Source organism: Loxodonta africana, chromosome 11 (genome assembly GCF_030014295.1).
Source record: "Loxodonta africana isolate mLoxAfr1 chromosome 11, mLoxAfr1.hap2, whole genome shotgun sequence".
Taxonomy (NCBI): domain Eukaryota; kingdom Metazoa; phylum Chordata; class Mammalia; order Proboscidea; family Elephantidae; genus Loxodonta; species Loxodonta africana.
The window spans coordinates 36,595,605-36,739,783 of NC_087352.1; positions in this window are offsets into that span (position 1 = coordinate 36,595,605).

The window sequence follows — 144,179 nt, forward strand, 5'->3', positions numbered from 1 at the left end:
TAATCATTGGTGGTTCAAACCCACCCAACAGGGCTGCAAAAGAAAGGCCTGGTGATATGCTTCCATAAAGATTACAGCCAAGAAAACCCCATGGAGCGCAGTTCTACTCTGAAACATATGCAACACATGGGGTGGCCATGAGTCAGAATCAACTCAATGGCATAGGGTTTGAGCTTTTTTGTTAGTTTTATATTTCTAAATTTGATTTTGCTATTAGAGTTTTGGAGCCCTGGTGGCTCAGTGGTTAAGAGTTTGGCTTCTGACCAGAAGGTCAGCAGTTCAAATCCACCAACAGCTCCTTGAAAGTTCTACTCTGTCCTGTAGGGTGGCTAAGAGTTGGAATCTAGTCCAAGGCAATGGGTTTGGTTTTTCTTTGGGTTATTAGAGTTCTACATCCTCAGTAGTGGAAATTTTTTCAGAAATCATCTTTTATCTCCATTTTATAAAGGAGTGCAGGTCAAATTTTCTATTCCCCACCATTACAATTGTTCTACGGTTATGAACAAAAGAACTGCATCTGTGGGGTAAAGAATTTAACTTTACTCAAATAATTTAGAAAGAGATAAATGTCTTGCAAAAATTGTGGGTGCAAGAAATGGATCATGGAACCAACTGAGATCAAATAGAATAGAAAGATTGTGGGGGGTGGAGCCTTCCAAGGAGCCCTGGTGGCACGACAATTAACCACTTGGCTACTAATCTAAAGGTTGGCCATTCTAACCCACCCAGCTGTTCTGAGGGAGGAAGACCTGGCAGTCTGCCTCTGTAAATATCAGAGCCAAGAAAACCCTCTGGGGCAGTTCTACTCTGTCACATGGGGTTGCTATGAGTTAGAATCCACTAGAGGGCACCTGGCAACAACAACAAAGGGCTGAATATTATTTGCCTTTAGCTCCTTAGGCTTTTCCAGGAGGGCATCATCCTCCACACCGCCCCCCACTCCAGCTCTGCTTTTTCCCCAAGTCATGGAAAGAATTTAATGGATGTTAGTTTAATAAGTTCAGAGATTTGAACAAGATCTTATCACAAAACTAAGTGTTAATTATTTTTTCTCAAGCACTTTTCGGTGTTATCTTTTCCCTATTTATTTGAGAAACAAATGAATCTTTTAACTCCATTTACAAACCTGGCAATCATTTCTTAGGTCTTATAATTTCTTGTCACAAAAAGACACATATAACAAAGACACACAAACAGCGTTCTGTTCTCAAATCTCTTTATCTAACATCAAAGGCTTAGTGAGAACTTTATCTGACTGCCTGATTATCTTAGGTGCCGGTTTTACTAAATGGGTTGATATCATTCCAGATCTCAATAGCATCTTCTTGCCTGCCTACTCCCTGGCCCCAAACCAAAAAACCAAACCAGTTGCCGTCAAGTCGATTTTGAATGAACTTGCCTATTCTAGATATTTCATGTAAGTGGAATCACGTGATCTACTCTGTCGTATATGGTTGCTACGAGTCGGAATCAATCTGGCTGCAACGGGTATCTTTTGTTGACCTGCTCAGGAATGCAGAGGTAAGAAATACAATAGCTTTTCTCAGATAAAAATAACTGAATCCCAAAAGAGGCATCTAGAAGAAATTAATGTGCTCTTAAAAAAAAAAAAAAAAATCAATTATTTGTGCCAAAAAGTGTAAAAAAAAAAAAAAGTGTACAAGGCCAAAAAAGTAAGTATCAGGATAAGGGTTCCAAAGAAAAATGGAAGAAGAGGTTTCAGGAGCCCTGGGTGGAGCTCGTGTTACGGACCCCTGGTGGTGCAGTGATTAAGAGGTTGGCTGTTAACTAAAAGGTTGGCAGTTTGAATCTACCAGCAGCTCCTTGGAAACACTATGGGGCAGTTCTACTCTGTTCTACAGCGTTGCTATGAGTTGGAACTGACTCGACAGCAGCAGGAAGCCAGTGTTACAGAACTACAACACTTACTTTACTAAGTTATTAAGAAAAAAAAGTCACCATGTTTCAAAGCACAAATGTGATTATTTCAAGCAGATTTCTTTAATAAGAATTAATATATTTCTTGGAGAGTGAGTAGGTGGGTCCACTCTATGCATCGGAGAACTTTATGGTCTTGCAAAAAGAAAGTGCAAGGAGTTTGTTTTATTTTTTCTATGTGTTGTATTATAATTATTTTAATTTATAATCAAATAAATACATTTTTTATTTCCCAGCCTGAGACTCAGGATTACTATGAAATATTTAGTTTCTACAGAATCCTTAACAGAAATTTTATTTTCAATAATGATAACTGCTTTTCTGTGATAGACACCATAAAGAAAATGCAGTTGGGGAGCAGGGCTAATACAAAGCTAACTTAAAGCCAATGAAAGGCAATAAATAGCAATCATTCATATACCTATTCACGGGTTTTTCCTTCAGTTGTAGTCCTTGTACCCTTATTTCCTTTCAGCCAGGGAATTCTTCATCCTAGTCTATGCAGCAGTCTCTACGTAAGCGCTGTGGAAGATTGAATGGAATTAGAAAGGAAAAACAATACATCTTTATTAAAGTGGTTTTGGAGTTTGAGGATCATGTAAGCAAGCATAAAGGAAGCTAAAAAATTTTCACTACAGACCTGGGAAAATAAATAACTGAAAACATAATACTAAAAAAGAAACCTTTTTTAAAGAAAAATGGCTTGCTCTATTTTAAAGAAAAGGTTCTATAAAGTCCAACTGAGACTTCATTAAATTTGAAAAATATTTTGAAGGATTTATATCACTTGGATAAAGATTATAAAAAAGAAGTTTTTTTTTTTCTTTTATCATACAGACCAAAATAACAGTATCTTTGAGAGAAAAATTATGGACAAACTAGTAAATTAGACATATTGGTCTGTGTAAAATGTCTCAAAGTTCTACTCTATAACACAATGATTATTTCTTTAAATACTTTATAAGGAGCTATATAAATCAAAATATAATAATTTTCTTCTGTCTCATCACCGGCTATTATTCATTAAATCCTGACACAATACTAAACTTGTAGTTCTATCAAATGTGAGTTAATTTTTGGAAAGGATTGATATTATAATAGAGTATTTAGGATTTAGAATGATGAGAGAGAGATTGGGGGGGTGGGGAAGAGAGAGAGAAGGAATGAAATTCTCCAAATATGCAATATGTCAGACTCAAAACCCAAACCCATTGTGGTCAAGTTGATTCTGACTCATAGTGACCCTACTGGACAGAGTAGAACTGCCCCATAGAGTTTCCAAGGAGCACCTGGTGGATTTGAACTGCCAACTGTTTGGTTAGCGACTGTAGCACTTAATCACTATGCCACCAGGGTTTCAATATGTCAGACTAGGTACCTTAAATAACCATGGTTTTAGAAACAACAAAATAAGTGAAAAACATGATTTTATTTAAATTCATTGGTGAGGTAACACAAAAAGGACTCTACAGAGGTCAAATACAGTTGCAGGCAGAACCTAGGTAGAAGGTAAATGAACATTAAAACTTACTGTTGATCTAAAGGTATCTGCTAAATCCTACAGAATTTGTGCTTCGCGCTTGAACATTGCCCAGGTTGACAGGTAAAAGACAAACTGTAGGGCCAAGGTGAGGTGGAGAGTCTAAGAACCCCTGCATAAAGCTGGATTACAAATGGCTATACTATTAAAATGTGTAAATATGTAATAAAACTGCCATCCTGAGGAGAATAAGAACACTTTCCTAACTTGACCTTATCACAAGATGGAGCAGGAAAATAAATCTTTCCTGAAATAATAACAAACCAGCCACATGGTTTCTGACTCAAATTTATATTAGATTTATGTACAAAGTAGAAATTTACTGTAACATAGTTTTGGGCCTTTAAAGCCTTTGTATGACTGGCAAAAAGAAATAAATAAATAAAAACAACTCTGGAAGAACTCAACTTCAACCTTAACTCAATTAATTCCAACAAATGAATTAACAAAGAAAAATAAGTAGCTCACAGTTAATAATCACAAAACACACAAGTATACATAGAAAAACAATGAGCACCAACAGAAACAATAAGAACAGAAGCAGAGGAGCAAAGATTTCATTTATTGCAATTATCAGATAATATCAATATTTAGTGTATTAAGCATAGAAAAGTGAAGCTTGAAAATATGCAGAAGGAATAAAAGAATCTCTAAAGAACAAAGGAACAATTTTGGTTTATGTAATAATGAATACTTCAGTAACAAATATTTATGATAATTGAATTTTTTTTCAAAAAGGGTGGATTAATGCATGACTAGATGGAGATGAAGAGAAAATACATGATTTGGAAGAGTGAGCCAAAGGATTTATGAGAAACTCAACCCAGAAATTCACACAGCTGAAAATTTTGAAAAGAGTTTAAGACACATGGAAAAGAGAATGCTATCTAATTATGTTATGTTCCTAAGCAGAAGAAGAAAATCATGTTTACAAAAAAAAAAAAAGAAGAAGAAAGGGAAAAACGCAAATGCATCTCAAATTACTTGATAGGCAGCGGCACATGTTTTTACAAAGGTATGTGTTGGTGTGTTATTCAAGGGTTATACATATCTTTACAACTTGTAATGGCAACACAGTGATATTTTCCAAAACCGAAGATACTTAGACGAAAAGGTATAACCTTAAATAATCATAATGAATTGACAAATTATGGCTAAAATAACTGTTCATAGAGTAAAATGTAAATTGTGTGTAATGAATGATATAAAAATAACAATAAGTATTATGATTTTTTTATTTTATGATTTTACAAAAATAGAATGGTGATAATTTGCTAATTTGTGGAGGAATTCATAACTATAGTGTATATATGAAATAAGCAGTTCGATCTATTCATATATAGTTCAGTCTACTAATATTTACCTATCTACCTACCTATCAACCTATTTTCTAAATAGATAGATACATGAAGAATTTTATCAAATGTAAATGATGGTAAATTTTGGATAGTAGATTTCTATGAACTTCTCAAAATTTTTTCTGCTCTCCAATGCTTAAATTTTATAAATAAAGGAAGCTTACATTATGTTTTAATGATTATATTATGATTTAAGGATCATATATTAACAGTCTATTTTAATTATATATGATAATCTATTATATATTTAAAAATCTATTAAAGCATGATAAAATGCATAATATTCAGGAATCCTTGCATTTAACACCAAAATAATGTTTAATTCTTTAACTTTTCTCAGTAAATTGATACATTTTATATAATGAATGGAAAATTAGAAAGTTATTGTTACTTGCTATTTTATAGAAGGAGTCCTGGTGGCATAGTGGTTAAGAGTTTAGCTGCTAACCAAAAGGTTGGCAAGTCAAATCCACTAGCTACTCCTTGGAAACCTTATGGGGCAGTTCTACTCTGTCCTGTACAGTCACTATGAGTCAGAACCGACTCAATGGTGCCTAAGAATAATTTTATGCAATGTGCTAATTTTCAGTAAAATTTGGGCAAACATTGTTCCCATGTCATTCCACCTCACTCTTCTGTTGCATTTTTATCAGTGTTTCTTAGGCACTGAGCTATCTTTGTTGAAAATTAATTGCCACTTAGATGTAAGGTGGTGATCATCTCAGGGCATATCAGAATATCAAAAATCTTTCAAGGGTTTAAAGAATTTAGGCTTTCTGTGGTAAATAGGGCAATGTTATTTATGCAGTGTCGGAAGCTATGGAGGAAACAGTGTGAGTGCTAGAGCTTGACATCCTAATTTAATATTTATTTCTTAATTGAGCCTTAAGTTCCAAATACACTTTAGTATTGTTCTTTTTGCCTAGTTAGTATAACATACTAATAGAAATACATTTACTATAGCTCAAAAAGGAAAAAACAAAAGGATTCATTTCACTAAATCTAGCTAGCTATTGGAAATATTCATAATGTGTTCTAGAGGACTTAAATACCCTTATCTCCATGAAAAAGGAAAAAAAAAAAGATAATTCAAACAAAATGTTTGGCATTGTAGCTGAAGCATTTTATTTTCCCTAAAATATCTGCGCAATTACTTAAATTTCCTACTTTATCATTTTGTCAGTGGACAGCTGGTCCCAGGCTAAAAAAGTGGCATTAATTGGGTGCACATAATAGTTCTTTTAACCATCCAATGAGATTTAATTTACATTTTTGTTGTCTGAAAGTAGTAAGTTATTTCTAATAAACCATTAAACAACCAATTAAATTTATGTTGTAGAAAATGAAACAGGTGACTAGAAAATATGAAGATCATAACTTTCAAATTAAGCCAAATTGTTAGAACACTCCTTTGTGTTTAAAAGTTCTGAAAATTTTCAAGTTTATGGATTAATGTGTATCTGTAATTATCATCAGGTAGAACCAATGTGTTGATGAAATGAGTGCTAAAAAGGGTAATTATATGATTTCAGATACCACAAGAATGAGCAAAACTGTAAGGCATGGGTCATATTTATGTTATAGACCTTTTTTCAAGAAAACAAGCATAGTGACAACAGTTGAGGTTCTCAGTGAAATAAATGATCTCAAATCAGAAAAGAAATTGTAAGTAATTTTTTTTTAATAATGCCAATTTTGAATACGCCCTGAATAAGAAGATCTATAAACCACTTAAAGGTTGAGAGGACATTAAAAGGCAATAAAATAGAAGACAAAATAATAAATATGGCAAAATCTCAAAATAGAAGTTGATTTGGATGCATTAAATTTTTCTAATAGCATACAAAATCTGTTAAAACAGAAAAAGAAAGAAATTAAATAATAACTTTATAATTTATAGTACTAATGCAAATAGAGACGGTAAAGTATCAACTATATCTAAATAGTAAAGTTCATAAAAAAAAAATTAATTCATGAGCCACAACTTGCAAACACATGGCTGTATGAAAGAATATAACACATCAGAAAAGAACCCAAAATGCCCTATAACTAAGCATATGTGGGACATGACTGGGGATACATTTAAAGAGGAGAAGTTGAGGCCTATGTTGAAAGCCCTTGAATACTGTGTTAAGGCAATCGTATAATGTAGGTAAATTGGAATAAGAATGTGATCCTAGGTGAAACCAAGGACTTAATGACATTTATGATTTTGTTTGGGATGTAACTATTGTGGAGAATACCTTAAAAGCTGGTAACGTTAATGATCAAAAAGTGTGAACAAAATTCAGGAAAAAATTGTTATAAAAAATAGAATGTAATTTTCTTAATGGTGGTGACTTAATTTTTTTGTTTACTACTCCGTATAACACCTAAAAGAGTGCCCAGCATGAAAATAGTAATTGGTAATACTTGTTAAGGAAGAGAATATTTTGATAAGTTATTAAAATATGGAAGGAGGCCAAAGGATGACTTCTTCACCTATGCACTCATTCATTTAAAAAAGTCTATGTTGTTGTTAGGTGCTGTTGAGTCAGTTTGGACTCAGAGTGACCCTGTATGTATGACAACGAAACACTGCCCATCCCGCTCAATCCTCACAGTCTTCACTATGCTTGAATCCATTGTTGCAGACGTTGTGTCAATCTATCTCTTTGTGGGTTTTCTTTTCTTTTGCCGACCTTCTACTTTACTAAGCAAAACCTGTATTAAGTGGGTATCTTATAGCAGGTATATTAATAGGTGCCTGGACAAGACATGCAGATGAGAAACGATTTCTCACCTGTAGGCCCACACAGCAATAAAGTCCAGAAGAGATAAATCTGGTATAGCACAGAGTCACTAGATCTTACCACATTGATAAATGGGAGTACAGGGGCAAGACCCTTAAAATGTGATAGTAGTGGCAATTAGTGATGGGCATCAGTGTTTTGATCGGTATCTTCAAGGAAAGCCGAAACGTGAAAGAAGGGGTTTGAGTACAAAGAAACTTGAAGCGCTATGGCTGTTTCAGGCAATTACAAATCCATTGGCATGACTAAAGCTGAAGTTGTGAGGAAAAAAAAAAAGGCTGGATATTGGAAAAATGGCTGATTCTATGGCCTGGGCATTAACAGGCCTTTTTTTCTTAACCTATCTTAGGTTGGAAGCTCCCTGAAATCTGTTTAATATCATACCTGTTGCCTGCGAGTCAATGATGACTCATAGCGACTCTGTAGGACAGAGTAGAACTGCCTCATAGGGTTTCCAAGAGCTGCTGGTGGATTTGAACTGTCGACCTTTTGGTTAGCAGCCTGAGCTTTTAACCACTGCACCACCAGGGTTCCGTTTAGCATCATAGCAACAGGCCAACTTCCACTAACAGACGGACAGTGGCTGTGCCTGAGGTGCGTTGGCTGGGAACTGAACACAGGTCCCTTACGTGGAAGGTGAGAGTTCTACTACTGAACCATCAATGCCTCATCTTTGACTTCATAGCCACATATTTTTATTATTAATCTCTTAGTTCATACTTTACCAATAAACACTAACAAACCAAGGCACTTACTTTGTGACCGAGATTCTAAATGTGCCATTGTCATCATGTTTTATTTAAAGTAACGTAACTTCATCTTGATTGCATGTGAGTACATATGAGAAACACTTCTGGGAAGTTTTGATTATTTTGTTGTGCTTTTTTTTCTTTTAAATCATCTTACTGCATTTTCTTAAAGAAATGAATAAATGAATAAACCTCTGTGAGTTTCCCCGGAGCTATGTTCAGGAAGAGCATACAGGGGCATCAGAGTGTGTCTGATAGCCTCAGATGCAAGGTGCCCTGCCTGTGAGCCCCAGGCTGGGGTCCCAGCAAAGGCCATGCCTAAAGCTCACAGAGGGTTTCTTTTTATTTTTTTCCTACAGAGAAAGGCAAAAATAAGCTTGCTAACAGATAAAAGGAGGATCCTAGCATGAGCAGGCCAGCTCTGCTTGCTTACGTGCAAATGAGAAATTGCCCAGCTTGGAACTATGACCTGCCCTGGGTTATACTTACAGTAGAGCAACAAATGGATGCAGCTCTTTAAACCTACGGTTTAATTATTGGACATTGGGTGCTGCTGCTAACAACACCACCTGTCCTCCAAGTGTTGCTTCTGTTTCTTAAAGGGACCTCTTGCCCCTTAGAGACCTCTTGCTCCTTAAAGGGACAGAGGACGCAGTTGAACATAAATTTATCTTTAGGTCATTTGGGCTTGTTTATTTGTTTTAAGAAAATGCATTTCAATATGCAGTTAATTACATACCATTTTAATTTAAATATATATTAAGATACACATCAAAGTAGTTCTTAATATTTAACTTGGCTAAGAATCAGTTCGTTAAAGCTATAGAACACTGACATTGCTCCAGTCTTTTGAAGCAACCCTCAGGTGTGGGAACTCATGAATATTCACTTTTTACCTTGTTTCAGAAAGGCTCCTGGTGGGCAAAGATCTTTTCAATTCACTTGTTTTAGGCCCTTCTAAGTGAAAAACCTATATGATCTATTAAGATATAAATTAAATGGCAAAATGATAATTGAGCAAGGCATGAACGTGCAGTGATGAAGTGTAGGACAGGCAGATACATTTTATTTTGCTCAAGATATCTTTGGTGTGTCTTAGTTCTGCCACACGTTCACTGTGAAAATTTGAACAAATCGACACTAAACTTGTTTCTTCAGTAAAATTTTAAATAAAATGGTTTCTGACTTTTTATTAATCTTGTGCCAAGAAGTATATAATTAAGGCAAGTTTTCCTAGCCAATCATAGCCAAAAGAGACATGCATGATTCTTTCTTTCATCAATAATGAATTTATAATTTCACTGTAATTTTGGGAAGTGTTCTATTTCTTTACAACTTTACTAAGGAGGAAGGAAATGAGGTGCTTAAAATTGTGCACCAGGAACCTACATCAATATGTGTCTGCTTGACCTCACTCCAGTGGTGAACACACCCCTTGATTTCCTACAAAACAAATCTATTTTCACATCCAAAGTTGGGATAATAAAAGCACAGCATATTGTAGAGAATACACAAGCTAATTCTTTGCTGCTCAGAATACATGTGCAAATAACGAAGATTCAGTAAATATTTGCCTCCAACTTAATAATTAGTATTTACAAATTGATTGGAAAATAGCATGCTATATGGCGTGGAGAGGCCCATGAGTTCCAATTGGATATGACGGAAATGTAGAGAAGAAGTTGTCCTGTAAATCAAAAGGAATTTCAGGGTGAGGGTTTTTATTAAGCAAAAAACAAAATGAAATTCAGGAATATTTACCTGTTCTCTGTTTGGTGAGATTGTTCATGTATCTTATTGCTATGTATGTTATAAGCCCTATTTTACAATTTTATCATTTTTGCATTGCATAGTCATTTGTCTTTTTTCACAAATTTCAAATGGAAATTTTAACCATTTTATTTAAACTATTTACTGAAGAAACAAGTTCAGTGTTGATTCGTCCAGATTTTCACAGTGAACCTGCAGCAGAACTAAGACACCCCCAAAATATCTCTAGCAAAATGAAACATATGCGCCTTCCCTGCACTTAAACACTGCACGTTTGTGCCTTGCTCAGTTATCATTTTGCCAGTCTTTTACATCTACTGTCTTACTTACCAAGGTGGTACAGTGGTTAAGAGCTACAACTGCTAACCTAAAGGTCAGCAGTTTGAATCCACCAGCTGCTCCTTGGAAACCCTATGCAGCGGTCAGTTCTACTCTATTCTATAGGGTCGCTCTGAGTCGGAATGGACTTGATGCAATGGGTCTGTTTTTTGTTCTTGTAGATTAGGCATTGCACTGAGTATCTATCATGGATTGAATTGTGTCCCCCCAAAAATGTGTGTATTAATTTCTTTAGGCCATGATTCCCAGTAGTGTATGGTTGTCCTCCATTTTGTGATTGTAATTTTATGTTGAGAGGATTAGGGTGGGATTGTAACACTACCCTCACTCAGGTCACCTCCCTGATCCAAGGTAAAGGGATGTGGCCTGCACCACCTTTTATCTCTCAAGAGGTAAAAGGAAAGGGAAGCAAGCAGACAGGGGGACCTCATACCACCAAGAAAACACCACCAGCAGTGGAGTGCAGTGAATCCTTTGGACCTGAGTTTCCTGCACCTGAGAAGCTCCTCGGCCAGGGTAAGGCTGAGGACAAGGGCCTTCCTCTAGAGCCAACAGAGAGAGAAAGCCTTTTCTGGAGCCAGTGCCCTGAATTTGGACTTGTAGCCTACTAGACTGTGAGAAAATAATTTCTCTTTGTTAACGCCATCCACTTGCAATATTTCTGTTATGGCAGCACTAAATGACTAAGATAGTATCCTTAAGTTCTCAGCTGCTAACCCCAAGTTTGGTGGTTCAAACCTACCAGTTGCTCTGAGGGAGAAAGATAGGGCAGTCTGCTCCCGAAACTCTGGGAGGCAGCTCTACTCTGTCCTATAGGGTTGCTATGAGTCAGAATCGACTTGACAACAATGGGTTCATTTGTTTGTTTTTTCTTTATTCCTTTCTCTTATGCCTGAGGAACATCATTTAACATCTCTTGTAGGGCAGTTAAGCTGGTAATAAATTATCCCAACTTCATTTGTCTAAAAGTTCCTTAATTCTCCCCTCAAATTCAGATATTTTCATTGGATATAGGTTTCTAAGTGGAGAGGTTTTGCTTTTAGCACTTCAAAGATGGAGTTCCTTTTTCTTGTAGCCTCTGTTCGTTCTGAAGATAAAGAGTCACTGTTATCTTTTTACACCAGTACGTGAGGTCTATTTCTTCTGGCCCTGTTTAAATTTTTCTCTTTATCTTCTGGTTTTCAGAGTTTGACTACGTGTGCTTAGATGTTGTTCATTTTATATTTAGTCTGCTTTAGGTCCTATGACCTTGTCTGATCTGTAAATCAGTGTTTTTCTTCTAGTGTGAGAAGTTATAGGGCATTTTTCTTCATTCCTTCCCCGATACCACCCTATTCTTATTCTGCGATTCCAATTACAAATGTGTTAGAGAGTTGGATAATGTCCCATAGACCTCCAAGGATCTGCTTGTTTTTATTACATGATCCCTCTGTTCTTCAGATTGAATAATTTGCATTCATCTATCTTCAAGTTCACAATTTTTTTTCTGCCACCTCCGCATAGGTATTTTTTAAATTTATTTTTATATTAGTTATTTTGCTTTCTAGTTGTAGAATGTCTATTTGGTTCTTCTTTATATTTTAGATTTATCTGGCTTATCTATCTGTTTATTCATTAAAATCATTTTATCTTATTGGACTTTTCTATGAATCTGTTTTAAATTCTTAGTCTTCTAAATTTAACATCTGAGCCGTCATAGGATAATTTCTAGTGATTGCTGCTTTTTGTTTTTTTTTCACTATAAATTAGATCTTTCGTTTCCTTATGCATCTAATGACATTATACTAAACCCTGGGCATTTTAGACTATGTTTTATAGATACTCCACATTTTATTTTACCCTCTAAGAGAGGTGATTTTTGGTTTTGCGAGTAGTTCAATTGCTGTTTGCACAATTTGAAATTTGTAACAGTTTGGGGTAGATCTGGGGAAATCCTAAGATGTTTCCCAAGCCCCTTAAACTGTGCAAGGCAGAGCCTCACACTGTGTCACTGCTCTGTCCTGACAGGGCTTCTATTAAGGCTTTGCTAGAATGGGTCTAGGGTAAGTCCAAGTTCAGTGCAACAGTTTTCAAAGTGTGGTGTGCTTACCTTTAGGGACCTCTGATATGCTTTCAAGGAGTCTGTGAATCTAAGGCCATTTCCATAAATATAATTTTATTTTTTTACCTTTTTTCACTGTGTTGACATTTACAGTGAGGGTATAAAATCGTCTTTTGGTACCTTAGCATAAATCAAAGCAGTGCCGTCAAACTCTACAGTAGTTATGCGTACCTCACTTTGCTGTTGTTGCTGGTTGCTGACTCACAGAGACCTTCTGTATAACAGAACGAAGCATTGCCTGGTCCTGCATCACCTTCATGATTGTTGGTATGCCTGAGTCCATTACAGTGGTTATTGTGTCAATCCATCTTTTCGATGGTTTCCCGCATTTTCTCTGGCCCTCTGCTTTACCAAGCATGATGTCCTGCTCCAATTATTAGTCTTTCCTGATGACGTGTCCAAAATAATTACGTCTTCCCTCTATATACCTGTATTGAAAAAGCCAATTTCACTTAAAAATACCCTTGACCAAGCCGTAAAGATTACTGATTTTATTATTGAGTATACATATTTTGAAAATTCTGTATGACAAAGCAAGAAGTAAGCATAAGAAATGTAAGAAGTAAGTTTAAGTAACTATAAAAAGTAGATTTATTCAGCACCATAGCAAAATGCAAGCCTCCACTGACGGATAGGCGGTAACTGCATATAAGGTACATTGACTGGGAATCAAATCCAGGTCTCTGGTATTGACAGGGGAGCATTCTACCATTGAGCCACTACTTCCTTCCTCCAACAAAGCAGTATTTTCCACTTATTTACATATTCGTGAATCCCAAGATAGCTTTAAAAGATTAAACAAAACAGAACATCAGCGTTCAACCCAAACCCATTGCCTCTTAGTCGATTCTGACTTATAGCGACCCAATAGGACAGGGTAGAACTGCCCCCGGAGGGTTTCCAAGAAGTGTCTGCTGGATTTGAACAGCTGACATTTGGTTAGCCACCAGAGCTCTTAACCACTATGCCACCAGGGTTTCCTCAACGTGCAAAGCCATCCTTAAACACACAGCTTCAATGCACTCTTAAATAGATGATAAAAAGAGAAAACTTCCTGTTCTAAGTCGCTGAATCACTTTTATCCAGCAATCTTTCTGAAGAAATTTGATTACTGGTATTTATATATCTACATAATTATTTTAGATTTTTACTGGCAAGATCTCATCAGAGAATATATTTTACTGTACATGTTGTTCCCCAGTGAGTACTTAAGAAATCAGAACTTCAAGCACTAACACATTTCTCCTGCAGTTTAATCAGTTACATTTCTGACTTAAATGATTTCTACCTAAACCTTCAGAAAGTACAGATGAATGCATAGTTTTGCTATAAGCCATTGTAAAACAGTGGATTTGGTGCAAAGCATAAATAATAGTCATGCAAATATATTCCTGAGCTATAAGAGGGACAAAATTGTTGACGGGAAAAATTGGTACTCACGGATTATAAAAATTTGTTCTGATTGGATGGGCAAAGGTAATGTCATTTGGTTCAGTTGAAATAGATATAATGCCATATTCGCTGGAAAAATATGAAGGATACGGTGAAAGGACTTAGAATCAACCACTTCAGCAAAACCAATTTGAGTTACTTACATCCAGAGTTAGTATAAATAATATGCCAAGAGTGAACTTAAATAAAGTGTGCTCATATGTGGTTGTGAGAGGAAGAAGTTGCTTTGAGTACAAATGGCACTCTTTGGAATTAACCCTGGTACTCTATGGCTATTAAGTAATGAGGGGTATTCATTTGAAACGTTGCCTACATCTTTTTATTTTAATTAAATAACTATGATATGCACACCTTTTTAAAGTCTCTTCTATTTTGAAATACAAATCAGCTTTCTCTCTCACTGGCATATACATGATAGAAAACCATTAAAATGCACTTTAAAGTCTGAAGCAATTTATATGGTAATTTGTTACTTCCTAATGTCCCAAAGAAAATAATTACGTATGTCCAATCATAGTTTTGCTGTCACTCCCTTGCATCTAATTTAGGAAGTACCTCACTAGTGTTTCCATTCTCTTTGGAAACTGATTAAACGAGGGGTATGGCAAGGTTTTAGGAATGCAGTAAAGAAAAATTGTCACTCCAATACTTAAAGAATCTACAATGTACTCTTGCCAAAACCCTGGCTGGTTTGAGTCTTGACTTAACATTTATTTGCTAGGTTTTTTATTCCTTTCTGGAAGCACTTCATCTGGTAGTTTATTTTTCCCTAGCCTTCTGACTTTTTTCTTGTATTTCTTCTGCATGTCTGTCTTAATCTTGCTTTCTCACCTTGTTATGTCAAATCTAATTTTTCTCATCTCTCCTCCCTTCATTTTGGAATCGGTACAGTGTTGCCCATATGGAGATGATAAAATGAAAAAGAGAACAATTGAGTTGCCTCTCTCTCTGTCTCTGTCTGTCTGTCTCTCTCACACACATAGAGAGACAGAGAGAGAGGCAGTGTCACAGAGAGAGAGAAAGAGACAGTATTTAAAAACTACAAAGGATGCAAATATTATTCTTGGAGAACCACGTCCTTTTCAATCGTCTTTACTCCCCCAAAACAAGATTACATGATGATACTAAAAGGATGACTGCTAACAAAGATGGAGAAAGAGGGAAATAGAGCACCTGGCGTTGTGGCTTTTTCACTTTTCTTAAGTGAAAGTGTGCGTTAGCAACCACTTCCTGTGATCAACAGTAGGCCTGTTTGTTCGCTCCGTGGCGTAACAAGCACTTCAAGGACTGGTGCCTGGGAAACAGATAAAGGATAATAATGATAACGAAAGACGGAAGTAGGTCTCCGGCTCAGATAATCTTGGAAACTTTATTTGAGTACTCCATTATTTTAGGAAATAATGAATCTGAACGGTTCAATCTATTCATTAGTTTGTATCGACTGGATACCTCACCTTAATAGGTGTTTTGGATGGAGATATTTGGATTACACAAATGTGTACATATAAACACTTGACAGGAAAGTATTTCATAAGTCTCTAACATATATTTTTCTGTTCATATATGATTCACAATAACTAAAAAGTGTTTCTCAACTTCTCAGAAAGTATGTTTATTGGAATATGTTTATTATCCATAATATGTACAGCAGCTTTTTAGAACATATGAATATTTCCAGCACTCAATCATAATTCTATGAACATTTATGTTGTTTTCTGGGGGAAAAAAACACTGTGTTTATACAACTAGTTCTTGCTTGTTTCTGTAGTTCATTCACTTTCAATCATGTATTGTATTCCATTTTATGAATATACAAGACTGTATTCACCCTTAGTGGCTTGTAATTCACATACAATACAATCCATCTATTTGAAGTATAAAGTTCCATAGCTTTTTTGGTCTATTCTCAGTCGTTTAACCAGCATCACAATAAATTTAGAATATTTTTACTAACCCAGAAGTAAACCTCACACTCATTAGCAGTCATTTCTCATTTCCTCCTCCTCTTAGCATCTGCCAACTCTCTACTTTTTGCCTCTATGAATTTGCCTATTCTAGATATTTCATGTAAGTGGAATCATGTGGTGTTTGTCCTTCTTTGACTGACAGCATAGTGTTTTCAAGATTCATACATTTTGTAGAATGTATGAGTTCTTCATTCCTTTTTTGTCTGAATAATACACATACACACAAATTTGTTCAAATTCAAATCACCAACCAATGTCTATTGTCATCTTTTTTTTGCATGTGGCTTGCCCAGCAGTGTTGGATTAAAAAAGAGTCTTCAAATTTGATAACATCCAAAGCCCGCTAAGGTTGTTGTAAATGTCAGTTGATTGAAGCATAGGGTATGAGCCAATCATAACAATGAAAACTCTTAACATTATAATCACACACTTGTTTATTTTTGTTTAAGCATGAATGACATCTTAGTCATGAACTCTTTTTAAAATAGAGAAATAAATGTGCACCCTCCCAAACTTTTTTCTATCATACAATCAACATAAATAAATATATTTAGAGTTATATGTAAATATATACACAGTTATTATATGTTACTATACCATCACTCATCTGTCAATTTGTCATACTCTGGTGGCTTTCGTGTTGCTGTGATGCTGGAAGCTATGCCACTGGTATTTCAAATTCCAGAAGGGTCACCCATGGTAGACAAGTGTCAGCGAGCTTCCAGGCTAACACAGACTAGGAAGAGAGGCCTGGTGGTGTATTGACAGTAGAATATTGTCTAATTTAGTGCCAGAAGATGAGCCCCTTAGCTTGGAAGGCACTCGAAATATGACTGGGGAAGAGTGACCTCCTCAAAGGAGAGTCAGCCTTAACTATGTGAATAGATTAAAGCTTTCAGAACCTTCATTTGCTAATATGGTATGACTCAAAATGGGAAGAAACAGCTGCAAACATCCGTTAATAATCTAATTGTGGAATGTAAGAAGTTTTAATCGGGGAAATGGGAAGTCATCAAAAATGAAATGGAATGCATAAAGATTTATATCTTAGGCATTAGTGAGCTGAAATGCACCAATATTGGCCATTTTGAATTGGATAACCATATGGTCTACTATGCTGTGAATGGCAAATTAAAGAAGGATGAAGTCACATTCATCATCAAAAAGAACATTTCAAGATCTGTGCTGAAGTACAATGCTATCTGGGATAGGATAATATCCATATGCCTACAAAGAAGACCAGTTAATATGACTGTTATTCAAATTTACACACCAACCACTAATGCCAAAGATGAAGAAATTGAAGACTTTTACCAACTTCTACAATCTGAAATTGATCAAAGATACAATCAGGATGGATTGATAATTATTGGTGATAGGAATGTGAAAGTTGGAAACAAAGAGGAAGAATCTGTAGTTGGAAAATATGGCCTTGGTGATAGAAACGACACTGGAAATCATATGATGGAATTTTGCAAGACCAATGACTCATTCATTGCAAATAACTTTTTTCAACAGTATAATCAGCAACTATACACATGGACCTCACCAGATGGAATACACAGGAATCAAATTGACTACATCTGTGGCAAAAGACAATGCAGAAGCTCAATATCATAATTCCGAACAATGACAGTGGCTGGCTGCAAAACAGACAATGAAATGCTCATGTACAAGTTCAAGTTGAAGTTGCAGAAAATTCAAACAAGTCTACCAGAGGCAAAGTACAAACTTGACTACATCACATCTGAATTTAGAGACCGTCTCAAGAATACATTTGACACATGAAACACTAATGACCAAAGACCAGATGAGCTGTGCAATGACATCAAGGACATCATACATGAAGAAACCAAAAGGTCATTAAAAAGACAGGAAAGAAAGAAAAGACCGAAACAGATGAAAGAAGAGACTCTGAAACACACTCTTGAATGTACAGTAGCTAAAGCATAAAGAAGAAATGAAGAAGTAAAAGAGCTGAAAAGAAGATTTCAAATTGCGACTTGAGAACACAAAATGAAGTATTATAATGAAATGTGCAAGACCTAGAGTTAGAAAACCAAGAGGGAAGAACACACTCAGCATTTCTTAAACTGAAAGAACTGAAGGAAAATGTCAAGCCTCAAGATGCAATATTGAAAGATTCCATGGGAAAAATAGTGAAAGGCGCAGGAAGCATCAAAGGAAGATGGAAGAAATATACAAAGTCACCATACTAAAAAGAATTGGTAAGCGTTCTGTTATTTCAGGATGTATAGCACTGTTTCTGTTTTTGTTTAGCACTGATCAAGAACTGAAGGTATTGAAGGAAGAAGTCTAAACTGCACTGAAGGCATTATTGAAAACAAGGCTCCAGAAATCGACAGAATCTTCAACAAATGAATGCAATGTTAGAAGCACTCACTTGTCTAAGTCAAGAAATTTGGAAGACGGCTGCCTGGCCAACTGACTGGAACAGATCCATATTAGTCCCCATTCCAAAGAAAGGTGATGCAGCAAAATGGGGAAATTATGGAACAATATCATTAATATCACACACAAGTAAATTTTTGGTGAAAACCAAACACCAAACCCTTTGAGGCAGAGTTGATTCCGACTCTCTAGTGACCCTGTAGGTCAGAGTGGAACTGCCCCATAGGGTAATTTTTGGTGAAGATAATTCAAAAAGTGAATAGCTGCAACAGTATATCAACAGGAAACTGCCAGAAATTTAAGCCAGATTCAGAAGAAGCTGTAGAATAAGGGATAAGACTGCTGATGTCAAATGGATCTTGGGTGAAAGAAGAAAATATTGGAAAGATGCTTATCTGTGTTTTATTGACTATGAAAAGGCATTTGACTGTGTGAATTATAGCAAATTATGGATAACATTGTGAAGAATGGGAATTACATAACACTTAATTGTGCTCATGAGGCACATAGACCAAGAGGCAATTGTTAGAACAGAACAAGGAAATACTGCATAGTTTAAAGTCAAGAAAGATGTGTGCCAGGGTTGTATTCTTTTACCATAATTATTCGATCTATGTGCCAAGCAAATGATCTGAGAAGCTGGACTATATGAAGAAGAATGTGGCATCAGGATTGGAGGAAGACTTACTAACAACCTGTGCTGTACAGATGACAAACTTGCTAGCTGAAAGTGAAGAGAACTTGAAGCACTTACTGATGAAGGTCAAAGACTACAGCCTTCAGTATGGATTACACTTCAACACAAAGAAAACAAAAATCCTCACAACCAGACCAAAAAGCAATGTCAAAATAAAGGGAGAAAATATTGATGTTGTCAAGGATTTCATTTTACTTGGATCTACAATCTATGTCCGTGGAAGCAGAAGTTAAGAAATCAAATGACATATTGCATTGGATAAGTCCACTGCAAAAGACTTCTTTAAGGTGTTAAACATCAAAGATGTCACTTTAAGAACTAAGGTGCTCCTGATTCAAGCCATGGTATTTTCAATTGCCATATAGGCATACAAAAGCTGGACAATGAATGAGGAAGACCAAAGAAGAACTTCACCTATGATATTGGTGAAGAATATTGAATACACCATGGATGCCAGGAGAATGAACAAATCTATCTTGGAAGATGTTTAGCCAGAATGCTTATTAGAAGTGATGATGCAGAGACTTTGTGTCTTGTACTTTGGAAATGTTATCAGTAGGGACCAGACCATGGAGAAGGTCATAATGATTGGTTAAAGTAGAAGGCCTACAAAAACGAGGAAAACCCTCAACGGGATGGATTAACACAGTGGCCACTACGATAAGATGAAACATAGCAACAATTGTAAGGATGGTGCATGGCACAAGACCAGGCAGTGTTTCATTCTGTTGTACACAGGTTTTCTATGAGTTGGAACAGACTAGATGGCAGCTACCTACAACAACAGAAACATATTACAATAGGAAATTTCCAAACTGCATTATTGATATGTTTTATAGGCATTTATCAAATTACACCTTTTTTTCTTAAGATTGTTACAGCCAAGTTGTAAAGCCAAAATCCTACAGCACACCAATGTAAACAACTGAAAATAATCTTTGTCTCACTTTTTTTTTATCAAATATTTTCTCATCCAACACCAGTAACTGTATACACTGGGTGAACTATGGCTAAGTTTTTTTTTCTTAGAAAGGCAGAGGAAATTAAAATGTAAATTAATTTCAGTGATACACTAAAGATGCTTTCATAATTTTTAACAGATCAATAGGAAAAAATGGTAAATACGCCAATCTAAACTTTGCTTTTTTCCATGTTTTTTTTTCCTGTTATCTCTTTTTTTTTCAAATTTTTTAAAAATAATATTTTATTGTGTTTTAGGTGGATTTTTTTTTCTATCCTCCATTTCTTTTGACTTGTGGAAGTGTTTATAAAAAAGAATAATTTTTTTGAAAAGTTAGATTTCAAAATGCCAATTTTTTAATGCTTACGGTTTTACCTGCAATTTTAGCATTCTGCTTACTTCTAAATTATGCCTATTTTCAGGCAACATGTCTCAAGAAGCAAGAGTGAAATGTTTTATTACTTCATAATAAATGAGATATAAACATGTGCTAGCCTCCAGTATAATTTGTTTGAATGTTATATTTTGTTTTTTTTTTGTGATACTACATGTCTAGGCAAAATACATACATAGTATCAACCCAGATCTGCTTGCATATTTTTCTTTCCTGAAGAAGGTAAACAATCAAAGTTACAAGAAAACCTGATATGTTAAAGGCAATACGAAGTCCATTCAATATAAAACATACATATTTGAATGTTTAAATTGCCTTTGTTTATGTCACACTAAATGATTTAATCAAAAAATTTACCTACAGACCTCTTTATATTTGCCATTATTAAGCCTTCTACTCAATTTGTAAAATGAAATCATTATTGCTAAATTTTATTGCAAATTTAGTAATTTCTAAATGCTATTATATCATAACTAAAATTATCAAAAGACAATATGTTGCTAGATAAACCTAGATAATATGTAGCTAGGTGGGGGAGGGAGGTGAATTTGGAAATGAACACTTAATTATTTTTCCCAAACATCAGTCTAAAGCTTAATTACTTTGTTTTAACCACTACCCCTTTGTCTTAGGCTGGGTTGTCTAAAAGAGCAATACAAGTGAAATCAGGAAAATAATATAATGAATAATATACCAGTGAAGTGTATTTATAAATACAGAGAGAGAGATTTATTTCAAGAAAATGGTTCAGGCAATCATGGAGGCTGGCTGGTCCCAAATCCAAGGCTCAGGTGGCAGGTTGGAGGCTTTTCCTGACTCACAGAGTTGCAAGAGCTGGCAAAACCATAATCTGCTGGTCAGGCAGTAGACTGAAGTCTTCTCATGTTCCAAGAACAGAGGATGGCAAGACAAATACAGGATCATGAGAAAGTGAACTTTGCCAGAACATTCCTTTATACCATGGATTCAGGCCACACCCCCAAGGAAGCTCCTCTTCCAGCTGATTGGCTACTCACATCAGATCAAAAAGTGAGAGGTGATATAGTGTCTGCCAAACCACTGAGAATTATAGACTAGCCAAGCTGACACATAACAGTAACCATCACATCATATTATTATTGTTGACTGAAGGGGAGGTGGCAAATTTTGCTAAGCCCCATGTAAACCACATATAGAAGCAACCATTTTAACTGCAAGTAAATTAATATCAGTGCTTGTACTTGTGGAAACAAGATTTCAACTATTGTCAGGATCCCGTTAAGAATAGCTGTAGCCCTTTGTTTGTTATTCCACATCGCCTAAAGCTATTCTGGAAGGGAATACATAGGACATTTTATTTCCTTGAGCTGTCCAAGGGACACAAAAGAGGCCTTAATCTTCTTAAACACGAATACATTTTTACCAATATTTATACAAACCATAGAAATTCATATTTGTCACCCAATTCCAGTCTTCTTCTAACAATACAATAACTACCTGAATGATGTGGGAAGAGTATTATCAAGGAAAATGTTATACATTATCTTTTTATGCCCTGTTCTCTTTGAGAGAACTTGGCAGCTTAGAATATTCATAAACCTTGTGGCATCCTGACATAACTAAACCCCTTATTATTTCAGTTCCACTTTCAGGAAAATAATTCTTATACAAAAAGGCTTAATTTAAAAACTCATTAAACTTTAAAAATATTAAGGCCAAAGGTCAAGCCTGAAGAATAGAAAGCATACCAAGTACAGACCAGTAGGAAAAAAAAAAAAAAAAAAAAAACAGAAACTAATAGCAATAGCTAGAATATCTCAAAATATTTAGATTCAGCAACACATACTGAATAATAGGGGTCAAGGAAGAAGTCTGAAGAGAAATTAAAAGCTAGTCTGAATTTAGTGAAAATTAAATTCGAATTAACATAAAAAAAGTGGCCTAGACATGGCCACGTTAATTTTGTTATGGGTCAGTTGTTTAGCTCACATTCTTATTAGTCATCCAAACTGTGACCCCTTATTTAGACTAATTAGGTGTAAAATCATATACACTTAAATATTTTCTCATATTTATACCAAGGTTTTAGTTTTATAAAATTTATTTGATATTGTTTCTTACAGTGGAAATGGATGCAATTGTGTATTGTAATTTTTTAACACTAAGGCACACCATCTGATGCTTAAATTGCAAACATGTGATCTTAATTAACAGTGCGTTAGGGATGACTTGAAAATTAAGTTCAGTGAATTGTATATTAACTAAGAAATAAGCAAAACAAATAATAGAGAAAATTGCAATTGTAGTATGACACACCCTGTATTAAATTGCAATTTCTCACTTGCTGATACTCCATAGAACACTACCTAGTATTTTCAAAGATAATCTCCCTGCAATATTTTAAGCTGCATAATATGATTAATTTATAGTCTCTAAACTAATGAAATATTTTTCAGAGATAAGCATTGTGCTTTAAACATTAAATAACTGTTGAAGCTTTGTAGTATCATCATAGGAAAACAATTACAAAGAGAAAAATTTATTTTTAATATAATGAATACAATAATTTAAAACTGAGCTTGAAATTCTTATTTCGTTAGAATAAAATATACATATTTGTTTATTTTTTCCTATTTTTCAGAAAATTAGAGTAGGCAAATCAGTGGTTAAAAGCAATATAGATTTTTATGTTGTGCATGCTTATGAAAATCCATTAACATTGACTTTTTTCACTTCAATAAGATAGATATTTACCCTCTAAAAGCCTAAATTACTTCACAACAATAAGGAAAACCCGTTGCTGTTGAGTTGATTCCAACTCAAAAGGACCCTATTGGATAGAGTAGAACTGCCCCTTAAAGGTTTCCAAGGAGCACCGGGTAGATTAGAACTGCCAACTTTTTGGTTAGCAGCCATACCTTTAACCACTATGCTACAATGAGAAGGCTAAGCCCAAATGCCCAGGATAATGGCAGGATAAAACCATGAGTGTAAAGTTCTGAACACAGTTTGTATCATATAGTGGCCACTTTACATGAATGATTTTATCCTACAATTATCAGCTCCTTCACACCATGTGCTCTGCCATTGCCTAGTCTCCTTTTCTCCTTTCTCCTCCAAGTCAGGAGGATATGATGATCTTATGTGAAGATTCAGAGACATCAATTGGGTCTAGTCCTTCACTTTGTGAGGTTTCACTGCGTGTCAGAATATCAGCAACTTCGTGCAAATTCTATTAAAAAAAAAAAAAGGTGCCCTACATTTTTAAAGTTAAATATTTAATTAATCATAGTTACAACAAGAATAATTTTTTAATAAAAATACTTATCACTTACGGCTAATAATTGAGGGCACCTAGATTACTATGCAAATTTTTTCAAAAGAATCTGTGTCTCCTCACTCTTTTAATAAACCCAAATTAGCCCAGTCAGAATAAGATTTCATTCATGAGTAGAGAGCTGGTAATTGCATTAGTTTCCTAGGTCTGCTAAAACAATTGCTGCAAACTGGCTGGTGTAAAACAACAGAAGTATATTCTCTAATAGTTCATGAGGCTGGAAGTCTGAAATCAAGGTGTTGACAGAATTGGTTCCTACTGGAACCTGTGAGGGAGAATCTATTCCATGCTTCTACCCTGGTTTCTGATGGTTGCCAGCAGTTCTTTGTGCTCATTGGCATTCCTTGGCTTGTAGTTTTATCAGTCCAATCTCTGCCTCTGTTTTCACATGGTGTTCTCTCATTTGTGTACCCATGCCTAAATTTCCCTCTTATAAGGACACTATTCATTGGATTAGGGCCCACCCAAATCAAGTATGACATCTGTAAAAACCCTGTTTCCAAATAAGGTCACATTCAGTGGTATTTGGAGTTAGCACTTCAACAAATTTGGGGGGAAGGACATAGTTCAACCCATAGTAGTAATGTGTAGCAAATTCCTTAAGGCAGAGACCATAGGTGTAGTTACCAGATTTCACAAGGTTAAATAAGTGGACAATGTTAAATAATAGCCGTTGGAAGCATACGGATCAGCTGAAGAGGACTCCACATATCCTTCTGACAATTCTCCTCAGGAGTGCTGTTCTACAGACCCTACCAAAATTGAACTATGAAAAAAAAAAGTAAAATACATTTAAAAATAGGTAATGTGTTTCTTTCTCAATAAAGATCTATTCTTAGTTAAAGATGAAAAAAACAAACCGGAGTGCTCTGTGTTCTGTGAGGGCATGTTCACACCCATCTTAGAAGAAGAGAGAAGGTTGCGCAGTAAGCCTATGAACAGAGACGAAGCTTACACACTGAGTGAGGCTCTATACTCCCCCATCTAAGTCAGATCTTAATGTTACTTCCCCAGGAAAAGCAGCAGAGGAATGCAAAGTTAAGAAAAGGACTATTAATGATTTTTCAGGAGAAAACCTGGGACCTATGTTTGATGTCCCTTCTTTTCACAGAGCCATTTAATGGTTCTGTGCAGAGCAACTTGAGTATGGTGGTAAATAATGAAATCAGCTGAATTGCTTTGCAAGAGAAAACTGTACGAATAGCTTTGCTGTGACTTAAAGACAGCCAGTGAAAACAATCAAAGGTTGGACTGGCTCAAGGGCCTTCAAGGGCAGGGATACCTCACACTCAGTTGTAGTTAATGGTTTTATTTATTCCTGTTGTTATTCTGGTGTTGGAGATCAAGAGAAGGAATTGATGTTCCACATTCAAATAGGTGTAAAGCAGAGTGAAGGGAAGGGGCTGCCAAGAGAGATGAGATACGAGTGACATTGAAGATCAAGGTGAAGCTGGGATCCACAGCCAAAACCATCTTTGAGAACACAAGTCTTCTTACATTTGAGAAATGATGGGGAGGATGTGGTTTAGAAGGGTTGAGTTGGAATATGTTTTTAGAGTATTGTAGTGATTATTTAAGACATGTTTTCACTGGCTAATTCTTTTCAGAAGTAGACTGCTGTGTCCTTATTCCTAGTCTTAGTCTGGAAGCTCTTCTGAAACCTGTCCGCCATGGGTGGCCCTGCTGGTATTTGAATATCGGTTGAATAGCTTCCAGCATCATAGTAACACACAAGCCCCCACAGTATGACAAACTGACAGACATGTAGGGAAGATGGAAGGAATACACAGAGTCACTATACCAAAAAAGAATTAGTTGATGTTCAGCCATTTCTGGAAGTAACATATGATCTGGAGCTTACGGTACTGAGGGAAGAAGTCCAAGCTGCACTGAAGGCATAGGCAAAAAAAAAAAAAAAGGCTACAAGAATTGACAGAATACCAGTTGAGATGTTTCAACAAACCAAAGAAGTGCTGGAAGTGCTCACTTGTCTATGCCAAGAAATTTGGGAGAATGCTACCTAGCCAGCTGACTGGAAGAGATCTATATTTATGCTTATTCCCAAGAAAGGTGGCCCAACTAAATGTGAAAATTATGAAACAATATCACATGCAAGCAAAATTTTGCTGAAGATAATTCAAAAGTGGCTGCAGCAGTACATCGACAGGGAACTACCAGAAATGCAAGCTGGATTTAGAAGAGGACGTGGAACTAGGGATATCATTGCTGATGTCAAATGGATCCTGACTGGAAGCAGAGTATACCAGAAAGATGTTTACCTCTGTTTTATTGACTATGCTAAGCATTCGACTGTGTGGATCATAATGAATTATGAATAAAATTGTGAAGAATGAGAATTCCGGAACACTTAATTGTGCCCTTGAGGAATCCGTACATGGATCAAGAGGCAGTCGTTTGAACAGAGCAACTGGATACTGCATAGTTTAAGGTCAGGAAAGGTGTGCATCAGGGTTGTATCTTTTCACCATACCTATTCAATCTGTATGCTGAGCAAATAATCTGAGAAGCTGGAAAATATGAAGAAGAACCAGGCATTAGGATTGGAGAAAAACTCATTAGCAACGAGGTTGTGCAGATGACACAACCTTGCTTGCTGAAAGTGAAAAGGACTTGGAGCACTTACCGATGAAGATCAAAGACCACAGCCTTCAGTATGGATTACACCTCAATATAAAGAAAAAGAAAACAACCAGACCAATAAGCAACATCACAATAAAGGGAGAAAAAACTGAGGTTGTCAAGGATTTCATTTTACTTGGATCCACAATCAACAGCCATGGAAGCAGCAGTCAGGAAATCAAAAGTCGCATTGCATTGGGCAAATCGGCTGCAAGAGGTCTCTGTAAAGTGTTAAAAAGTAGATATGTTACCTTGAGGACTAAGGTGCCCCTGACCCAAGCCATGGTATTTTCAGTTGCCTCATGTGCATGTGAAAGCTGGGCAATGAATAAGGAAGGCCAAAGAAGAATTGACACCTTTGAATTGTGCTGTTGGCAAAGAATAATGAATATACCATGGATTTCCAAAAGAACAAAAATTCTGTCTTAGAAAAAGTGCAACCAGAGTGCTTCTTAGAAGCAAGGATGGCGAGACTTTGTCTTACATACTTTGGACCTGTTATCAGGAGGAATCGGTCCCTGGAGAAGGACATCATGCTTGGTAAAGAAAGGGGTCAGTGAAAAAGAGGAAGACCCTCAACCAGATGGATTGACACAGTACTGCTACGATGAGCTAAAGCATAGCAATGATTGTGAGGATGGCACAGGCCCAGGCAGTATTTCAATCTATTGTGCATAGGGTCACCATGAGTCAGAACTGACTTTAGGGCACCTAACAACAACATCAATATAAGACAGAGGTGCTGTTTTTCATTGAACTCTTGGTAACACTATTTAAGCATCATTTTCATGGTTGGAAAAAGCACTTACGGATGTTGCTTTCATGACGAAATCATCTACATTTACTATTTAATCAAATACTTTCTTGGCATAATTCCTGAAGGGTATTTTTAGTCAGATCAGTGAGCAAGACTCTTTTTGAAGTGCGTAGGATGGTAGAAAGAATGTTGAGAGACTTGCTTGTAAAAATTTCAAATGGAAAAAAGGGAGGATAAAATATAGTCAAAAGAAATAATTATTTCATTACACCCTATATTAGAAAAAAATCTTCTGTCTTGACTGAAGACTAAATATAATTTCTTCAAACAATTATTTTCTAATTGATCTTAAATTTATCCCTAGATTTATTTTGTTATCCCAATTATAATGTTGTTGTTAGGTGCCGTCTAGTCCGTTCCGACTCATAGTGACCCCATGCACAACAAAACGAAACACTGCCCAGTCAAGAGCCATCCTTACGATTGTTATGTTACAATGTATTATACTCTATTTCCACATCCAAAAGAAATTTCAATTCATAGAAAAGTAATGTGTACAATATCCACAGAAATTTGATATTTTGTGATGATTCAGGTCATTGGTTGAATTATATCTTCTAAGTTTTTTTCCTCTTCATTTTAAGGTATTTTGAAATATATTTTCTCAATTTTTGCTTTTTTAATAAAGCGAAGTGTTGTTACTCTTCTAGGTCAGATGCCAAAAGTTAAAAGATTGTGCTGAAATTACCAATGATGTAATAAATAAATACTTTGTTCTTCTGTTTTCTGATTTACAACTGAGTATACTTTTGCAGTCCTGGTAGCACAGTGGTTACGTGCTATGGCTATTAACCAAAAGGTTGGCAGTTTGAATCCACCAACCATTCCTTGGAAACCCTCGGGGGACAGTTCTACTCTGTCCTACAGGGTTGCTGTGAGTTGGAATCTACTCAATGGCAATAGGTTTGATTTTGGTTTGGTATACTTCTTGTTGAGTCATTCACGGTTTTGTCCCCATGGGACAGTTAGATTTTTTAGTACAGATTCATTCCCTTATGAATTTTAAAGTATAATATTCATGTGTTTCTGCTTGTCTGATGCTTTAACTGGGAGTCAAAAGTCACCAATTCGTTGATTTATTAAGAATCTAGAATATTTGAGTGTACTATCATTACTCATTATTTAAAACAATCATACCAATTACAATAGTAAATGTGGAATATAGAAAAGATCCATTTTTAAAACTATTAATGAATCCAGCAACGTTTAACAAGCAATTGCAGATGACATTTTGCACTTTTCATTCCAGGAAAGTTTACAGGATGTGACCAAGGAGACAGATAAATTTTAAATGAAAAGAAGGAAGACTCTTTTGTCAAGAACCATCAAAGAAACAGTATCCAGAAGCACTGTTAGGTGGTTTTAATCGTTTCTAGGAAAGGTCAAATACCAACTTGGTCTGCTATTTTGAAAAATACAAAATGTGCTTCACAGAGGATAATTAGTGCTAGAGAAATATATAATATTTATAGAAGATTTTACATTAGACATAAACATGACACGGTAGGCTAAATGTTACCTCTTAGAGTTCATAATCAACTATGTTAATTTAAACAAATAAAAAATAAATCGATATTTTAATATATGAACATATACATTGTTAAATAATATACTTTCCCCAATTAAAGGAGATAAAGACAGATGTTAATTGCTTACCTTTTATGGAACAATTGATTAGTTGGCATTTGAATGGGTTAGGGAAACACGTAGTAAAATATCTCATCAAGGCATGTTTATAAAAAATAATAATTATCACGGAATTTGTTGAAAAAAATTAATTTTACTATAAAATATGGATGAATCCTGTCAATGCTGAATATTCTTATGCCACAGCATGACAAACTGACACTTTCTTATTTATTAAGCAATCTGAGAGCATTATTCATTCCTATTTATACAGAGTAGAACTGCCCCATAGGGTTTCCAAGGAGCGGCTGGTGGATTCAAATTGCTCACCTTTTTGGTTAGCAGCCTCAGCTCTTAACCACTGTGCCATCAGGCCTCCACTTATATTTGTTATACACATTATGCATTGTAGTTTAAGAAAACCAAAATTTCAAATCACTTAAAAATGAATTAATTCCTACTGAAATTCAAAGTAAAGAGATGCATTTACGTGTGTGTGTTTTCCTAAATATTTATTGTGTAAAATTAAGTTGGAATAGGATTATGGCAGGAAATTTAGGGAGGTTTAGGTATCATAGAGAGCGAGCCAAAAGCAGCCATGGTCATACCATTTCGAAGTATGAGCCTAACAGACAACTTTGACTTCAAAAAAAGACAGAAAGAAAAACGAAATTGCATGCAATAGGTAATTCTGAATAAGCCATGAGGAAAAAATTAAAATAATCTGTTTTCATGGTTTTTAAAGAAGTATTAAAGCTCGTATAATTTTACAGTGAAGAGTTTGCTGAATTTGAATAACGTGCGTTTCATGTTGTGAAACTTTTCTATCAGAGAGCTTTAATGAACAGTGAATGAAAACACTATCCACAGGAAAAAAAAACAATGAATTCATTGCGTGTAAATAAATGAAAGTATAATATTTTTTGGTGATAGAAAAGCTAAAATTGTTTATGTTTTTCTTATTACGAAAGATATTAAAAAATGATAAATATAAGAAATGCAACATGTTGATAAAATGATTCACGTTATCTTTCTAAGGAGACTTGACCAAGCCCATATTTCCCAACCACCTAACAAAGGGAACCAACTTCATTTTCCTTTGTTTTTATCAACAGTATTCAGATTAGATTAAGGCTGCCATTGAAAGCTTCTTTCATATAGTGAGTATATTCTATTTAATAAATGTTGAGATTGAAGAAAATAAATTAGGCACTCATGATTTATCATACTTTTTTCACGTGAAACTTGGTTAAGACTCATCCACCATTTTCAATGTTGTTCTGACTGACTTATGTCAGCAATGCACTCTTTGATTTAGCTGATATTTTGCTGTTTTTTAACTTGCCAAAGAACATGCCTCAATAATTGCCGTTAGTTATGCCTTTGAGAATATTTACCTTTTTTCAATTAAAAAAAAAAAGAACAGATTGAAACATATCAGCCTTTATGTAAAACAAAGAAAAATGGGTTTGATATGTTTGCTTATCATCCACAATAAAAATGTCCCATCTTACATTCTTTGTCATGTTGTAAAGAAAGCTCAGGAATTTACATGCTTGTACCTAATAAAGAGGTGAGAATGTAATTCAAAGATGTTCTTAACCAGGAAGACAGGAGTTATGAGCATGTATAACTGCGCCCCCCCACAAAGTATAATGAATGCGAGTTGAGTTGCAATGGAGTTGTGAACTAAAGTCCACTAAGTGTTAGTGAAACACTTTAGAAAAACTCACAATAATGAATAAGCCCACACAGACTGAGTTGACAAAGATTCTTATGCTATAATGTCTCAGTAAAAGATACCTAGCTACTCAATATGCTAGTTCCAAAAAAAAAAGAACTTTCTAAATCACTTTAAAATTAGTTGACATTAAGCTTCAAAGGAAAAAAAAAAAACATATTCTACAGTTTTCTTCTGAAATAATTGAAATGGGAAGAAGATTTAGGTAAGGGAATCAGGCAAAAGAAATAATATCTATGAGAAAAGTTTTCTGTTAGGTCATTTTGGAAAGATTTTGATAGTATGTGTATGTTATTTTGGTTTATTTTTGTATCAAAATTCAAAGAAAATGTATCCCTTATGTTGGCTGGAAGGAATTTTATCATTGACTCACAAAAGTGAGTACATTTTTTTTTAAATAATTTTTATTGTGCTTTAAGTGAAAGTTTACAAGTCAAGTCAGTCTGTCACATATAAGCTTATATACACCTTACTCCATACTCCATTTACTCTCCCCCTAATGAGTCAGCCCGCTTCCTCCTTCCAGTCTCTCCTTTCATGACCGTTTTGCCAGTTTCTAACCCTCTCTACCCTCCCATCTCTCCTCCAAACAGGAGATGCCAACACAGTCTCAAGTGTCCACCTGATACAAGTAGCTCACTCTTCATCAGCATCTCTCTCCAGCCCATTGTCCAGTACCTTCCATGTCTGATGAGTAGTCTTCAAGAATGGTTCCTGTCCTGGGCCAACAGAAGGTTGGGGACCATGACTGTCGGGATTCTTCTAGTCTCAGTCAGGCCATTAAGACTGGTCTTTTTATGAGAATTTGGAGTCTGCATCCCATTGTTCTCCTGCTCCCTCAGGGGTTCTCTGTTGTGCTCCCTATCAGGGCAGTCATCGGTTCTGGCCGGGCACCATCTAGTTCTTCTGGTCTCAGGATGATGTAAGTCTCTAGTTCATGTGGCCTAAAAGTGAGCACATTTTAATTGAACAAGGGTTTTCATAGACTATATAACATTAGCAAAATCTCTGCATGCCATTTATTGGATCTCTAAACTTTACAACAAGAACAATCGCTATCCTTCTACTTGTATGGTTTGTTATCAGAATTAAATTATTTAATGCTTGAGAAAGTACTTTGTAAACTTGAAAGTGACAGATACATGTATATTGTTTATTTATTTTATATTTATTATTTATCATTGCATATGTACATAGTAGAATTAGAATAAAATTTAGAATGAAAATTGTAGCATCATATTGTTGGCAAGCAATGTGACATGCCATTCTGTTTTACTCGAAGGCTGTGCATTATGGAGGTTATAAAATAAAATTCATAATATATAATAAAATTTATATTATAAAATTTGATATACATTTCTCCAAGGAGCATCACATCCTGATTTGACACCTCTTTATACTATAATCCTCATTTTTCTTATTATCTGATATCTAAAATATTTTATTTTTAGCAATATCTGAAATACATTTAACCATATCTTTGTGAAACATAAAATTTAAAAAAATTGTGTTTATAATAACTTAATGTGCATAATGTACTAAAAAGCACTAACTTAAAATACACTGAATATGTGTTGTAATTACCACATATAACGAAATACACTAAGTAAAAATAAATACATATAGTGTATACTCATGTACAAACACAACAAACTGTCATATTATATTATTTTTATTTGACTCTAGTTAACTGGAAACCCTGGTAGCATAGTGGTTAAGAGTTATGTCTGCTAACAAAAAGGCTGGCAGTTCAAATCCACCAGGCACTCCTTGGAAACTCTATGGGGCAGTTGAACTCTGTCCTATAGGGTCGCTATGAGTTGGAATTGACTTGACAGCAATGGGTTTGGTTTTTGGTTTTTTATAGACAACTATTAATCTTTTGTGAAGTGATTGGCCAGTGATGAATATAATAGGACTATGGCCTTGCAGATATTATATCAGAGTTGATAAATGAATTGCATATAAGCTTTGGTGTCATCATTCACAATGTATGGCTCCCTGACTTTTTCTAAGTCTCTGTTCAAATGTTATCTTCTCATCAGATCTTTTCTGACCAGGTGTGAGATAGGCAAAAACATCTACTTTTTTTCATATAAAGCTAAAAGACCTCTACCAAGGACATAAGACCCCCCCAAATCCTGGTTTATCTGTACGCTTATGTTAAGGCCACACTGTGTAGAATAGTAAAGCCATAAAGTCAGGTTGTTAATTCCTTAAATTTGATTTTCCTTTCCAAAATTGTTTTTGCTATTCTAAGCCCTTTACATTTTCATTTAAATTTTTGAATCAACTTGCTCATTAAAAATGAATATTAAAAAAATAAATAAAGTCTGTTGAGATTTTTACTGTAATTGTGTTAAATCTGTTCATGAATTTTGGGAATATTACACTATTAAGTACCATGATCCATTAACATGATTTCATTTTTCTTTTATTTAGGTGTTTTTAAATTTTCTCAGGAATATTTAGGCTTCTCTTGGTTATGACTGTTTTTCAGAATGTCCCTATTTTTTATGACCTTCAGAGTTTTAAAGCATGCTGAACAGATATTTCATAGAATGTCTTTCTATTGGGTATTTTCTGATGTTCTTCTCATGATAGACAGAGGTTATGGATTTTTGGAGAAAGATCAGAGATAAAGTGTCAATTTCACAACATCGCATTAAGGGTAAATACTATAAACATGACTATCACTACCCATGTTGACTTTGCCAGCTGGCTGAGGTAGTGCTGGTCAAGATTCTCCAATGTAAAGTTAGTTACTGTCCCCTTTAGATGCTGCACTCTTTGGAAGAAAAGCAGTATGTACAGTCCACACGTAAGGAACGAGGAGCCGTGTTCCACTTTCATGAGGGTGGTGTATCTGCATAAAATTTTGAAACTCATCTACATAGAAAATTTATCTTTTCTTGCTCATTTACTTATTTTTCAGTCTTTTATTTATACCATTCTGGACTCATGGACACATTTTATACATTAGGCTGTAATCCAATACTACTTTGTTGATTTGGTTGCTCTAATTCTCCTAGATTTAGTCACTGGGAGCACTTTCAGTTAGCTCCTGTGGCCTTTTGGCACCCGTCACCCCCATCGTTATAGGATTTTATGAGTACTTCCTTACTTTCTGTGAATACAAATTACTTCAGACTTATCCTGTGCATTTCCTGCCCCAGTCCTGATATCAACTGATTCTAGATCCAAAACAAAATGATAACATTGACTAGTTTAGGAAGAAAGAAAAAATCCATTTGAAAACTCAATAACGAAGGTCTATCAAATTTGAAAATTCACCTACCTTTCAACCTAGAAAGTTTACTTGCAGAGGTTTATCTTGTAGATGTGCTCACACACGTGTGAGATAACAAATACGCAAGGAGATTCATTGCAGGTTTGTCTATGAAAGCAAGAGGCTTGAGAGGGGGCTAAATTTTTTTTTGTTTTTTTAGCAGATACATGGCTACAAATATTCTGGGAAATATAAAATGAAAGACTTAGAAAAAAAAAAGAAGGTATTTGAAATGACAGAGACACCGCTACATGACATTTTAGTGAGTTGTTAAGTACAAAATGAAAGTATAAAATAGTGCACTTTCTGTAACTTGTTTAAAACCTAACAGTGTGTATGCATAGGATTGTGTGCATGCGACAACTCTTTTTCCTTCGGCGATGGTGACAAGCAGTGTCTAGCAGCCCAGTGGTTTTTATTCTAGTTTATTTGTGAAGCAAGTTTAATGGATCTGCTAGTTCATCATGATCCAAGCCTTCCTCAGTTACTTCAGTAGCCACGCATGGAAGCACGAAGTAACCAGAGCTACATTTTGCATTTTAGATTTGTTCTTCTCCATCTGCCCAGCAGACTTATGTCTTCGTCTAACCCTGAAGAGGTGGAACCAGACATCTGTTTTAGCCAAAGTAAAATCTCCATAAATCAAGAAGAGATTGCTTAGCTTTGGACAGTGCAAATTCAGGCCCGACTCTCCAGGAAAAACTTTATGGAAAATATGCACCAAGTGTCCAGTGCAGGAATAATGTAAGATGTTACAGTTCCTAAGTCTGTTAAAAGTCTCCAGGGTCTCAAAATAATAATTTTAACTTTCAAAATGGCTGATCGTTATTCTTTCAGACAATTAATGGTTGGTCAGTATGTGTTGGAATCAACTGGACTATAATGGGTTTGTTTTTTTGTTTTGTTTTCTGGTTTTAGGGCAGTTTTCTTAACCCTCTGCCCAAGTTGAAAATGATTATCTGTTAACTTCTATAGAATAATGATAATACTGCTGTATATTTTCTTTGTGGTGGGGTTGGAAAGTAAAATGTGGTGCAGCTACACCACCCAAGGGTAATAAAATAGGACAGAAACAGGTAGAGAGGAAAGGAGCATAGGACAGGACATTGCCCTCTGGGCGTTCTGAAATAATTGTCGGAATAGGTTTCCTACAGCTCAGACTTTTACAGTAACCCTAAAGAACTTTTTGTTTTAGATGCATTTACTGCTCTCCCCTTTTAACAAAATGGTGAGTCTAGAATAAAGTACATCAATGTCTACTTAATTCAAAAAAGAGCAAGGGTCTTCCCAGAGAAGTACATTTATTTCCTTTACTTGAGAGCGTGTTCTGACAAGCACTGATTGTCCCAAGGGTCTGAACTAAAGTCTGTATGCTCTCCATGAGTTCTTTTCCAATTGCTAATATGGCCATATGACAAAATTCAACTGCTTTCTAAAGCACTCCATAGAATGTGATAATGAAAAGGAGTATTTATTTTGTACAGGTTGACTGAACAGATTCTAATGCAAAAAGACAGGAAACTACACCTGACAGGAGCTGACATTTGAAATAATTTTACAGGTTTAGATGGTGTTGGCCTCTTCATAATTCTTTCAACTTACCATATTTCTTGAAAAATTAAATTGTCAAAATTGTTACAGGTCTAAAATAAGATGGTGCATATGTAATCTTTGGCTGTGAAAATCTTGATTCTGATGATATAACAACCAGTTTTTCTCTTTGTGGCTAGCCAATCATAAAAATATAAATGAGATATTTGATTGCCCTCCACTTCATATGTAGTAGTGACCCTTTCATGAAATTATAAATAAGAGTGTATAACTATTTATAAACAATTTTCTGATTTTTATGAGTTTTTAAAAAATGCTTTGATCAGGGCTCCTTGGAGAAATGACTGAATCCTGAGCCAGGAAGAGTAGGTACCATGTAATCTGGAATTTTCTGTTATGCCAGAAAGTAAATTGATGCTCAAAATAAAAACAAAACAAAACAAAGACAACATGGTAGATCAAAAGGACACAGGAGTTAGACAAATCTTTGTTAATTTTAGCAGTAAAATGAGTAAAACTCATTGTCATCCAGTCCATTCTAACTCATAGAGTAGAACTGCCCCATAGAGTTTCCAAGGAGCGACTGGTGGATTCAAACTGCTGGCCTTTCGGTTAGCAGCCGTAGCTCTTAACAACTACTCCACCAGGGTTTCCAAAATAAGGAGATACAATAATAAGTTACAAACCACTGAAACTTTTGAAATTTATGACTTAGACCTATAATAGATAAGCAAAAACAATTAATTAGGGAATGAAGGAGTACTTTTATTTATAGTAGAATATGAGTGCAACCTGTTAAATTCTTAGGGTAATGCTTGAAGTGGAAAATCGTTTGCAACATCATTTTGAAAATTGAGTCATGCAAAGATCTTTAATGGATTCTAAACTCAAAGGAAAATTTTGCTGAGGATGTGTGCATGTTCTCGATATATCATCACAGATTGCTTATTGGTTTCACGGGGATAAAAACCGTAGCTCTACAGTGGATAAATCTGATACCATCTTGGCTAGACGATTAATGTTAAGGTCATCAGAGATGGACAGCCAGAGCTCATGTGCCTCCTAATGTGGTACCCTGAGAAGGACACAGTGTCACTGAAAGAAGGCAGTCCTTTGGATGGCCCAAATGGCTGTAATTACCCTCCATTCCTTCCCCCTTGCTAGCATCTTCGGTCTTCAGAATCAACCATTGCACTTCCACCTGTAAAGCCTAATGATTCATGTAAATAAGCAGCAGGGCTAAGGAGATACAATTCCAGGCTAACAATTCCACGCTGGCACCCCTTTATCAGACACCCCCGCTTTCTAAATGAATAGGCAAGAAAACTTGCATTGCACTCTGAGCAGTGAAATATACAACCCCTGCAACATAAAAGCAGGTGAAGGAAGATCTCAGGATCCTTTGTCCACAGTGCAAAGAGAAGGGCCACTTTTGGAAGATTCTCCATCCTGCCAGGACAGCTTTTGAGCCAGAGAGAACCACTCATTAGCGAATTTTTCCTGTTGTATACTATCTGTGAATTAAAATGGTATTCACTATTGCCAACACCATAAAGTGTCTTGTGTGTATGACTTGGTCAGGATAATGGACATTACACCCATTGAGTGGTTGGTACCACTGGGTGGAATTCTCATCACAGTACTCCGGTGGGTACTTGGGATCTGAAGACAGCCTTTAAGGCAACCTGCAACTACAGCCCAATCACATGCAGTAAACAAGTCTGGAATGCATAACCTAAATTTAAACATGAGGAAACATCAGACAAAGCTTAAATATGAACATCTTATTAAAAAAATAAAGGGAGGATGACTGTATTTTTAAAATAAGGACAATAAAACAAAAGACGGAAAACAATGGAAATATCCCAGACTAAAGAACTCTAAAGAATATGGCAGCTTAACAAAATACCTGATCCTAAATTGGCTCCTGTCCCCGGGGAAGAAATTCTACAAGCACTTAATGGAAAAAAAAAAATTGAAACGTGGACTATGGATGGTAGATCAAATAAAATATTTTGTCAATAGTATATTTATTGAAGTTCACATACTCAACAAAATATCCCTATCATTAGGAAACACATACTGAGTATTTAGAAGTAAAAGACTAGAATGTATATAACTTATCCTCAAATGGAAACAATGCACATGTTTATATTTATATACACATAAACATAAGTATATACTATACATATACTACACACATGCATATGTGTATATATACTGTACGTGTATATATACTTTACACACACTAACCCATTGCTGTCGAGTTGATTCTTACTCATAGTGACCCTATAGGGCAGAATAGAACTGCCCCACAGTGTTTCCAAGGAGTGCCTAGTGGATTTGAAATGCCAAGATTTTGGATAGAGCCAAACTCTTAAACACTATACCACCAAGGTTTCCATACACATACTATACATGTACATATACTGCTGTTGTTGTTGTTAGGTGTCATCGAGTCAATTCTGACTCACAGCAGCCCTATGTGCAACAGGACAAAACATTGCCCAGTCCTGTGCCATCATCACAATCATTGTTATGCTTGAGCCTATTGTTGCAGCCACTGTGCTAATCCATCTCATTGAGGGTTGTCCTCTTTTTCTCTGACCTCTACCTAGCATGATGTCCTTCTACAAGGACTGATACCTCCTGATAACATGTCAAAAGTATATGGGTACAGCATTCTGGCTGTACTCTTGCTGTATTTCTTCCAAGACAGATTTGTTGGTTCTTTGACAGTTCATGATATATTCAATATTCTTTGCTAAAGAATAGGCATCAACTCTACTTCAGTCTTCCTTATTCATTGTCCGGCTTTTGCATGCATATGAGACAATTGAAAACACCACCGCTTGGGTCAGGCACACCTTAATCCTTACGGTGTTGTTTTTCAGCACTCTAAAGAAAGAGTTTTTTTTGCAGCAGATTTGCCCAGTGAAAGGCATTGTTTTATTTCTTGATTGCTGCTTCCATGGGTGTTGATTGCGGATCCAAATAAAATGAAACCCTTGATAACTTCATTCTTTTCTCCATTTCTTGGTGTTGCTTATTGGTCCCATTGTGAGGGTTTTTGTTTCCTTTATGTTGAGGCGTAATCCATACTGAAGGCTGTGGTCTTTGATCTTCGTCAGTTTAAGTGCTTCAAGTCCTCTTCACTTTCTGCAAGCGAGGTTGTGTCATCTGCAAAACACGGGTTGTTAATGATTTATCGTCCAGTTCTGAAGCCTTGTTCATCTTCATATGGCCCATCTTCTTGGATTATTTGCTCAACATACAGATTGAATAAGTACAGTGAAAGGATACAACCCAGATGTACACCTTTCCTGACTTTAAACCACAGAGCATCCCCTTGTTCTGTTTGAAGACTGCTTCTTGATCTAAGTACAGGTTCCTCATGATCACTATTAAATGTTCTGAAATTCCCATTCTTCGAAATGTTACCCGTAATTTGTTATGATCCACACAGTCGAATGCCTTAGCATAGTCAATAATACACAAGTAAACATCTTTCTGGTATTCTCTGCTTTCAGCCAAGATCCAGCTATCATCAGCAATGATATCCCTGGTTCCACGTCCTCTTAATCCAGCTTGGATTTCTGGCAGTTCCCTGTAGATGATTGCTGCAACCACTTTTGAATGATCTTCAATAAAATTTTACTTGCCGGTGATATTGAGATATTTTTCGATAATTTCCACATTTGGTTAAATCACCTTTCTTTGGAATAGGCATAAATGTGGATCTCTTTCAGTCAGTTGGCCAGGTAGCTGTCTTCCAAATTTCTTGGCATAAATGAGTGAGCACTTCCTGCACTGCATTTATCTGTTGAAGCATCTCAGTTGGTGTTCTGTCAATTCCTGAAGCCTTGTTTTTCACCAATGCCTTCCGTGCAGCTTGGACCTCTTCCTTCAGTGCCATCAGTCCCTAATCATATGCTACCTCCAGAAATAGTTGAATGTCAACCAATTCTTTTTGGTATAGTGACTCCATGTATTCCTTCCATCTTCCTTTGATGCTTCCTACGTTGTTCAGTATTTTGCCCATAGAATCCTTCAATATTGCAACTGGAGGCTTGAATTTTTTCTTCAGTTCTTTCACCTTGAGAAATGCTGAGCATGTTTTTTTCCTCTTGGTTTTCTAGCTCCAGGTAATTGCACATGTCATTATAATACTTTACTTTGTCTTCTCGAGCTGACCCTATAGGATCGCAATGAGTCGGTATCAGCTGGGTGGCAATGGGTTTTTCTTTGTCTTTTGGTTTAAGATAATAGGGCCCTGGTGGCATAATGGTTAAAAGCTACAGCTGCTAACCTAAAGGCTGGCAGTTTGGAGATAATATTAAAAAAAAAAAAAAATTAGTGATGAGAAAACTTCAGGATTATGCTGTTAATCAGAAAACAAAAATTATAAATTGTAAAAATTATCTCATCTAGCAAACACCCATTACCCCTAGCCTTAGAGTTAATTCCAACTCATTGCAACCCTATCAGACAGAGTAGAACTTCCTCATAGGGTTTCCAAGGATGTAAATTTTTATGCAAGCAGACTAACACATCTTTTTCCAGTGAAGATGCTGATAGGTTTGAACTGATGAACTTTCAGTTAGTAGCTGAGCACTTAACCACTGCACCACCAGGGCTCCTGTCATATATCAAATACTAATGAAAAATTACTTCGCTACTACACTAAAAGTCTGTTGAAGGTATTCTGCTAAAAAAAATCTGCACTATTATGGAATGGTGTTGCGATGTTATAATTTTACTTTGTATTTATGATAGAAAACATAAACCCTGACGCACACCTTTCCTGACTTTAAACCAATCAGTAACCCCTTGTTCTGTCTGAACAACTGCCTCTTGATCTATGTAAAGGTTCCTCATGAGCACAATTAAGTGTTCTGGAATTCCCATCCTTCGCAGTGTTATCCATAGTTTGTTATGATCCACACAGTCAAATGCCTTTGCATAATCAATAAAACACAGGTATACATCCTTCTGGTATTCTCTGCTTTCAGCCAGGATCCATCTGACATCAGCAATGATATCCCTGGTTCCACGTCCTCTTCTGAAACTGGCCTGAATTTCTGGCAGTTCCCTGTCAATATACTGCTGCAGCCATTTTTGAATGATCTTCAACAGAATTTTGCTTGCATGTGATATTAATGATATTGTTCTATAATTTCCACATTCGGTTGGATCACCTTTCTTGGGAATAGGCATAAATATGGATCTCTTCCAATCAGTTGGCCAGGAAGCTGTCTTCCATATTTCTTGGCATAGACGAGTGAGCACCTCCAGTGCTGCATCTGTTTGTTGAAACATCTCAATTGATATTCCATCAATTCCTGGAGCCTTGTTATTCACCAATGCCTTCAGAGCAGCTTGGACTTCCTCCTTCAGTACTATCAGTTCTTGATCATATGCCACCTCTTGAAGTGGTTGGATATTGACTAATTCTTTTTGGTATAATGACTCTGTGTATTCCTTCCATCTTCTTTTGATGCTTCCCGAAACATTTAATGTTTTCCCCATGGAATCCTTCACTATTGCAACTCGAGGCTTGAATTTTTTCTTCAGTTCTTTCAGCTTGAGAAATGCCGAGGGTGTTCTTCCCTTTTGGTTTTCCATCTCCAGCTCTTTGCACATGTCATTATAATACTTTATTTTGTCTTCTTGAGAGGCCCTTTGAAACCTTCTGTTCGGTTCTTTTACTTCATGAATTCTTCCTTTTGCTTTAGCTTCTCGATGCTCAAGAGTAAGTTTCAGAGTCTCCTCTGACATCCATCTTGGTCTTTTCTTTCTTTCCTGTCTTTTCAATGACCTCTTGCTTTCTTCATGGATGATGTCCTTGATGTCATTCCACAACTCGTCTGGTCTTCGATCACTAGTGTTCAATGCGTCAAATCTATTCTTGAGGTGGTCTCTAAATTCAGGTGGGATATACTCAAGGTCATATTTTGGCTCTCATGGACTTGCTCTGATTTTCTTCAGTTTCATCTTGAACTTGCATATGAGCAATTGATGGTCTGTTCCACAGTCGGCCCCTGGCCTTGTTTTGACTGATGATATTGAGCTTTTCCATCATCTCTTTCCACAGATATAGTCAATTTGATTCCTGTGTGTTCCATCTGGCGAGGTCCATGTGTATAGTCACCATTTATGTTGGTGAAAGAAGGTATTTGCAATGAAGAAGTCATTGGTCTTGCAAAATTCTATATGAACTTTCATATATATAAACTTTTCATATATGGACTATATGACGAAAAACAGGGCATCAAGATTGGAGTAAGACTCATTAACAACCTGTGTTATGCAGATGACACAACCTTGCTTGCTGAAAGTGAAGAGGACTTGAAGCACTTACCAATGAAGATCAAAGACCACAGCCTTCAGTATGGATTACACCTCAACATAAAGAAAACAAAAATCCTCACAACTGGACCAATGAGTAACATCACGATAAACGGAGAAAAGATTGAAGTTGTCAAGGATTTCATTTTACTTGGATTCACAATCAACAGCCATGAAGCAGCAGTCAAGAAATCAAAAGATGCATTGCATTGGGCAAATCTGCTGCAAAGGACCTCTTCAAAGTGTTGAAGAGCAAAGATGTCACCCTGAAGACTAAGGTGCACCTGACCCAAGCCACGGCATTTTCAACTGCATCATATGCATGTGAAAGCTGGACAATGAATAAGGAAGACCGAAGAAGAGTTGACGCCTTTGAATTGTGGTGTTGGCGAAGAATATTGAATACACCATGGACTGCCAAAAGAATGAACAAATCTGTCTTAGAAGAAGTACAACCAGAATGCTCCTTAGAAGCAAGGATGGTGAGACTGCATCTTACATACTTTGGGCATGTTGTCAGGAGGGATGAGTCCCTGGAGAAGGACATCATGCTTGGCAGAGTATGGGGTAAGCAGAAAAGAGGAAGACCCTTAATGAGGTGGATTGACACAGTGGCTGCAACAATGAGCTCAAGCATAACAACGATTGTAAAGATGGTGCAGAACCGGGCAGTGTTTCGTTCTGTTGTGCATAGGGTTGCTATGAGTCAGAACTGACTCGATGGCACCTAACAACAACAACAACATTTATAATAGAACATGTATACATAAATATGCACAATTATTTGAATTTACAGACTGTACACAGTTTTTATCAGTTGGTAGAAAATTCAAATAGAATTATTTTTAATCATAAAAATGGATGGATAGAAGCCACTAAAAAATCATGGCATACAAGCTCTTTTTTGTTCCAAGTTAGCATTCTGTTTTTACTTTTTAGGATGTCAGTTTTAAATGTTACTTAAGCCTAAATATTCTACAAGATAATATGTATGTCAGTATACATTTTGCAATAAACCACATTATATATATATATAACCTACTATATACACTGTTGTGAGCATTTTAAAATTATGTTATTCATACAAAATTATACCGAGCTGTCATATTGAAATAGTATGTTTGGTGATTTGAAAATATGTCTAGCTAAAGCTGCAAGGTTTTTTTGGTGGGAAAGCTGCAAGGAGAAGAAAAAACACTTTTTCAAGCTTGTCGGAAATATTTACTTGTAAGATTTATAAAAAGTGAAAAGTTTGACATTCCTTCCAGAAATTTTGGCAAGGGCACATAATATTTCTTGAAAGTAAAAATTGCCTTTTGTCCTAGAAATGTATAACCAAAAAAAGCAAAACCAATTAGGAACAACAACAAAAAAATGTAATGTGTTTAGTAAATATCAAATTTGCCAAATATCCTCTCTGTTTGTGACTTTACTGGAAGGAAGTCATTTTTAGATTTTTTCAAATTTTGATTTTAGAAAGTATAATTTGAAATATTTCACACCAACATAATGTTGTTACTTGCTGTTAAGTTGATTCTGATTCAGGACAATCCTGTGTCTACAGAGTAGAACCGCTTCGTAGGGTTTCCAAAGCGCTGACCTTTTAGAAGCTGATCACCAGACCTGTCTTCCCAGGTGCCTCTGGGCGGGTTTGAACCACCAAATGGTTAAGTGTTAGTAGGAGCACTTAACCATTTGCACTATCTAGAGACTCCTACCAACATAATAGTACATATACAAACACAAATACAAGTTATGAAGAATATCATGACAATTTTGAGCCATTCACAAAGCTAAAGAATAAAATATTACCATGTATTAGCTGCATAGTTTCAGTAAACATATATTCTTTTTTCATCCCAAAGATAATCACTAGTTCATATTTTGTGTGTATTATTGTTTACTTTTAATTTGATGCTATATATTTTTTTTATGTAAATAAAACCAAAAACCCATTGCTGTCCAGCCGAGTCCGACTCATAGCAACTCTGTAGGATAGAGTAGAACTGCACCATAGAGTTTCCAAGGAACGCCTGGTGGATTTGAACTGTCAACATTTTGGTTAGCAGCCATAGCACTTAACCACTATGCCACCAGGTTTTCCATGATCAATAAAAAAGTCAAATAATATGAGAAAACATATAGCATGATACTATCCCTACAGACATAGTATCATGCTATATGTTTTCTCATATTATTTGACTTTTTTATCAATCTCCGAATATGTTTGAAAGATTACATGATTTTTCTCTCTCTCTCATACACATACGATAAATTACTTTTTCTAATATTTAGTTCAATTTGTATTACATTGATTAATAAGAAAATGAACATCTCTTTGAATCTATATTTTTTGTTTGTAAAATATTAGTTCCTGTTTTCCATGATTTTGGGGGTCTTTTTTTTTTTCCTTGTTCATATATAGGAATGAATTCTATCTGCCCTATTTTATTTCAGTGCCTCAAAAGGAAGAAGCATTAAATTGAATTAGAATGAAACATAGGTTTACCCAATAAAACCTTACTAACGATTCATAGGAAACAAGCAAGAAACAAACACAGACCTAGTATCCTCTTCCAGAGGGACAACAGACCATTAGACACAGCTTCCAAGTAATGGCCATTTCTCTCATGCTGTGATGGCCCTGGTGGTGCAGTGGTTAAGGCACTCGGTTGCTAAGGTTGGTTGTTCTAACCTACCAGCTGCTTCACGGGAGAAAGATGTGGCAATCTGCTTCTGTAAATATTTACAGCCCTGAAAACTCTATGGGGCAGTTCTACTCTGTCCTATAGGATTGCTCTGAATTAGAATCAACTTAATGCCAAAAGATGTTTTTTGTTTTAGTGTGTGTGATGGCCTTCGATTTTGGAATAACAGAAGAATTCTTAATGCTGTCCTATATATGCTATTTTTAGAGAAAGTTTGTTTAGTTTTGGGGATTCCTAGTTTTTTACTTCAGTAGTCAAAAGATAGACACAGTCTGTGTGACTAACGTCCATTCTTCATTCAGTCATGCCCTCTCAAAACCCATACCTTCTTTTCTAGGGTTTCACAGGCTTATAACAGGCATTTATAAAAATGTATTTTTTTTTTATAAAAAGAAAGATGCAATTTTATGACACTAAAGTATCTTGTGGATATATAACATCACAGGGCAAATTTCAGAGGTGAGTGTCCCATAAGGAAGTTATTTTAGAACAAAGTAAAGCATTCAAATTTCCGAATCATGACAAAGCTTCTGAAATAAATGTGGAACACTTCTCTAATAAGACAAGGTTTATGTGTTCTGATTTATGAGTCATTTGCACATAAATTTGTTGTTTGAATTAAGAAGGACATATGCCAACTAGTTAAGAATTAATAAGATTGGATAATGGCTCAATTTTTTTTCAATTAAAAACTGTTTACCAAAATATAAATTTACAAGTTATTTCAAGACTATTCAAAGTATTGAGGTACATTCTTTATAACTCTATTCAAATAAGAAAAAAAACACTATCAATAACAAGTTAGTGTTTGACAATTTAATTAGATGGTTTACGTCATGTACTCAATATTTTTTTTGCTGCTTTTCGTCTTCTTGTCTTTTTTTTAATTGTACTTTAGATGAAAGTTTACAGAGTAAACTAGCTTCTTATTAAACAGTTAGTACACATATTATTTTATGACATTGGTTAACAACCCCACAATATGTCAACACTCTCCCTTCCTAACCTTGGGTTCCTATTATCAGCTTTCTTGCCCCTCTTGCTTTCTAGTCCTTGCCCCTGGGCTGGTGTGCCTCCTTTAGTCTTATTTTGTCTTTTGGGCCTCTCTAATCTTTGGATGAAGGATGAACCTCAGGAGTGACTTCAGTACTGAGCTAAAAGGGTGTCTGGGGGGCCATACTCTCAGGGTTTCTCCAGTCTCTGTCAGGCCAGTAAGTCTGGTCTTTTTTTGTGAGTTAAAATTTTGTTCTACACGTTTTCTCCAGCTCTGTCTGGGATGCTGTATTGTGATCCCTGTCAGAGCAGGCAGTGGTGGTAGCTGGACACCATCTAGTTTTACTGGGTTCAGTATGATGGAGGCCATAACAGTTGTGGTCCATTAGTTCTTTGGAAAAAGTGTTTGTTTTAAAGACAAGGATTGTCAGATCATATATTTCCACTGGCAGATATCATGTTTACATGTTTACAAGAATGTCTGGTCCAGGTTAAGCATTCCCCTGACATTTCACAAAGGGAAAGACTGACTTAGGGGCCTGGCTTGATTTTCTCCTTCTACCTTACATTTTGGCTTACCAAAGTTTTGGCATTCATATATATTGAAGACATGTTTTTACACATTTCGGTAGTATATTTTAAGAACCAGAATTTCTTAGTCTTAAGACAATTGAAATTATCTATCTTTTTTCCTGTTTATGAGCCTTATTTCATAAACAGGAAAAAAGATGGATAATTTCTTTTTTATGAGCCTTTATTTAATACTTACGTGTCTTCTTGGATTTTAAAGGTTAATTTTCACTGTTATGAATCCACTGGGGTTGGCTTTTGTGTGTTCAAGCACAGGCACGGATGCTGAGCAGGTTAGTGGAAGCAGCATGGGGAAGGTGGGGCATGGGGAGGCTATGAGACACTAGCAGAATGCAATCAGGCCTTTTGAGAATGGGCGTGGGGGACACAGGTGTCAGGATCACAAACTTTAGTGTCTCTTGGCCTGGGAGACAGAGCACTGTCACCTTTGGCCTCATAGCCTCCACCATGAATTAGTGATGGTGTTCAACTCTCATGCCTTTATGGTTGTTGTTAGGTGCCGTAGAGTCAATTCTGACCCATAACAACCACATGTGACAGGGTAGAACTGCTCCACTGCATTTTCTTCCCTGTAATCCTTACGGAGGAAGATTGCGAGGTCTTTTCTCTGGCAAAGTGGCTAGTGGTTTCCAACTGCCAACCTTTCAGTTAGCTGCCGAGCAATTAACCGTTGTGCCACCAAGGTTCATCTCTTTAGCATCTCCTTTCTGGGGCCTGCAGGAAAGTGATGAGTGCCTCCTCTGCAAAGTCATTAGTGGCACCAAATAGTAAACCATTGAGCAGTCAGGTAAATCAACCACAATGATCAAATGCATGGAGCCTGACAGACCCAATGGAGAATGTGAGACTAACTAGAATGTTAACTTTGTACCATAGATTTACTACTTTGCTTTTTTCCAAATATTCTATGCTTTGTACTTTAATTTACAAGTGTTAATCTCATCCCTACATTCAGAGCTGGGCTCAATGTCAGCACTACTGTTGGCATTACATAATGGAAATTAATTTGTTATTTTCAGAGGATTCCTGCATTATTCAAAGTAATCCACTTGAAATATTTTCACAAAGTATTTTGCTTGTTCAGTTAAGGGCCACTCGTTACCACATATAAATGATCTGTGTCCTCATTCCTGCCAAATAGTTTTGTCTCACTGAACCTATCTCCAACTGTGCCACACAATAACACTTCCTTTATAATTAAATATTCTCCTGGAAACATCAGCTAAAGGGCATTAATATTTCATCACCTCATGCCCTATATTTTGTATGTTACAAAAGTACTATACGAGTCCAAGAGGTTATTTTTCCTTCCCTATAATCTCAACTCAACTTCTAAATCTATCTCTAGTTTTGACTAGCCTACTTCTTTCTGTTAAATCTCCCTGTTATCTTGACATTTTCTTGTAAATCAAGACTCAAATCTTCACCTTACAGAGAAACTCTTGACCAAGTTGCAATTGCTTCACTCCTTTAATTTCTTACTGACTCACCAGCACACCTCATTTGTTCTCTTCAGGCAAAATGGTTCCTGTCCAATTAGTGCAAAGAGTGGGCCTGCATACAGGTAAAACTTGCTGGCTTTCGGAGTGACAGCAAACATTCAGCACCTTGTAATGAGACCGTGCAGGTTCCAGAAGGAGGTGAAACTCATCTAACCCATCCTGAAATATTATCACATTCTGATCTCCCAGGAAGACATGTCAGAACTGCTGCAATTATATTTGATTAAACAGATAGCTATTGGATGGCAACTATGTGCAATGCATATATCTTTTATGTCTCTACTCATGCCTTCTTTTGGTATTTGTGGCCCTAGGGGCACATTCACATTATTGCATCTAATATTCGTAGCCAGGTATCAGGGAGAAGGATGGCTCCCACCAGTTCCTCCCAGGTACTAAGAGGGATGTACCTGATGATTAATTTAGGTAATTATTATGTCGGGATGTGTAGAACCATTAACTTTCACTCTCACTTTACAAAGAAAGCTCTATAGGAGGAAAATATAGTTGTAATAACTTAAAATTGAAAAAAGTAGAAGTTCGTTACCTGATATTAATCAGAAATGTCTCATGAATAGTTTATTCATGTTTCGTGTATTTTTCCTTTTTATTGGAAGCATTTTCTGTAGTGCTATCCAGTACATAATGTGATTTAAAGGGTATTTGCTGCTAAGACATCTCGTCTAAAGCCAAAGCCCAAAGTGGCCTTGAGGATTTTAAGGTGGGATGGCACTTGGGCGGGGCCAGTAGAACTGCCTACCTTCCCCTACTTTCCATCCTCACTCTGCTCAAATGCAGACAAATCTACCCTGCCATCCTTGTCAGCTTAGGGTTATTTTTCTACCTTTGGTGGAAATTGAATGTACAATAATGTCCTTGAATCAATGTTGGGGGCAAAAAAATAAGTAAAAATTTAAATATTTCCCCAGGCTGTGTTTCTCACCTGTTCTGGTATGTTGCCTTTATCCTACCCCAAGGACCCAGATAGGTTTTCTTTCATTCTTCCCAGAAGTTTCTTATAGTTTTTGCATTTATTTTTCTGCTCAATAAACTTTGTGTTCACTCTTACAGAACCTCAAAAACTGGATTCAATGGAAAGAATACAGAAATAGCATTAACTCACCATCTTTTTACTTGAAAGATTTTATTAATAACTTTTGTAATTTTTTTCTTAAATTGTAAATGGCTTCATTACCTAAATAAATCTCTTAAACTCTATATCAAGTAACATAATATGGGCACTTTCCTCAGTGCACTTGCTCCAATTACTTCAGCTAATTTACTCTTTTTATTCATTTTATTCAAATTTACCCACTTTACGGTATATTAAAAATGCAGAGCAAGAATTCTGAAACAATAGTGATCTCTCCAAGTCAACACGCAAAAAAAAAAAAAAAATGTGTAGCAAAACAAGACACTCACGGAGGAAACTTTTTAAAAAACTAGGTGGAAATTTATTCTGACAAACTCCAAAACGCAATCCACCAAAGCCACAAAACCGTGGTTATAGCTACTGTGTGTGGGTAATAAGAAAAACAAAATTAATGAATGAGGAAGAATCTGACGGATTTGTGAATAGGAGAACCCCTAAATTGTCTACGTATATTCCCTGGAGAGTATGACACAAGAAAAGCACCTAACACTGGCGGGAATTATACCCTCTCCAGCTTTTGGTATTTGTGGCCCAAGGGCACCTTCAAGTTATTGCATCTAATGTGATTTATTTTTATCTACACATTATAGGTACTAATGCATAAGTGTTGTTTAATGTCTAAATATTTGGGGAATTACTTAGGTATCTTTCTCTCATTGGCAACTACCTAGTTGCTTTGCGGTTAGAGAACATACTTTGTATTTTAATCTTTAAAATTTACTCAGACTTCATTTATGGCTCAGAATAAGGTGTTTATTGTAGAAATTTCTTTGTTCTTTTGGAAAAAAATGACCATTCTACTATTGTTGGGTGAAGTCTTCTATAAACGTCAATTAGGTCAAATTGGTTGGTAGTGTTGAGCATATCTTCTATATGCTTACGGATTTTCAGTCTACTTGTTTTTATGAGTAGCTAATAAGTGAGAAGTCTATTGGTTTTATCAGGATAAGAGGTGTGTTAAAATATCCAACTATTACTTTGAATTTGTCCCTTTTCCTCTTATTAATTTCGTTTCATATATTGTGAAGCTCTGCTATCGAATGAACACACATTTAGGATTGTTATGACTTCTTGATGAATTGATCCTTTTATCATTATGAAATAAGTCTCATTATCATGGTCATGTTTCATATTCTGAAATCCTCTTAGTCTGGTATTAACATAGCCACTTTGGTTTTTCTTTTTTCTGTTTGCAAGCTGTATACCTTTTTCATCCTTTCAATTTTCACCTACCTGCATTTTTATATCTAAAGTGTGTTTTCTTTAGAAAGTAAGTAGGAGAGTCTAATATTTTCATCCAATCTTATAATCGTCACCTTTTATTTGGAATATTAAGTAAGGCTTGTAAATTTAATACAAGTATAAAAGTGTTGAAAATTTGTTTTTTGGGGGAGCACTCACATTAGTCCTATATGATTTTGCTTCTTTTTTCCTTCTATTTCTGCCTTATTTTGGAAGTATTTTTCTTCTTGTTCCTTTTTATTTAATTTCCACTATTGGTTCATTAGCTATACATTTTTGCTCCATTTGCTTAGAGAATTCTCAGGTTTTTACTCATTTTTTTTTTTAATTCAATTATTAGTCTCTTGATTGTAAGTTGTAACTGTTCTTTATATATTCTGGATATAAGTCCTTTATCAGACATATAATATGGTAGTTAGGACAATACTTGCCCAAAGATGCCCACTTCTTAATCCCTGGAATCTGTGAATAAATTACTTTACATAGCAAAGGAGACTTTGCAGAAGTGGTTAAGAATATTGAGATGACAAGATGGTTCTGTATTATCTGTGTGGGATCAATGTATCACAATGTAATCACATCTCAATATCCTTAGAAGGGGAACACAGAAGAGTAAGAGAAGATGTGACAGAAGCAAAAGTTGGAATGATGAAATAAATCTCTAGCTGGAAGGGTCCACAAGCCAAGGAATGTCAGCAGCCTCTGGAAGCTAAAAAATGCAAAGAAACTGACACTTACCTAGAACCTCCAGATGGAATACCTCCTGCTGACACCTTAATTTCAGCCCAGTGAAACACGCTTTGGACGCTAGCTCCTCCAGAACTATAAAATTGTGTTGTCCCAGGTCACAAAGTTTGTCTTAATTTGTTATAGCAACAGCAGGAAATTAATATATATAACTGGAAAATATTTTCTTTCATTCTATTGGTTGTATTTTCTCTTTGTTGACACTGTCCTTTGAAGCACAGTAGTTTTTAATTTTGATGAAGTCCAATTTTTGGATACTTTCAAGACTACTCTGGAATGATAGCTTCCTAGGCTTTGCACCTGATTCTCCCACTCTGGCAACAGCAGTACATACACATGTGCATATATATGAATTATGTTCATACACATAAGCAAAAAAAAATTAATTAAAACGATCCTAACTAAATAATCTTTTTTTTTTAGGTGGGTATTATTGCGCTGATGATGGATCTGAACATCTTGTAGAATTGGCACCACCTCGATCGGTCTCCATCTTCTTCCACCTTCCAGTTTATCCTGTGCCATGCACTGATAAGGAAAATGGCTCAGTAATCATATGTTCTCGTAATCGTATTTTGAATGGGATATTATCTTTTAAATGTAGCGTGCCTACTATGCCTACATAGAGAGAAAAAACACACTAGTGTATGTTTCAAGTGAGCCATTTCTTTATGTTAGCACTTAAACCACTGAATTGCAAATGAAATTCCAGGCAAGATGTGATACCTCCATTTTCATTTAACAAGATTCCTTTAATACTCATGAGATTCATAAGAAATTGGATGCTATCTGAACAGCCAGGATTTGTAATAATGGCCCAGGTATTATAAGGATTAGAAGAATTTGAATGAACAATCCCTTAGCTCATAGAGAAAATGATAAAGGATAAAAGGTAGCATTAACTGTTCAGGGATGTGGGGGCTTCACTGTATGTACAGCTGCATCAAATTAAAAGTCACTTACTTGATTAGTTAGAGAAGTAAAATAGCTTTTATTCTGTACCTATGAAAACAATTTTTTAAGTTGCTAAGGGCTTATGTTTTATAATATGGGGAAAATTTTAAATGTAGTCATGATCTTTATTGCAAAATGTTATTTAAAATATTTTCTTGTAGTCTCATTCATTTTTTAAAAAAGTTTACTAAAGACTTGGATGTGAGCTCATATTAGGCAAATCAAATCAAACATTTGCTCAAAATTTTATTTATGGCCATCTCTTTGACATAAATATTCACTGTTGTCAGTAGGAAATGAGCAGTGTTGAATAGTCCATTTGAAAGTTGTGAAAAGTTTCTTCAGCGTTCCCCCTTGGCTAACTCCTTTAGGGGACTGAATGGTCACCCACATCACCTATCATTCATTCGCGTATGGTACTGAAAGAAAATACTATCTCAATGTTACATTAATTCTACTGAAAATAGTCAGTTTTTGACTCTTTATTGTGTTGAAGGATATTAATGAACATTAATAATTAATTGAACATTCTATGGCCCTCTTACAGGAACCTAACCTCACATTTGTAAAATTCCAATGACCTATGATCTTCATTTTACTTGGACCCACAATCAACACCCATAGAAGCAGCAGTCAAGAAATCAAACAACGCATTGCATTGGGTAAAACTGCTGCAAGAGACCTCTTTAAAGTGTTGAAAAGCAAAGGTGTCACCTTGAAGACTAAGGTGAGCCTGGCTCAAGCCATGGTGTTTTCAATCACCTCATATGCATGCAAAAGCTAGACAAGAATAAGGAAAACCAAAGAAGAATTGATGACTTTGAATTGTGGTGTTGGCACAGAATATTGAACATACCATGGTCTTCCAAAAGAATGAACAAATCTGTCTTGGAAGAAGTACAACCAGAATGCTCCTTAGAAGCAAGGATGGCAAGACTACGTCTCACATACTTTGGACATGTTATCAGGAGTGGTCAGTCCCTGGAGAAGGACATCATGCTTGGTAAACTAGAGGGTCAGCAAAAAAGAGGAAGACCCTCAGTAAGATGGATTGACATGGTGGCTGCAACAATGGGCTCAAGCATAGCAACAATTGTGAGGATGGCACAGGACCAGGCAATGTTTTGTTCTGTTGCACATAGGATTGCTATGAGTCAGAACCAACTCAACAGCAACTAACAACAAGATTTTCAAGCATGTGCCCCACTGTAGTATGGAATGGAATTACGGATTATGTCATGTCGGAGAGAAGGTATTAGTAGTATAATCATCAAGAGCTACTTTCTGACCTCCTTTATCAAAAAGAACTGGTTTATTTTGTGATAAAAATACAAATTTGGGAAAAAAAAAACTGTGTGGTAATATTTAAAGAGATTCAGGAAATTTATTTTATTTTAGCACATTACCTGTTTCCATGAAACTATAGACTAAACATAAGTCTCTCAGGACAAACCTGCCTTAGTTTTGAATTGCCTCTAGATCCCATGGTGTTGTAAGAATAGATATAAAAAGATGTCCTTGACATGATTATTGTTATTATTTTATTAGATAAAACCAAAACCAAATCAGTTTTTGGCAAGTTGATTCTGATTCCTGGCAGTCCATGTAGAACTGCCCCATAGGGTTTTCAATAGTGGATTTTTTAGAAGTGGATCACCAGGCCTTTCTTCCAAGACACCCCTGGGTAGACTTGAATCATAAACCTTCCAGTTAGAGGCCAAGCACCAACTGGGGACTCATCCCATTAAACAGAAAACACAAAAGCTTCACCAGGGGAGTTAGAATGGCTGAAAATCTTTGCATTCTTCACTTGTAGGAGGATGTACTTGCTCAACATGTTTTAATGTGATTGTTTCAGTGTTTTTTTTTTATTCTTCTCAGTGCCACTCCAGAAGCAATGATATAAAATACTGATTTGTGTGTGTGAGTGTGTGTGTGTGTATGTGTGTTGGTGGGTGGCAGGGCACTATAAGAAAGAAGGAACAAGGATAAGGCACACCTGAATTAGCTGTCTAGCGAGGCAGATGAGATGGTTCAGGCATCATTTGAGAGTCCAGGAGTCTCCAGAGCCTGAAGGCTCACCTGCAGGCTGTTCAGCCATCCTGGGAGATAAAAACACCCACCGTGTCCCCAAAAACTAAACTAAATGATTCTGCATTCAGCACAAGAGAAAACTTTCACTTACCTGAAACAGCCACCATTAGCGCTGCAAAGCTTCCTTCATTCCAGCCTGCCTCAGACTGACAACCCCAGGGAGCCCCAAGTGCTGTGCCCAGAGCATGGGGTTGGGTGGTGACCAATCAACTCCACAGTTGTAGAGTTTTCCATCTGAAGTGGGATGGGATTACTGAACTGAATAAGTATAACATGCTTGTTGATGCTAACAGACAACAATATACAGAAGGCCTCTTGCTCTCTAAAAATGGCACCACACAAAAAAATCTGAAAAAACATTAAAGTAAAAGTGTGATAACTAGTATCCAATCATTAAATGTAATATAAATATAAATATCTAGAAGGAAACTCTTCCCTTCCTCCCACATTCTTCTCCCTTTCCTTCATCTTTCTCAACAAGGGAAAGCAGAGGCCAAATGAGGTTAAATGGCTCCTCAAAGTCAAAATTCTAGTAAATGGCAGGGCTAGCTTATGAAGGAAGTTTAGAAAATAGCCCTATTGACTGCCTAATACTACTGTACCACAGCTGCTTCTAAGGTACTTACAGAGGATTTTTCTATGCATGCTTACATAGACCTAATTTATTCCTTGCTTTTTGCAATACTAAGTTAAAAACAAGGCACAGGAGAAAGCACAAGAAAGTAAACTTCAAGAAAATTGTTTTTTTTCTATAGCTTTATCAGTAGTCCAACAATGATTATTAAACAAATATTTAAACATCACATTTAAGTCCTAAAACTGAAAGTTGTTCTAATAATTATTCATCTTGAAAATTCTTATTCATCCATTTCACATTGGTTGAGGTTTAGGCCAACTATCATTGGGTTTCCAGAAGACCTTCGATACTTCAATTTAATCCAAACTCTAGGCTTCTATTTAAAACTCCCAATTGTCAAGGTAGTATAATAAGATATCTGAGAACCCAGTGCTTTCAGAAATGTTTTCTAAGACATGAAAACCAAATCTAAAAAGAAATGGCTCTTAATTTCTTTTCTAAATCTTTGCAGTAGAGGTGATAAAATTATGAACTAGTTCGCTGGGTATTGGAAGGCTGAAAAGGTGTTGAATGGTAGTATAGAATCCAAATTAAGGAATAAAGAGGATAATAATTAACTATAAAATCACTTAGGAGAAAATCTTCCCAGCAGTTTCTAAGAGTTACATAGAAGCAGCAGCCCATTTTGGGCCAAACTGCCATCATTAGCATATAGTAAAAAGAAATGTTCTCACCTGCACCCTTCCTAGTTTACCATCAGTGCAGTGTGCAAAACATGAAGATAAAAAATAACTGCAGGTAGTGAAACATACATTCTGCCCAAGACTCTCTGGGTTTTTCAGTCTGAAAACATCTCAGAGTCTAATGAATCCTGGGATAGAGAAGAAGTCAGAGTTATAAAACAGTAAGCCTGGGTATCAGGAAAACACTAAAAAATAAAAACCAAAGGTGTTACTAATCGTTTTTCAGAAGTCTCCGGATAACATGAAAGAACAAAGGCTTCCTGGCTCTCCATCCTTCCACCCAGCAGTGTTTCTGCATTGCCTGAATCCACTGTTTACTTCATTGGACTATCTGCTTACCAACACTTGAGGGAAGGTCTCAGAATTATAATAAGAAGACATTCTTTCCTTGGGAATCAACTTGATGTATAAGACATATTATCTTCTTCATAGAGATTTTGCATTGATTTGGAGAAAGACCTAGGATTCAGTCTTAGAGGATTCCAGCTGGATGTCACTTCTTTATGAAGAGATACAAACCAATAAAAGCAGCTTGAAACATACAAATCCTTTAATTTTTTTTTTTTTTTTTGGAATGTTTTCTTCAGTGGTGCATTGGACAGAGTTTTAACAAGCTATAGAGGTCTATCCCCATCTCTCCTACTCCACAATCAAATAAAAATATATACTGCCCTCAGGGTTCAACTAATCTTAAAACAATCTAGACCGCATAGGGAGAACATGTATTCAAGAACACAAAGCTACTAAAAACAGAACTATGACAATCTTTTTTTACTAAAGCCCTACACTGTGCAAGCTAAAAAGATGTGATAAATAACTAGCAAGCAGCTTTTGCTTTTTATAGCTGTCTAGCTTGCCAGTTCAGTTAAATCAGGCTTGTCCATCAGCAGCAGATTATTCCACGGCAAAGTTTCACTCCCATCAGCATTATATATGTGGGTTCCAAATTAAGAGAAGTCATTTTTATTAGCATGTTAATTTGATTTACTTTTTCCCTCTTGCTGAATATAAACAAATTCACACGTATTTTCCCTTTATGTTTGATCAAAACTATTAAAACATGCTTACCCCCCCTTATATCATTAATATAATTTCAATCTCAGATTTAGCATATTTTTCTTTCCTAACCTCCAACTCTGTCTGAGGTTACTCTGCTCGAATAGGAAAGCTACTGTCATGGTTCCTAACACACTCTACTGCAATTGTTAGTTAAGTTCCCTGCCTTTGTCCTAGTAGCCTATATGAGCCCTTGTGGCTGCTAACTGAAAGGTCAGCTCTTCAAACCCAACAGCCGCTCTGAAGGAGAAAGATGTGACAATCTGCTTCCGTGAAGATTACAGCCTTGCAAACCCTATGGTGCAGTTTTACTTTGTCTTAGAGGGTCACAGAGTTTTTTGGTACATATGTATAATATATATATATATATATATACCCAAAAACTTTTTTTTTTGGTTGTTTTGGGGTATATATAATACACACACTCACACATACATATGGAGCCCTGGTGGCATAGTGATTAAGAGCTCAGTTGCTAACCAAAAGGTCAGCAGTTCAAATTCACCAGCCTCTTTGAGTCAGTACTAACTGGATGGCACCTAACAACAATAACAACAAGAGGGTCGAAATGATGCAAAATCGAAACTCTATAGCAGTGAGTTTTTTGGTAATATATATGTATATGTATATAGTTTGTATTTCCTGCAATCAGCATATTCTTGGCACATAGTATTGAATACAAGATTATTTTTTAAATGAATGAATGAGTGAGGGAATTAATTGGAAGGCTTTGGTATACATTAACTTCTACAGATTATTTTCCTGGCTAGCTAATTTAAGTCAATGACACATTTGGGTGGGGGAGGTGGGGGTATATAGCAATTAGTCCTAAAGGAAAAAAAAAATTCATTACCTATTTTGTTTTCTTTCTTAGAAATTCTTTATTTGCATTTGAGGCCACTAAAGAATATAGCGTTCATCAGTAAATGACAATTTCAAAGGAACTATGACATCTTGTATTCTAAAACAATTCCAAAAATTCAGTGCTTAGTAACTTTGATATTATTTCTTTTGAAGAAGAGGAAAATTACTATGAAATAAATAATGGTTGTCTTAGAGTGAAACACCTGAACAGTAAAGCAGGAGGACTATTAAGAGATGCAAAGATAACAGACAGCTGCAGCACATTCAACCGTAAATAGAGTTGTATGCAGAGGGACAAATATATCAGAACATAAAAACCCCGTGAGCCCAGCATTGCTACTACTGGTTTATTGTCCTTTGTAATTAATATTGAGCTAAAGACCACATGGGTCATAATTATTCTGCATTTGCCAATTAGGCAATGAGATGTATGTAAAATATAGAGAGTGAAATTTAACTCTGTGGCAAATCTCTATTTAATTATGTATGATTAATATATAATTTATATATATATGATATGATATAAATGATAAAAATTAATGTTGTGCCCATATTTCCACTTCTCCTTGACATGTATAACCATTGTGTGTGTGCACATGTGTGTGTGTGTGTGTGCGCACGTGCGCAATGCGTATGTATTCAGGATAATTTCATACTGACTAAAAAGAATGACCAAACGTATCCTGTTATTGTCCACACTTGGCCATTCAGTTAATAAAGTTGTTTATATAGAAATAACGGGCAGTGTTTGAAGGCTAGCAGGCAAAGTGCGCATAGGATGTTTCCCCACTATAGAATAATGAAACAGGATAGCTCCTGTTTGAGAAAATACTCATTGTTAAGCTCTTTAAAGATGGGCCCCTGCGATTTCTTTGCATGGTGGGACTTTACTCCAGGGTAACATCCTCAACAATATTTAAGCATCATGATTTTTTTAGACTTAGAAAAGCTAATTGCTAAAATGAGCAAACACTTTCTAAGGCCCTACAACAGAATTACGGAGCCCTGGTGGTACAGTGGGTAAGCACTTGGCGGCTAACTGGAAGGTCAGTGGTTCAAGCCTGTCAGCCGCCCTGCAGGAGATAGATGTGGCAGTCTGCTTTCAATAAGATTACAGGCTTAGAAACCCTATAGGAGACTTCTACTCTGTCCTATATGGTTGCTATGAGTCAGAATCGACTTGATGGCAATGGGTTAGGTTTTTTGTTTTGTTTTGTTTCTTTGCTACAGAATTGTTATCGTTATAGATTCTGCTGATCCAGTTTATATACAGCTGCTAACTAAAGGGTCAGCAGTTCAAATCCCCCAGGTGCTCCTTGAAAACTCTATGGGGCAGTTCTACTCTGTAGGATAGGGTTGCTATGAGTCGGAATCGACTCGACAGCACTGGGTATACTAGTATTATGAAAACAATATACCAATACTACTAGGCAATGATAGGATTTCAGTCTAGTGTCTTTTATTACATTACGTTCTGAATCCGGGAAACTTAATCTATCTGAGGTAATGTTAGATGATCCTTCCTTATGCAATACTTAAGTTTAAGAACTATAAGTCCAAAATTTTTGACTTTTTAGTAATTGAATGTATATATATTCCATCAAGGACTAAGCACAAGTTATTAGAGGACCTGAAAAAGTTATTCTAGATATTGGGAACAAAATGAATGTAACCATCCAAGTTGGAAATCCAAGAAGTGTCAGGTGAATGACACACACCAGGTAGAAGTGGTAGACTGTTCCTTCAAGAGTTCAAAAGTTCAAAGATGTAAGCTCTTCAGGAAATCTCTATTTACAAATTATATATATATACCTCAGAAATCCTGGAGAAATAGATTGATTTTGAGTTTTTTGCTTCCAGACTAATATTTCCACCTTTAAATGACAAAGAGATATAGATGATGTCTTGTGTAACCACTTCAATCATCTTATGAGGGCTCTCTCTGAACCAGCTGTGCAGAATACCATCTAGTCCCAGAATGCACCCAGCCAGATGGAATTCTACTACTATTTGATTGAACATTGTTCTTCACAAGGAAGAGATGATTAAAGAGATCATGTTTTCTGACATTAGAAAAGGCATTCTACCCAGTGGACCATGTAAGGAAAAAAAAAAAAAACTATTTCATATAAAGTTTTGATCTAAATAAGTGTCAAAAATGCAATAAAATCTTCTCCACTAAAAGGAATGAGGGCTATAACCAGGATTTTTTTTTTTTTTTTTTTTTGGTCTTTCTTTTCTGGTCAGATCAATATGAAAAATGGTTAAAATAAAATATGGTGATTTTTCTCTGCTCCAGAAGTTTTGCAGTTTTTTCCTGTTGGAATTGGATCAGGCACTTAGAGTTAAGTGGATTTTATGCACAAGGTTTAGAGAATTTCCCTGTTAACTCTATGTGTTAACAGTGTAATTTGCAGAGTGCTGTCCCTTCATTTGGTTTGCATTTCACGACAAAAAATACGCTACCGGGAAATCAAAAATGGACAGTGTGTCCCCAGCCCTCTTCTGATTTTTTTTCCTTATTCACTCTATTGAGTTAATTCTGACTTATGACTACAATTATCACTGGCATGCAAATATCAGCATTCACAACCATAGTCCACCTCATAAATAGGTTTCCATGTGGCTGTCATAGGGTGACTTCAACGGTATTCTTCAAGGAAAATTTATTTCCCTCCCTGAACCCCTTTTTCTTTGTTTTCTGACTTCACCACTTAGTGCAATAAATTATTTTTCCAATTAATGTTGGATGTTCTTCACTGGCAGTATACAAATAATTACAAATTCTGCCAACATTAACTTCATATAAACAAAGAAGTTTGAATCAGATGAATTTTGAAGGATTATCTAAGTCTCAAATATATGAATCCTTGGTCGTTTCTACAATACAACTTTTATCTCTTTCCTTCTATTTACACTAGGTAAGAGTCTTACCAATTATTCTGTTGTAATTCTCTATACCTCACTTCCTAATTTCAAGGCAACTGATTTATTTGTCGTTGATGTTAGATGTTCTCCAGTCAGTTCTGGCTCATAGCCATCCTATGTACAACAGAAGGAAACACTGCCCAGTCCTGCGCCATCCACGCAATTGTTATGCTTGAGCCCATTGTTGCAGCCACTGTATCAATCCAGCTCATTGAAGGTCTTTTTTTTCACTGGCCCTCTACTCTACCAAACATGGTGTCTGGTGTCCTTCTCCAGGGACTTGTCCCTCCTGATAACAAGTCCAAGGTATGTGAGATGAAGTCTCGCCATCCTTGCTTCTAAGGAGCATTCTGGTTGTCCTTCTTCTAAGACAGATTTATTCATTCTTTTGGCAGTCCGTGGTATATTCGATATTCTTCACCAACACCACAATTCAAAGGAATTAATTCTCCTTTGGGCTTCTTTATTCATTGTCCAGTTTTGCATGCATATGATGTAACTGAAAATACCATGGCTTGGGCCAGGCATGCCTTAGTCTTCAAGGTGACATCTTTGCTTTTCAACACTGTAAAGAAATCCTTTGCAGCAGATATACCCAATGCAAAGCGTCATTTTATTTCTTGACTGTTGCTCCCATGGATGTTGATTGTAGATCCAAGTAAAATGAAATCCTTGACAACTTCCATCTTTTCTCTATTTATGATGGTGTTGCTCATTGGTCCAGTTGTGAGGCTTTTTGTATTCTTTACGTTGAGGTGCAATCCGTACTGAAGGCTATGGTCTTTGATCTTCATTAGTAAGTGCTTCAAGTCCTTTTCACTTTCCGCAAGCAAGGTTGTGTCATCTGCATAATGCAGATTGTTAATGAGCCTTCCTCCAATCCTGATGCCCCATTCATTTTCATATAGTCCAGCTTCTCAGATTATTTGCTCGCACACAGATTGAATAGGTATGGTGTAAGGATACAACCCTGACGTACACCTTTCCTGACTTGAAATCAACCAGTATCCCATTGTTCTATCAGAACAACAGCCTCTTGATCTATGTAAAGATTCCTCACAAGCATAATTAAGTGTTCTGGATTTCTCATTCTTTGCAATGTTATCCATAGTTTGTTACAATTCACACAGTTGAATGCCTTTGCATAGTCAATAAAACACAGGTGAACATCTTTCTGGTATTCTCTGTTTTTAGCTAGTGAAAACCTTATGAATAGCAGCAGAACATTGTCTGATATAGTGCTGGAAGATAAGCCCCCCAGTTTGGAAGGCACTCAAGAGACGACTGGGGAAGAACTGCCTCCTCAAAGTATAGTTGACGTGGATGGAGTCGAGCTTTCCGGATCTTCATTTGCTGATGTGGCATTACTCAAAATGAGAAAAAAACAGCTGCAAACATCCATTAATAACCACAACCTGGAAAGTACAAAGTATAAATCTAGGAAAATTGGACACTGTCAAAAATGAAATGGATTGCATAAACATCAATATCCTAGGCATTAGTGAGCTGCAACAGACTGGTATTGGTCATTTTGAATTGGACAATAATATAGTCTATTATGCTGGGAATGGTAACTTGAAGAGGAATGGTGTTGTATTCATCTTTAAAAAGAACATTTCGGGGGCGGAGCCAAGATGGCCGACTAGGCAGACGCTACCTCGGATCCCTCTTACAACAAAGACACGGAAAAACAAGTGAATCGATCACATACATAACAATCTACAAACCCTGAACAACAAACACAGATTTAGAGACGGAGAATGAACTAATACGGGGAAGCAGCAATTGTTTCCAGAGCCTGGAGCCAGCGTACCAGTCAGGTACGGCACAAGCACAGAGACCTGCTCCACCCCCTTGAACTAACCCCGGGAGGGGGACCAGCCGGTTCCACAAGCAGCGTGGGACGCAGCTGGTAGGAGAAGTCCCTGGGAGGCAGTGACTGGTCTTGGAGCAGAAAGAGCAGCATCCGAGCCGGGGAACCGTCCTGCAGGGATTTGGACTGGACGCAGGTATGCCATAAACATGGAGAGTTGCTCCACCCCCCTGAACTAACCCCGGGAAGGGGACCAGCCGGGTCGCGCGGGTGGCGTGGGACACAGCCGGTAGGAGAAGTCCCCGGGAGGCAGCCACTGGTATTGGAGCAGGGAGAACAGCATCCCAGCTGGGACGCTCGGTTATGGCACTAGCACGGGGAGCTGCTCCACCCATCTGAACTAACCCCGGGAGGAGGCCCAACTGGTTCCCAGAGGCGGCACGGCCACACGGCTGGAGGGATGAGAAGTCCCTGGGAGGCAGCGACTGATTTTGGAGTCGAGAGTGCACCGTCCCAGTAGGGGAGCCTTGACGCTGGGTGTGGGGCTGGAAGCGGAGGATCTGACCGTGACTCCAGCGGGCCAGACCCCCCAGGGGCAATCTCCACACAGCCAGCACACATAGGCGATGCACCCGCGGGAATCGCAGATATAATAGTCATTCCAAGCAAGACAAGCAACTCTGGCTATATTCTGAGGTGCTACTCTCCTATCTCTCTGTTCCCTCCCCCACCCTCCCCAGGCGGCTTCATTAACATCTGGATAGCCTGAGCCAGAGGGAGAACTCTGATAGGGATCTGACTGCATTTTTTTTTTTAGCGGATTTTCTGGAAAAACTAGTTTCCCAGTGATGGCGCGGAGACAACAATCCATATCAAACCTCTTAAAGAAGGAGACCATGACAGCTTCTCCAACCCCCCAAACAAAAGAATCAAAATCTTTCCCAAATGAAGATACAATCTTGTAATTATCAGATACAGAATATAAAAAACTAATTTACAGAATGCTTAATGATATCACAAATGAAATTAGGATAACTGCAGAAAAAGCCAAGGAACACACTGATAAAACTGTTGAAGAACTCAAAAAGATTATTCAAGAACATACTGGAAAAATTAATAAGTTGCAAGAATCCATAGAGAGACAACATGTAGAAATCCAAAAGATTAACAATAAAATAACAGAATTAGACAACGCACTAGGAAGTCAGAGGAGTAGACTCGAGCAATTAGAATGCAGACTGGGACATCTGGAGGACCAGGGAATCAACACCAACATAGCTGAAAAAAAATCAGATAAAAGAATTAAAAAAAATGAAGAAACCCTAAGAATTATGTGGGACTCTATCAAGAAGGATAACCTGCGGGTGATTGGAGTCCCAGAACAGGGAGGGGGGACAGAAAACACAGAGAAAATAGTTGAAGAACTCCTGACAGAAAACTTCCCTGACATCATGAAAGACGAAAGGATAGCTATCCAAGATGCTCATCGAACCCCATTTAAGATTGATCCAAAAAGGAAAACACCAAGACATATTATCATCAAACTCACCAAAACCAAAGATAAACAGAAAATTTTAAAAGCAGCCAGGGAGAAAAGAAAGGTTTCCTTCAAGGGAGAATCAATAAGAATATGTTCTGACTACTCAGCAGAAACCATGCAGGCAAGAAGGGAATGGGACGACATATACAGAACACTGAACGAGAAAAACTGCCAGCCAAGGATCATATATCCAGCAAAACTCTCTCTGAAATATGAAGGCGAAATTAAGATAGTTACAGACAAACACAAGTTTAGAGAATTTGCAAAAACCAAACCAAAGCTACAAGAAATACTAAAGGATAATGTTTGGTCAGAGAACCAATAATATCAGATATCAGCACAACACAAGGTCACAAAACAGATCGTCCTGATATCAACTCAAATAGGGAAATCACAAAAACAAACAAATTAAGATTAATTAAAAAAAAAAAAATACACATAACAGGGAATCAGGGAAGTCAATAGGTAAAAGATCACAATAATAAATAATAGGGACTAAATATAGGAGGCATTGAACTGCCATATGGAGAGTGATACAAGGCGATATAGAACAATACAAGTTAGGTTTTTACTTAGAAAAATAGGGGTAAATAATAAGGTAACCACAAAAAGACATAAGAACTCTATAACTCAAGATAAAAACCAAGAAAAACATAACGACTCAACTAACATAAAGTCAAGCACTATGAAAATGAGGATCTCACAATTTACTAAGAAAAACACCTCAGCACAAAAAAGTATGTGGAAAAATGAAATTGTCAACAACACCCATAAAAAGGCATCAAAATGACAGCACTAAAAACTTATTTATCTATAATTACCCTGAATGTAAATGGACTAAATGCACCAATAAAGAGACAGAGAGTCACAGACTGGATAAAGAAACACGATCCATCTATATGCTGCCTACAAGAGACACACCTTAGACTTAGAGACACAGACAAACTAAAACTCAAAGGATGGAAAAAAGTATATCAAGCAAACAATAAGCAAAAAAGAAGAGGAGTAGCAATATTAATTTCTGACAAAATAGACTTTAGACTTAAATCCACCACAAAGGATAAAGAAGGACACTATATAATGATAAAAGGGACAATTGATCAGGAAGACATAACCATATTAAATATTTATGCACCCAATGACAGGGCTGCAAGATACATAAATCAAATTTTAACAGAATTGAAAAGCGAGATAGATACCTCCACAATTATAGTAGGAGACTTCAACACACCACTTTCGGAGAAGGACAGGACATCCAGTAAGAAGCTCAACAGAGACACGGAAGATCTAATTACAACAATCAACCAACTTGACCTCATTGACTTATACAGAACTCTCCACCCAACTGCTGCAAAATATACTTTTTTTTCTAGCGCACATGGAACATTCTCTAGAATAGACCACATATTAGGGCATAAAACAAACCTTTGCAGAGTCCAAAACATCGAAATATTACAAAGCATCTTCTCAGACCACAAGGCAATAAAACTAGAGATCAATAACAGAAAAACGAGGGAAAAGAAATCAAATACTTGGAAAATGAACAATACCCTCCTGAAAAAAGACTGGGTTATAGAAGACATCAAGGAGGGAATAAGGAAATTCATAGAAAGCAACGAGAATGAAAATACTTCCTATCAAAACCTCTGGGACACAGCAAAAGCAGTGCTCAGAGGCCAATTTATATCAATAAATGCACACATACAAAAAGAAGAAAGAGTCAAAAGCAGAGAACTGTCCCTACAACTTGAACAAATAGAAAGTGAGCAACAAAAGAATCCATCAGGCACCAGAAGAAAACAAATAAAAATTAGAGCTGAACTAAATGAATTAGAGAACAGAAAAACAGTTGAAAGAATCAACAAAGCCAAAAGCTGGTTCTTCGAAAAAATTAACAAAATTGATAAACCATTGGCTAGACTGACTAAAGAAATACAGGAAAGGAAACAAATAACCCGAATAAGAAATGAGAAGGACTACATCACAACAGAACCAAATGAAATTAAAAGAATCATTTCAGATTATTATGAAAAATTGTACTCTAACAAATTTGAAAACCTAGAAGAATTGGATGAATTCCTGGAAAAACACTACCTACCTAAACTAACACATTCAGAAGTAGAACAACTAAATAGACCCATAACAAAAAAAGAGATTGAAACGGTAATCAAAAAACTCTCAACGAAAAAAAGCCCTGGCCTGGATGGCTTCACTGCAGAGTTCTACCAAACTTTCAGAGGAGAGTTAACACCACTACTACTAAAGGTATTCCAAAGCATAGAAAAAGACGGAATACTACCCAACTCATTCTATGAAGCCACCATCTCCCTGATACCAAAACCAGGTAAAGACATTACAAAAAAAGAAAATTATAGACCTAAATCCCTCATGAACATTGATGCAAAAATCCCCAACAAAATTCTAGCCAATAGAATCCAACAACACATCAAAAAAATAATTCACCCTGATCAAGTGGAATTTATACCAGGTATGCAAGGCTGGTTTAATATCAGAAAAACCATTAATGTAATCCATCACATAAATAAAACAAAAGACAAAAACCACATGATCTTATCAATTGATGCAGAAAAGGCATTTGACAAAGTCCAACACCCATTTATGATAAAAACTCTTACCAAAATAGGAATTGAAGGAAAATTCCTCAACATAATAAAGGGCATCTATGCAAAGCCAACAGCCAATATCACTCTAAATGGAGAGAACCTGAAAGCATTTCCCTTGAGAACGGGAACCAGACAAGGATGCCCTTTATCACCGCTCTTATTCAACATCGTGTTGGAAGTCTTAGCCAGGGCAATTAGGCTAGACAAAGAAATAAAGGGTATCCGGATTGGCAAGGAAGAAGTAAAGTTATCACTATTTGCAGTTGACATGATTATATACACAGAAAACCCTAAGGAATCCTCCAGAAAACTACTGAAACTAATAGAAGAGTTTGGCAGAGTCTCAGGTTATAAAATAAACATACAAAAATCACTTGGATTCCTCTACATCAACAAAAAGAACACCGAAGAGGAAATAACCAAATCAATACCATTCACAGTAGCCCCCAAGAAGATAAGATACTTAGGAATAAAACTTACCAAGGATGTAAAAGACCTATACAAAGAAAACTACAAAGCTCTACTACAAGAAATTCAAAAGGACTTACTTAAGTGGAAAAACATACCTTGCTCATGGATAGGAAGACTTAACACAATAAAAATGTCTATTCTACCAAAAGCCATCTATACATTTAACGCACTTCCGATCCAAATTCCAATGTCATATTTTAAGGGGATAGAGAAACAAATCACCAATTTCATATGGAAGGGAAAGAAGCCCCGGATAAGCAAAGCAGTACTGAAAAAGAAGAAGAAAGTGGGAGGCCTCACCTTACCTGACTTCAGAACCTATTATACAGCCACAGTAGTCAAAACAGCCTGGTATTGGTACAACAACAGACACATAGACCAATGGAACAGAATTGAGAACCCAGACATAGATCCATCCACGTATGAGCAGCTGATATTTGACAAAGGACCAGTGTCAATTAACTGGGGAAAAGACAGCCTTTTTAACAAATGGTGCTGGCATAACTGGATATCCATTTGCAAAAAAATGAAACAGGACCCATACCTCACACCATGCACAAAAACTAACTCCAAGTGGATCAAAGACCTAAACATAAAGACTAAAACGGTAAAGATCATGGAAGAAAAAATTGGGACAACCCTAGGAGCCCTAATACAAGGTATAAACAGAATACAAAACATTACCAAAAATGATGAAGAGAAACCCGATAACTGGGAGCTCCTAAAAATCAAACACCTATGCTCGTCTAAAGACTTCACCAAAAGAGTAAAAAGACCACCTACAGATTGGGAAAGAATTCTCAGCTATGACATCTCCGACCAGCGCCTGATCTCTAAAATCTACATGATTCTGTCAAAACTCAACCACAAAAAGACAAACAACCCAATCAAGAAGTGGGCAAAGGATATGAACACACATTTCACTAAAAAAGATATTCAGGCAGCCAACAGATACATGAGAAAATGCTCTCGATCATTAGCCATTAGAGAAATGCAAATTAAAACTACGATGAGATTCCATCTCACACCAGCAAGGCTGGCATTCATCCAAAAAACACAAAATAATAAATGTTGGAGAGGCTGCGGAGCGATTGGAACTCTCATACACTGTTGGTGGGAATGTAAAATGGTACAACCACTTTGGAAATCTATCTGGCGCTACCTTAAAGAGTTAGAAATAGAACTACCATACAACCCAGAAATCCCACTCCTCGGAATATACCCTAGAGAAACAAGAGCCTTTACACAAACAGATATATGCACACCCATGTTTATTGCAGCTCTGTTTACAATAGCAAAAAGTTGGAAGCAACCAAGGTGTCCATCAACGGACGAATGGGTAAATAAATTGTGGTATATTCACACAATGGAATACTACGCATCGATAAAGAACAGTGACGAATCTCTGAAACATTTCATAACATGGAGGAACCTGGAAGGCATTATGCTGAGCGAAATGAGTCAGAGGCAAAAGGACAAATATTGTATAAGACCACTATTATAAGATCTTGAGAAATAGTAAACCTGAGAAGAACACATACTTTTGTGGTTACGAGGGGGGGAGGGAGGGAGGGTGGGAGAGGGTTTTTTATTGATTAATCAGTAGATAAGAACTGCTTTAGGTGAAGGGAAAGACAACACTCAATACATGGAAGATCAGCTCAATTGGACTGGACCAAAAGCAAAGAAGTTTCCGGGATAAAATGAATGCTTCAAAGCTCAGCGGAGCAAGCGCGGGGGTCTGGGGAACATGGTTTGCAGGGACTTCTAAGTCAATTAGCAAAACAATTCTATTATGAAATCATTCTGCATCCCACTTTGAAATGTGGCGTCTGGGGTCTTAAATGCTAACAAGCGGCCATCTAAGATGCATCAATTGGTCTCAACCCACCTGGAGCAAAGGAAAATGAAGAACACCAAGCCCACACGGCAACTAAGAGCCCAAGAGACAGAAAGGGCCACATGAACCAGAGACCTACATCATCCTGAGACCAGAAGAACTAGTTGGTGCCCGGCCACAATCGATGACTGCCCTGACAGGGAGCACAGCAGAGGACCCCTGAGGGAGCAGGAGATCAGTGGGATGCAGACCCCAAATTCTCATAAAAAGACCAAACTTAATGGTCTGACTGAGACTGGAGGAATCCCGGGGGCCATGCTCCCCAGACCTTCTGTTGACACAGGTCAGGAACCATCCCCGAAGACAACTCATCAGAAATGAAAGGGACTGGTCAGCGGGTGGGGGAGAGACGCTGATGAAGAGTGAGCTATTTATATCAGGTGGACACTTGAGATTGTGTTGGCAACTCTTGTCTGGAGGGGGGATGGGAGGATTGAGAGAGAGGGAAGCAGGCAAAATTGTCAAGAAAGGAGAGACTGAAAGGGCTGACTCAAGAGGGGTAGAGTAAGTGGGAGTAGGGAGTGAGATGTATGTAAACTTATATGTGACAGACTGATTGGATTTGTAAACGTTCACTTGAAGCTTAATAAAAGTTATTAAAAAAAAAAAAGAACATTTCAAGATCTATTCTGAAGTATAATACTGTCAGCAATAGGATAATATCCATATGCCTGCAAGGAAGATCAGTTAATATAACTACTATTCACATATACGCACCAACCACTAAGGCCAAAGATGAAGAGATAGAAGATTTTTTATCAGCTGCTGCAGTCTGAAATTGATCAAACACGCAATCAAGATGCGTTGATAATTACTGGTGATTGGAATATGAAAGTTGGAAACAAAGAAGAAGGATTAATAGGTGGAAGATATAGCCTTGGTGACAGAAACAATCCTGGAGATCGAATGATAGAATTTTGCAAGACCAACGACTTCTTCATTGCAAATACCTTCTTTCACCAATATAAACGGTGACTACACACATGGACCTTGCCAGATGGAACACAGCCAGCCACATAGGAATCAAATTGACTACATCTGTGGAAAGAGACGATGGAAAAGCTCAGTATCATCAGTCAGAAAGAACAAGGCCGGGGCCGACTGCAGAACAGACCATCAATTGCTCATATGCAAGTTCAAGCTGACACTGAAGAAAATAAGAGTAAGTCCACAAAAGCCAAAATATGACCTTGACTATATCCCACCTGAATTTAGAGACCATCTCAAGAATAGATTTGATGTGTTGAACGCTAGTGACCGAAGACCAGAGGAGTTGTGAAACGACATCAGGGACATCATACATGAAGAAAGCAAGAGGTCATTGAAAAGACAGGAAAGAAAGAAAAAAAAACGATGGATGTCAGGGGAGACTCTGAAGCTGCTCACAAATGTCGAGAAGCTGAAGCAAAAGGAAGAAATGATGAAGTAAAAGAACTGAACAGAAGATTTCAAAGGTGGCTCAAGAGGACAAAGTAAAGTATTATAATGACACTTGCATAGAGCTGGAGATAGAAAACTAAAAGGCAAGAACACACTCAGCATTTCTCAAGATGAAAAAACTGAAGAAAAAATTCAAGTCTTGAGTTGCAATAGTGAAGGATTCTATGGGGAAAATATTAAACAACACAGGAAGCATCAAAAGAAGATAGAAGGAATATACAGAGTCATTATTCTAAAAAGAATTAGTCGATGTTCAACCGTTTAAAGAGGCAGCATATGATCAAGAATCGATGGTACTGAAGGAATAAGTCCAAGCTGTGCTGAAGGCATTGGCAAAAAACAAGGCTCCGGGAATTGATGGAATATCAATTTATATGTTTCAACAAACAAATGCAGCGCTGCAGGTGCTCACTCGTCTATGCCAAGAAATATGGAAGACAGCTTCCTGGCCAACTGACTGGAAGAGATCCATATTTATGCCTATTCCCAAGAAAGGTAATCCAACCGAATGTGGAAATTATAGAACAATATCATTAATATCACAGAAGCAAAATTTTGCCAAAGATCATTCAAAAATGGCTGCAGCAGTATATCGACAGGGAACTGCCAGAAATTCAGGCCAGTTTCAGAAGGGGACATGGAACCATGGCTATCATTCCTGATGTTAGATAGGTCCTGACTGAAAGCAGAGAATAGCAGAAGGATCTCTTTACTATAAGCTAAAAATATCACAGTTTTTGTTAGGCGTCCCATATTCGGTTCCGACTCATAGTGAACCCATGTACAACAGAATGAAACTTTGCCTGGTCCTACACCATCCTTTCAGTCGTTTTTATGTTTGAGCCCATTGTTGTAGCCACTGTGTCAATCCACCTCGTTGAGGGTCTTCCTTTTTTTTACTGGCCATCTACTTTACCAATCATGGTGTCCTTCTCCAGGGACTGATACTTCCTGATAACATGTCCAAAGAATGCGAGACATAGTCTCACCATCCTTGTCTCTAAGGAGCATTCTAGGTGTTTATTTCAAGATAGATTTGTTTGTTCTTTTGGCAGTCTACAGTAGCTTCAATATTCTTCACCAACACCACAATTCAAAGCCATCAATTCTTCTTCCGTCTTCCTTATTCATTGTCCAGCTTTTGCACGCATATGAGGGGATTGAAAACACCATGGCTTGGGCCACGTGCATCTTAGTTTTCATGGTGACATCTTTGCTTTTCAGCACCTTAAAGAGGTCTTTTGCAGCAAAGCGTCTTTTGATTTCTTGCCTGCTACTTCCATGGGTGTTGATTGTGAATCCAAGTACAATGAAATTCTTGATAACTTCAACCTTTTCTCCTTTTATTATGATGCTGATTATTGGTCCATTTGGGAGGATTTTTGTTTTCTTTATGTTGAGGTGTAATCCATACTGAAGGCTGTAGTCTTTGATCTTCTTTAGTAAGTGCTTCAAGTCCTCTTGACTTTCAGCAAGTAAGGTGGTGTCAGGTGCATAGTTCAGGTTGTTAATGAGTCTTCCTCCAATCCTGATGCCATGTTCTTCTTCATGTAGTCCAGCTTCTTGGATTATTTGTTCAGCATACAGATCAAATAAGTATGGTGGAAGAATACCACCTTGACGCACACCTTTCCTGACTTTAAACTACTCAGTATCCCTTGTTCTACTAGAACAACTGCTTCTTGATTTAGGTACAGGTTCTTCATGAGCACAATTATGTGTTCTGAAATTCCCATTCTTTGCAATGTTACCCATAATCTGTTATGATCCACACAGTCAAATGTCTTTGCATAGTCAATAAAACACAGCTAAACATCTTTCTGGTATTCTCTGTTTTCAGCCAGGGTTTGTCTGACATCAGCAATGATATCCCTGGTTCCATGTCCTCTCCTGAATCCAGCTTGAATTTCTGGAAGTTCCCTGTTGATATACCACTGAAGCTGCTTTTTAATGATCTTCAGCAAAATTTTACTTGTGTGCAATATTAATGAAATTGCATGATAATTTCCACATTCTGTTAGATCACCTTCCTTGGGAACAGTCACAATTATGGATCTCTTCGAGTTGGTCCAAATTTCTTGGCACAGAGGAGTGAGAGCTTCCAGTGTTGAATCTATTTGTTGAAACATCTCAATTGATGTTCTGTCAATTCCTGGAGTCTTGTTTTTTGTCAGTGTCTTCAGTGCAGTTTGGACTTCTTCCTTCACTACTATCGGTTCCTGGTTATATGCTACCTCTTGAAATGGTTGAATGTCAACCAATTCTTTTTGGTGTAGTTACTCTGTATTCCTTCTGTCTTCTTTTGATGCTTCCTTCATCGTTTAATGTTTTCCCCTTAGAATCCTTCAATATTGCACCTCAAGTCTTGAAATTTTTCTTCAGTTCTCTCAGCTTGAGAAATGCTGAGCATGTTTTTCCCTTTGGGTTTTCTATCTCCAGCTCTTTGCACATGTCGTTGTAATACTTTGTCTTCTTGAGCTGCTGTTTGAAAATCTTCTGTTCAGCTCTTTTACTTCATCATTTCTTCCTTTTGTTTTAGTTACTCGAAGTTCAAGAACAAGTTTCAGAGTCTCTTCTGATATTCCCTTTGGTCTTTTTTTTTTCTTTCTTTCATGTCTTTTTAATGACCTCTTGCTTTCTTCATGTATGATGTCCTTGATAGCATTTCATAACTGGTCTGGTCTTCACTCATTCGTGTTCAGCTTGTCAAACCTATTTTTGAGATGGTCTCTAAATTCAGGCTGAATATACTCAGGTTGTACTTTGGCTCTCGAAGTCTTGTAATTTTTATGAGTTTCAACATGTACTTGCATATGAGCAATTGATGGTCTGTTCTGCAGTCAGCCCCTGGCCTTTTTCTGACTGATGATATTGAGCTTTTCCATTGTCTCTTTTCACAGATGTAGTCGATTTGATTTCTGTGTATTTCATCTGGCAAGGTGGATGTGTATAGTGGCTGTTTATGTTGGTGAAGAAAGGTATTTGCAATGAGGAAGTTGTTGGTCTTGCAAAATTCTATCATCCAGTCTCTGGCATTGTTTCTATCACCAAGTCCATATTTTCCAACTACTGATCTTTCTAGTTTCCAATCACATTCCAATCACTAGTAATTATCAATGCATCCTGATTGCACATTTGATCAATTTCAGACTGCAGAAGTTGGTAAAAATCTTCAAATTCTTCATATTTGGCCTTACTGCTAGGTGCATAAATTTAAATAATACTTGTATTAACTGGTCTTCGTTTTAGACATATGAATATTGTCCTTTCACTGACAGCATTGTACTTCAGGATTGATCTGAAGTGTTCTTTTTGATGATGAATGCAATGCCATTTCTTTTCAGGATGTCAACCCCGGCATAGTAGACCATATGATTGTGCAATTCCAAATGGCCAATACCAGTCCATTTCTGCTTAGTAATTCCTAGGATATCGACGTTTATATGTTCCATTTCATTTTTGTCGATGTCTAATTTCCATAATTCATACTTTGCACATTCCATGTTCTGGTTATTAATGGATATTTGCAGCTGTTTCTTCTCATTTTGAGTCATGCCACATCAGCAAGTGAAGGTCCTGAAAGCTTGACTCCATCCACATCATTAAGGTCAACTCTACTTTGAGGAAGCGTCTCTTCCCCAGTTGTATTTTGAGTGCCTTCCAACCTGAGGGTCTCTTCTTCTGGCACTGTATCAGACAATGTTCTGCTGCTATTGATAAGGCTTTCACTGGCTAATTCTTTTCAGAAGTACACTGCCTAGTCCTTTTTCCTAGTCTGTCTTAGTCTGGAAGCTCAGCTGAAACCTGTGTGCCATGGATGACCCTGCTGGTATTTGAATACCTGTGGCATAGCTTCCAGCATCACAGCAACACACAAGCCCCCACAGTACAGCAAACTGATAGACGCTTAGGCGAAAAATACCACAAGTCAGTTCTTAATCTTTCCTCCTGCTTTTTCTACCCAAGCTGTTTTCCCGTGAAAATTCCCATTTCTCATCTGCAAGAAAACTTATTTGAATTCCTATAGTATGACTCATTTTCCCAGTTATTTTGGTAGTCATTCAAACATCTTTTCACATAAAGTTACAGGCTCCTTGATATTAAAAATCATAGTTTTGTAACTCCAACTTTGTTTGGAGTTATTAGTCTTTCAAATAATTAACATTAAAAAGTTTGATTACTGAGCATCTATTTAATTATGCTTGCACACTTTATCTCTTGAACTGGATTTTAATTTCCTATGTGGTGGATGTTGTTGTGTGCCTGTCAGTCTATTTAGACTCATAACGACCCTGCAGGACAGAGTAGAACTCCCCCCATAGCATTTCTACAACTGTGATCCTTTGGGAAGCAGATTGTCATATTTTTCTCCTGTGTCACAGCTAGTGTGTTTTAACCACTGACTTTTCAGCTAGCAGCCAAGCGCTTTAATCAATGCACCACTACAGCTCTTTACGTGGTAGATAGTGACAAAAAAAAAAAAAAACTTGAGAAAATGAATGCATGCCCTACTTCTTTCTAAGGTAGAATTATTTCACCTTGTATGAGGGTTGGGGTAGAAAATGCCCTTAACTCTTAAAGTAGATTTACTGGCTCACTTGGGACATGCTTCCAAGGGAATGGCTTCAGAATGCCGAAAATAGCACATTTATAATGTCCCTTCACAAATATCCTTGCAATCTCAACGGATATTTCTAAGCTTCTTATTGCATCTTGGCACATGAAAGATTCACAAGCCGTGTGTGGAAATGCACTTGAAAATTTCCTGATATTAATGCTACTGTTCAGTGTGGACCTTGATGATGTTGTATTAAGAACTGTATTGTATTAGTTTAATACAATAATAGCAAAATACAATGCTAATACAACTTGATGAATGAACACTAAGCTTTCCATATTGCATTAACAGTATATTAAGGATGCAATAAAACAATAATAATACAGTGTGATGGATGAGATCCACGTTATTATCCACACTTAGGTGTATAAAAGAAATGTGCCTTCGTGTATTTTGCACAAAGTAGAATGGATTGCATGCTGTCACTATATCAGTCAAAGCCTATTTTGTATTGTTTGCTGCTTTTCCCCCCTCTGTACATGCATAATTTCTTCAGTATGACATTTTTGTAAATCAACTGCTAGTACCGGGCTCCTTTTTTAGGATGGCATGGGGTATACTAAATGTCGGTTAAGATGTCAGACTGAAATAGGTTTTAGGAAGTATTCTCAATGCTAAGATTGCTTTCTTTCAGTGTTCAGAATTACTTGTCTATCTGATAACTGGACTTGGTATGCAAGAAGGTTTTGTTGTAACCTTGAAGTCTCAATTTCTCTGACAAGACATTCTACTAGAAAACTTTCTTAGTAAATGCGGTTGGAGTCAACATGTATAGAAACAAACATTAGATAAGTATTTCTGTCCAACTCAAATTAACTGTTCATTCTAACTTTTTTTTTTTAGATTTCTCTTGAGGTTGATACTATCCTCCCAGACATGTAAGCTCAAAAACCTTATAACAATCTTTTATTCAGCCTTTTTGCATCTCCAACATCCCTAACCCATTATTTTTTTCTAGGCTCTTACCTTGCAATAGCATTCACATTCTCCACCTCCCCTCGGTTCTCATTCCAACACCATTGTCTTTATTGTTCAGTTCCCTAATTACGCTCTTATGGCTTTGAAATCACATAAACAAACAGAAAAAAACCAAACCTGTTGCCGTCAAGTCACTTCCGACTCATAGCGACCTTATAGGACAGAGTAGAACTGCCCGTAGAGTTTTCAAGGAGCTCCTGGCAGATTCAAACTGCCAACCTTTTGGTTAGCAGCAGTAGCACTTAACCACTATGCCACCAGGGTTTTCTTGAAATCATATAGTTTACCTCAACTTCATATCTAATCAACCCTACATTTACATGCCATATTAATCTTTAAGGTGTCTTTGTGATAAAACCATACCACTGCCCCAAAATTTAATGGATTCATTTGCTCACCAAGTCAATTATATGTTCCAGATCCAGACTCAATACTCTGCATGATTTTTTCCAGATTATCTTTCAATACTTTGTTTTCTTTACCCTCTTAATGTATAGTTCAAATGCAGGCTTTTATCTTCTGCATTTTGTTTACTTTTTTTTAATGCTATCTCCTGGACTTTGAAAGGCTTTCCCCAACACTTTTCACCTATGAGAATTCTTTGTCTCCTTTAAGTCTTACTCAAACAGCTGAAGTCCTATGCCCTCTTTGGATAGGCTAACACACTATTTGCCTTTGCCACTTAGAGTATTCCTACTTCACATAGTTGTATCATGCCTATTTGCATGCTTGTCTTGATGATACCCATTAGTGTTGGGACCTACTAAATTTTAAGTCCTTTAAAAACAAATAGGCATATTAACAGATGGTTTGGATTGAAATTCATAATTATGTGGATTACTTGAACATTATTATGTTCAAATAATGCCTGCAGTATAAACATTTTATCCATGCTATGCTGCGTTGTTGTTGTTGTGTGCCCTCATGTCAATTGTACAATTCAGCAACCCTACAGGAAAGAGTAGAACTATCACTATAAGGTTTCCTAGGCTGTAATCTTTACAGAAGTAGATCGTCTGGTCTTTTCTCCTGCAAAGCAGCTGATGGGTTCAAACCACTGATTTTTGGTTAATACCCTTTTGAAGGAGGAATTTTCTTGGTAATGCTATGTTTATTGCTAGAGGAAAGGCTGCTGGATCATTGTTTGTTGGCAGTTTTTTTATTATTTGATAAAATGAAGTGCCAGCTGCAAGCAGTGCATATTGGTGCCATGTTCCATGAAGTGCCTCAAAAATGCAGTACATACTGGTGCCATGGCCCAGGAAGGGCACCACACTTCCTGGTTGCATTTGAACTGTAAACTATCTTATTCAACTTTCCAGTGAGCACTTCATAAAAAATGTAAGCAGGGAGATGACTGATACAAGCAGGCCAGATTGGTCCCCTGTTCCATGAAGCACATCATACATGTGGTACATATTGGTACCATGTTCCATGAAGCACAATATGCATGAAGGACATATTGGTCCCATGACCCAGGAAGTGTACCACACTTCCTGGTTACACTTGAGTCATAAAATATCTTACTCAGCTTTCCTAAAATACACATGAAATACCAAATAAACATTGCACTTGCTGCACATAATTGCTATCAGTTTGATATAGAGTTGGCCATATCCGTACCATGTTCCAGGAAGCACATCACACTTGCAGGACACATCTTTCTCATTGCCCAGGAAGTGCATGACAAACTATTTTCACCTCCAAAATAACTCATTTTCTTGAGTATTTTCTAATGCCAGTACCTGTACCTTCCCACTAACACAAAGGAAATAGTAAACATACTTGCAAGGCTTATCTTGCTGTATAGAAGCCAAAAGACACAAAACTTTCAAACAATCACTTCTCTTCTGGGAAATACCCCTCATATAAATGGCTCTCAACACTCAGATGTGGCACAGACCAACTTCCTTGTTTTTTAGACAGTTCTACCAGTATCCACTATGATGCCAGAATGTACTAAAGTGGCTTGAATGCCTACCAATAAACCCCAAGAGCAGAAAACTTAACTGGGGTATATGTCTCCCAGCACTCGTGAAAGGGTTAACCATGGTGCCACCAGGGCTCGTTACCATAATGCATAGTACCACATATAAAACTGATTCTCTTTGCACATCTAAACCTTACAGTATTAAAGGACCTGGCTCTAATTCCTCTTCCTTAAGAAATATTCCTACACAACTCTGACCACACAAAATGCCTCCTTGCCTAGATTCTCTTCATGGTTCTTAAAAATTGGGCTACAGATTTGATATAATACCTACAGTTTAAATTGACTCTAAGGCAATTTTTTTGTTTTGTTTTGTTTTTTATCCCCACTTAAGCTGCATGCTCTTTGGTAGTATGGTCCATCAAGTATCATATTTCTAGTAAAAAGTTGCTAAATATTTTTTTGTTATTTTATTTAATTGAATAAACACTTGTTATGAAAGAATAAAGATGCTTCCAATGTCCTAAAAAAAAAAAAAAATAGGTAACTGTTAATTTTTGAATCCATAGTTCAACTCCCTAAGTATTTATGGTGTTCTTCAGTATGCTTAAATGTTAAGTTTATATTCCCCATATACTTAAGTGTCTTATTCTACTAGCAATTAAAAAAAGATACAAATTACCAACAAGCATATAAAAGAAACTCAACTCAAATTGTAAAACACATGCAAAGTCAAACTAGAATAAGGTATAATTTGTCACCTCTGAGATTAGAAAAATGAAATGATGATCAGCACCCAATGTTGACCATAGTCCAGAAAATGGTGATTCTTACATAGTGTTGAGGCCAATTGGAATAACATATTTAGACTGGACTCAGCACCCACCATTGGTTATTTACTCATATAATAGCTTTTACGCACAGCAACATTCTTTACATTTCTAGAAAACATTAATTAAATATTTAACAGGAAATATTATCTAGCTATTAAATACATACATACATAAATTACTTGAAAAAAATAACTTCTCAGATCATGTTATCTAAAATATGGACTTTCATTTCCCATCTAATGTAAATGGGTGATTAACTTTGGGACATTAAACAGACAAAAGAACAGAGTGATTTTTTGTTGTTGTTTATATGTGGGTGGTAGACTGAATGATTTCTTTCTACTATTTGCTCTCTTTTGTGATAGGGTTACAACTTCTTGCATCATTGACCTCACAGTTGGCCTTTTGAACAGCTGAAACTGAGGTCAAGTAGTGTTTGCCAAGTCTGTGTAGAAGCTTTAAGAGCCAACATCTGGTGCCACCATTTATCCTTTTCCCTCTGTCATGAGACCATTGTGCCTTTTGTAGGGCACGCTCCTTCAACCTGAATTTCAGACTATAAGACATACATACAACTTATCCTCAGCCAACCTGTGGCCAATACATAAGTGATGAAATAAACATTTGTTGTTTTAAGCCATAGGGGTTTGTGAGATGATTGATACTGCAGCACCACTCAGCAAAACAATGAGTAATAAAATATGTACTAAAAACAACCAAGGTTTATAAATAGAGTCTAATTCTGTTTAACACCTGAAATCTACTCTCAAAACACTGGAGTTATTCTGTTCACACAAAGGACCCTGAGCTTGATCCATTTATCCCTGGGAAACAGATTGATTAATCAGAACAATTTAAACTTAACACTACCATGAAGTCAACCATGATGCCAAAAACAGTGACAGGTTTCTACAAACTCTTCTCATTTTGCTTTAGTTTAGTTGGCTTCTCTGGAAAGATTTTAAACGAAATATAATAATCTATTTGCTCATGAGCTTGGCAATGATGTAATTTCCCTCTTAATCTGAATATCTCTTATGACAGTAAATTTATTGAAAATATTTCCATTGTGGAGGTTATTTACTCTTGCATGATTACTCACTTAATTGTGCTTAGAATAAATTAACAGTGAATTCATTGTGAATTGGCACCTTATAGATCTTCAGTTACTGTGAGAATTTTCCACTTACCTTGCAATTTCACAGCCCAGGAAGAATGGTTATATGTTTGGATTCCAGTGACAGTTATATCATTTTGCTTAGTCTTTCGAACTTCACACCTCTTGGAAGAGATTTTTTAAATTACAAATTTCATTAAATAAACTGAAAATAAAAATATGCAAATATGCCTGTAACAAAGTTTGGCATTTTACAAGTATGTTTAGAACATCTACCTCATTGTTTTTCCTATAAGACATTTCATTTCATTCATTCATTATAGTCAGAACTTGTCCCTGCATTTGGAAAATTTTCTCTTTATACAGTACGGCCTCATAACATTCTTCAAAGCCCAGGCTAAATGTAGTTGTATTTGTTTCTTCAGAAATCCAAAGCATTTTGAGGTATATCCATGTTACTCACACTTATAAATTAAATAATTTTTGTCTAATTTTTTTAAAAGAAATTGACTCAGCACCCTAATTTCATAGTTTCCATTTTCACTCTTATCAAGTAAAATTCTTTACAATGAAGTTCAGCTAATTGATAGTGAAACCATGCATATAGATTCCCTATCACACTTGAGCTCAAAATGACATAAATAATTATTTTAGTCTATTCTTTTTTGTGTGTCTTTTGTGATTCTCTGGACTGCCTTAGTGGGAGCTGTTAAAAGAGAGAGAGCACAGTAAGTTCAGACTTTAGACTGAAGATAATATTCTCTCCAGAAAGATTGTTCTTAGAAGTTATATAACTCATCCAAGGGTAAGAGAGAGACCAAAAGATCCCATAGTTATAAACAAATATGAACATTACAGCAGGAGGGATCCTTCAGATTTCACTGGTCACTTCCATTGTCACTGGATTGTCCCATTACATCGTAAGATATCCACTAGTGATAGAAGATTGGGAAGAGGCGGATGGTAGAGTTAAAGTTCAAGAGACAACTTTATGCATTGTCTTGGTACTAATTTGCATTCTGTCATTCTGAGTTTTGCCGTCTAGATTGTTGTGCCCCAGGAAAAATTATGCTTTAACATGCTGTAGTGAGAGAGAACTTGGAGCTGATCAAGAAAAGACATATGACTATGAGATAACAGTGCTGTACGACAACAATATATTGGGACTGACACATTGACAACTTCTTTCAGGGGGTGGTTCTCTATAGGAAGAGGTCTTCTAAAGGCAAGAGGTAGAGGGAGCCACCAGAAAGGGAGGTGGGTGGCTGAGAATTATGAGTACCTTTTGGGACATCCTTCTGCACAGGGTGAGGAATCTCTGGGTCAGAGAGCTCCAAAGGACAGCAACATCTGAGGGTCTTTATAACTACAGGTTTTGTCTTCTTCAAGACTACCAATGTTGGGCACAGTTTTGCAGGATGTAAAGCAGGCAAGCACTAAGTAGCTAAAAATCTGCTTTTTTCATCTATTTTAGAAGCAATTGGATGTGTACAGATTCAAATTTTGTGCAAGCAGGTTTTTTGGAGCTAACTGGCCTCAGCTTGTTATGAAGAAGTAAACAACCACTAACCAACACACAGAGGTCATCTTTGGATCATTTATATACCAACATAGCAACTAAAATTTTTATAGTTCTTCTACTTGTAATTCATGCTTAAAATCAAGGACCCTATATAACCAGCTTTGCTGTTTTTTCATTTATTATTTCTGAATGTTGTATATGATAGTAAAAATAACTCGTACCAATCTGCATATCTCAGTTCATAAAGTGAGTTGGTTACAACAGATAATGAATATTTTTTAGCTGTTTATATGATTACATTTATTGTTAATCCACTTCAGTGAATGATACCTTCCCTTATAACATTTATAAACATCTTAAAGGAATCAAGTGGAAACGTTCTTTTCTTGGTGGAGACAAATGGTGGTCCTTTTACAGCAAGCATTGTTTCTGGAAATTCAGGTGTAGAGGGCTTGTCTCCAGATCTGAAAAGTAAAAACAGATGACTTTGCTTCTTCTGAAGTCTACTCCCATAGATCTCAAAGATCTAGGGAAAACTTAGATTTCTGTAAATTTCCCTTTTTTTAAAAGATAAAGAAAAATGATTAAAATTCAAGAATTTATGTTGTTTTTTTTATGAAAGTATAATGATATTCTTAGAACATTTTATTCTTTTTATTGTTCAGCGCTAGTACATTAGATAGAAGTCAAAGATCAGGAGCATTACAAAATGTTTTATGGGTATGAAAAAATTCTTCCAAATATTAATTCATTTCCACCTGTGAAAATTTTCATATCCAACAAGGAGAAAATAAATTGGCTGTGGTTGTGTTTTATTGATTACTGGCAGGAATTGTTGAGATGTTTCACAAATCATAAGATCAATTGAGAAAAAAATGTTTTCAAGTGTATAGTTATGTAGATATACACAGTGCTATCCTATCTTGCGTAGGCTTTCTTCAAGATGAAAGAATAAGTTGGGGAAAAAATATTTAAAGAAAAAACATGCTATTCTCCATGTGAAAATGAGACAATTGAAAATATAAGGTAAATTAGTCTTACTTTCCATATAATTTATTTTTACAAAAAGTGATACATTTCTGCATCCTAAAAGAAAAGCCCTCGTTAGGTTAAACATATACACTGGCAATATTAACCTTCACTTCAACCACCCATTCAATAAACCAGTGCTTTATGTACTATTTATGGTGAATTTTAATCACGAATATGGAGGAAAGAAAATTTCAGGAGGCATAATTATATCTTCTCAGCCCACTCCTTAGGTGGAATCCTGTTTTTCTGGCATTCCACCAACAATAGGAAAACCATGGAATTGTTCACTTATTACAAGAACCCATTGTTGATGAACTGATTCTTATTCACAGCGATCCTAAAGCACAAAGTAGAATTGCCCCATATGGTTTCCGAGAAGCAGACTGGTGGATATGAATTGGTGTCTTTTTGGTTAGCAGTTGAGCTCTTAACCACTGCGCTACCAGGGTCACTTACCACTGTACCACAAAACTAGACCATGTACTGTATCTCATAGGGCCGCTGTAAATCTGAATCGACTCTACGGCAACGGGTATTTTATTACTGTATCTTAGGTAAATAGTAGCATACCTTTTACGTTTGTTTGCCAACCATGCCCTCTCTACCTCGAGGTATTTTCATAAGTGCCACCATGCCAGTTTTTTTGCATGTTGCTGTAAAAAAGAAATTAGCAGTCGTGCACTTACAAAAATAAGTTGAGTGGGAGGGCCTGGTAGGCACACAAACCTAGAAAGTTTGTGTTAATTTGCATAAAAATACAATACTCTTCAAGAACAGCTATTTTGTTACAGAATAGAGATATGTGGGCTGCTGGTAAACATGCTACTCACTGCCTTCAGATCACTAACAATTGACCTGAAAGCACACTTTCTGTTATTCATGTCCTGCTGTGATAATGAATAAGATACACAATGCTATTTAATGCAATTCAAATAATGGAACACCGTGTTGTCTTTAAAAGTTTTGTGAATTGCAAAGTGTATGTTCTAAGCCTCAGTTGTATTCCATAAGCTTAAAGGATTCACCTGTATTCACACATTTTGTCAACAGCATGCAAATCGTATGCTTTATTCTTTCTTTTTCTACAGCCTTAAAAAAATAGTGTTTCAATTCACACATTTTATCCACTAAGATAGTCTTTTGTAGAAGTCAGAAAAGGGTGGCTAAAGCTCTGTTTTGGGCTGGGGTGATCCCCAGAAAGTATGGTCTTCACAACACCCAGCTTAGATTTGACCATTCAGGACAATGGGCAGGAAAATCCCTGAAGGGCTGAGCTAAGAACTACAGATGACAGGAAATAAGGAGATTGAACTGTAAAGAAGAAGAGAAATATACATATTGGTCAAGAAAACAAACAAAAAACAAAATAAACTTCCTTCTCTTTCCATAGGAATCTTCGCTCTTTCAGTCCACTAGGGATAGCTTCAAAATCCATGATACATGGTATATAGATCAACAGTTGGAAAAATATGGCCCATGGGCCAAATACAGCCTGCCTTTTGGGTTTTGTAAATGATGTTTTATTGGAACATAGCCACACCTGTTCATTTAAGCATTGTCTACACCTTCTCTCCACCACGCATCTGTCACTTTGTCATTCTGTGGTGGCTTGTGTGTTGTTGTGATGCTGGATGCTTTGCCAAGTGTATTTCAAATACAGCAGGGTCACCCATGGTGGAACAGTATCAGCAGAGCTTCCAGGCTCAGACAGACTAGGAAGGAGGACCTGGTGGCCTATGTCTGAAAAAATTATCCAGTGAAAACCTTATGAATAGCAATGGAACATTGTCTGATAAAGTGCTAGAAGATAAGCCCCTCAGGTTGGAAGGCACTTCAAATACAACAGGGGAAGAGCTGCCTCCTCAAAGTAGAGTTAACCTCAAAGACGTTGATGGAGTCAAGTTTTTGGAACCTCAATTTGCTTATGTGGCACACTCAAAATGAGAACAAACAGCTACAAACATTTATTAATAGTTGGAACATGGAATGTACAAAGTATGAATCTATGAAAATTAGAAGTCAAAAATGAAGTGGAATGCATAAATATTGATATCTTAGGCATTAGTGAGCTGAAATGGATTGTTATTGGCCATTGCGGATCGGACAATCATATGGTATACTATGCCTGGAATGATAAATTGAAAAGGAATGGCGTGCATTCATCATCAAAAAGAACATTTAGAGATCTATCGTGGAGGACAGTATTGTCAGTGATAGGATAATATCCATACGCCTACAGGGAAGACCAGTAATGTGATTATTATTCAACTTTACACACCAACCACTAAGGTCAAAGTGAAGAAATTGAGGAGTTTTACCATCTTCTGCAGTTTGAAATTGATCAAACATGCAATCAAGATGCATTGATAATTACTGTTGACTGGAAGATGGAAGTTGGAAACAAAAAAAAAAATCTGCAGTTGGACAACATGGTCTTAGTGATAGAAATTATGCCAGAGATTGCATGATAGAATATTGCCAAACCAATGATCTATTCATAGCAAATACCTTTTCAACACCATAAACAGTGACTATACATGTGAACCTCACCAGATGGAAAACACAGGAATCATATCGATCACATCTGTAGAAAGAAATGAAAAAGCTTAATATCATCAGTCAGAGCAAGACCAAGAGATGACTGTGGAACAGACCATGAATTGCTCATATTCATGTTCAAATTAAAGCTGAAGAAAATTAAAACAAGTCCATGAGAACCAAAATAAGACCTTGAACATATCCCACCTGAATTTGGAGAACATCTCAAGAATAGATTTGACACATTGAACACTAATGACCAAAGACCAGATGAGTTGTGGAATGACATCAAGGACATGATACAGGAAGAAAGCAAAAGGTCACTAACAAGACAGAAAAGACAAAAATGGATGTCAGAAGAGACTCTGAAACTTGCTCTTGAAGTAGAATAGCTAAAGCAAATGGAAGAAATGATGAAGTAAAAAAACTTAACAGAAGATTTCAAAGAATGGCTGTAGAAGACATAGTAAAATATTATGATGAAATGTGCAAAGACCTGGAGTTAGAAAACCAAAAGGTAAGAATATATTTGGCATTTCTCAAACTGAAAGAACTGAAGAAAAAATTGAAGCCTCCAGTTGCAATATTAAAGAATTCTATGGACGAAATACTGAATGATGCAGGAAACACCAAAAGAAGAAGGAATACAGAGTCACTGTACCAAAAAGAATTGGTCAAGTTTGAACCATTGCAGGAAGTAGCATATGGTCAAGAACTGATGGTACTGAAGGAAAAAGTCTAAGCTGCACTGAAGGCGTTGGTGGAAAACAAGCCTCCAGGAACTGATGGAATACTGAGATGTTTTAACAAATGGATGTAACTCGAAGTGCTCACTAGCCTATCCCAAGGAATTTGTAATACAGCTACCTGGCCAACCAACTGGAAGAGATTCATATTTATGCCTAGTCCCAAGAAAGGTGATCCAACGGAATATGGAAATTATTGAACAATATCATTAATATCATATGCAAGTAAAATTTTGCTAAAGATCATTCAAAAGCAGCTGCAGCAGCACATCAACAGGCAACTGCCAGAAATTCAAGCCAGATTAAGAAGAGGTTGTAGAACAAGGGATATCATCGCTAATGTCAAGTGGATCTTGACTGAAAGCAGAGAATACTAGGAGACATCTCTCTGTGATTTATTGACTATGTAAAGGCATTCGACTCTGAGTATCATAACAAATTATGGATAACATTTCAAAGAATGAGAATTCCAGAACATGTAATTGTGCTCATGCAGAACCTGTACATAGATAAAGAGACAGTCGTTTGAACAGAATAAGAGGATACTTCGTGATTTAAAATCAGGAAAGGTGTGTGTCAGGGTTTTAGCTTTTCACCATATTTATTCAATCTGTATGCTGAGCAAATAACCTGAGAAGGTGGGCTATATGAAAAGAATGCAGCATCAGGATTGGTGGAAGAATCATTAATCACCTGGGATATGCAGATGACACAACCCTGCTTGCAGAAAATGAAGAGGACTTGAAGCACTTACTGATGAAGATCAAAGACCACAGCCTTCAGTATGGATTAAACCTCAGCATAAATAAATAAATAAATCCTCACAAGTTGACCAATAAGCAACATCATGATAAAATGAGAAAAGATTGAGGTTGTCAAGGATTTCATTTTACTTGGCTCTACAATCAAAGCCCGTGGAAGCAGCAGTCAAGAAATAAAATGTCATATTACTTTGAGAAAATCTACTGCAGAAGACCTCTTTAAAGTGTTAAAAAGCAAAGATGTCACTTTGAGGACTGAGGAATGCCTGACCCAAGCCATGATACTTTCAATTGCCTCATGCATGCAAAAGCCGGACAATGAATAAGGAAGACTGAAGAATTGTTGCCTTTGAATTATAGTTTTGGTGAAGAATACTGAATATACCATGGACTGCCCCCAAAAAAGAGCAAGTGTGTCTTGGAAGTACAGCCAGAGTGCTCCTTGGAAGCAAAGATGGTGAAACTTTGTCTCACGTACTTTGGGTATGTTATCAGGAGGGACCAGTCCCCAGAGAAGGACGTCATGCTTTGTACAGTAGAGGGTCCACGAGAAAGAGGAAAAACCTTGAAGAGATGGTTTGACACAGTGGTTACAACAATGGGCTTAAAAATATCAACCATTGTGAGGATGTTCTGTTGTAAATGGGGTCACTATGTTGTCACTGAACAATAAGAACATGCCTTCTCTCATGCTACAATGGCAGAGTTGAGTGTTATGACAGAGAATGTGAATCACAATCTCAATATTAATTGTCTGGCCCTTTCCAGAAAAATTTTCTGACTTCTGTTCCATTTCTATTGTACCATTGCTATGTGTTATTTTTTCTTCTACTTTCTTAATGGAAGTTGATATTTTAATGGTATCACTTAGCCATTATTGTATAACAAACCACCTCAAATTCAGTGGCTTAAAAACAATAATCTGTTATTACGGTTCATGAATTTGCATTTTATTTAAGCATTTCGTCTAATATTGGAAGAACCTACTTATGCATATCTCATCATATGTGAGTTGGGTAGGTGGCTCTGTTTACTCTTAAACATCAGGGATCCACATACATGCTCTGTGAAGAACCATTTAAGAAATATTTTAGTTTTTGTTTTTTTTTTTTAATGCCACGTAATGTCTCTGTGACTTGTTCTCCTTTGCTTATCAAGAAAGACTTGATGTCTTCATCAACCAGAGTTCCTGAAATTGGAGTCAGATGCACTAGCTGAATGAAGTTTTTCTCACGTTGATGAGGTGTGAGTTCGTTTTTACATGTAAAACCATTATTAACAGGAAGTAGAGTGTGAGTGAATGTTGGATCATTTGAGGTAGACTCTACAAGTCTATCCTATTCTATCCTATTGATATTTGACACTCAAGCTCAAACCCACCCTCCCATTCCTTTTCTATACCACCACCAGTATTTGTACAGGTACCCACCTTTCTCTATGAAATCATGAGCCTAGGGAGAGGGGTTAGGTACTGATTCGTCTAAGCCAGTCAAACACGCTTGTACTGACCTAGGACTTGTTTAGGTCAAGGTGAATAGAGCAATATTCTCTAGTGAGACAAGTCGGCTAGTGTTAATGGAAGTGGCTTTACAACTCAAAATCAATTGCCTTTGAGTCCACTCTGACTCATGGCAATACCATGTGCACACAGTAGATGTGCCCCTCGAGGTTTTCAAGGCTGTGACCTTTCAGAAGCAGATCATCTGGGTGGGGTCGAACTGCCAACTTTTCAGCTAGTAGTTGAGTGCCTAATGGTTTGTGCTACCTAAGGACTCATAATGAGGTAAGAGCTCCTTAAATTCCCACTATATAAAATTCCTCTTTAAAGTGAAGCTAAGCTTTCACGTGTAAGTCAAGCATGCTGAGTTTGGGAACCAAGGAGAGACTTAAAGGCAGTTAAGATACAGATCGCTTCACAGGAATGGCTCTTAGAGAATGCCTACAATACGTACAGGTGAATGTCAGTATCTCCCAGGCTAAGTAATCAACTTTCTCAAGACTGGCAACTAATGGAACCATGCCACAATTGTATCAGAAAGTCATGTCACCATTTAATCACTGAAATATCATGGAAGTACTCTCGTGTGGAATTGAAAGTCCTCCTTTAATTTAAACTCATTTCGCCTTACAGTTTTCAATGATTTTGTCGATTACCAGAATACATAATTTTTACATGTAATTATCTGTTGTCTGTAGCCCTGGTGGCACAGTGGCTAAAGTGCTTGGCTCCCAACTGAAAGGTCTGCAATTTGAACCCACCAGCTGGTCCACAGGAGAAAGATGTAGCAGGCTGCTTCCATAAAGATTACAACCTTGAAAACCCTGTGAGGCAGTTCTACTCTTCCCTACGGGGTTGCTATGGGTCAAAATTGACTCAATGACAGTGAGTATATGTTGTCTGAATTCTACACTAGACGGAACTTTCATGAAAGTAGAAAATCTCATTCTCACACAAAGAAGAAGACAGTATAGGTCTTTAAAGAAGTTCTTTGTGTTTGTGCAAATTTTCCCATTACTTCCTATGACGAGAAGGAACTCAGATTTGAATTTTATATAGAATCCACTCATTCCTTATATTATTTTGTTTTAATTTACTTTGTTTATTAAACAAAGTAAAATGATGATAGGTAAATAAATGGTCTCAGAGGAATATTTTATCTGACATTTTATTTTAGAAAAGGCAAAATATTGTAAAAACTAAATTGATTAGTAGATCACCAAAACACTAACAAGAAGGAAAAGCAAAAGGGCATTGCTTAATTTGAGAACTCCAGTGGCATCTAGCAGACTAAATGAAAAATGTAGAATGCATTGAGCTCCAGGAAAAAGTAGCAATGTCTAAAATCCATAAGCACTTGCCACATTATAATAAGAATATTGTATTGATTTTTCAAACTTTAGTCTGTTTTCATTTGGAAACTTTCTGGAATGTGTCTATCTATATAAAAAAAAAAAAGTCTTCTGATAATATATGGCAATATTCCACCATCCATTTCTCCAACTAAATGATTGGGAACTTTAATGATCAGATACATGGCAAACTTTTGTTATATGTAGCAATGAGTTTTCCTCAAAAAATCCAAGTCAAATATTTTTAAAAAGTTTCCTGGAAAACAAAATTTGATGATTTTTTAAAATTCCGAGGTGTGGCCCTGCGTATGTGAATTCTATTGATAACAAATAGTATATGCAAATCACTGAGAACATTTTGTCATAGAGTATGGGATTATTAAATTCTTGTTATGTGCAGGTGTATGCATGCTTAAGTGTTATCTATTGTGAAACAATAGTAAAAGTGAATATAATACTTTTATTATCCAAATCACTACTACATGTGGAATTTAATCTTTGTTGAGCCTGTGTGTTGTGAGCCATGGAGTCAATTCTGACTCATATCGACCCTATATGACTGAGTAGAATGTCATATAAACCCATATAAATGTAGTTTGTTAAAAATAATTTATCTTAATGTAACTATTCATTTGTGGATCTTATGTTTATTATGTAAATTAGTATAATAAAATATATATGTAAAGTTAATATTAAAAAGTTTGTTAAAGTGATATCAAATGTGCACTTGTTGGAAAAATGCCAGAAAAAATTTTGTTTACTCTGTGTCTTCTGTTGAGTATGAATAAAAAAGTTGGTTATTTAAAAATATAGTTTTTATTGAATCAGATAAACTACTATTAAGTTCATATGTAATTCCAGAATCTATGTAAGTGAAAACTCGACATATGATTTGGTGTCAGTTTTCTAAACACATTCCAGTGATTGGTAACATCTCAAGAGAAGAAAATCATGGTAGAATAAAGTTACTATTTCTCCTAATATATCACAGATAAAATAATTAGCTAATTGCCAGATAGCTAAAATTAATCCAGTTTTGTAAATAGAAGTGATTATTGTACATTGCTATCTATCTGAATAATTTTTCGGAAGCAAAATTGATCTTGGCATTTACATTCAGAGTTATCGGCATTATGTCATAGAATAACACTACCTGAAAAGATAAATCTCACACCGTTATTCTGCCATGCTTATTGATTATCCTTCAGCTCATAAAGACCTTGTAAGGTTAAAAAGCATTTAAAGATTTATTACCAGTATTGATCTACTTTTTTTGTGGTGTTGAAAGCAAATATAAGCCCATTCCAGCAAGAGATACAGTAAACAATACTGTTTAAACACCAGAATTTAGCAATTAAAGGAATGGTTTCACTATGTAATAAAATGTAAAATTGTCGACATCTTACATATATAGGTTCATTTTTTTTTTTTCGTTTTCAAGATTTGTCACATTTTGGTGTTTAATTTATTATTGATCTAGCTAAAAGTAAACCAGTCTGAACTGCATGGGATACTTCCTTGTTTATAAATATGTTACTTTTAATTGAGCCCACTTCCCAAAAGTTGGTATAGATAATCTTTTGGAATGTGAATTGGCTCTATAGCTATAGCAATACATATAGAGATCTGTAGTTATGCAGAGTCTCTGGGTGGCATAAACAGCTAAGCACTCAGCTATTCATCAAATGATTGGAGGTTTGCATCCACCCAGAGGCAATGCAGAAGAAAGCCCAGGTGTTCTTCTGAAAGATCACAGTCTTGGAAACCCTACGGAGTGCAGTCCTACTCCGAAACACATGGGGTCACCATGAGTTGGCATTGATTCAGCAACTGGCTTAGGTTCTTTAATAACTATAAAACCTGTTGCCATTAAGTTGATTTCGATTCATAGGGACCCTATAGGACAGAGCAGAATTGCCCCATAGTGTTTCCAAGGCTGTAATCTTTACTGATTGCCACATCTTTCTCCAGCAGAGTGGCTGGTGGATTGGAACTGCCAACCTTTCAAGTATCAGTTGAGTGCTTTAACATTGTGCAACCAAGGCTCCTCTTTTATAGCTATATGTCTGTATCTATCTATATCTGTCATTTTTTCTTTACCTCTACCTTATTTGTACCTATAATTAAGATATATATGAGTCTTTATCTTTTAAAATACATTATTAAACATATTGTATCACATATATACTGATATGTTGCATATTATATATACACATACATATGCATGTATAAATTTAAAATAAATTTTCTGTATAAGGTCTACATGATTTCACACATCCGTTAGAGTTCTCTAAATTTTTAATATGGGAGTTTTAAGGAAATCTTTTTTATTTTCCCAGCTTATATTTTTATGTGATCTTTAAATGAGACCACAATTCTTATGTGAAATTAGTATGAGAAGTTATAAAATCTTACTCTATTTTTGTAGCTTTTCTTTAGAGATATAATTTTGAAATCTAATTTTCTTGCATAAATTTAAACATAATTCAGTTTCTTGTAAGATAATTTTATATCCTATTTGCTAGTATAAACATCTAAAATAGGAATTACCAAAATAAATGCACTTTACAAGATCTGTGAGCTAATTCATGAAGGGGAGGATTAAGTGAACAGATAATTTGTGAATGTTTGCACAGTGGTTAAATGCTGATGATCTTATCTATGAAATAGAAAATATATACCTCCATTATGCATTAAACTTCAGTTTTCCCTAAACTCATAGTCATCATATGTATGTATATAATATATATTATATCTGTATGTATTATATTTAATATAATATATATTATATCTGTATGTGTATACATATACATCATATGAATATATATATATTATATCTGTATGTGTAAGCTCATGTTTCTCTTATAACTTAACTAACATTTTGAAGATCGAGTGCTCTTAATAATATATTTTGGAAAATATTGACTGAATACTTTGGGCGAAATAACAGAGAAGATAGTCCATCTTTTCTGCTCTCTTTTTATCTTTTTCTGCTCTCTCATTTCCTTAAAACATTAGAAGACATAGAATGGTTCATATTTAAATAGTTGTCTATTTTTTCCACATACTCAAAAAAGCCCTTTATATTCACAAATGTGCTAGTATTTTTCTTAATGTTCAAGACCTTGTGATATAGGATTTATAACTGATAAGTTGTGCATGAGTTAGGATTTTCATATCTACATACATATGCAAAGAATTAAAATTTCCCATTTCCTGGGCTGGCCTAAATTTGTTTTGTTTAAATATTTCATGTATACTTAGATTCCTCCTTCATTTTATTCATAATACTTATCAATGTGAAAATAACATTTTATATTTTTATTCTGTTACTTAAAAAACGTGTTTCCTTACCCAGTTGTTATAATTATTTTAATAGTATCAAATACATTTTGATATATTCACTGTACATTTAGAGTGATCTCAGTTGATTTTTGTTTGTTTGACTTTCATAAATATAATTTTAGTGAATACCTTTGGGCATATAAAACTTATTTCAGTTGATTTATGTTGCTGTTAGGTGCCATTGAGTCAGCTGCAACTCATAGTGACCCTATGTACAACAGAATGAAACACAGCCAGTTCCTGCGCCATCCTCACAATCATTGCTACATTCGAGCCTAATGTTTTAGCCACTGTGTCAATCCATCTTGTTAAGGATCTTCCTCTTTTTGCCAACCCTCTACTTTACCAAGCATGATACCCATCTCCAGAGACTGATCTTCTGATAAAATGACCACAGTGAGTGAGATGAAGTCTTGCTATCCTCTCTAAGGATGTGTTCTGGCTGTAGTATTTTAAGACAGATTTGTTCATTTTTTTTTGGCAGTCCTTGCTATATTCAGTATTCTTCACCAACACCACAGTTCAAATTAATCAATTCTTCTTTGGTCTTCCTCATTAATGGTCCAATTTATTGAAAATACCATGGTGCATCTTAGACCTTGTGATGGTTAAGATTGTGTGTCAACTTGGCTGGGTCATGATTCTCAGTGTTTATATGTAATTATCCCTATGATGGGATCTGCTGTGAGTAGCCAATCAGTTGAAAGGGAGTTTCTTTGGGTGTTTGTGGCCTGTATCTGAACATAAGCAGACGTTCTGGCTTTTGCCTGTCCTGAGCCTGAAGCTGGCTTCTGTTCATCTGACATCTGATTCTTGGGACTTGAGCTAGCAGCTCACTTGCCTAATTTGGGATTTGTCAATCTTCACAGTCTATGAGCAAGAGCCCTGCTCACTGACCTGTAGATCTTGGGTTCGCCAGCCCCTGCTGCTGTGAGATTCAGGAGAAGTCTCTATCCTGATCCACAGACTTGGGATGTTCTAGCCCCTACAACTACATGAGCTGTTTCCTTGATATAAATACTGCCATGCATATGTTTATATGCTTTACCTGTTTTGCTTTGCTAGAGAACTTAGCCTAAGACACTTGGTACCAAGAGTGGTTCTAGAGAAACAAAATTGTAAAGGTGAATTTTCTAAATTGGTTCTCAAGTCTGATTAGTCTCAAATATGTTGATGACTCTGCTTCCAGCAGTAAAGAGGGCACTACTAATCCATGGCATGAAATGGCTGTACAAATAGGCAAAATATCATCACCAATAGATCAGGTACTGAAGAAAGACGAGACTCTGGGTGAACACATGTGTGATATCTTCCTACAGTTTTGTCACAATGAGAAGTATAAAGAAACTGGTTGGTTGGTCCTACTTTTGCTAGACAAACAAGTGAAAAAAACAGATGCGCTAGAATGGCTGAATTACAATGCCTGCTCAGCTGACAACCTCGAGAAGCAACTGAAACTAAAGTGAGGAGATTGATTGGTAAAAAATGGGATCCTGAAACTTGGGATGGAGACAAATGGGCAGATAATCAGGAAGCTGGAGACACTGAGCCTCTAAATTTCATTGAATCATTCCTGCCAACAGAACCACTCCCATCTGAAGAGATTACTTCATGGTGGTCTGAGAAACCACCCTGCCCAGAAAAAACCATTAGCCTCTCCATGTCTATCTATTGAGATTACCCTACCCCAGCTGCTTCTAAAGAGCCCTTGCCTGAGGCATTGCCTGGGGCATCATCTGAGGCAGATGTTTTACAAGATAATGCTGAATGTTCTCAAAACATTTCCATACTATGAATTCTGGCTTCTAGATCTATAACTAAACTTAAGTCCCAGAGATCCCCAAAAGGTGAAGCACAAAGTGTGACCCAGGAGGAGGTACACTGCACTTCAAAAGAACTGCTTGACTTTTCTAATATGTACAAACAGAAACCTGGGGAATATGTATGGGAATGGCTATTAAGGGTGTGGGATAATGGTTCAAGGAACATAATGATGGATCTGTCTGAGTTTATTGATATAGGTCCACTAAGCACAGATTCTTCATTCAGTGTTTCAGCTCTAGAAGTTAGGAAAGGGTCTAATAGTTTATTTGGTTGGGTTGCTGAAGCATGTATCTGGTTACCTATGCTTAAATAAAGTTGAAGTACCAGACCTGTCTTGGTATACTGTAGAAGGTTTTAAAAGGCTTAGGGAAATTGGCATGATAGAGTGGATTTACCAGGTTAGACCCAGAGACCCACACATGGAGTGCCCAGAGGACACACCTTTTACCACAACTGTGAGGAACAAATTAGTGAAGGGAGTTCCAGCACCCTTGAAGACTATTGTGATTGCTGTTTTAAGTAAATCAGATTTGACAGTGGGAACTGCCCTAACTGAATTAAGACACCTAGCTACAATAGGGCTGATTGGACCCCGTGGTAGTAGGGGCCAAGTGGCTGTACTCAGTTGAAAAAGACAAGTGGGCACGGTTACAGTAATGGACAGCAGAGTCAAAGCAGTAATCAGAATTGTTTGACTCGTATGGGCTTTTGAAATTGGCACTTAGTCATGATGCTCCTAGGAGTAAAATAGATAGGAAATCTACTAAATATTTACTTGATCTGTACAAACAGATGAATTCTAGGTCAGGTGAACAGCACTCTAGGTCTAATCACTGGAGTAGAGAGTCATGGTCCCTCAATCAATTCCTAGATTTGAGCAAGTTTAAAGACCCACAACTCCTTGAACGGCAGGGAAGCCAGGTCGCCTTGAGGAAAGACTTCAATATATTGCCAAAAATTTATGCTGTTAATCTCTCTCCCAGGCTTCTGTGAAAGGATCTATGGCCTTTTACGAGAGTGACTGTTCATTGGAGGAAAGGAAATTATCAGACTTTTCAGAGACTACTGGATACTGGCTCTGATCTGACACTAATGCCAGGAGACCCAAAAGGTCACTGTGACCCACAAGTGAGAGTGGAGGCTTATGGAGGACAGGTTGTTAATGGAGTCTTAGCTCCTGTCCATCTCATAGTAGGCCCAGTGGGTCCCTGAACCCATCCTTTAGTGATTTCTCCAGTTCCAGAATGCATAATTGGAATAGATATACTCAGTAATTGACAGAACCCCCACATTGCATCTCTGACAAATGGAGTAAGGGTTATTATGGTAGGAAAAGCCAAGTGGAAGCCATTAGAATTGCCCCTACTAGGGAAATAGTAAACAAAAAGCAATACCACATTTCTGGAGAAATTGTAGAAATTATTGCTACCACATCCGCATTCAATTTGCCTATCTGGCCTGTGCAAAAAACAGGTGGCTCTTGGAGAATGACAGTGGGTTAGCAAAAACTTAAACAGGTGGTGACCTTAATTGCAGCTGCCATTCCAGATGTAGTTTCATTGCTTGAGAAAGTTAATACACCTCCTGGTACATGGTATGCAGCTATTAATCTGGCTAATGTTTTTTTCTCCATACCTGTTTTGAAGGACCATCACGAAGCAGTTGCCCTTCCGCTGACAAGGCCAGCAATACATCTTCAGTTGCCTACCTCAAAGCTACATCAACTCTCCAGCCCTATGTCGTAATTTAGTCCACAGGGTTTTTGATCGTCTTTAACTTCCACAAGATGTTGCGCTGGTCTATTACGTTGATGACATTACGCTGATTGGACCTACTAAGGAAGAATTGTCAATGACTCTGGACTTACTGGTAACACATATGTGTGCTAGAGGGTGGGAAACTAATCCCACAAAATTCAGGCACCTACCACCTTTGTGAAATTTCTAGGGGTCCAGTGGTATGGTGTATGTTGAGATATTCCTTCTAAAGTGAAGGATAAGTTATTGCATCTGGCTACTCCCACAACTAAAAAGAAGGCACAACACCTAGTGGACCACTTTGGATTATGAAGGCAACATATTCCTCATTTGGTTGTGCTACTCTGGCCTATTTCTCAAATGACTTGAAAATCTGCTAGTTTTGAGTGGGGTCCAGATCTAGAGAAGGCTCTGCAACAGGTTCAGGCTGCTGTGCAAGCTGCTGTGCCACTTGGACCATGTGATCCAGCTAATCCAATGGTACTTGAAGGGCCAGTGGCAGATAGAGATGCCATTTGGAGTCTTTGGCAGGCCTCTATTGGTGAATCATAGCACAGACCCTTAGGATTTTGGAGCAAAGCCCTTCCATACTCTGCAGTTAACTACTCTCCTTTTGAGGAACAGCTTTTGGCTTGGTACTGGGCCTTAGTAGAGACTGAACACTTAACCATGGGGCACCAAGTCACCATGAGGCCTGAGCTGCCCATCATGAACTGGGTGTTGTCTGACCCACAGAGTCATAAAGTTGGACGTGCACTGCAGCACTCCATCATTAAATGGAAGTGGTATATATGATTTTGGGCCCAAGCAGGACCTGAAGGCACAAGTAAGTTGCATGAGAAAGTAGCCCAAATGCTCATGGTCTTTACTACTGTCACATTACCTTCCATCTCCCAGTCTGCACCTATGGCTTCATAGGGAGTTCCTTATGATCAGTTAACTGAAGAAGAGAAAACTCATGCCTGGCTTACAGATGGTTTGATGAGATATGCAGGCACCACTCGAAAGTGGACAGTGGCACCGCTACAGCCCCTTTCTGGGACCTGCCTGAGGGACAGTGGTGAAGGGAAATCCTCTCAATGGGCAGAACTTTGAGCAGTGCATTTGGTTGTTCACTTTGTCTGGAAGGAGAAATGTCCAGATGTGTGATTTATATTGATTTATGGTCTGTGACTAATGGTTTGCCTGGATAGTCAGGGACTTGGAAGGAAAATGATTGGAAAATTAGAAATAAGGATTTATGGGGAAGAGGTATGTGGATATACCTCTCTGAATGGGCCGAAGAAGTAAAGATATTTGTGTCTCATATGAATGCTCACCAAAGGGTAACCTCAGCAGAGAAAGATTTTAACAATTAAGTGAATAGGATGATATGTTCTGTGGAAACCAGTCATCCTCTTTCCCCAGCTACTCCTGTCATTGCTCAATGGGCTCACAAACAAGGTGGGCATGGTGGCAGAGATGGAGTTTATGTATGGGCCCAGCAACATGAACTTCCACTCACCAAGGCTGACTTGACTTACAGCCACAGCTGAGTGCTCAATCTGCCAGCAGCTGAGACCAACACTGAGTCCTTAATACAGCACCGTCCCTCAAGATGATCAGCCAGCAACCTGTTGGCAAGTTGATTACATTGGACCACTTCCATCATGGAAAGAGCAGCATTTTGTCCTTATGGGAATAGATACTTACTCTGGATATGGATTTGCTTTCCCTGTACACAGTGCTTCTGTCAAAACTACCATCCATGGACTTACAGAATGCCTTCTCCATCATCATGGTGTCCCAAACAGCATTGCCTCAGATCAAGAGACTCACTTCACAGCAAATGAAGTTCAGCAGTGGGTCCATGTTCATGGAATTTATTGTCCTTACCACGTTCGCCATCATCCTGAAGCTGCTGGCTTGACGGAATAATGGAAGGCCCTTCTAAAGACACAATTACAGGGTAAACTAGATGCCAACACCTTGCAGGGTTAGGGCAATGTTCTCCAGGAGGCTGTATATTCTCTAAAGCAGCATCCGATATATGGTGCTATTTTTCCCATAGCTAGGATTCATGGATCCAGGAGTCAAGGGTTGGAAATGGGAGTGACACCACTCACTATTACCCCTAGTGACACACTCACAAGATTTATGCTTCCTGTCCCCATGACCTTATGCTCTGCAGGTCTAAGGTCTTAGTTCCAAAAGGAGGAATGCGCCCCGCTGGAGGCACATCACTGATTTCATTGAACTAACAGCTAACAATGTCACCTGGCCACCTTGGACTCCTTATGCCCCTGGATCAACTGGCAAAGAAGGGAATTACCATACCAGCTGGTGTGATTAATCCTGATTACCAAGAGGCAATTGGATTGATTTCACATAATGGAGGTAAAGAAGAGTATGTCTGGAGTGCAAGAGGCCAATTAGGGCATCTTTTAGCACTACCATGCACTGTGATTAAAGTCAAGGGAAAACTACAGCAACCCAATTCTGACATGACTACTAATGGCCCAGACCCTTCAGGAATGAAGGTTTGGATCACCTCACCAGGCAAAGAACCGCAGCCAGCTAAGGTGCTTGCTGAAGACAAAGGGAATACGAAATAAGTGGTGGAAGAAGGTAATTCTAAATACCAGTTACGGCCACGTGACCAGTTGCAGAAATGAGGAATGTAATTGTTGTGTTTTTGCTTTGTATGTGTGCATCAAATATTTTTGTTTTCTTTACTTATAAAGTATAAGATGCAAACATGCCTGTGCAATTTTGGTTGTATGTGTTTTCTGTATTATGTTAGGTGCAAGTCTGACTTTATAATTATCTTTATTCAGAGATTATGTATGATTTAAGGAGCTATGTATATGTGCCAAGTTGACAGGGGGTAGACTGTGATGGCTAAGACAGTGTGTCAACTTGGCTGGGCCATGAGTCTCAGTGTTTATGTGTGATCATCCCCATGATGGAATTTTCTCTCAATAGCCAATCAATTGAAAGGAGTTTCTTTGGGCGTGTGGCCTGCATCCAAATATAAGCAGGCATTCTGGCTTTTGCCTGCCCTGATCCTGCAGCTGGCTCCTGTTATCTAGCCTCTGGTCCTTGGGACAAGAGCTAGGAGCTTACCTGTCAAACTGGGGATTCATCAATATTCCCAGCCTGTAAGCAAGAGCCCTACTTTCCAACAGGCCGATCTTGGGTTTGCCAGCAGCCTGAGGCTACTTGATTCAGGAGAAACTTTTATTCTTATCCACAGACTTTGGATGCATGGTAATGCTAAGAGATGCCCTAACGGGCCTCTTGCACTCCAGACATACTCTTCTTTACCTCCATTATGTAATATTAACCCAATTTCCTCTTGGTAATCAGGATTAATCACACCAGCTAGTATGGTAATTCCCTTCTTTGCCAGTTGATCCAGGGGCATACATCAAGCTATTTCCTTGATATAAATCTCTCTATAAGTATATTTATATGCTTTACTGGTTTTGCTTCTCTTGAGAATCCAGCCTAAGACAGACCTCAAAGTGCCAATTTGCTTTTGAAAACTTTAAAGAGGTCTTTTGCAGCAGATTAGCCAGTGCAATATGTCATTTGATTTCTTGACTGCTCCTTCCATGGATACTAATTGTGGATCCAAGTAAAATGAAATACTTGACAATTTCAGTATTTTCTGTTTATCGTGATATTGCTAATCGGTCAAGTTGTATTTTTGTTTTCTTTATTTTGAGGTGTATTCCATACTGAAGGCTGTAGTCTTTGAACTTCATCAGTAAAAGCTCCAAATCTGCTTCACTTTCAGCAAGCAAGGTTGTGTCATCTGCATATTGCAGGTTGTTAATGAATCTTCCTCCAGCCCTGACGCCATGTTCTTCTTCATGTAGTCCAGCTTCTCAGATCGTTTGCTCAGCATAAAGATTGAGTAAGTATGGTAAAAGGATACAACCTGGACACACACTTTTCCTGATTTTAAAGCATACAGTATCCCTTTGTTCCATTCAATAGAGTCTTGATCTCTGTGTGTGTTCAGCATGAGCACAATTAAGTGCTCTGGAATTCCCATTCTTCTCAACGTTATCAATGATTCGTTATGATCTACACAGTCAAATAGCTTTGCGTATTCAATGAAACACAGGTAACCATCTTTCTGGTATTCTCTGTTTTCAGCCAAGATCCATCTGAAATCAGCAATGATAACCCTCCTTCCACTTTCTCTTCCAAATCTGGCTTGAATTTCTAGGAGTTCCCTGTTGATGTACTGCTGCAACCATTTTTGAATCATCATCAGCAAAAATTTACTTGCATGTGATAGTAATGATATTGTAAGGAAGAATGACCTGATCACAATTCTGAAAATTATTGGCCAATGAAAACCTTATGGATATCAGCAGAACATTGTTTGATATACTGCTGGAAGATGAGCCCTTCAGGTTGGAAGACACTTAAAATATGGCTGTCAAAGTGCTACCTCCTTGAAGTAAAACTGACCTTAAGGATGTGGGTCAAGTAAGGTTTTTGCGCCCTTCATTTGCTGATGTGGCATGAAGTAAAATGAGAAGAAACATCTGCAAACATCCATTAGTAATTGGACAGTGGAATGTACAAAGCATGAATCAAGAGAAATTGGAAGTCATCAAAAATGAAATGGAATGCATAAAGATCAATATCCAAGGTATTAGTGAGCTGAAATGGACTGGTGTTGACCATTTGAATCAAACAAACTTATGCTCTACTATGCTGGGAGTGACAAATTAAAGAGGAATGACATCACATTCATTGTCAAAAAGAACATTTCAAGATCAATCGTGAAGCACAACACTGTCAGTGATAGGATAATATACATATGTCTACAAGCATGAACAGTTAATGCAACTACTATTCAAATTTACACACCAACCACTCATGCCAAAGAGGAAGAAATCAAAGATTTTTACCAACTTCCGCAGTCTGAAATTGATGAAACATACAACGCTGATGCATTCATAATTATATTATTGGTGATTGAAATGCAAAACTTGGAAACAAAGGAGAAGAATCAGTAGTTGGAAAATATCGCCTTGGTGATAGAAGCGACACGGAAGATCACATGACAGAATTTTGCAAGACTAATGACTTATTCATTGGAAATACCTTTTTACAACAACATAAATGATGACTATACATGTGGAACTTGCCAGGTAGAATACAGAGGAATGAAACTGACTACATCTGTGGAAAGAGATGATGAAGAGAAAACTTCAACATCATCAGTCAGTACAAGGCCAGGGATCAACTGCAGAGCAGACCATCAATTGCTCAATGAAAGTTCAAGTGGGAGCTGAAGACAATTAAAGCAAGTCCACGAGAGCTAAAATGTGAACTTGAGTATATCCCACGTGAATTTAGAGACCTTCTCAAGAACATATTTGATGCACTGAACACTAATCACTGAAGACCAGATGAGTGGTAAGATGACATCAAGGACTTCATACTTGAAGAAGGCAAAAGGTCATTATAAAGACAGGAAAGAAAGAAAACATGAAAATATGTGTCAGAAGAGAATCTAAAAGTTGCTCTTGAATGTAGAGTACCTAAAGAGAATGGAAAATGATGAAGTAAAAGAGCTGTATAGAAGATTTCAAAAGGTCTGGAGAAGACAAAGTAAAGTATTATAATGAAATGTGCAAAGACCTGGAGTTAGAAAACCAAAAAGGAAGAACACATTTGGCATACCTTAATCTGAAAGAACTAAAGAAAAAATTCAAGCCCGGAGTTGCAGTAGTGAAAGATTCAATGGACAAAAAAATTGAATGACAAAAGAAGCACTAAAAGAAGATGGGAAGAATACACAGAGTCACCATACCAAAAAGGATTGGTCGACGTTCAGCTATTTCAGGAAGTAGCATATTATTGAGAATCAGTGGTACTGAAGGAAGGAGTCTAAGCTGCACTGAGGCATTGGAGAAAAACAAGGCTCCAAGAATTGACCAAATACCAATTGAGATGTTTCAACCAAGGGGTGCAATGCTGGAAGAGCTTACTCATCTGTGCTATGCTTAAAGAAAATAGTATAAAGACACCTTTACTGAAACTTTTCCTGGCATAACTCTGGTCAAAGGGTGATTTCTTTCTTTTCTTTTTTTTTTTTTAATCATTGCCACTTTCTGAATTCTCATTAGCAAAAAAAAAAAAAAAGTCCACAAGAAAAAGAAATGAAAAAATTACTATATAAATTATTCAATTGCTTTTTTCCTTCTTTTCTTGTAAAATAGTTCAACTTTGTTTACCTTTTTTTACATCAACACCCAATGATAACTCAGTTGAAAAGCTAGACGTTTTATCTGATCTCGTATCTATTTTAACTCTATAAGGTGAGATGTAGCTGAAGAACACACGACCAAACATTCAATACTCAATTTCATAGAGTAAATAGCATATATAAATACTTACATTTTGCTCATGTGGAAAAAGAAAATGTTATATTACACAAATTAATAAATACAGTGAAAGCATATAACACCAATTTTTTAGTATACTCAATATTTTATATGTAATCTTTGAAGTTACTGTCCATACAACTCTGATCCACCTGCCACCCACTAGCACTCCACCCCAAATGTTGGCTCAAAGTGAAACAACATATAGAAGGTTTAGATTTTTTCCATTCACTGGAGTTTAGTTATCTATATATATTTCATATGTACTTTGTGTAATGTATGTGTATGCATAATTTTTTAGGTAAATAATTTATCCTTTATTCATTCATCTTTTTTTGCCTGTCAGCATAGCTTAACCTATTTTATCTTTTGTTCTTTAGAATGGGCTTCATCTGTATTATCTTTCAAGTTTTCAAAGTTTTGTTTGTTTTGTTTTGTTTTTGTAGGGGGAGAGAAAGTGGGCATAGGAGGGTAGACTGATTTATTAATACTCAAGTAATCATTTTTCATTTCCTAAAAACTGCCAGTCAGAAACTTATATTGTGCCTAGCATTAAAAATATCATGAATTACTTACACCTTCTGACTCAGACCATAGTATGTCCAATAACCTCATATGCATGCAAAAGCTGGACAGCAAACAAGAAAGAATGAAGAAGAATTGATGAATTTGAATTACGGCATTGTCAAAGAATATTAAATATACCACTGACTGCCAGAAGAAAGATCAAATCTGTCTTGGAAGACGTACAGCTAGAATGTTCCTTAGAAGCGACGATGAAGAGGCTTTGTCTCGCATACATTGGACACGTTATCAGGAGGGAATAGTCCCTGGAGAAGGATTTCATGCTTGGTAAAGTAGAGGGCCAGTGAAAAAGAGAAAGACTCTCAACAACATGAATAGACACAATGGCTGCAACAATGGGCTCAAATATAGCAACAATTGTGAGGATGGTGCAGGACTGGGCAGTGTTTTGTACTGTCGTACATAGGGTCTCTATTAGTTGAAACTGACTGGATGCCACCTAACAACATTATGAGTAATTCTTCATGGTACACACTGGCCACTTCCCCAGTGCACATTGCTATTATGGGAGCAGAATTATGTGGTGATTAAGTGATAAGCTCTGAAGTTTATTAGACCAGTGTTTACACCTCATTTGTGCCACTTATTGGGTAGATGCCTGGTACAAATTTTTAAGTTCTCAAATGATCATTTTCTTTATCTGTAAAATGACAATAACACCCTCTTCATATATTTTGAAGACTAATTAATAGGCTAAGCATTTTTTTAATTTTTAAAAAGTTTTTTTATTTTGTTGTTGTTCAGAATATATGCAGCAAAGAGTACACTATTTTGAAAGTTTCTATATGTACAACTCAGTAACACTGATTACATTCTTCAGATTGTGCAGCATTTTCACTCTCCCATTCTGAGTTGTTCTTCCCCCATTTACATAAACTCACTGCTCCACATATTTACTATCTAAACTTTTGAGTTGCTGTTGTCAATTTGATCTCATATAAAAAGGCCTTGAAAGAGCACAGCGCTCAGGGTAGACCTTTATTAGTAGTTAAGCTAATGTTTGGTTTTAGGAAGACTCCGGTTTCCGTAGTGTAGTGGTTATCACGTTTGCCTCGGAAACCCTGGTGATTTAGTGGTTAAGTGCTATGGCTGCTAACCAAAAGGTCGGCAGTTCAAATCCTCCAGGTGCTCCTTGGAAACTCTATGGGGCAGTTCTACTCTGTCCTATAGGGTCGCTGAGTCGGAATCGACTCAACGGCACTGGGTTTGGTTTTTTGGTTTCAGGGGATATATTTGGTTTAAGGTCTGAAGATTATCTATGAGAGTTTACAACTCTATTCTGCGTTTTCCCCCTTTTGATCAGAATTCTTCTATAGAATCTTTGGTCAAAATATTCAGTAATGGTAGTTGGCACCATCTGGTTCTTCTCATCTCATGGCAGAGGAAACAGTTGTTCATGAAGGAAATTAGTCACACATTCCATTTCCTCCTATTACTGATTCTCCTCTTCCTCTGTTGCTCCAGGCAAATAAAGAACAATTATTGTGGCTTGAGTGGCCAGTTGCAAGATTTTAAGACCCCAGAAACTTGGCAACAAGTCAGGAGGTAGAATAGAAGCACTAAATATATTAGGCCAATTAACTGGGATGTCCTAAGAAACTATAACCCTAAAATTTCAAACCACTGAACCAAATCCCATGATATTTTTGGTTGTACATAAGGAGTCTCAACAGCTACTCTCTCTCTCTTTTTTGGGGGAGGGGAGGTGGCTGATTATTATAAGTATTCATGTACCCGTTATGAATTGAATTGTGTCCTACAAAAATATGAGTTGTAAATCCTAACCTCTATGACTGCGGTTATAATCTCAATTGGGAATGGGTTGTCTTTGCTATGTTAATGAGGCAGGATTAGTGTAGACTGTGTCTTGAATCAATATCTTATGAGATATAAAAGAGATTAAACAAGCAAGCAAGGAAGCAAGAAGAAGGAAGAAAAATGTCAAGTCATATGAGATTGCCTGGGGGCAGAAGCTCAAAAGAGACAAGCACTATCCTCCTGAGCCAACAGAGAAAGAAAGCCTTCCCCTAGAGTCAGTGTTCTGAATTTGGACTTCTAGCATCCTAAACTGTGGGAAAATAAATTTATGTTTGTTAAAACCACCCACTTGCGGTATTTCTGTTCTAGCAGTACTAGATCACTAAGACAATATCTATTGGACAACTTTTGCCAATTCAACTTTTTGCAGGTGTACAACTTATTGACAAAAATTGCAATAACTGGCTGTGCAAGTCTACCATTAATCAATGTGATTTTTCCATCACTGTTACACCTTATTTTTCCTTTACCTCCCACCTCTCATAAACAGTAATAAACTTTGAGCTCTACACCTTTGCCTTTTCTTGACTTTTTATGTAAGTGAAATCATACAGTATTTTTCCTTTTGTGACTGACTTATTTCACTCAGCATAATTTCTTCAAGTTTCATCAATATTGTAGCATATGTTACTGGCTAGTAGTATTCCATTGTATGTATGCACCACATTTTGTTTATCCATTCATTTGTTGATGGGCATTTAGGTTGTTTCCAGTTTGGGGCTATTGTGAATGGTGCTACAATGAACCTTGGTGTATAGTCTTTTGGATATGTACTCCTAGATACATATCCAAAAGACTCTGCTTTCAAGTCTTTTGGGTGTACACCTAAGAGTATGTGTGCAATATTGATACTGTTATTAAATGATGCATATATGCAATTCTTATGTTGTTTTGAATATATCTACCATGGTTCCTATCTTTAAAATGTACAAAATTAAAATGGAAAAGAAAGTAAAGGAGAATATATATATTCTCTATAGGAGAATATAGATAACATCATTTAGGTTTAGTTCTTCATCTACGTATAACAAATGAAGAGGGGTATGTATCAAACCAAAAAGAAGAGTGAGTGGAATAATGACTAAAATCTACTTCTCCATTACCTTTGAACAAGATACAAGAGGAAAAATTGTGCAAAATAGTGGGTCACATTAACTCTTTCAGGACATTTGTAGGAATCAAGTTTTGTGTTTTGCTTATATAATCCTCACTATTGTTGTTAGGTGCCATTGAGTCAGTTCTGACTTGTAGAGACACTAGGCCCAACAAAACAAAACACTGCCCAGTCCTGCATCACCTTCGCCATCGTTGTTATGCTTGAGCTTATTGTTGGCAGCCACTGTGTCAATCTATCTCATTGAGGGTCTTCCTCTTTTTCACAGGCCCTCTACTTTACCAAGCATGATTTCCTTCTCCAGGAATTAGTCACTCCTGATAACATGTGCAAAATACGTGAGACAAAGCCTCGCCATCCTTGCTTTTGAGGAGCATTCTGGCTGTACTTTTTCCAAGACAGGTTTGTTCTCTCTTTTTACAGTCCATGGTATATTCAATATTCTTCACCAACACCATAATTATAATTCTCATAGTGTACATATATTAAATAGTACAGGCACAGTGGTTTATATAGAACACCAAATATTTTTATCAGGTAATTGTTTTTATTGCATCATATTCTCAAAGGAAAGTTGTCTAAGAACACACAGACATCTGTGCAAACATAACTGGCAGTTGATGCACATGTTTGTGTTACCTAATCTATGACCTTCTAAGAAACAAGGCTACTTTCCTATCAAACATGGTAATGTTATAATCATGGATCAGTAATCTTTGTTATGCACCTCCGTATAATCTAATGCATGGTGCATGTATAGGGAGGAAAAATGTTCAAAAGTATTTAAACAAAGCAGCAAAAGGAACAGAGAAAACTTTTAAATGTCTTTTATGTAAACACGTACTCAACAGAAAAACTAGAATATCGCTAAAGAGCAATCCAGACATGTCAAATGAAAGAGTTTCATATTAAAACAGACATCCATCTAGTTAGAAACCAATGGATCAGGAAAGGAATCACCAGCATTTTAAGACTTTTTTTAAAATACTATACAATATATGATCACTACTTTTTTTTTTTTTCTTTGAAAACAGCCCCTCCACTTCTGACATTTTTACTTTCTCTAAAGGTCAGATAAATGTCATTTCATGTTTCAGAACTAAGAGCAGACTACTAGTTGTATCAGAAATATGATTTCATTATTTCTTACTTATCCAGCGTTCATACTCCTTTGCTCCTTCTAAGCATATTCATCAGGATGTGTGGTCTTTGCGTTGTCCTCAACTTTCCCATCTGTCTAGCCTATTTCGAGCTCCTCTACTTCTTTCTAAGTGATGTTGCAGGATGAACAATTTAAAGTACTTAAAAAATTCATTGTCATTCCATTCCTGACTGCAGGTAGCCACCATTTCCACTTCCTACTTTCTTCCTTGAAGATGTCAGACTTCATGAAAGTATGCCCAGTTTTTGGACTACCAAGTAAAACAATTTAATCAATTACCTCATCCTCAATAAACTGAACACTTGATGATCTATAATCCTTTATTTACCTTTACTCAGCTCCCATTCACATTTTCCACTGTATCATCTCCAAGCCTTTCCCATAATACTGTGACTAAATCTCTTCAGCTCTAATAAGCCTTAAATTCCAAGTTCATTTTACAGGCGTCCTTTCTCCTAATTTTCTCTTGTCCTCTCTCTCTCTCTCAATTTCACTTAGGTCTCTTACATTATATCTCTGTGATTTTGCTCTTTCTCTTATCCTATTCTTAGCCTTAGAAGAAGAAAAAAAAAAGAGAGAAAGAAAAGACAAACACAGAAGAGTATATATATATATACATATATAGGCACATATTTGTATATATCCCATAAATATACATGTATATGTGTATATATGTATTATATATGTATGTATACCTCCTGTTTTCCAGTGATAATCCTTTTATTTAAGCATTTCACTCTTTACAAAATGCTCCAAAGCTGTGCTCATTATTTTTCCTTTTTCTCATATTTTCGTTTCTTCTTTCTTGGGTGTATCCCTTACAAATGTTCCTATCTTTTCTCCTAATGTTAAAAAAATAATAAAATCTTCTATAACAAATGTAACTATTGCCTCATTGTTATGTTTTGTTGCCATGGTCATTAAAACAATAGTCTATATTGGTTACTTTAAAATTAAATGTTTAACTCCTAGAAATTGTCTTCTGTCTCACTTTCTTGTACAAAATGATGTCAATGTGTCCACCAGTTAAACATTCATATGATGATTCTCAATACTTTCCTTGAAATTCTCTGTAATATTGAATGTCATTGACTATTCTTTCACCCAAACTCTCTTTTTTCTCCTTTTTGGAGCGGGGAGGGATTTTCCTTTTGATTTTCTTTAAACTGTCTCTAGAGATTTCTTCACTAATCCCTTCTCCTGGTCCTCTTCCCACTTTTTCTCTGAAAGTAAATTTATCTAAAGGATCTGCCTGTCTTTATTACTCATAACTCTCTGCCAGTTTCCTCCTAAAAAAAAGCCTACAGATTATCAGCTTTAGAATAACCAAGGGACCTTCATACACGCATAGATTCTTTAGCTCCAACCCACATCTCCTAAATCAGACATCTGGAGCTGTAAGCAAGATTCCCATTTTCTAACAAGCACCTTTAGTGACGATCATGTACTTGGTGACAATCATATATCCCACACGCTGAGAATAACCACTGCACACACTCCTTCCCTGGGGCATTCACACCTACTCCTATAATTTACTGTGTCACTTCTAAGAGAATATCTCTACATTTTATTTACAATCTTGACCTGGATTCTAATCTCTTGCCCCATGTTTCATACTGCCTGCTAGATTTCATTACCTACATTAGCTGACAGAGCACTGGTGGTGCAGTGGTTAAGAGCTTGGCTGTAACCAAAGGGTCAGCAGTTTGAATCCACCAGCTGCTCGTTGGGAACATTATGCGGCAGTTCTACTCTGTCCTGTAGGATCACTATGAGTCAGAAATGACTTGACAGTGATGAGTTATATAAGCTGATAATAGTTCTAGAATTTTATATATACTCAAATAAATCTCCCAGTTAGAAAAGGCCATAGAAGGGACATAAATTTTATTTCTGATCAACGTAGATATATATACGATAAATTTGGATGTGACAATTTGACAAGCAGACAAGAATAACAACAAAAAAATTTTTTTTTTTTTTAAATAATAGACAGGTTAATTTGCTGTAATCTGGTCCTCCAATAAGAATAAAGTTTTCAGTCTTATAATCATATGCTTCCCAAATGTTTTGGTAAAAAAAAAAATATACGGAAATACTGGACTTCTCCAGATTTATTACAGATTCAAAGAGTTAATTAGCTCTTAGAGCCCTTGACTGTCTATGATGTGTGTGTGCGTGTGTGTGTGTGCACGTTAGCATGTGGATGCATGAATTGTATGAAATTTCCAGTTGCTTTATGTAATTGGAATCTTTTCTTACTCATGAAATAGTTAAAAAAAATTAAAAAGATACCTTGTTCAACTAAATTCTTTGATCACTTAAAGAAAAACATCTTTAAATGTTACTGTGTTTTGAATTCCCTAAAAATAATACTTAAGGAACACGTATTTTATATCAAACAGCCACCTGCCTCGGGATGCATGGTGTTAGGTTCATATCTCCTTGCATATTTTCTAGTAATTTTGAAGTAAATTCAACAGCTTTTATGAACTTCTGCTGCATACAATGGTTTGAGAGATAAAAGAATTATTTCAAATTACCATAACTGAGGATGGATGCTCCTTTGAACATCACTAACAAAATGTTATAAACAGGTATGACATTCATCTGCCCATTGTATTAAAGAGCGAGGTTAAAATTAAGAAAAAAAAAATCTATACTAAAATTATATTCTAAATGCACGTGATAAAAAACAACCTTTAAATTTTTTATATTAAGACAAGTTTCAGTGTTCTGTTGCAAGGCCATTATAGTGGGCATTCATTAGCATTCAGAGGGCATTGATTCAACTTTCTTTTCCAGGGTATCAAACCTTAATTAAGAAAAAATTTCAAAACTAATAACAAGAAAGGTTCCACTTACATCACTGTCCGAAATATTCATTAAGACCATTTACAAAGCATGAAAATTATTATAGCCTCTGCAATAATATTACATATATTTTTAAAAATGTGACCAAAATCATACATGTATTATTATTGTTGTTGTTAGGTGCCATCTAGTTGCTTCTAACTCATAGCAGCCCTATGTACTACAAAACAAAACACTACCCAGTTCTGAACCATCCTCAAGGTGGATGTTATAATTTTCTTGAGTTTTAACTTGAATTTGCACAGAGCAATTGATGGTCTGTCCACAGTCTGCTCCTGACCTTGTTCTAACTGATGATGTTGAACTTTTCCATCATCTCTTTCCACAGATGTAGTCAATTTGATTCCTGTGTATTCCATCCAGTGAGGTCCACGTACGCGTATAGATGCTGTTTATTTTGTTGAAAAAGTACTTGAAATGAAGAAGTTGTTGGTCTTACAAAATTCTATCATGAGACCTCCAGCTTCTTTTCTATCACCAAGGCCATCTTTTCCAACTAGTGATCCTTCTTCTTTGTTTCCAATTTTCACATTCCAATCACCAGTATTTAATTATCAATGCATTCTGATTGCATGTTTGGTCATTTTAGGCTGCAGAAGTTGGTAAAAATCTTCAATTTCTTCATCTTTGGCCTTACTGGTTGGTGCATAAATTTGAATAATAATGGCCTTCCTTGTAGGCGTACAGATATTGTCCTTTTACCGGCAGCATTATATTTCAGGATAGATTTTGAAAAGTTCTTTTTTAAATGAATGCAATGCCATTCCTCTTCAGTTTGTCATTCCTGGCATAGTAGACCATATGGTTTTCCAATTCAAAATGGCCAACACCAGTCCATTTCAGTTCACTAATACCTAGGATATTGATCTATATGCATTTCATTTTAGACGATTTCCAGTTTTCCTAGATTCATACTTCATGCATTCCACATTCCGATTATTAATGAATGTTTGCAGCTGTTTCTTCTCATTATGAGCCCTGCCACATCAGCAAATTAAAGTCCTGAAACTTGACTTCATCTATGTCACTAAAGTTGATTCTCCTTTGAGGAGGCAGTTCTTCCCCAGTCGTCTTTTGGTGCCTTCTAACCTGAGAGACCCATCTTCTGGGCACTGTATTGAGCAATGCCCCATTGCTATTCATAAGGTTTTCACTGGATAATTTTTTTCAGAAATAGCTCACCAGGTCCTTCTTCCTAATCTGTCTTAGTGTGGAAGCCCAGCTGAAACCCATCCACCATAGGTGACCCTGCTGGTATTTGAATACTGTTGGCCTAGCTTCCAGTATTCCAGCAACACGAAAGTCCCCACAGCATGACAAACTGAGAGATGTGTGGGGGACCATGTATTTTAAGAGAATTTATACTGTTTTATTGACAATTATATGTCACCCTATTGTACATGTAACCACATCACAGTCCAAAATTCTCTAGATATAAAGAATTCCTGCTGTAAAATAAAGTACAAAATAACCATCTGTTTTATTAAACCTCTGGTACATGCCACTAAGAAAACAATATAGCTATCATTGGAAAATGCCTATCTTGCATGCTTGTGAAACCATATTTTGCATAATAACTTTACCTGATTTAGATATTTAAGGGATAGTTTGGGGAAATTTTGGGTTGATGCTGTTTAGGTGAGAATTTTGATTTAGAGTTCATGCCGGAATGCACTAAGATTTTTAGGGTTGCTGGAACGGGGTAAAATAAGGTCTTTGCAGATGTAATTAACTAAGTTAAGATGAGGTTGTTCTAGATATTAGAATGATGTATTTATGAATATTTATACATATGCAGCTTGGAAAGGTAGTGAATTGAATGGTTTGACAAGAAAGTGATTTTCATCTTGGGAAAAAAAAAAAACATGGTGCTTGGCAAAACATATGAGTATGAGTCCCAGAGAAAATATGCATCTTCCTCTTTATGATTTATCCCTCTTAATCAAACTGCTAGCAAGAAAAATAATATTTTCTCTTTTAAATAAAATTGCATTCAGTGTAGGTTCATTTATTTTTATTTTTTGGCATCACACCACTCTTAGATTTCCATGAAATTTAAAGAAAGTGGGAAAGTACAATTTTGTAAAATCATACATTTGACTTCTTTTTATCCTTAAAAGAACAATTTTAAAAATACCATTTATTGCTCATTAGTAATATTCTGAAGTGACAGATAAAGTGTGCATATATTCTCCAAAAGGATTTTGCCCTTTTGTGATAAAGGCTCTCAAATCGAACAGTCGTGCACTGAAATTCCACAGAGTACCATTTGCTTTGAGAGACAAGGAAACTCTTCATTTTAGCTGTCATTTTCCAAAATGAGTCCTAATACTTCTCTGTGTTAACATTTAACAACGCATAATAATCTATAACACATTTTATCAGAAATAAGCTTTGTTCCATTGCATCAAAACATCATTTGTCTGAGGCATTCACTGTTGTCATGATTTGTCACTGAATTGATATGAATGTATGTACGTATGATTTATATTTACATGTTGTGTTTATGAACACAGATGCATGTCTTTTGATGTCTACATGAATGTGTATGTGGATGTTTAACAGATTTTGCCAAGACCCCTACATTTCCCTGGGAACAAACAGCGTGGTCCCCAGACTTCCAGCTTTGGTCTCTGCAGTCCTGTGACTCTTATGAAGGCATTTTGCCCTTTGCCTCATATAAGACCTACATTCATTATAAGAAGCCAAATGCCAGGGAGTTAACACACCCCAGGAGCTGTCCTCAACCAATGCTCTAGAAAGCTGGTGGATAAATGCCCCAGCCTCCTGTCTCTGGTGTGAGATATTTCAGAGACATCTGTCTTAGACAAATCTCAGACCTTCCCCATGGTATGAAGTTTCAGCCATCCACAGCGGTGCCTGCTAACTAACACACAATTTAAAGAGTTATTCACTGTACCATTTCCACTCCCTGCTATCTGAGTCCCCTGTCCCTCTCAGATAAACCACTCAGTGACTCAGGGTAAGCTTCTGAGTCACCCAAAATTAAGAATTAAGGCGACATCTGTTTCTTTTTAGGTTTGTCTCCTGTATAGTATAGTAAAGACATACATAAATACTAGATGAATGTATATATGTAATTTCTGAGAATATATATATCTATTTCAGAGATCCCCACAAACACCTCAAGCTGCCCATTTGAATGGTGTGTTTCTCCTGTTCTCCTTCCCATGCTGACAGGTTTGCATTTCCACATGCCTGTGGTCGCTCCCCACCTTTCCAGTCCCAGAGGAAGAGTTATGTGTGTATATAAGTGTGCGTGTGTGTGTGCATGTATCTATATTTATATTCATATCTATCTACCTTTTAATGGGTACAAATATTCTACATTCATTATGAGAGAAATGTTTTTTTCTTACTTAAAAAGTATGTTTAATATGATCCAAGCCTAATGCAGTGATTATGAATATTTATTTGAATTTATGCTTATCAAGGTATATCCAGTTATTCACAAAGGTTTGGGAAATAAAGTTTGTAAAAATAAAGAATTCACAGTTCATCTATTTTGCAAGAAATGGCTGTCAACATTTTGTGAAAGCATCCACAGTCTCTAAGTGACTCTATTACAGCATTAACCATAAACATGAGGGCACCATTTTTTCCCCCTATCAATAGAGTTGTTTTATTCCAGATATATTCCCTGGATAGAAAATGTATACATTTATTTCTTCTGATAAACTAATATGCTATTGAGAAATAACATATTCTTACATTATGTGCATCACTGTAATTTTGTAACCAAAATTCATTCATTAATACATTCAATCATTTCATTGTTTTCCTAATATTGAAACGTAAACTTCCTTCTATTCAAGTTTAATAGGAAAAAGTAACCTTGCATTGAAAAAAGTTAATTATTTTAACCAAACACTTGTTTGCTCTTTCTCAGGGATATTTTATGCTTACATGAGGTATTATTTGAACGCTGACTTCACTTGTCATTACTTTGAAGGTAGAAGTGAATTCCCACATAAAAGGCATAGAGCATGGCATATTAGATAACTATCTCAGAAACTTGTAATTTAAGATTTTAGGAAACAGGAAAGAATATTGCATACTATGACATTTTTAAAACCACAAAGAGTCTTTTTATTTTATATTGCTTTCTGTCTTTCATGGCTACATATTTTTACAACATGCATTTTCTAGATCTGTGGTAATTGACATTATGATATTCAGTATCTATCACAGACCATGTTAAGTTCTTTTTTCAAAATAAGCAAAGATGTATCACCCCTAAAATTTCAAGGTTTATGAGGATATATGACCAACTCATGAATTAGATCTTTCTTCGAGATCAGCAATATGAATTAGACTAACCTGGAGGAAATGCGTGCTCCATTTCCTAAATACATAATTGTTTGGTGTATTTGGACTGTGCAGGGCTGCCTTGGGGCTCACATATCTCTGTCTGTAGAATCACATTCTTTTACACGGATATCATTTTACACCTTGCAAAAAAAAAAAATCTGTAAAATGTGAAAAAATTGCTGGCTTGAAATGTTTCTTGGCATTTTTTTATGCCTTTGAAAGTCTTTATATAAGTAGCTTCCAAATCTTGCAGGCTTTTTTGAGTTCAAGCACACTGGGAAGAGCACTTAATCTCTGATGCGAAAACCAGGAAATGAACATTCAAAGGAAAGGATGAATCACTTATTCTTCATCTGTAGGAAACAGGCTACTTTGTGTTTCCTGGGGATTCAAAATGAGTAATGCAATCTCAAAATATTTTAGCATATTGTAACCATCGCTGTCTTCGTAAGATTATTAGCAAATTGTCTAGGGCAATTTGTGTTCATTCAGAGAGTTGGTGATGATTCGTGCTTATTCTTTAATAAAACCTGAATAAAAATGTTCTTTCACCTATCTCTAGAAAATACACCTTAATGTATGGCTTTTCAGTCAATGGGAAGAACGTGCAGAGGATGAGAGAGCTGGGGAGTGAGAAGTCTGGATTTTAATTCCCCTCTTCCGCTCAGTGGGGCATCAGTTTTGGCAATGACTGCATCTTTCTACTAAAGGCTACCTGGTGGTCCCTGCCCATCCACTACAGCTCTCCTTGAGTTCTGCTTGCCACTTGCCCTTGCCCCTTCAGACCAAGGCCTGCCCAAGGCTTTCTTCCAGTAGCAGTCCTTGAGTGCTTTCCTGACTCTTGTTTCCCCAAACTCTATCCAAACTCTGCTAATAACCTCTTTTTTAAACGCTCTTCAGTTACCCTTTGGTAATTTATCCATTTCCTGCATCAGAGAACATCATAAAACACATAATGTTATGAAGTTCTAAATATAGCATCATGAAAAATCACCCCAACCTGAAAAAACTGAACATCTCTAGGCTCGGAATGGAGCCCTGGTGGCATATTGGTTAACAGCTACCACTGCTAACCAGAAGACAGCAGATCAAATCCACCAGCTGCTTCTTGAAACTCTTTGGGGCAGTTGTACTCTGTCCTATAGGGTCGCTATGAGTTGGAATTGACTCTACGGCAACAGGTTTGCTTTTGTTTTGTTTTTTTAGGCTAGGAAAGGAGCCTTGGTGGCACTATGGTTAAGTGCTCAGCTGCTAACCAAAAGATGGTGGTTCCAACCCTTCAGCGACTCTGCTGGAGAAAGCCTTGGTGATCTGCTCCCATAAAGATTTTTTTTTACTGCTGCTGTCAAGTAGATGCCAATTCATAGTGACCCTATAGGGCAGAGTAGAACTGCCCCATGGAGTTTCCAAGGAGTGCCTGGTGGATTCGAACTGCCAACCTTTTCGTTAGCAGCTGTAACACTTAACCACTACACCACCAGGGTTTCCGCATAAAGATTACAGCATAAGAAACCTTATGAGGCAGTTCTACTGTTATGGGGTCTATGAGTCAGAATTGACTTGAAGGCACCTTATAACAGTTTCACAACAAAAATTAATTCATTTAATAAAACTAAAAGTGACTAATGATGTTAAACACTCAAACTCAGAATTAGCAACTTGGTGATGCATGCATAAATTAGTCATTTTACACCTATTTTTCTGATGCACTAGACTAAAAAAAATGAAGGAGTGGGCATGAAGAGGATATTTTCTAAAGATATCTTATTGGCATTTCTCGTAATTTTACTTGTGGTTTTAGAGTGGGGTGCCTTGACCTTCAGAGACCTAGTCAAAGGACTGTTTTGTTTATATGACTTCACTTATAAGCCCAAAAGTGTTATAATTATTATTTTCTTTCCATTTGACATGGAAGAAGTGAATATAGGTCAGTACCTGTAACAGAAGGTAATAAATTGATAAAATGCTGCATACTAAAACACTCATTTAACAGTACTCACCATTGCTAATGCAATACCTCTATAACCCCCAAAACTGAAATGTAACTTTGAAGTTAATTTAAACTAATTCATTAATACTTTCCATAAAAATATTTACTGAAAAATGAAACAATCAGTTGCATCGTAGTTCTTCTCTAGAACAGATATTGGGTAGTATTTTTTTCAATAGAATGACAAGTACCAATTAAAATTTCAAAGTGGGGGAAATAAAAACTGTCTGACTTTTTAGGTAGTACTTAGGTGCTCATAATATGTGAATTGACTTTTCCAAATTCATTGGAATTGAAGAGATAATATCAGGAGGAACTAATCCCTGGAGAAGGACATCATGCTTGGTAAAGTAGAGGGTCAGAGGGTCAGAGGAAGACCATCAAGGAAATAGATTGGCCCAACGGCTGCAGCAGTGAGCTCAAACATAGCAATGACCATTAGAATGGCATAGGACCAGGCAGCATTTCGTTCTGTTGTGGATGGAGTCGCTGTGAGCTAGAACCGACTTAATGGCACCTAACAACAGCATTGAAAACACAGACCCATGAGTTTCTTGCAATTCATAGCTGAAAAATTTAACTAGAAATTTCACATCCATACTATAATAAGGGCCCCATCATGCCTCTGTTAGAAGCTATGCATATAATTACAGTACGTGATAATTTATTAATCAGAAAATTTTTGGCTTTGTGTAGAATCAGCTTAGTTTGTCTATTCCAGGTAAACTAGTAGTGAAACCATAAAATTACTATGAGAATTGAAAGCTCAAATCTGCACTATGAGTGACTAAAATTTAAACTACCCACGCAATATTTTTTTGTAGAGACAGCCTTCCACAGAGTTGTCTCTACGGGCTTATATTTACTGGCTGAGTCATCTGATCCCTTTGATTACTTTATGCCTCTTTTGCTGTAGGTGTGATCTGACGGGTGCTATCATGCTCGTCAAAGATTATAACACCTTCTGCCCCAAACTGTAGGTCCATCAATATACCTTATTCCCAGCCTCCCTTGCTCCCAATGTTCTCATCTGTTCCCTGAATAACCATACAAACCATTCATCATCACGCACCCAAAAAAGATGACTGTATCTGCTGCTCGAATCTGCCTACTATGAGATTTCCCCTCAACTCTGTCTTTTGGGATCATGCTTAAATAAGACTATATCCCAGCAGCAATTTTTAGCCCTTACTCACATGCGGAGGCAGTGTATCTATGAGCCACTACAAGGCATCTGCTCTGAGATGGGTGGGTGTGTATGTATGCCCATTGTTAGTCCTGGACCAGGACTCCATTTACTACCTTTTTTTCATGTTTGCCTTAGTTCCAGTAGAGAGGTCATGAGGACACTTTGGGTCCCATGGATACTGTAAGCTCATCTAACAAGCCTCAAAATTTGTGGGTATTTTACTTTCCTCAGCATATGGTTATATGGTTAAAAAGCCATAGAGCTCTTTGGGAAAATAACTGGGATAATCACTTTCATGTACCCTTACTGTGTATTGTAAGATGCAACTTCAAGGAGTCCTGGCTCTGCATTCAGTTAGCCTGTTACAGATCTAAGAAATGCTTCCATTGGAAACAAGGCAAGGAATCAAGACCATCTTTTGAGGAGTCTGCCTCAATCTTCTGCTCATTCCTTCTTGAATATGTCTCTATCTCTAAATCTCATTTGGAAACCCTGGTGGCATAGTGGTTAAGAGCTATGTCTGCTCACCAAAAGGTCAGCAGCTTGAATCCACCAGGTGCTCCTTAGAAACTCTATGAGACAGTTCAACTCTGTCCTATAGGGCTGCTATGAGTCAGAAGCAACTCGATGGCAATGGGTTGGGTTTTTTTTGTTTGTTTGTTTTATATCACATTTGGGATTAATTTGTTCTCATGGCACACTGTACTTACCACATAGTCCAATAATTTTTCTGTCTTTCATCCTATGTTGTAAACTGAGTAAGAGAAGAGATACTTCAAACATATTAACATATTATCACTGGCTTTAAATTTTTTTTTTTTTTTTTTATAGTTCAGTGCCCACTTCTCAGTATCCCTTTATATCATTACCGACAAGAAACAATGAACGCATTAAGGAAAGCAATAATATGTATTAATTGTATGGTAGGAAAATTTATCAGCAATTTTTAGTCTTCACAGCAATGTGCAATTTCTCTTCCCAACATTATTTGTCCTTTTGCTATTATTTTTCACTGACTTAATACTGTTTGCAACAGGAAGGAAAACTACTCCAAATTATTCCTTTTGATGCCTTTGGAGCTCTGAACCATTTTAGCCATTGTAGCTCTTGCTTAAAGCATGTAATTTACACTGATAACACTAAATATTTTATCCCTGGAAAAAGGGAAAGTACAAAAATGTCTGTTTCCCTTGACTATAAACAAAGCATCATTTTCAGTAAACCTTTTGCCTTCTTTATTCAATATTTTTCCTAGACATTTGTCAGAGTTCAATAGTTCATAGCATCTATGTACTTGAGAGACTGAGTGGTCTAACAATAAATCAATGGTTTTATTGCTTTAAATAAAGGGATGATTTAATAGACGAAGTACTCTTAAATCAATTGGTATTTTTTTGAATTTCTGCGTCTTACTCCATAAAGTATCTTTAGATGTTAAAATAATTGAATTATAAAATTTGTAATTTTTTCTTTGACTTTAATTCAGAATAACAGTCAAGTACTGATCCTAAAATTCACAGCATATTTATGAATAATGAATTGCTATTATTCACAGTAAAAACATAATTCCATTTAACATTTTCAATGACTTTTAAAAATCCACTTTGGAATGAAATTTGTTTATGTTTATTCTTGCCAATTTTCAGACTCAGTAGCTTGGAGAGACATGGCAGAGATGAATAGGTTTCTACCATCTATTCAGAGGGATACATGCCTAATGTGTCAGCCAACACTTAAGTTCTTCAGTATCTTTTGCCATTTACCTGAAACCAGCTTTATAATTGCTTTGCCTGGAGAAGTATGGAGCTCACAGAAATTCGACTCATTTTCTCATAGTTAAATAAACAAGGATGTATTGTGGGAAAATGTGGACTTTGGAGGAAAACAGAAAAGTGGCATTGGACAGTGGATGTGCAGCATCGTATTTTACTTTGACCCATACTTGTAAGAAGTTTGCTGATATAACAATGAAATATGAGATATTTGGGCAATTTGTTTTAGCAATTTGGAATGAATAGACAATTCTATCAAGCCCTTAAATATCAATATATCTTACAAATATAACCCAGTAATTTGTATACCAGCTAGATAATTACTTCATAATGCAATCACATGCACATAAAAATCAGTACTAATACTGAGCCCTTAATGCATACGCACATATGAACTCAGAATAATAGTGTTCTGCTTGGATTTTAAAAGCCAAGAAAATCACCGTTAACAAGGGTCAAGAACTCTAAGAATAAGCTACAACTCTAATGATGAACCAACAACTAGACATGAAAAGTCTACCTTTGCTTGATTGCCTTCCTTCAAAATTACTTCCTAACAGCAAGAATCGGGTACATGCATATCCACACATTCACGCAGGTGCACAGCTGTCTATACAGTTCTGAACACGGAGATGTTTATTCCTCTCCTCGTTTTATTCTCCTACATCACGTTTGCCACAAAGTCTTCTAAATTCACCCCAAAGCATCTTGCATTTTTTTTTTTCTCTCAATCCATTAACAAGGGATTTTAAAAAAAAAAAGAAATGCCATTATCCTAATTCAGGTCCTTACAATTTCTGTTTTACAAAGACAGATTTTTTCAAAACATTTGTGGTTCTAAGTGTGCCTGGTTCAACTTAACATTCATGCAACTACCAGATTTATCTTTCTAAAGTAGAAAATTAGTCATGTCAGACCTGGGGCCTTCTAAGAACCTTCAGTCCTTTTCCACCATGCTCTGGATAAAATTTAAAGCCTTTAGAAATTCTAAGAGCTTTTCAGTCTGATTGTGCACTAAAATCAATGTTTATTAACTTTTATCTTTGCCCATGTTCAGGCCTCACCTTCTACAAGACACATCTGGGGAAGGATCTAGGCATCAGCGACCATTTGCCATTGAGTCAACTCCAACTCCTGGCAACCCCTATACGTGTCACAGTAGGACTGTTCTCCATATGGTTTTCAATGCCTAATCATTTGGAAGTAGATCACCAGGCTTTTCTCCTAAGGTGCTTCTGAGTGGACTCAAACCACCAACCTTTCAGTTAGCAGACAAGTATGTTTACCACGTGCACCATCCAGGGACTCCATCTGAATATCAGAGATATTTAAAAGTCTCTTGAGGATGCAGATGAGCTCTCAAAGTTGAAATCCATAGTTTTTAGGCTTCTAGTAGGGTTTTCATAATCTCATCCTCATCTCTGGGGATATGAATCACCACTTCCTTTCTCAAACACTGTCCTCTCCTGACCTTGGCAAGTTCTCTCATCTTCCACAGACACATGTCTCCCTCTTCCTACAAAACCCCTTTCTCTTGCTTCACCCCTTTGACTTGAACATTTCTGTCAGGGACATACTCATACTTCTCTCCTTTCACTTGTTCCTGCAGAGTGGTCCCTCTGCCCCTAATCTCACCACTGCGCCATAGCAGGTGTTACTCCCTTATGCTTGTAGACTACCCAGATTTCCCTCCGCCTCTGTGCTTCTCAAGCTACTATAATGTGGGTCTATCTTCCCACATGTTTTATAAATCCTTTCAGGACAGTAGAGTGCTGTCTCATTTAATTTAGTACTTAGGACAGTATCATATAATACATTGCCATCGAGTCAATTCTGACTCATAGCAACACTACAGGACAGGGTAGAACTGCTCCACAGGGTTTCCAAGGAGTGCCTGGTGGATTCGAACTGCTGACCTTTTGGTTAGCAGCCATAGCACTTAACCACTATGACACCAGAGTCTCAAAACCTGTGAGTATGGAACCGTACATGGCAAAGTATCCTTTGCAGAGGTGATCAAATTAAGGACCATGAGTTGGGCAGATCATCCTCGAATATCCAGGTGTCTTCAATGTATCAGAAAACCAAAAACCAAACTCATTGCTGTTGAGTCAATCTAACTCATAGTAACCCTATAGGACAGAATAGAATCGCTCCATACAGTTTCAAAGGAGTGGCTGGTGAATTTGAACTGCCGGCCTTTTAACCACTGTGCCACCAGGGCCCTAGGATCCCTATAAGGGAAGGCAGAAGGATCTGAGTCAGCACTAGGAGATGGGACGATGGAAGCAGAGGTTGGAGTGATGCAAGGAAGGAGCCATGAGGCAAGGGATAAAGGCAGTTTTTAGAAGCCAAAAATGGCAAGCCAAAAAAGTCTCTCCTCGGAGCCTCCAGAAGAAACCAGCCTGCCAATAGCTTGTCTTTAGCCCAGTAGACCCATTTTGTATTTCTGACCTCCAGAATCGTGGGATAATAAATAAATTAGCATTGATTTCATCCACTAGATTTGTGGTGATTTAATACAACAGCCATAGAAATCTAATGCAGTGCTCAGTAGGTTTATGGACTGGGTGAATTGATTACCTTTTCTTAGTAATAAAATTAATACCTGTAACATTCGTTAGATAGCATGTACACTCACAGAACCAAGATTTAAAGTTGTACCTTCAAGCTCGGTTTTAAACATTGAATTTAGTTCGTGCACAAACCTGTGTGATGGGCACTCAACCTTTGAAGTAGCACATTGTTTCCATAATGTTATAAAGTAGGTGCCATGATCTAAGATTTATTGCTGGTCTTTATATATAAAAGGACACCATGGAGTCATCCTTCATTTGTTGTTCTTTATCTTTGAGTTTCAAGCTTGCCTGAAAAATAATAATTAAGATTAGCATCTACCTCTCTCTTTTCTTTGATCTTGCGTTAAACCTTTGCACGACTTCCCAGGATTGCTTCTGACAGTGCTTGTGTATCACAAAAAAAGGGGGGGGGGCTTGTCTCATGTCAATTAGTGTATATGGTTTCAAATAGGAAGCAAAAAGGCAAAAAGAAACAAAGACAAAAAGTAGAAAATGTTTCTGTATGGAATAAAATTCAGAAATGCTTTGGATGGAGATAACAGTGCCTTAATAATGGCTCAGCAGTAATCTGTGGACCTAGCAACATTCACAAACAAAAAAATTCTGAAAAGTTATGTATTCTGTGACAACTTAATGCTTACTTACTTTGCATTTTCCTGAAAGAAAAAAAAAAAAAGATCAATTTCCCTAAAACAAAAATGTTATGGAAGTAATTAAATGAGTCTCACAGTCCCAAATCTATAGAAACAAATATCTACAAAATTTATTACAGATCACTTACCTGTGTCTTCTAAGCCCTGCAGAACCATTCAATCTGCCGTTCTGCACATACTATTTCCATAGTACAGGAATGGCAATAAATACTGCTGGAAAATCTGTTTTCTTACCAATTCATTCAGCCCCTTTCATGATTTACTTTCAACCTGGAGCCCACCAAGGAATGAAGATAATAAAAATCTAGCCCAGAGTAATGGAGTTGCTGTGACAGGTTCCATACTGGGCCAGCATCTCCTTCACATGCCTCTCTGCATGAAGAATATGAGACTTGCTGGCTAAGAATCTAGAATGAGATTTTTTTTCCAGGTCACTCAGCTGTAGCCTCTAAATATTTACAATTATGGAGCTATCTTGAGGACAACTCTTTCCAGGAGATTTTTTTTTTTTTTTTGGTCTATGAATCTTTTAATTATTTGATGTATAGTTTAAAATAAAAACAGAAATGACACAAGCTGATTAGTCAGGTGCCTTGTCTAGTACCCTGCATCTTGTCTAACACCTGATGTTTTAGAGAAAAAAATTGTGAGAGATTTGATTCCTCAGCCCTACAATATTCACAGATATTACACTTAACTACTACATTTTTTTTAATGAGGAAAAAGATCCTGCTTTAAATAAATTCAACAGACATAGGTTCCTTTTCATTTGAAATGTTGTACTTAATGTGACTGTTTCAAAATGGTTTGCAATGTGCTGTTTTATTCTTATGCCTCTTAACTGGGAGCTTATCCAGTCAACTTAATTGCCGCGACTTTGTAACACTGGCTTCTTATCATAGCCCTGCAATTAACACAGTGAACGTGCGAAATACTTTCTTTTGCAAAAGAGTCAATGTCACACACACGTACACTCACACACACACACCCCTTGTAAAGTAAAATCAGCTTGTATTAAATGTGCATGGCGAAGGTAAAAGCATATCAGTGTTCTCATAAGGTATGTTTTACAATATCTTTGCACACATATCAAGCCTTTAATAGCTAAGAGTTTTGCTAGTTTAATTAGTTTTCCTTACACTATATGGGTAGTATTCCCAACAGCACAGAATTCTATTTTGTATCTCACATTAGGAAGAAGAAAGCTTTATATAAAACACAGAACAGCGCTCTAAGCAACAGAAGAAGAAGATTTAAAACATTTTGCACTGTCTATTCTGTGTCAGATAACGTTTTATTGTTTGTAAATAGCCTTTCATATAAGTATTTGGAAATTGAAACTTTGCTTTTTATAAGTCTTCCCTCTACTACTTCTGACTGGGAGAGATACGTGTAATGTTTTTCGTCTACAGTAGAAAATTCTTTACCCTACAAAAAAAGAATGTATATTTTAGTTAAATGAAAGGAAACATTGCAAAACAAAATATTAGCCACATTTTTGGACCCAAAGAAAATGTGTAAGAATTTGCAGAAAAACCATGGAAACTGACCAAATCAGACTGCAGATAAAATATTATGGTTTTGAATATATAGTTTAAAAAAAAATTTACAAACTGATTGAAAAACAATGAAAGCAGCCTTTTTGATAACATGGAGAAATAAAATTGAATCTCCTTTTTATAAATATACACAGAAATAAGCATGGAATGATGAAGTGAATAAAAAATATACAAATAGTCACCAATAAAATGAAGGAAGCCAAAATTTCTATCATGTATTTTTTAGTACTTAAGACTCAAGTTCTAAGCACTTTTATGTAGTGTTTTATCTAATCCTCAGAAGAACCCTATGACGTAAGTGGTATTATTATCCTCATTTTAGAGATAACTTCATTAAGACAACAGAGATTCTACCTTAATCAATGTATGTATACAAATATATGTATATATAAACGTATATATACATATAGAGAGTAATACTACTGAAAATCTCATTTTTAAGTTAAAATGGCCTATATAAAAGCAAATATTTAAGAATCAATAAGCAGATCTCACTTCTAATTTTTCTAAAGAAAAATAAAAACATTTCATTCTAGTAGAGACTAAAATATATTTTCTTCTCATTGTAAAAAGCTAGAATGTAGAAACTTGCCCAGTGATTACATGATAAATTCATATAAGGCAATGCTGCTGGCACGAGCACAAGTTTAGATTCGTACTTCAGAGCATAAGTAAAAGTAAATTCTAGGTATAACATGAGAAAAATAAAAACAGTATTTGTTATACTTCCAAGTGTACAAAATATTTTTAAGGAAGAAAGGAAATCTATAATTCACAAAAATGTTGACATGTTGGTAGGTATAAATATTAAATTCTACAGTTTTACAAAATATACTGCACTTAAAATCATCTGACATATTTAGATCAGTTGAATACATTCACAGAGTAATTTGTAGACAAAGGGTTTACCAATCATAATACATATAAAAACTTTGGTGTGTTGGTAAGAATAAAGCAGAAAGCAAGAAAGAAGAATAGTAGGAAAGAAGGAAGGGTGAGGCGGAGGGAAGAAAGGAGGAAAGGATAAAATATTAAAAAAAGAAATAAAGGATATTAAGTGGCAATCAAAAAATAGGAAATCCAAACGGCCTATAAAGGAAGTAAAGACACTACCCTTACCAGTAATACACACACACACACAAAAAATTTTTAAACACACATTGAAATAAGAGTAAATTATCATTTTTCGCTGTCCTATCTGGGGTAGGCTCATACATAACAATGATTGTGAGGATAGTACAGGACCAGGCAGTGTTTCATTCTGCTGTACACAGGGTTGCTATGAGTCGGATTCGACTGGAAGGCAGCTGGTTTTGTTTTTTGTTTTTTTATCTGAGGTGGAGTAGGGAAGAAGACAATAGAACAAAACTATAGTAGAAAAGAAAAGCTTTGTGTCTCTTCTACTTTGCTCATCAGTGTGTGAATAACTGTTATGTTGTCTAAAGTAGTCTGCTAAAATTCTTGAAAATATAAATTCATATTACCTTTGACTCATAAATCTCATTTTAAGGTGTCCATTTCACTGAAATAAAAGCAACAGTGTATGCGTATCTATCATGATAGATCTGCAAACTTCCAAAATGATACTGACTTCAATAAAAAGTATCCTGACTGTTTCTCAAAAAGTAAAATAAGGTTATTCTCTCAGCCTTGCTTTTTTAATAAAATTTTTTTTTAATTGTAGAATAGTTTAAGATGTAGAGGAAAGCTGTGTACAGAAATTTCCCATTTAGCCAACAAAAAGTTTCTCCCGTTGCTAACAACTTAAACTATTATGGTACATTTGCCACAATTAAGGAGCCAATGTTGTTGATGGGTGCCTTCAAGTCGATCCTGACTCATAGTGACCCTGTGTACAACAGAATGAAACATTGCCTGGTCCTATACCATCCTCACAATCGTTGTTATGCTTGAGCCAATTGTTGCAGCCATTTGTGTAAATCCATCTTGTTGAGGGTCTTCCTCTTTTTCAATGACCCTCTACTTTCACTAAGCATGATTTCCTTCTCCAGGGACTGGTCCCTTCTGATAACATGTCCAAAGTATGTGAGATGAAGTCTCACCATCCTCACTTCTAGGGAGTATTCTGGCTGTACTTCTTTCAAGACAGATTTGTTCTTTCTTTTGGTAGTCAATGGTATATATTCGATATTTTTTTGCCAACACTGTAATTCAAAGGCATCAATTCTTCAGTATTCCTTATTCATTGCCCAGCTTTTGCATGCATATGAAGTGATTGAAAACACCATGGCTTGGGTTAGGCACACTTTAGTCCTTAAAATGACATCTTTGTGTTTTAAAACTTTAGAGAGGTCTTTTGCAACAGATTTGTCCAATGCAATGCATCCTTTGATTTCTTGACTGCTGCTTCCATAGGTGTTGATTGCAAATCTAAGTAAAATGAAATCCTTGACAATTTCAATATTTTCTCCATTTATTATGATGTTGCTTATTGCCCAGTGTAAGGATTTTTGTTTTCTTTATATTGAGGTGTAATCCATACTGAAGGCTGTGGCCTTTGTTCTTCATCAGTAAGTGCTTCAAGTCCTCTTCACTTTCAGCAAGCAAGGTAGTGTCATCTGCATATTGCAGGTTTTTAACGAGTCTTCCTCCAATCCTGATGTCCAGTTCTTCTTCATATAGTCCAGCTTCTCAGATTATTTGTTCAGCATACAGATTAAATAAGTATGGTGAAAGGATACAATCCTGACTCACACCTTTTCCAATTTCAAACCACTCAATATCCCCTTGTTCTGTTCAAATGACTGCCTCTTGATCTATGTGTAGGTTTCTCACGAGCACAATTAAGTATTCTGAAATTCCCATTCTTTGCAATGGTATTCATATTTTGTTATGATCCACACAGTTGAATGCCTTTGCATAGTCGTTAAAACACAGGTACACATCTTTCAACCAAGATCCATCTCACATCAGCAATGATATTCCTGGTTCTGCATGCTCTTCTGAATCTAGTTTGAATGTATGGCAGTTCTCTGTTGATGTACTGCTGCAACTGCTTTTGAATAATCTTCAGCAGAACTTTACTTGCATGTGTTATTAATGATATTGTTTGATAATTTCCTCAATTCTCTTGGATCACTTTTCTTGGGAATAAGCATATATATATGGATCTCTTCCAGTCAGTTTTCCAGGTAGTTGTCTTCCAAATTTCTTGACTTAGACAAGTGAGCACTTCCAGTGTTGTTTCCGTTTTTTGAAACATCTCAGTTGGTATTCAGTCAATTCCTGAAGCCTTTTTTTCTCCAATGTTTTCAGTGCAGCTTGACCGTCTTCCTTCAGTACCATTGGTTCTTGATCATATGTTACCCCCTGAAATGGCACATTATTAGCTAAATTTCTATTTGATTCAGGTTTCCTCATTTTTTAATTAATATTACATTACAGGTAGAAGTAGTATATTTTAGGCTTTTGTTTGCTGTGGCAGTTTCTCAGACTTTCCTTGTTTTGACCACCTTGGCAGTTTTGAAGAGTACTGGTCAGGAATGTTGTAAAATGTCTCTCCATTGGAATTTGTCTGATGTTTCTCTCATGATTAGACTAGGGTTAAGAGGTTTTGGAAAGATGACCACAGCTATAAAGAGCCATTCTTTTCACATTGTACCAAGGATATGTACATTCAATCAATATGACCAATCACCACTGATGTCAAACTTTGTCACCTGGCTGAGGTAGTATTTGTCAGGGTTCTACATTATAATTTACTCTTTTTTCTTCTTTCAATACTCTATTCTTTGGAAGGAACTCACTATGCGTAGGCTACAATTAAGGAGTGGGAATATGTTCTACCTCATTAAGGGTGGCATATCTATACAAATTAGGTCCCTGGATGATGCAAAAAATTTGTGCTTGACTACTAACCTAAACTTTGGCAGTTTGAATCCACTCAGTAGCTCTGCAGAAGAAAGACCTGGCAATATGTTCCTGTAAAGATTACAGCCAAGAAAACCCTATGGAGCAGTTCTACATGAGTCAGAACTGACCTGATGGCAGTGGATTGTTTTTTAATTCCCATAAATTGTTTAGAATTCTTCTGCACAGGAGTTTTGTGTATTCTCCCCTGCACTGGGATGAATAATGCCCCCTCCCCCCAAAAAAAATCCATGTCTGCCCAGTACCTGGAAATATGTCCTTATTTGGAAATATGGTCTTTGCAGATGTAATCAAGATAAGATAAGATCATGCTCAATTAGAGTGAGCCCTAAACCAATGACTGATGTACTTATAAGAAGAGAGGAATTGTGACAAAAACACTGTCTTAGCATGGGTTCTGTAGAGGAGCAAAACCAGCGAAACGTATATAGATATATATATAGAAATTTACTTCAAGGAAAGGACTCATGCAATTGTGAGGAAACAGCTTGCAATTGTGGAGGCTGGCAAGTCTCAAATCCATGGACAATGCAGCAGGTTGAATGTTCCTACTGGTTCATTTGTTTGCAGGGGCTGACTTATCCAAAATCAGCAGGTCAGGTGGCAGGCTTCTCGCATCCCAAGACCAGAGGTCAAGTGACAAGAAAAAGTGCAGAATGGAAAGAGAGTTTTTCCAGAACATCCATTTATATCATGAATGGGAACTCTTCCAACTGATTGGCTGCTCATATCAGATCACCAAGTGGAAGACGTCTTCTAAACCACTGAGAATCATAGCCTAACCACATTGAAACATAGTGTTAACCATCACAATCACACAGTGAGAACTTCTTCTGAAAACAAGTGGAAAGGTTGGAGTGATGTGTCTATAAGCCAAGGGACACTAATTATCACTGACAACCACCAGAAGCTAGGAGAGAATCATGGAGCAGAATCTGCCTCAGAGTCTTCAGGAGTCAGCCCTGCCCTAAGGAGCCCTGTTGGCACAACATTTAAGCATTTGGTTGTTATCCAAAAGGTCAGCAGTTCAAACCCACCCAGTGGCTCCAAGGAGAAAGATTACAAGCTAGAAAATCCTAAGGAACAGTTCTTCTCTGTCACATGGTGTCTAGAGAGTTTGGACATCAAGTATCAAGAACTGTGAGGGAATTTCTGTAGTTTAAAGACATCCAGTTTATGGTATATTGTTACCACAGACCCAGGAAATTGAAACTAACACATACATCATTTATTTATTTATGCAATTATTTATTTATATCAATATGGGCACCTGGCTATTAATTTTATGATTTGGGTTATCACCCAACACTGTGTTCCATTGCTCAGATTGTTCCAGTTTTTAGCTGTTGGGAGCTGTTTCAGTTGGCTCTTTTATCCTTTTGATATTACACCATCATTGTGGGTTACTCTTAATTTAAAATATACAGTTTATCAACTTGCATTAAAAAAGTTTAAGGCATAAAAGAATGCCATTACTTTTGATTGTTGGTTCACTTTTTTTTTTTTAAAGAAACTCAACATTCTGTGGCCTAAAGAATAGAATGTCAAATTATGTGCCCACTTATGTATGGATCCATTCTAACACTTTAAATATAAGAACAATTTATAGCTTAAATTCAGTGTTGGTGAAAATTTCCTATGTAAAAATATCTACATTATTTTATGGAAAAAAGCTATCATAGTACACCAATAAAAAACAATATAACTTACAGATACCAAACTATTGCAGATAAGATTTATAATCATATCCCAAACCCACTGCCATCAAGTCGATTCCGACTCATAGTGACCCTATAGGACAGAGTAGAACTGTCCCATAGAGTTTCCAAGGAGCGCCTGGTGGATTAGAACTGCTGACCTCTTGGTTAGCAGCTGTAGCACTTAACCACTACTCCACTAGGGTTTCCATTATGATTATACCAAAATATAGTTTGGTATAATCATATAGCTTAACTTTTTTCCAAAAATGTAATTTATTGGCATTTATGATGGTTAAGATTGTGTCAACTTGGCTGGGCCATGATTCTCAGTATTTTAGCAGTTGTATAATGTGATAATTCCCGGTTGAGATTTAATATGTGATCACCCCCATGATAGGATCTACTGTGAGTAGCCAATCAGTCAAAAAGGAGTTAGTTTCCTTGGGTGTGTGGGCTGCATCAAACATAGGTGGACATTCTGGCAAACTTTGGGGATTTTGCTCGTGCTGTATCCTGCAGCTGACTCCTGTTCTTCTGACCTCCAGTTCTTGGGACTTGAGCTATCAACTTAGCTGTAGCCTTGCCTGCCAATCTTGAGATTCACCAATCTTTGCAGCCTGTGAGCAAGAGCCCTGCTCTGTGACCTGCCTATCTTGGGTTCACCAGGAGAAGCCTCTATCCTGACCTACGGACTTAGGACATTTCAGCCTCTGCAACCGCATGAGTCATTTCCTTGAAATAAATCTCTTTCTATATATATATTTATATGCTTTACTGGTTTTGCTTCTCTAGAGAACCCAGCCTAAGACAACATGCAACATTTTTTTCTAAGTTAATTTCATTGAAATCAATATGAACGTTTCAGCATGAAAGAAAACACATTAGAAGGAAAAATAAGTGCATACACATTGAAAGAAATTCCCAAAGTCCTCAATTTTGGATTTTAAATCGGTATTGATTTGTCCAAAGTGAAAACTGTCTGAATTCAATATGTGTGAGTAAAATAATGAACCACAAATTGCTTAATATGCATAATTAAAGCAATACATATGCTTCTAATCCTTTTAAAAAATATATTTTAATAAGTGTTCTATGCTAGTTTTTTTACAGCAACATGTAAAAAAATAACTGGCATAGAAGCACTTACAAAACTACCTCATGGGGGAGGGGGCAGATGGCAAATAAACATAGAAGGTGTGCGTTATTTGTGTAAAATACATTGCGGTACGTGTGTATCCCAGAAACACAAAAGCCTTTACACAAATATCTCCTTGTTAGTGACATATTAAATCATCTTTTAAGCTTAAAGAAAACAGCAAATTGTAAGATAGGTGAGCCCATTTTTTTGTCATTTTTATTGTTATTGTGATATTTGATTTTTATATTTACTATTTAAATCATCACCTATTTTATAAAGTTACTTATATTCAAAATTTAATGGCACAGAGATGTAATGATCTACTACAAGAGGAGTAGCTGTATTAGCTTGTTTGGAAAATTACGTGGTTGATTCATATTACTTTTGCAGCTTGAAGAAGCTTCATGCTGAGCAGAGAGACATCTGAATGGTTCATCATCACTGTTGGAAGCGTCTCTCTTCAGCTAGCCTTGACTTCTATGGCCTCAGAAGAAAGTGCTCATATTTTACAATTAATAACAGAAAAGAGGAGCTGAAAATAGGATATCTGACTTGGGGCTTCATTTTAAAACATTGTTTCCTTAATTCGTTTAACTTTTTAGAATTAATGATTTGCTTGCTACACCACTGAAGGTACAGAGAGAGCAGGGAAATCTGAGTATCTAGTATTAATGGATTATTGAGCAAACATTTTAAAGAAGAAGTTAAAGTCATTTTGGAGGAACCTTTAAATGCTAACTATATATTTTTGTTTCAGATTTTTGTAGCAAAGAATATGCATAGATCTTTATTTCACTGAAACTGAAGATTTGTGATTATATTTATCACCAAGCGAAACATTCAACAAATGAGTTACTAACAACTAGGGAACATACCTCTATGAAATGCTTCCTCCAATTCCTGTCTAATTTTTTTTCTATTGTTAAATCAATTGTTTTAATCTATATTATTTTTCTTCTACCTCATTTTCAGTTTATTTGGAAGAGAAAGAGCAAAATAAAGTAATATCAAAGTCCGGGTAAGTATAATAAAAAAGTATAAGAAGGAACTCTCAACAATTAAACCTTCATGGTGAATTATAATAAAATCATCCCTTCCTTTTCATATATATTTTCCGTGGATGTGACTTCATCTGATATCATCTAACTCATGAAAGTGATTTACTCTAAAGAGACTAAATTAATACTCTGATTATCTAAAGAGTTGAAAGAGCAGTTGAAATTAAGGTAGAGAGCATGGTAGAGGGAAAAAAAAAACTAAAGTTTTATTTAATTTGACATCAACAGTATCAAAACCTCCTTCTACACTAAATAAAATTCACGTCTTTATATCTGTAGTATTTAATACAAACTTCTAAGTGAAGTTGCTGGTTTAAAGAAGCTTGATTTTTAGGTCTTTATAACTATGCATCAAAATAACCTAGCTTTATTCTACCCAATTAAATGTATGTCTTTTGTGTGTTCTGTAAGTTGAATACTGTGAAAACAAGCCAACTATATGATTTCATACTTAATATTGTAAATTAAATATATTTCCTGCTTTTCTAATAATCTATTGTGTGATTATATAATAATTATTTATACAGCCTCTTATCAATAAATATTTAGACTAATAGCGACATTTATGCTGTACAAATGCTGCAATAAAGATCCTTTACCTGTATACGTATACTGGTGTGTAAGTACTCTTTAAGTATAAAGAATAGGTTTCTGAAAAAAGTAATTATTGAATAAGACCAATGTATAATTCTGAATTTCAAATACATTCATCAAAATAGACTAGAAAATGTTCTTACTAATTTATGTACTGTCACCAACAATAGAAAGTAAATTTCGATTATACATTCTCACATTATTGACTGTCTACCAATCTAGGAGGTTGAAATATTGTTTTAAAAAATTAAGAATCTTCTGCTTTTCACTATTATGCACTTGCTTGTGGAAGATTAATGTCTCACTAAAAACAAATAGTAAAGTAGAAAACACCTAGGGGAAAAAATAAAGAAAAATAAAATGTTTGAATACATCAAAGACCTATATAGTTAAGAAGGACTTCAGATACCTTAATTCTGGAGAAACTAGAACTTCATGAGAGCAAAGAAGAGGATAAGCTTCTCTGGAAAAAGACAAGCTTGTTTAGAATCTTCTCAGTTTTTTCACAGGAAATAGTTGACATTGAATCAAAAATAGCCAGGCAGACCAATACACAAAACCAAATGACAGAAAATGAAGGAGAAAATAATACTGGAATTTGGTAGATACGGGATCTAGATATTGGTTTTGTTATTAAAATACTATTATCTTAAATCAAAAGGAAATGAAGATTAGTGAACTGGAATATGAGCCAAAAGAAAATATCCAAATGGGAGCATACAAAGGGGTAAAAAAACATAAAAATGCTTTTCAAAAAACAATGAAATTCCAGGAGGAGATGAGAGAAATAATAGGAAAAAAAGCAGTATTCGAAGAAATAATGTCTGAGAATTTTACAAAACTTATAAAAGTCATCTTTTTTTCTAATACATGCTTCAATGCTATAAAATTCTCTCAAAGCCCTCATCTTGCTACATCTCACAAATTTTGATAAGTTTTATTTTCATTTTTATTTAGTACAAATTTTTTTAATTCTTTGAATATTTGTTTTATAACAAGAGTATTCTCAATTCTTCCCTCCCTTCTCTTGTCATATCTATTCATTTACATTTTCCATGTATTATAATCACTAAAAACAGTGTCCTTAGAACCCCTTGGGGAGATAAATGAAGCAAAGAAAATGAAAATATTTTACTTTACCTTTATTTCTTCCTTCTCTAATTCTTTTACTTTCTTTATTCCTTTAACACTTTAAAAATTTCACTCTAATCTTCTCATGCTTGCATAGTTTCTGATGAGGCATATACTATACTTCTATAAATATTCTTTTATAAATAGGACTTTTTTTTGACCGAATGTTCGTCTGAGATTTTTTCTTTGTCATTGAATTTCGGCAGTTTAAACATATTATTATTATTATTTTAACAGGTAATTCAGTTGTGGTATATTCACGTCATGGAAATGAGCTACAGGTCCACATACCAACATGGATGATTTAAAAAAAAAAATAATGAACAAAAGAAGAAAGTCATATACAGTATAATTCCATTTAATTAAAGCTATATATTTTTTTATACCCAGGAAGGAGCCCAGGTGGCACAGTGGTTAAGAGCTCAGCTGCTAACCAAAAGGTCAGCAGTTCAAATCCACCAGCCACTCCTTGGAAACCCTATGAGGCAGTTCTAATCTGTCCTGTGGAGTCATTGTGAGTTGGAATCAACTCAATGGCAACAGGTTTTTTGGTTTTATACCCAGGAAATGCTAAACAATCATATCATTTAAGGATACATACATAGATGGTAAAAACTATAAAACAAAGCAAGGTGATGATTACCATAAAACTCAAGATAGTTGCCTCTAGGGGCAAGGAGGAGAAATGTCAATATGGACAGTACATAGGGGCTCCTGGGGTATGGCAACATTCCATTTCTCAGCCTAAGCAATGGGTACCTGGGCATTTATTACTGCTCTTCCAACTGTAAATATATACTTTCATATAATTTTTTTAATTAATTTTTATTAAGCTTCAAGTGAACATTTACCATTCCAATCAGTCTGTCACATGTAGGTTTACATACATCTTACTCCCTTCTCCCACTTGCTCTCCCCCTATTGAGTCAGCCCTTTCAGTCTCTCGTTTCGTGCCAATTTTGCCATCTTCCCTCTCTCTCTATCTTCCCATCCCCCCTCCAGTCAAGAGTTGCCAACACACTCTCCAGTGTCCACCTGATTTAATTAGCTCACTCTTCATCAGCATCTCACTCCCTCGCACTGACCAGTCCTTTTCATGCCTGATGATTTGTCTTCGGGGATGGTTCCTGTCCTGTGCCATCAGAAGTTCTGGGGAGCATTGTCTCTGGGATTCCTCTAGTCGCAGTCATACCATTAGGTATGGTCTTTTCATGAGAATTTGGGGTCTGTATCCCATTGGTCTCCTGCTCCCTCAGCAGTTGTCTGTTGTGCTCCCTGACAGGGCAGACATCGACTGTGGCCGGGCACCAACTAGTTCTTCTGGTCTCAGGATAATGTAGGTCTCTGGTTCATGTGGCCCTTTCTGTCTCTTGAGTTCTTAGTTGTCGTGTGACCTTGGTGTTCTTCCTTTGCCTTTGCTCCCGGTGGGTTGAGACCAATTGATGTATCTTAGATGGCCGCTTGTTGGGATTTAGGACCCCAGGCGCCACAATTCAAAGTGGGATGCAGAATGTTTTCATAATAGAATTATTTTGCCCATTGACTTAGAAGTCCCCTCAAACCAAGTTCCCCAGACCCCAGCCCCTGCTCCGCTGACCTTTGAAGCTTTCATTTTATCCTGGAAACCTCTTTGCTTTTAGTCCAGTCCAATTAGGCTGACCTTCCTTGTATTGAGTGTTGTCTTTCCCTTCACCCAAAGCAGTTCTTATCTACTGATTGATCAATAAAAAGCCCTCTCCCGCCCTCCCTCCCTCCCTCCCTCCCTCCCTCCCTCCCCCCTTTGTAACCACAAAAGTATGTGTTCTTCTCAGTTTTTTCTATTTCTCAAGATCTTATAATAGTGGTCTTATACAATATTTGTCCTTTTGCTTCTGACTAATTTCGCTCAGCATAATGCCTTCCAGATTCCTCCATGTTATGAAATGTTTCAGAGATTCGTCACTGTTCTTTATCGATGCGTAGTATTCCATTGTGTGAATATACCACAATTTATTTACCCATTCATCCGTTGATGGACATCTTGGTTGCTTCCAGCTTTTTGCTATTGTAAACAGAGCTGCAATAAACATGGGTGTGCATATATCTGTTTGTGTGAAGGCTCTTATTTCTCTAGGGTATATTCCGAGGAGTGGGATTTCTGGGTTGTATGGTAGTTCTATTTCTAACTGTTTAAGATAACGCCAGATGGATTTCCAAAGTGGTTGTACCATTTTACATTCCCACCAGCAGTGTATAAGAGTTCCAATCTCTCCTCAGCCTCTCCAACATTTATTATTTTGTGTTTTTTGGATTAATGCCAGTCTAGTTGGTGTGAGATGGAATCTCATCGAAGTTTTAATTTGCATTTCTCTAATGGCTAATGATCAGGAACATTTTCTCATGTATCTGTTGGCTGCCTGAATATCTTCTTTAGTGAAATGTGTGTTCATATCCTTTGCCCACTTCTTGATTGGCTTGTTTGTCTTTTTGTGGTTGAGTTTTAACAGAATCATGTAGATTTTAGAGATCAGGCGCTGGTCGGAGATGTCATAGCTGAATATTCTTTCCCAGTCTATAGGTGGTCTTTTTACTCTTTTGGTGAAGTCTTTAGATGAGCATAGGTGTTTGATTTTTAGGAGCTCCCAGTTATCGGGTTTCTCTTCGTCATTTTTGGTAATGTTTTGTATTCTGTTTATGCCTTGTATTAGGGCTCCTAGGGTTGTCCCTATTTTTTCTTCCATGATCTTTATCATTTTAGTCTTTATGTTTAGGTCTTTGATCCACTTGGAGTTAGTTTTTGTGCATGGTGTGAGGTATGGGTCCTGTTTCATTCTTTTGCAAATGGATATCCAGTTATGCCAGCACCATTTGTTAAAAAGACTATCATTTCCCCAATTAACTGACACTGGTCCTTTGTCAAATATCAGCTGCTCATATGTGGATGGATTTATATCTGGGTTCTCAATTCTGTTCCATTGGTCTATGTGCCTGTTGTTGTACCAGTACCAGGCTGTTTTGACTACTGTAGCTGTATAATAGGTTCTGAAATCAGGTAGAGTGAGGCCTCCCACTTTCTTCTTCTTTTTCAGTAATGCTTTGAGTATCCGGGGGTTCTTTCCCTTCCATATGAAATTAGTGATTTGTTTCTCTATCCCCTTAAAATATGACATTGGTATTTGGATTGGAAGTGCGTTATATGTATAGATGGCTTTTGGTAGAATAGACAATTTTACTATGTTAAGTCTTCCTATCCATGAGCAGGGTATGTTTTTCCACTTAAGTATGTCCTTTTGAATTTCTTGTAGCAGAGTTTTATAGTTTTCTTTGTATAGGTCTTTTACATCTTTGGTAAGATTTATTCCTAAGTATTTTATCTTCTTGGGGGCTACTGCGAATGGTATTGATTTGGTTATTTCCTCTTCGGTGTTCTTTTTGTTGATGTAGAGGAATCCAAGCGATTTTTGTATGTTTATTTTATGACCTGAGACTCTGCCAAACTCTTCTATTAGTTTCAGTAGTTTTCTGGAGGATTCCTTAGGGTTTTCCATGTATACGATCATGTCATCTGCAAATAGTGATAGCTTTACTTCCTCCTTGCCAATCTGGATACCCTTTATTTCTTTGTCTAGCCTAATTGCCCTGGCTAGGACTTCAAGCACGATGTTGAATAAGAGCGGTGATAAAGGGCATCCTTGTCTGGTTCCCGTTCTCAAGGGAAATGCTTTCAGGTTCTCTCCATTTAGAGTGATATTGGCTGTTGGCTTTGCATAGATGCCCTTTATTATGTTGAGGAATTTTCCTTCAATTCCTATTTTGGTAAGAGTTTTTATCATAAATGGGTATCGAACTTTGTCAAATGCCTTTTCTGCATCTATTGATAAGATCATGTGGTTTTTATCTTTTGTTTTATTTATGTGATGGATTACATTAATGGCTTTTCTGATATTAAACCAGCCTTGCATACCTGGTATAAATCCCACTTGATCAGGGTGTATTATTTTTTTGATGTGTTGTTGGATTCTATTGGCTAGAATTTTGTTGAGGATTTTTGCATCTATGTTCATGAGGGATATAGGTCTAAAATTTTCTTTTTTGTAATGACTTTACCTGGTTTTGGTATCAGGGAGATGGTAGCTTCATAGAATGAGTTGGGTAGTATTCCGTCTTTTTCTATGCTTTGAAATACCTTCAGTAGTAATGGTGTTAAGTCTTCTCTGAAGGTTTGGTAGAACTCTGCAGTGAAGCCATCTGGGCCAGGACTTTTTTTTGTTGGAAGTTTTTTGATTACCGTTTCAATCTCTTTTTTTGTTATGGGTCTGTTTAGTTGTTCTACTTTTGAATGTGTTAGTTTAGGTAGGTAGTATTTTTCCAAGAATTTATCCATTTCTTCTAGGTTTTCAAATTTGTTAGAGTACAATTTTACATAGTAATCTGAAATGATTCTTTTAATTTCATTTGGCTCTGTTGTGATGTGGTCCTTCTCGTTCCTTATTCAGGTGATTTGTTTCCTTTCCTGTTTTTCTTTAGTCAGTCTAGCCAATGGTTTATCAATTTTGTTAATTTTTTCAAAGAACCAGCTTTTGGCTTTGTTAATTCTTTCAATTGTTTTTCTGTTCTCTAATTCATTTAGTTCAGCTCTAATTTTTATTATTTGTTTTCTTCTGGTGCCTGATGGATTCTTTTGTTGCTCACTTTCTATTTGTTCAAGTTGTTGGGACAGTTCTCTGATTTTGGCTCTTTCTTCTTTTTGTATGTGTGCATGTATCGATATAAATTGGCCTCTAAGCACTGCTTTTGCTGTGTCCCAGAGGTTTTGATAGGAAGTATTTTCATTCTCGTTGCTTTCTAAGAATTTCCTTATTCCCTCCTTGATGTCTTCTATAACCCAGTCTTTTTTCAGGAGGGTATTGTTCATTTTCCAAGTATTTGATTTCTTTTCCCTCGTTTTTCTGTTATTGATTTCTAGCTTCATTGCCTTGTGGTCTGAGAAGATGCTTTGTAATATTTCGATGTTTTGGATTCTGCAAAGATTTGTTTTATGACCTAATATGTGGTCTATTCTAGAGAATGTTCCATGTGCACTAGAAAAAAAAGTATATTTTGCAGCAGTTGGGTGGAGAGTTCTGTATAAGTCAATGAGGTCAAGTTGGTTGATTGTTGTAAGTAGGTCTTCCGTGTCTCTGTTGAGCTTCTTACTGGATGTCCTGTCCTTCTCCGAAAGTGGTGTGTTGAAGTCTCCTACTATAAATGTGGAGGTGTCTATCTCACTTTTCAATTCTGTTAAAATTTGTTTTATGTATCTTGCAGCCCTGTCATTGGGTGCATAAATATTTAATATGGTTATGTCTTCCTGATCAATTGTCCCTTTTATCATTATATAGTGTCCTTCTTTATCCTTTGTGGCGGATTTAAGTCTAAAGTCTATTTTGTCAGAAATTAATATTCCTACTCCTCTTCTTTTTTGCTTATTATTTGCTTGATATATTTTTTTCCATCTTTTGAGTTTTAGTTTGTTTGTGTCTCCAAGTCTAAGGTGTGTCTCTTGTAGGCAGCATATAGATGGATCATGTTTCTTTATCCAGTCCGTCACTTACTGTCTCTTTATTGGTGCATTTAGTCGATTTACATTCAGCGTAATTATAGATAAATAAGTTTTTAGTGCTGTCATTTTGATGCCTTTTCATGTGTGTTGTTGGCCATTTCATTTTTCCACATGCTTTTTTGTGCTGAGACGTTTTTCTCAGTAGCTTGTGAGATCCTCATTTTCATAATGTTTAACTTTATGTTTGTTGAGTCGTTACGTTTTTCTTGGCTTTTTTCTTGAGTTATGAAATTGATATTCCTTTTTGTGGTTACCTTATTATTTACCCCTATTTCTCTAAGTAAAACCCTAACTTGTATCGTTCTATATCGCCTTGTATCACTCTCCATATGGCAGTTCAATGCCTCCTATATTTAGTCCCTCTTTTTGATTATTGTGATCGTTTATCTATTGATTTCCATGATTTCCTGTTACGTGTATTGTTTTGTTTATTTATTTATTTTTTAGAATTAGTCTTAATTTGTTTGTTTTTGTGCTTTCCCTATTTGAGTTGCGTTGATATCAGGACGTTCTGTTTTGTGGCCTTGTATTGTGCTGGTACCTGATATTATTGGTCATCAGGCCAAACAATCTCCTTTAGCATTTCTTGCAGTCTTGGTTTAGTTTTTGCAAATTCTCTAAACTTGTGTTTGTCTGTAAATATCTTAATTTCGCCTTCATATTTCAGAGAGAGTTTTGCTGGATATATGATCCTTGGCTGGCAGTTTTTCTCCTTCAGTGCTCTGTATACGTCATCCCATTCCCTTCTTGCCTGCATGGTTTCTGCTGAGTAGTCTGAACTTATTGATTCTCCCTTGAAGGAAACCTTTCTTTTCTCCCTGGCTGCTTTTAAAATTTTCTCTTTATCTTTGGTTTTGGCAAGTTTGATGATAATATATCTTGGTGTTTTTCTTTTTGGATCAATCTTAAATGGGGTTCGATGAGCATCTTGGATAGATATCCTTTCGTCTTTCATGATGTCAGGGAAGTTTTGTGTCAGGAGATCTTCAACTATTTTCTCTGTGTTTTCTGTCCCCCCTCCCTGTTCTGGGACTCCAATCACTCGCAAGTTATCCTTCTTGATAGAGTCCCACATGATTCTTAGGGTTTCTTCATTTTTTTTAATTCTTTTCTCTGATTTTTTTTCAGCTATGCTGGTGTTGATTCCCTGGTCCTCCAGAAGTCCAAGTCTACATTCTAATTGCTCGAGTCTGCTCCTCTGACTTTCTATTGCGTTGTCTAATTCTGTAATTTTATTGTTAATCTTTTGGATTTCTACATGCTGTCTCTCTATGGATTCTTGCAACTTATTAATTTTTGCACTATGTTCTTGAATAATCTTTTTGAGTTCTTCAACAGTTTTATTGGTGTGTTCCTTGGCTTTTTCTGCAGTTATCCTAATTTCATTTGTGATATCATTAAGCATTCTGTAAATTAGTGTTTTATATTCTGTATCTGATAATTCCAGGATTGTATCTTCATTTGGGAAAGATTTTGTTTCTTTTGTTTGGGGGGTTGGAGAAGCTGTCATGGTCTGTTTCTTTATGTGGTTTGATATGGACTGCTGTCTCCGAGCCATCACTGGGAAACTAGATTTTCCAGGTAATCAGCTAAAAAAAAATGCAGTCAGATCCCTATCTGAATTCTCCCTCTGGCTCAGGGTATTCGGATGTTAATGGAGCCGCCTGGGGAGGATGGAGGAGGGATCAGAGAGCTAGGAGTGTAGCACCACAGAATATAGAGCTGACCCCCGCGTTCACGCTCCGCCCCTGTCCGCCAAAATCCTGGCGGGACGGCTCCCCGGCTGGGACGCTACTCTCCCCGCTCCGAGACCAGTCACTTCCTCCCAGGGACTTCTCCCTCCGATGTGCCGCACCGCTCGTGCGAAGTGGGTGGGAGTCTCCTGCACGAACGGGTGGGCCCACCCCCGGGGTCTATTCAGGGGGATATAATTGGACCCTGCGCTCAAGCTCCGCCCACTTTCGCCAAAATCCCAGCGGGACGGCTCCCCGGCTGGAACGCTGCTTTCCCAGCTCTGAGACCAGTCACTTCCTCCCGGGGACTTCTCCCTCCCGTGCTCCGCGCCGCACGTGCAACCTGGGTGGGCGTCCCCCGCACGAACGTGTGGGCCCCGCCCCGGGGTCGCTTTAGGGAAATATAGCTGATCCCCCTGCACGCGCCACGCCGGCTTCCCGCCAAACTCCCGGCGGGACGGCTCCCCGGCTAGGACGCTGCTCTCCCCGCTCCAAGATCAGTCACTGCCTCCTGGGTGCTTCTCCCACCGGCTGCGCCACTATGCCGCCAGCGCCAACCAGCTAGACTTCCTCCCAGGATGGGTTTTGGGGGGTAGGGCTGGGCCCCTTGTCTGTGCCGTCTGCCCCCCTGGGCTCTGCCCCAGATCGGGCTCCGAAGGTCACCTGTCTGGTACGCTGGCTCCTGGTTCTGAAAACGGTCGCTGTCTGCCCGTATTTGTTCGTTTTCTGTCTCTAAGTCTGTGTTTGTTGTTCAGAGTTCGTAGATTGTTATGTATGTGATCAATTCACTTGTTTTTCCGAGTCTTTGTTGCAAGAGGGATCCGCAGTAGCGTCCACCTAGTCCGCCATCTTGGTCCCGCCTCTCAGTTTAAACATATTTTTAAGGTCAGTTTACTTATTTCTTATTTTTAATTTGGTATTTTTTCTGTTCACTGTTTTCTGATCTTCCTCAGTCTATGTCTTGGTGTCTGTCATCAATTTTGGAATATTCTCAATCATTATTACTTCAAATATTGTTTCTATACCATTTGATTTCTTCTTCTCTAGGGATTCCAATTACATGATTGCTGTGTCCATTAAAAATGGTGTCACAGTTCTCGGATATTATGTTTTTCTGAGTTTTTTTTTCTTTTCACTCATTTTCTTTCCCTTGACATTTCAGATTGGGAAGTTTCTATTGGCCTGTCTTAAAGCTCATTAGTTCTTTTTTTTTTTTAATAATTTTTATTGAGCTTTAAGTGAAGGTTTACAAATCAAGACAGTCTGTCACATATAAGCTTATATACACCTTACTCCATACTCCCACTTATTCTCCCCCTAATGAGTCAGCCCTTCTAGTCTCTCCTTTCGTGACAATTTTGCCAGTTTCTAACCCTCTCTACCCTCCCATCCCCCCTCCAGACAGGAGATGTCAACACAGTCTCAAGTGTCCACCTGATACAAATAGCTCACTCTTCATCAGCATCTCTCTCCAGCCCATTGTCCAGTCCCTTCCACATCTGATGAGTTGTCTTCAGGAATGGTTCCTGTCCTGGGCCAACAGAAGGTTTGGGGACCATGACCGCAGGGATTCCTCTAGTCTCAGTCAGACCATTAAGTCTGGTCTTTTTATGAGAATTTGGGGTCTGCATCCCACTGATCTCCTGCTCCCTCAGGGGTTCTCTGTTGTGCTCCCTGTCAGGGCAGTCAGTTGTGGCCGGGAACCATCTAGTTCCTCTGGTCTCAGGATGATGTAAGTCTCTGGTTCATGTGGCCCTTTCTGTCTCTTGGGCTCATAGTTATGGTGTGACCTTGGTGTTCTTCATTCTCCTTTGCTCCAGGTGGGTTGAGACCAATTGATGCATCTTAGATGGCCGCTTGTTAGCATTTAAGACCCCAGATGCCACATTTCAAAGTGGGATGCAGAATGTTTTCATAATAGAATTATTTTGCCAATTGACTTAGAAGTCCCCTTAAACCATAGTCCCCAAACCCCCGCCCTTGCTCCGCTGACCTTCAAAGCGTTCAGTTTATCCTGGAAACTTCTTTGCTTTTGGTCCAGTCCAGTTGAGCTGACCTTCCGTGTATTGAGTATTGTCCTTTCCTTCACCTAAAGTAGTTCTTATCTACTAACTAAGCAGTAAATAACCCTCTCCCACCCTCCCTCCCTCCCCACACCGTAACCACAAAAGTATGTGTTCTTCTCAGTTTATACTACTTCTCAAGATCTTATAATAGTGGTCTTATACAATATTTGTCATTTTGCCTCTGACTAATTTTACTTAGCATAATGCCTTCCAGGTTCCTCCATGTTATGAAATGTCTCACAGATTCATCACTGTTCTTTATCGATGCGTAGTATTCCATTGTGTGAATATACCATAATTTATTTAACCATTCATTCATTCATGGACACCTTGGTTGCTTCCAGCTTTTTGCTATTGTAAACAGTGCTGCAATAAACATGAGTATGCATATATCTGTTTGTGTGCAGGCTCTTATTTCTCTAGGGTATATTCCGAGGAGTGGGATTTCTGGGTTGTATGGTAGTTCTAATTCTAACTTTTTAAGAAAACGCCAGATAGATTTCCAAAGTGGTTGTACCATTTTACATTCCCACCAGCAGTGTATAAGAGTTCCAATCTCTCCTCAGCCTCTCCAACATTTATTATTTTGTGTTTTTTGGATTAATGCCAGCCTTGTTCTAGTGAGATGGAATCTCATCATAGTTTTAATTTGCATTTCTTTGATGGCTAATGATCCAGAACATTTTCTCACGTATCTGTTAGCTGCCTGAATATCTTCTTTAGTGAAGTGCGTGTTCATATCCTTTGCCCACTTCTTGATTGGGTTGTTTGTCTTTTTGTGGTTGAGTTTTAACAGAATCATATAGATTTTAGAGATCAGGTGCTGGTCGGAAATGTCATAGCTGAAAATTCTTTCCCAATATGTAGGTGGTCTTTTTACTCTTTTGGTGAAGTCTTTAGATGAACATAAGTGTTTGATTTTCAGGACCTCCCAGTTATCTGGTTTCTCTTCGTCATTTTTGGTAATGTTTTGTATTCTGTTTATGCCTTGTATTAGGGCTCCTAAGGTAGTCCCTGTTTTTTCTTCCACGATCTTTATCATTTTAGTCTTTATGTTTAGGTCTTTGATCCACTTGGAGTTAGTTTTTGTGCATGGTGTGAGGTATGGGTCCTGTTTCATTTTTTTGCAAATGGATATCCAGTTATGCCAGCACCATTTGGTAAAAAGACTATCATTTCCCCAGTTGACTGACACTGGTCCTTTGTCAAATATCAGCTGCTCATATGTGGATGGATTCATATCTGGGTTCTCAATTCTGTTCCATTGGTCTATGTGCCTGTTGTTGTACCAGTACCAGGCTGTTTTGACTACTGTAGCTGTATAATAGGTTCTGAAATCAGGTAGAGTGAGGCCTCCCACTTTCTTCTTCTTTTTCAGTAATGCTTTGCTTATCCGAGGCTTCTTTCCCTTCCATATGAAGTTGGTGATTTGTTTCCCCTTCACATTAAAAAATGTCATTGGAATTTGGATCAAAAGTGCATTGTATGTATAGACATTTTTACTTTATTAAGTCTTCCTATCCATGAGCAAGGTATCTTTTTCCACTTAAGTATGTCCTTTTTAATTTCTTATAGTAGAGCTTTGTAGTTTTCTTTGTATAGGTCTTTTACATCCTTGGTAAGATTTATTCCCAAGTATTTTATCTTCTTGAGGGCTACTGTGAATGGTATTGATT